The 144,179-nt window shown below is 36.6% G+C and overlaps 15 protein-coding genes and 1 long non-coding RNA gene across 19 annotated transcripts in view; 8 read left to right on the top strand and 8 right to left on the bottom strand.

The window, feature by feature from the left end:
* The first annotated feature begins 42,791 nt into the window (after positions 1–42,791).
* LOC105218465 (uncharacterized) lies at positions 42,792–47,796 on the top strand. 2 transcript variants are annotated; one of them, XM_029044301.2, is made up of 7 exons: positions 42,792–43,265; positions 43,333–43,559; positions 43,623–44,459; positions 44,524–44,693; positions 45,149–46,177; positions 46,294–46,625; positions 46,699–47,796. In XM_029044301.2, the coding sequence occupies exons 1-7, from the start codon at positions 43,129–43,131 to the stop codon at positions 47,216–47,218; spliced, it is 3,252 nt and encodes a 1,083-aa protein (XP_028900134.2). In that variant the 5' UTR covers positions 42,792–43,128; the 3' UTR covers positions 47,219–47,796. The 2 variants fall into 2 exon arrangements, with proteins under 2 accessions (XP_028900134.2, XP_011192366.2); XM_011194064.3 differs by having other exon boundaries at positions 42,793–43,265; positions 44,834–46,177.
* Positions 47,797–49,788: 1,992 nt separating this feature from the next.
* LOC105218466 (mitochondrial proton/calcium exchanger protein) lies at positions 49,789–59,177 on the bottom strand. 2 transcript variants are annotated; one of them, XM_011194068.3, is made up of 5 exons: positions 59,041–59,177; positions 52,868–54,786; positions 52,662–52,766; positions 52,312–52,590; positions 49,789–51,584 (listed from the first exon to the last, which is right to left on the bottom strand). In XM_011194068.3, the coding sequence occupies exons 1-5, from the start codon at positions 59,123–59,125 to the stop codon at positions 51,423–51,425; spliced, it is 2,550 nt and encodes an 849-aa protein (XP_011192370.1). In that variant the 5' UTR covers positions 59,126–59,177; the 3' UTR covers positions 49,789–51,422. The 2 variants fall into 2 exon arrangements, with proteins under 2 accessions (XP_011192370.1, XP_054090875.1); XM_054234900.1 differs by lacking the exon at positions 59,041–59,177 and adding an exon at positions 55,044–55,071.
* An 18-nt stretch (positions 59,178–59,195) lies between these two features.
* On the bottom strand, positions 59,196–72,770 carry LOC105218468 (SR-related and CTD-associated factor 4). 2 transcript variants are annotated; one of them, XM_011194074.3, is made up of 10 exons: positions 72,455–72,770; positions 71,128–71,694; positions 70,431–70,928; positions 69,840–70,001; positions 69,653–69,739; positions 67,705–68,014; positions 64,252–65,616; positions 63,937–64,185; positions 61,935–63,863; positions 59,196–59,251 (listed from the first exon to the last, which is right to left on the bottom strand). In XM_011194074.3, exons 1-9 carry the CDS (start codon positions 72,482–72,484, stop codon positions 62,947–62,949), a joined length of 4,185 nt encoding a protein of 1,394 aa, XP_011192376.1. In that variant the 5' UTR covers positions 72,485–72,770; the 3' UTR covers positions 59,196–59,251; positions 61,935–62,946. The 2 variants fall into 2 exon arrangements, with proteins under 2 accessions (XP_011192376.1, XP_011192374.1); XM_011194072.3 differs by lacking the exon at positions 70,431–70,928 and having other exon boundaries at positions 72,455–72,767.
* LOC105218467 (U6 snRNA-associated Sm-like protein LSm1) lies at positions 60,779–61,550 on the top strand. Its single transcript, XM_011194071.3, has 3 exons — positions 60,779–60,987; positions 61,066–61,250; positions 61,310–61,550. The coding sequence occupies exons 1-3, from the start codon at positions 60,933–60,935 to the stop codon at positions 61,481–61,483; spliced, it is 414 nt and encodes a 137-aa protein (XP_011192373.1). The 5' UTR covers positions 60,779–60,932; the 3' UTR covers positions 61,484–61,550.
* A 184-nt stretch (positions 72,771–72,954) lies between the features above and the next one.
* Adf1_51 (uncharacterized) lies at positions 72,955–74,494 on the top strand. The gene is made up of 3 exons (XM_011194063.3): positions 72,955–73,563; positions 73,628–73,830; positions 73,887–74,494. Exons 1-3 carry the CDS (start codon positions 73,256–73,258, stop codon positions 74,429–74,431), a joined length of 1,056 nt encoding a protein of 351 aa, XP_011192365.1. The 5' UTR covers positions 72,955–73,255; the 3' UTR covers positions 74,432–74,494.
* Positions 74,495–74,827: 333 nt separating this feature from the next.
* On the bottom strand, positions 74,828–75,351 carry LOC105218463 (protein PET100 homolog, mitochondrial). Its single transcript, XM_011194062.3, has one exon. It carries the CDS (start codon positions 75,228–75,230, stop codon positions 74,985–74,987), a length of 246 nt encoding a protein of 81 aa, XP_011192364.1. The 5' UTR covers positions 75,231–75,351; the 3' UTR covers positions 74,828–74,984.
* Positions 75,352–76,147: 796 nt separating this feature from the next.
* LOC114804734 (facilitated trehalose transporter Tret1-2 homolog) lies at positions 76,148–77,770 on the top strand. Its single transcript, XM_054234023.1, has one exon. It carries the CDS (start codon positions 76,323–76,325, stop codon positions 77,682–77,684), a length of 1,362 nt encoding a protein of 453 aa, XP_054089998.1. The 5' UTR covers positions 76,148–76,322; the 3' UTR covers positions 77,685–77,770.
* Positions 77,771–79,050: 1,280 nt separating this feature from the next.
* LOC105218462 (facilitated trehalose transporter Tret1-2 homolog) lies at positions 79,051–80,697 on the top strand. Its single transcript, XM_011194060.3, has one exon. It carries the CDS (start codon positions 79,169–79,171, stop codon positions 80,528–80,530), a length of 1,362 nt encoding a protein of 453 aa, XP_011192362.2. The 5' UTR covers positions 79,051–79,168; the 3' UTR covers positions 80,531–80,697.
* A 313-nt stretch (positions 80,698–81,010) lies between these two features.
* On the bottom strand, positions 81,011–82,171 carry LOC105218461 (uncharacterized). Its single transcript, XM_011194059.3, has 2 exons — positions 82,037–82,171; positions 81,011–81,887 (listed from the first exon to the last, which is right to left on the bottom strand). Exon 2 carries the CDS (start codon positions 81,875–81,877, stop codon positions 81,308–81,310), a length of 570 nt encoding a protein of 189 aa, XP_011192361.2. The 5' UTR covers positions 81,878–81,887; positions 82,037–82,171; the 3' UTR covers positions 81,011–81,307.
* Positions 82,172–92,462: 10,291 nt separating this feature from the next.
* LOC128922659 (uncharacterized) lies at positions 92,463–106,064 on the bottom strand. The gene is made up of 2 exons (XR_008471840.1): positions 100,635–106,064; positions 92,463–99,853 (listed from the first exon to the last, which is right to left on the bottom strand). It is a non-coding gene; the product is annotated as an uncharacterized LOC128922659 (long non-coding RNA).
* A 2,900-nt stretch (positions 106,065–108,964) lies between these two features.
* On the bottom strand, positions 108,965–109,762 carry LOC128922881 (hybrid signal transduction histidine kinase M-like). The gene has a single exon (XM_054235268.1). It carries the CDS (start codon positions 109,760–109,762, stop codon positions 108,965–108,967), a length of 798 nt encoding a protein of 265 aa, XP_054091243.1.
* A 1,971-nt stretch (positions 109,763–111,733) lies between these two features.
* LOC128922880 (uncharacterized) lies at positions 111,734–112,620 on the top strand. The gene is made up of 2 exons (XM_054235266.1): positions 111,734–112,161; positions 112,368–112,620. The coding sequence occupies exons 1-2, from the start codon at positions 111,734–111,736 to the stop codon at positions 112,618–112,620; spliced, it is 681 nt and encodes a 226-aa protein (XP_054091241.1).
* A 6,729-nt stretch (positions 112,621–119,349) lies between these two features.
* On the bottom strand, positions 119,350–120,147 carry LOC128922879 (hybrid signal transduction histidine kinase M-like). Its single transcript, XM_054235263.1, has one exon. The coding sequence runs from the start codon at positions 120,145–120,147 to the stop codon at positions 119,350–119,352; it is 798 nt and encodes a 265-aa protein (XP_054091238.1).
* Positions 120,148–122,101: 1,954 nt separating this feature from the next.
* Positions 122,102–122,989, top strand: LOC128922878 (uncharacterized). Its single transcript, XM_054235262.1, has one exon. The coding sequence runs from the start codon at positions 122,102–122,104 to the stop codon at positions 122,987–122,989; it is 888 nt and encodes a 295-aa protein (XP_054091237.1).
* Positions 122,990–140,896: 17,907 nt separating this feature from the next.
* LOC105220373 (dentin sialophosphoprotein-like) lies at positions 140,897–141,697 on the top strand. Its single transcript, XM_054235251.1, has one exon. The coding sequence runs from the start codon at positions 140,897–140,899 to the stop codon at positions 141,695–141,697; it is 801 nt and encodes a 266-aa protein (XP_054091226.1).
* A 2,033-nt stretch (positions 141,698–143,730) lies between these two features.
* LOC105220372 (lateral signaling target protein 2 homolog) overlaps positions 143,731–144,179 on the bottom strand; it is a 780-nt gene continuing 331 nt past the window's right edge. The window contains exon 1 of the mRNA XM_011196811.2: positions 143,731–144,179. This exon is cut by the window's right edge and continues 331 nt beyond it. Coding sequence (XP_011195113.2) covers positions 143,731–144,179 — 449 coding nt within the window.

The raw sequence follows: 144,179 nt of genomic DNA, 5'->3' as shown, positions 1-144,179 counted from the left end.
ATATGTATCTATAATACCTGAGACAGACATGTAGTACATATTGTAGTATGCTTCAGAAACCATATGTGTATCACCGGTTTTCCGAGTTTTGTTTGAAAGTAAATGGTGTTCCGTACTACAATAGAGTTCTAGAAACTATTGAAATTTTGTGGTGCTGTGAAATGTACTACAATGGATTGCATTGAACACACCGAAAGCTTTAAGCTTCTTCTTCTTCTTTAAATTAAAAACTAATTGAAATCAAAAAACAAAATTTGAAAAAAAAATGATGTGAAAAATATGTAATATGTATGTAATAATTATATTGGACAATTATATTTTAAGATTGCTTGAAGTTATAACTAAGTCAGGATCAATTTCCCTGCCTGTTATTCATAATTATATTTTGCTTGAATTTATTTGTATCAGCTGATGGATGTAAACATAATACAATACTACATGTGTGTCACTATGCTGGTATATGGTTTCTTGAGCTTTTATTGTAGTATACATCGCAGTACAGAAACCATATGTCTGACTTAGGCATAAGACAGAAAAAAGTTTGAATTAAATAAATAAATTTTTACATAGAAAAAAAAATATTGAAAATAGGCCTTTTTTAACCGACAAAACCCATGTAACCCCTTAATAGCGACAGTTATGAGATCTTAGTTCTATGAAGGGCAAACACATATTAGTTGAACCATACAAAATCCTAATTTTAGTATTCTATATCAATGTTTGAAATATTTATTAAATCATTTAACTGCCTCTTTATTTCTAAAATACCACAAGCTATCATTAATCCGTCTAATTCGCACTAGCTCTGAGCCAGGAATTTCTTCCATCCACTGCTGGGATTACTGCGCTTATATGTATATGTAATATGTACATAATGTAAGCACGTACTATGCCCGTTGCTTATCAATTAATAAAAATCATTGCCTACTTTGCTGAGCTAAAAAAAACATGCATTTGCATACATAAATACATATGCATAAGCACACACACACACACACACACACACATACACATCCCGGTCTATGTTTGATTACGGTCACATTTGGTTTGGCTTTTTTGCTCTCATTATATTTCTATTGCTCCACCCATATCGCATTCTGCATTCCAATTTCTCTTTTCACATTTCTCCTGACATGCTCTGATTTTCTATGCAACGCCTGCTTTAATGTCAATAATTTATTTTCGCTTTGATTTAGTGTTGTTGCTGGCGGTGCGACATATGCTGCCACACCTACGCAAATAGAGATTGCAAGCACTTGTGAGGACTTGAAACGTTGTTGAACACCTGAAATATAAATAAAAAGGATATAACTATGCAGTGACAAATGTGTACGGTGTCTGTTTGTTTATCTACTTTAGTAGTTGGAATTGACAATCTAGCGCAAATAGCATATATTATTAGCATACTTTGTGGCGCATATGCATAGTACATAGAATAGTTGATAGTGTATGCGTGCTATACTCATAGTAATCTTCAATTTGTTGCGCTGCAACATTTTCGCTTTCATTTTTGTTGTTATTGTTGTTCCGTTGCTCCCCTAGTAAGTGTGCGTGCATATTTATATGTGTATTTATGATAAATAGCTGAGCATATATCTGTCGCACAACTGAATTATGGTTTTGATAATATTAAATAGCAGGCATCACCTGTCGTTTGGCGGCATTCCACTTTTTATTGTACGAGTATTCAATGTCAGACGAAAGTAATTTATAACAAGCAGATCGTAATCTATTAACTATCGATGTGTGTGTGTGTATGTTTATTTTAGTATGCTTCTACATATATTAATTTGTATGTTTATAAAGCTCAAATAAAATATTCTGAAATCTTACCGAAATTGTGCGAGTTCTTATTGGAATTCTGTGTGACAAAATAGTACGGAATTTTCGTAAAAATTATAAAATAAAACCTTGCAAGTATTTCATTTATTTATTTCCACTTAAATTGCTGCATAAAAATCGTAAAATATTCAGGCATTAGTTATGATTTCTATTTTATGGATGAGCTTATAATGGAGACGATATTCGAACAAAAGTTTAATTTTAATAAATTTTTTTCTGGGAAGAAAATTATATTTATTTTTGTCTAATAAAATGTATAATAAATATGTCGCAATCTGGCTATACTACTTTGTGATTTTTCTTAAAAATTTCAATTATCATAAACATTTCCTTAAACGCATTATTTCGTGAGAATATTAAAAATTACACTAAGCTTCCTGTAGTTATAGTATTTCATTTTAAATTGAAAATAATTAAGGATATGCCGATTGTTTTTTATTATTTTTCATGTTTTCATGATTTATATAGAATATTTTTTAAAGACCGGCTAAAATCGCTTAAGCGGTTCCTACGCCAAATATACAGTAGCGGAAAAAAAACGGGACACTTACTTGCAGTAACGTTAAAACGATGTAGTATTAACAAATCAAACTCTCATATACTAGAAAGTATTTATTATACTAAGTACATTATTTAGATGCAAGAAAACGCTTTTATTTATTTTCTTGAGTGTTCACGTCATTGCAAATAAAATGGAAATTTTGGCTTTGCGATCTCAGAACTTGAGTATACGCAAAATTTGTGAACAAATAAAGTTTATTTAGACTACTAGCAGTGTTTTCCTTCAAAAATATCCAATGACTGGGTCTATAAAACGCAAAGCTGGCTCCGGACGCCCGAAGAGTGCTACTGCCAAGGATGATCACCATATTAAGCGGATTAGAATTCGGAACAAATTCAAAACCGTTGAAGACATTAGAATCGAAGTTCGGAAACTGAATTGAACCGAAATCAGAACATAGATTGTACTACGGCGCCTCCAAAAAGCCGAACTAACTGGCCGTTGGGCATCCAAAAAACCATTTTTTTCGGTAAAAATGCGAAAAAAAACTCCTCCAGTGGGCTAAATTGCACAAAATTTGGACCAAGGAGTATTGGAGAAAAGCCACATTTTCAGAGAAATCCTAAATTAACCACTTCGGTTCATACGATATGTCGCACGTTCGTAGAATAGTTGGTGAACGTTTATATAATTCATGTGTCAGAAGTATCGTTAGGCAGGGGGACCCTAATGATCTGGAGAGTTTTTTTCTTATCATGGTACTGGAAAGTTGATGGAAATGTTAACTCTATTAAATACCAACAGCTCTTACTGGAGAACATGGCCCCTTCAATTGAAGAGCACTTTTCCTATATGGACAACGTAATTTTTCAGGATGATTCTGCACATTGCCATCGAGTCAAATCGAAATATTAAATGAAGACATTTTGGTATCTCTATCATTATTACTATTTCAAAAAAAAAAATCGAGTTTCGATTGAATCGCGTTTAGTTTTAAGAATATTTTTAACAAATACCATATTTGAAATTCAAATTCATAATCGAAAATGAAAAGATTTATTTTTAACTGAAATATTTATTTATGTTGGAAATACTTATATAAATCTAGTTGCATAACAAATTCTATCATATAACTCTTTGTTTTTAAAGAAATCGTACTGTCCTACGATTTTGAATATCATGAAATACGAAGAAAAATGTCTGAAGAAGGATATTCTTAGCTTTCTAAGGCCGTTGTGGTAAAATGTATGCAAAAAATTGACAAATCCCTCCTTTATATTTGTTGGACATCTGGATATTCTTTGCCAAGGTTATTCGTTAGGTTATATTATATCTAGTAAAATATCTAGCATGAAGATAAGAGCTGCAAATTTAAATTGGCTTATAAATAAAAACTCTAAACTTAGCCTAGACAACAAAGTGCTTTTATACCATGTGGTCATAAAGCCGATTTGGATGTACGGCTTTCAACTGTGGGGTACGACCTGTGCAACTTCTTCTTCTTCTTAACTGGCGTAGAAACCGCTTACGCGGTTATAGCCGAGTCCACAACAGTGCGCCACGCATCTCTCCTTTTGGCGGTTTGGCGCCAATTGGTAATACCAAGTGAAGACAGGTCCTTCTCCACCTGGTCCTTCCACCGGAGTGGAGGTCTCCCTCTTCCTCGGCTTCCACCAGCGGGTACGGCATCGAAAACTTTCAGAGCTGTGCAACTAATATCGATATAATACAAAGGTTCAAAGAGAAAATGCTTAGAACAATCACGTGCTCACCATGGTACATGCGCAATATCCATAAAGATCTTGGTATCCCTATGGTAAAGAAAGAAGTAGAGGACAGTAGATTGAAATATATATCTAAACTCCGTGATCACCCAAACCCATTGGCTAATGCTTTAGTGCTATCCCGTTATCAATCACGTCTAAAAAGAAGAGATATGCCTGCATACTAAAGAGCAACGTTTCACCAAAACAACTCAATCACCTGGTTGAGCTTGTCTAGTTTTAATTAGTTTTAAGATTTTATAACTTATTGTAACTTATTGTTAGGCTTTAAAGAGCAGATTCAGTAAATATATGTATATTGAAAAAAAAAAAAAATTCAAATATTAAAAATGGCCGAATTTGTTTTTAAATTTCTCCGCCACATTGGATCCGCAATTTGGATTTTGAAAAACTGACATTGGATTAATAATTCGTGACCCCGAAAACCCCCGAGCGAGTTTCAAGCGAATCCGATGAATTTTTAAAAACGCTGTCTGCCAACTTGTTTTTTTTTTTTTTGTTTTGTCAAAACACTGATCTGATGAGGTTAAATAGACCTCGGATTCGGATTTAGCGACCCAAAAAACATAAAGGACACTAAGTAAGAGTCCTAATTTGTAGGTGGACCATCGTTAGCTCATATTAGCGTTAAATGTTCGAATAACATTCAATTGAAGAACAGCGCTATTTATCTAACGATATCTGCTATTGAAGACTGTTTCTCTCCTTTGACAAATGTCATCGATTTCGAATATAAGATTGTCGCCGGACAGTCTAAATAAATGCTTACGTCATTCTTCCTATAAGGTTCGTTACCTGCGTGACTACATACAGCATTAATCATGTCAACTATGTGAGCTTTATGTGGAAAAAAGCCTTTTCCAGTATGTTTGACCTACTCATCTTATCACAGCAATCAATTTTCAGTCTTATGGCAACCCTTGGCCTATAGCTTAACTGCGCTAAGCAGCTCCCACTGTTGAGCTCCCTGATGTTGTTGCTGCTATTCAGACTATACCGCCAGAGCTGTTGCATTTGCCGTTGGCATAAAGTTAATACAATAAACACCAGATATCCATACCCCTGCACAAGCTATGCATTCTAAACCACACCGCGATCCCACACACCGCATTAACGGTTATCGCTTTCGGTTGCACTTGCGTTTGCCTCTTGGCTGTTTTGTACTAATTGAAAGTAAAGTGTGCTTGGTCCGGGGAGACCACAAAATGCGAAACGCAATTCAATTGCTTCAATGGGCGTTATATGGCGAGGAGGCGCTGATATCGTGCACCTGTATTTATATAGGCATCGTATATATATATATGTGTATACTTAATTGGGTCATTATATAACGCAGCTATGGAGCGCTCGATGCATTGCCATAGTAATAATGGAACATTGTAGGTGTTGTTGTTTAAGGCTAAAATAGCATCACGATAATTTTTTTTAACTGCAGAGGCCATTAAAAGAGGAAGACAAAAAACGGCGATCGTTTAATAAACTTTTTGAAAAAAAAGATTTGTAAGAATATTCTTCAGCCTAGTTCCCAATACAACGTTTTTGAATAACTGTGTTAAGAAATTTGAAGGAGTTTGGAGATATAAGCCGTCTTCGAAGGGTTGTCAGACTTTTTCCACTTGAATGTTTCCACTAGGAATCACAGGGCTCTCACGCTCTTATCTGGGATGCTTCTAAAAACCTATCGCTACTAGTGAAATCAAGGGCTTGGCTTTTAGAGTCAAAATAGAATTTCATTTCATTCGAAAGCTTTAGAGCCAGAACCAAAGCTGGACCGTCAGACATCGAAGAAGAAAGCGATCGTGTCTAACATCATTAGGATTAAAAAGCAGACCTCTGAGGACCAGTCTTAAAAGAACCCGACAACTCAAATATACTATGGAAGAGCTTAACATGACTTATTTTGTTACAAATCAAGTCACCCCGGCAGTCGATTATGCCTTCTAATTTGTCGTCTTTAAATGTAACTCGAAATAAAGCTCATGTAAATATAGTGTTTCTATAAGCTTCCTTTGTAGTACCGTGGTATATATACTTTACTAGTTAGTATACTTACATGCTCCGCGTTTCAGGAGTACTGAAAGAGTAGCGACAATGCGAAAACTATCGCCGCTACCCAAAAAAAAAAAACCAACAGTATCACAACTCTCGCGCATTCTCTTTGTCCTTCGCCGCGTTTGCATTTACCGTTTGTTTGCGTAATGTCATTAAGGGTCAGTTACCGTGCGCTCGTATGACATTTGCATTTGCGGTCACTCCTCAAAGTTGGCCCCGTTCGTCACTGACTGCCACAGCAGCAGAGGAACTCCGCTATTTGTTGCTATTGTTGTTGTTGTAGTAACCGCTGTTGCTGACATGAATAGCGTGTGTATGGTCGCGGCGACTTTTACTCGCCTGCAGCGTCAATTGCAGCCTTTATAATGTGTCCTCAACAAACACACACACACATACATACTAAAATATACAGCGAATGGCTACCATTGTTGCTGTTGCGCCTTGTAAAATTCCAAAGCTGTGAAAATTTTGTTTGTCCTACTAACCACAAATGCAATAATTGCGGCCTAGTGGCTAAGCGCTGCGGCCGAAGGTGTGTTTTAGATGTCGGCTGGTGTGTATCTGTTTATGTGTGTGTGCATTGGTGTTGATGATGTCACTGGTGTTGGCAATAATGTTATTTTGATGTTGTGGTAGATTATAGTGTTGAAAATGCGCTGACGTGTCAAACAAAATTTAAGTGAGTTTTTTTTTCATTTAACCAAGGAACCGTTTTGGAATTAAAAAACTTGGACCTATTTAAGCGCGTTTCGCACCAATTTGTTGCGGCTTTTATAACCTCATAATTTACAGTTATTAAGATTTGAGATTGAGCATTTTGGGACCGCGTGTGGAAAGTTTCTCCTTCCATGCCGTTTGTGAACAATTAGTTTCAAACAGTGCCGGACAGTGCCACGCCCCAAAAGGCACTACTCAGAGGATAACGTGACTACGAACTCATATTGACAGCATAGTATTTATGCAAAGTTCTGCACCGATATCTTCACTAGTGCTTATTTATATATTGTAAAGTAAACGGTTCAGATCGTCTTCAAAGTTCTGGTTTATAGGAAGTAGGCGTGGTCGTGAAGCGATTTGGCCTATTTTCACAACATATCATTGGGATGTAAGGAAACTATTACAAACCAGGTTTCATTGAAATCGGTCAAGTAGTTCCTGAGATATGGTTTTTGACCCATAAGTGGGCGGCGCATCCCCCATTTTCCAATCTGAGTACAGCTTCCATCTGCCATTTCTTATGTGAAATTTAGTATTTCTGACGTTTTTCGTTAATGAGTTAACCCACTTTTAGTAATTTTTAACCTAACCTTTGTATGGGAGGTGGGCGTGGTTATGATCCGATTTCTTTCATTTTTGGACTGTATTAAGAAGTGACTAAAAAAAAAAGACTGCAGAAAGTTTGGTTTATATAGCTCTATTGGTTTGCGAGATATGTACAAAAAACTTAGTAAGGGCGGGGCCACGCCTACTTCCCCAAAAAAATTTCATCCAAATATGCCCCTTCATAGAGCGATCCTTCGTACCAAATTTTATTTCCATAGCTTTATTTATGGCTTAGTTATGACACTTTATGTGTTTTCGGTTTTCGCCATTTTGTGGGCGTGGCAGTGGTCCGATTTTGCTCATTCATTTCATCAAGATATCTTAATTTTTACTCAAGCTACAGCTTGCACAGACGGACGGACGGACGGACGGACAGACAGACATTCGGATTTGAACTCCACTCTTCACCCTGATCACTTTGGTATATATAACCCTATATCTAACTCGTTTAGTTTTGGGTGTTAAAAACAACCGTTATATATATATATAGATATTCGAACGAATTCAGCTATCGATAGTTTCGCACAATGCCAACATTGATTTTTAATATCCGAGAAATCCAGCTACTTTCTCCACACCATTGTTTTTTTATGGGCAGCCAAAAGCAATTCAATCTTTTCAAGCTCATTGAATGTGAATGAAGCGTTTAATGATGCCAATGCACTAGGCAGGAATATGAATATGAAGCACAACATTAAGAAGACTTTTAGTAGACGAAAAAATGCGGAAAATGTGAAACCATAAAAGTTGATTGAAAACTTGCGGAAGTGTAGTAGAAGTTTTTGAGTTTATACACGCACACACATATAAGTATTATATTATATAATATTATATTATTATATTAGAAAGTTGCTAAGGTCTGTCATCATAATTGGTGCACGAAGAACCATTTATATATAATTTGGCAATACTTAAGCGTGAATATTTTATTAATAATATTTGTTGGTCAAAAAGCATTTGAAGTCAACAAAAAATTCGATTTACTTACTATGTAGCATATGTGCTCTATCTACTAGGTTCGACAGGGCGTATGAGTAATCAATATATTCAAATCAACACTGCATATCGGTTATTCAAAAATAGCGAAAGTATTTTCGGCAAATTATTGGTTTATTCAATTAAATTTCGACAAAATTCGGTTCGTAACATTTCCTTGGCATCCAACAGCACAGTTTGAAAATGTGCAATATCGGTCCACAGCCACGCCTACTTCTTATGTTCCACAATTTTGAAGTTCATCTAATTCGTTCACTTTTCAATATATAATAATTACGCATTTGCAGGCGTAAAAAGAAAGAGGCCGAAATGTGTGAGCATGAAAAGCTTGAAAAGCTGGCCGAAATTTTATAAAAGGATGAGCCGATTTACAGAAGGTTTCAAGATGTAGGGACCGAGGAAGTAATCTGGTAACGGATATCCAGAGCATATTGAGGTTGTGGAGGGAGCACTTTTCCGACCTACTGAATGGCAGTGAAAGTACAACACCCGAGAGAGAAGAATCGACACTCATCACCTTATCATCGATTTCAAAGCTGTCTTCAATAGCATGCAAAGGATCTGCCTCTATGCCGCGATGTCGGAATTTGGTATCCCTACGAAACTAATACGGTTATGTAAGCTGACGTTGAGCAAAACCAAAAGCTCCGTCAGGATCGGGAAGGATCTCTTCGAGCTGTTCGATACCAAACGAGGCTTCAGACAGGGTGACTCACTATCGTGCGACTTCTTCAATCTATTACTGGAAAAAATCATATTAGCTGCAGAGCTAAATAGAGAAGGTACAATCTTTTACTGCAACAACGGCGCCGTTTGTTCTGCCTTTTCCAGACTTGATAAGGATGCGAAGCGCATGGGTCTGGTGGTGAATGAGGACAAGACGAAATATCTCCTGTCAAGAAACGCACATTCAACGCACTCTCGTCTTGTCTCCCACGTCACTGTTGACATTCATAACTTTGAAGTTGTAGATAGTTTCGTCTACCTGGGAACCAGCATTAACAGCAATAACAATGTCAGCCTGGAAATCCAACGCAGAATCACTCTTGCCAATAGGTGCTACTTTGTAATGAGTAGGCAATTGAAAAGTAAAGTCCTCTCTCGACGAACCAAAATCAAACTCTAGTAGTCGATTATTATTCCCGTCCTGATGTATGGCGCTGAAGCGTGGACGATGACAAATTTCAGGTCTAGATGTTGATTTTAGTCCAGTTACGAGTATATCGGATATTAAGCTAGATCTCTTAATTAAACTAAATGCATAAATTTCTTATACTTAGCACAAATTTTTACGCTTATCTTAAGCTATATGGCAATTTCGTACGAGAAAAATAAAACGTATTTGCCAATTTTTTTGTTAACCTCTACAAATTGGTGCGGCAAATTGCATTGCCAATTCCTTTTGACCCTTGGAAAATTTGCGCAAAATTAATGTGCTTTTGAGTGATTTATTTTGTTTGAAAATGACATGCATTTGAGTGGAAATGCGATCCTTTGACTTGTGTACCGCCGCGCCCGCCCAAGTCTGAGCGCTTGGCTTTTGGCTTCTGACCAATGCTTGCTTCAGTAATTCACGCCTACTTTTGCCTTTGTCCTGAGTTGGGTCAACATTTGCGTACATATTTGGTTAAATTTTTTGTATTCACGTACACATATGAGTATGTGTGTGTGTGTTTTAACGCTTGTATTGTATTTGTATTTATTTATGGAAAGCAATTTGGTTCTACGAAATACACGAAATGTTAGCCATGACATTGGATTCGCCTTTATCGACTGCCCAATGGCGATTTTTTCTCCCATTTCTGTCGTCCATTGTAGCACATAATTAATGGTTAGACATATTTTTGTTTGCCTTTCAACTGTTCAACATAGAATGAGGTTTTTTATTTTTCATTTTGCATGAAATATGAATCTGCACATTGAGTTCAAAAGCTATTTTAAATCGGAGATATTATTAGATATATAATACAAGCATATGTATATATAACTGTATATAAAATCTGTGCTTTGTTTGAGTAATTAATTGTATTTTTACTTTTCATTGACCTTAATTTATAATAATAGAATTTATATTTATATTTTCAGGAAAATTATGAATTTCAAATAAATGTTAAATATAGACAATTTATTGATATAAAATCTTTATTCAGTAGCTACCTCGCGTATTTCATGATTTTTATCTGTTTTGCTACTAGAACTAAGAGTGTGAATTCATATTCTCAAATATTTATTCGAAACCGCTACACACAAAAAGGCTTTAAATCAAAAATGTGCCCTGTTAGTACAATAACTCACTCTCTAAAATTGTGCTAAGAGCATATGATGAGACTAATATGGACCAAATCTAATTAAAATTGATCAAATGCTTTGTAAGATATGAAATTACATCTTTAAGAGGGCGGTGACATGCTCACCATGCTATTACCTCTTTCAAATATCATATATGGAGTAATAACAATTAAAAATTAATTTGACTTTGTTATAAGAAGCTCTGTAACTGTCTCGATAATACACACAAATATACACTGTACAATGCTATAAGTAGTCATTAGGTTTCATTTAGTGTCTTGCAAGAACTTCCTCAATAATATGTATTGAGCTAATACTCGTATTACTAAATCTGATTAGGTGCAACATGGCGTATGAGTAATATCAGATGTTGAGGAGTATGCCATTGGTTGGTGGACAGGTCGTATAAGTAACTATTTGTAATAAATCTTGAATATAATTACAAAGGCAAATTATTGGACAAAGGCAACAATTGGATGTAGGATTGACAAAAAATATCATTATATTGCACATTCAGATATATGAATATCTGTTCAGCATGCAAAAGTCAGTTATAGAAATGTATAGAAAATCAATATAACCATGTATATACATATAGGTTTTTATAATACGTTTATATATATTTTTAAATCATTTGTAAAACAGAAAATATGTTCGTAATATTAAATACATAAGCGCGGAATTTCATCTCACTTTAAAGATAAATATTTTGACAATTTTTACAAAAGAAATTAACTGAAGAAATAAGGTCATTGAAACTAAATTCTTTTTAATCAGTTTCTCAATAAAAAAAAAATAGTTTTTAAGGATTTATTTAATATTATTGATTCCACGTTAAAAGTTGGGGAAGTGTTTTCAGCTATATTACTGTGTTGGACGGAACATATACATGTTAATAATTGCAAGGTCTTTAAGATATTATTAATATTCCTACTGCTATTTCAGTCTATATTGGCTACTAAATCATACATGAAATAATAATAATAATAATTATCAAGGCGTATATCCCTCTAAATATATATTTTTAATAGATTTTGTAATTTATTTTAACGATTTTGAAGTTAGACATATGTTTAAAAATTGTCCAGAGCCATAAATTATGCACCGGATAATTTAGACATCTTTAACGATTAAGTGGATTGCATAATATAAAGTACAATATATATGCTGTGTTTATTGTTAAGGAGGTCATTCCACGTTGCGGCCTGTTTTTCAGTGATTATTAGATTTTGTTTCTACGACCAGTAAAAATTTCGAATTTTGTGTAATTTTTCTTTGTTTTTTCGTTAATAATTTTGTTAATAATATTAATAATAGTCCAGGGCGTTTTCATGAGAGTACTCTACAAATTTTAAGTCATTCGGTCATGCCGTTTTTGAGATACGATGGAGGAATGTTTGAAAAACATAGTTTTGAGAAAAACGCTTTCAAAGTTTCCAGCTGCCATATCAACGGTTCGAACAGATCCTTCTTCTGACTGATATCTCTTTAAAACGACTTCGAATTTCTAAAAATCACTTTACTACCGTATTCTAAAGGGTCTCTCAAAAGGAATGCTTCAAAAGTAGACCGAAAGGGACAGCAAACGACGCCATATTTTTGACATGTCTCCTCAGTAAGGTTTACTACCGAAATTTGGAGTTAGTGGCCTCAATTTTAAGAGCGCAATGTTCTACATAGCAAAGGCGCGCATTTCTGGCTGAATGGCTTCGACAATAAGTAAATATGCGAAATTGGTCAGGCAGCAATCCACACGTACTCCATGAGTCACCATTGCATCCCGAAAAATTACGGTTTGGTGCAGTTTATGTGCTGGCGTCGTCATTGGACCGTACTTCTTCTGTGATGATTTAGACCGGCACGTTACACGCTGAAGGGGAGTCGCTACCGCTCAATGATAACAGAATATTTTTGGCCCGAATGAACGTGTTATCTTCCGAAGTTACCCAGTCGATTGGTCGCCTCGGTCGTGCGATTTGACGTCCTTAGACTATTTCATGTGGGGCTACGTCAAGTCTATGGTATATGTCAAGAAGCCAGCTACGATTGGTGAATTTCGTACGAATATCGAACGTGAAATTGCTGCAGTATCCGCCGATTTATATTCAGCGTCTGGGCTTTTATAAGCGTACGCGTGGTGGTCATGCAACTGAAATTGAATTCCATACATAACATCGAATATACTTTCACAGGAATAAAGAATTTCATTGATATCCCAAATATTAAAAAAAAATATTGTGTAGCGCTCTTACTGAAAAACCCTTTAGTAATGTTAAAAGCAGAAGCGTGTACGATTTCAACATCCGATGAGACGGCACTAAGACTCTTCGAAAAAAAGGTTTTGCGGAAGATTTACCGACGGTGGAATGATGAGCTGTATGTGTTATTCGACGACATAGACAGTGGCTACGTCATGTTGTTCGAATGAAAGAAAGTGCTCCAGCTCTGAAAGTGTTCGATGCAGTACCCGTTGGTGTAAGCCGAGGGAGAGGAAGACATCCACTCCGATGGAAGGACCAGGTGGAGAAGTACCTGGCTTCGCATGGTATTACCAATTAGCGCCAAACTGCGTGGGCGCTGTTGTGGACTCGGCTATAACCGCGTAAGCGCTGTCTACGCCAGCAAAGAAGAAGAAGCATGTTAAACCAGCAATTTATAAAAAAAAGTATAAATATATTTTTTGAGCCCATCACATGGGATGACCCCTTTAATATCATTTATATACAATTTTTATTGCAGAAATATGAAGCATAGTTAATAACTTAAAAGTAGTTAAGTTATTGAATTAATAATGAATACTCCTGTTGTTATGGTTGCCTCTTATATTTATTCATACCAGTTTCTTCATTCACTCTCTAATTTGAGTCACTCAAACACCAGAAATTCCATAAAACAATTTCACAAAGAAACTATTTTGTGGCTTCATTACTTTCATTGGGTATTCACTTTCAATGAAGGCCAACTATTAAAGAACTACAAATGATTCTCAAGCCAGCAACGCAAAATACACACAACTAATAATAAATACAGTAATTTGGAACTAACTTAAAAGCACATATTTGACTTGTACAAACTTATATAAGTAAAGCCTTATGCAAATCCTAACACACAATACTCCAACATACCTGTATCATTAATACCAATATTGTTTAGAATCGTGACAAATTTCACTGCTTCACTTCAACGTTTCTTTTTTGTTGTTGTTCTAATATTTGTTGCTTCTTACAAACGCCTACCATTTAACAAAAGAAATTCCCCTAAGTAACGGCAAAAACAAACCGAAATGCCAAACAGTTACCTTTTGCGTTTAAATGTAAATTTGCCTAATTCACAAATTGCACAAATTACGCGAATTCATTCAGTCACCGATTTTTTTTAAAAGCGCACAACAACACACCAACTTATGTGAGTATATAGGCGTTTATAAAAACCTGAAAGGTGTGCCAGTGTTAGTGCGCAAGCAACCAAAGGGCACTGTACGCGAGCAATCCGCAAAGCGAAAAACAGCAAAGGCGGCGGCATGCCTTTTACTAAGCACACACAAACACACATACTCGTACATACAAACGTGTATACGGCATAGCACTAACTGTTAGCCGGTGAACCTCATTTGGCCGTTCGGCCCTCTTTTTACTGCTCGTTAAACCGGGTATTTGTGGCATTTTCAATGATTCCCATCGCTGTGCGGCGACTGGTGGTGACGCTGATGGTGTTGCTGCTAGTGTGGTTGTTGTTGTTGTAAGTGCTGTTATAGTTGCCGGTGTGGAGGCTGGTTTGGCGGCAAAAGTAAGTTAGTGGTGTTTGTGAGGCTTTTTGACGTTTACTAACCGCAGCGCAAATGCGCTGTCGTTTACGTGGGGGGCGTGTGGGCCGAAAGCAGTGCTGCCAACAATAAAGCATGGAAAGGCATGGAAGGACGTACATAAATATATGTATATATACTGTACAAAGCTGTATAAGTGGCAGCGTAAAAATGGCGAGCGAAGGTGTGTAAGTAGTAGTTATTTCAAAAGGTATTCAAAGGCAATGCTGCTGCTGTGTTGTTGTTTTTATTGTTGCACGATTTTTATTTTATTCAAAATGTTTTTAATGCTTACATATACAGGTAGTATTTCGTTTAAAAAATACACGACACGACAGCGCCTTTGCCTTTGTGTCTTCCAAACGCTTTGTGAGCAGAGCAGAGCGCCAAACGAACGTGCCACATTGCGCTGAGCTGAGCTGAGCTGCTGCGCACAAAAAGCAATAACCGCAGGCTCTTTACGGCCACTACTACGTGTATGCAGCGTAGTTGTTGTTGCGATTCATTCAAAAGATTTTTATATGAATTTAATCTTGATTTAAATTTCGGCCGACAGAGACAGCGGCAGCGACAGGTACTTGTTAGGCATATGCATATATATATGTACATATGTAAAGCACTGTGGCTATGCATAAGTGGCTAAAACACGTCGGCACACGTAGTCAACACTCAGCTTCCACACACAAGTACGAGTATGTATGTGTGTCACGAACTTGAGCAAGAAACACTTGTTAGCATTACAAATACATATATGTGTATGTACAAGCATGTTTGAATGTGTTTAGTAAAAAAAAAGTATATAAAAAGTTGCTCAAAGGCCGAATAAGCTATAAAGTGAAATGAGAATTTGCACAAAGTAGGTCAGAGTTGAAATTAATTGTATGCGGTAGATATTTTTTAAATACTCACTTCAAATTACAATGGACTTAACTCGATGTGGCGGCGGCGGTGGCGGCAGCGAGTGGACAGACAGTTCGTTCTACGACAAGTAAATAAGCGTCGGAAAAGCGCACTCTCTACATGTGTCTATGTGACAGTTTTCCATGAAAAAGCGAAAGAACGTAACGAAATTTGATGAAATGTTTTATATTGGAAAATTAAAGTTACAAGCTGCTATTTGCATTTAACGCACAATGGTCATGGGCTTATGAAATATTGTGCAAAAAATTTATTTAAATTGTTCAAATAATAATTTATTAAATTTTATTTTTTGCATATTTTATAATAAAATATGTTAAAAATCGAGCCATTCTTAATACAATTATAAAGCCCTCAAGGAAGACACAAAATCGTTGAAAATGTCAATCTGTATAACCTACTAGCAGACCGCTCCGGCTTCGCACGGGTTTAAACAAACATTTCAAAAGTGTTATAAGTTCTCACACACTTATACACACATATATGTATATGTACATATGTACTTTTCCGTTTCCTGTGTGGGTTCATTTAAAAAAAAAATAAAGTGAGGAAAATTCGAACATGAAATTATAATTTATATGTAATTAGCTAAAACTTGATTGCGATCTCTAGTCTTTGGTGCCCGTTGCCTTTCTCTCTGATTATAAAGCGAGCTTGTATATTTCTAATATTTTATTCTCCAAGCCGGTACACACACTCTATACTCGACTCTCAAGCAAGTACTTGGCAGGTTTTGAAATTTTGTGCAGCAAGCAGCTGCGAGCGCTCGTTACTCGACTCTCCGGCAGACGATTGCGATGAGAAGAGAATGACTTGCAAGATGATTTTCAGTTTCAGAATAAGATTCTCCATCGCAGAGTCTTCTTGATACCCTGGTAACTATTTCCAGAAAGTTGAGATTCTAGCAAAAAATATAGCCTATGTTACTCGGGGTGAATGTGGCTTTTTTAGAATTTTTGAAATCGGCACAGTAGTTTTTAGTTTATTCATTACAAACATACGTACAAATCTTTCCTCTTTATAATAGTAGTATAGATTAGCATTACTAATTTCTGATATGGCTTTCACAAAAAAATATTTTTAGTTACTTTTAATAGCAGAAATTTTTTTTTCAAATACCATTATACATTATTCAGACTACACCACAGTCCTTGAACCTGACCGAAGATCGCTTCGAACAACAAACTTCGCTTTTGACAACAAACAATCGCAGTTACGATATTACTATGATCTTTCTGCTTTCTGAGAAATCTCGACTAATCAACTTCCAAGATGTAATTAATGCTATTTTTCTTTCAGCAAGCAATTTTTTCTTTAATTATATAAAGATATCCCGACCCAATCAGTTAACAGTTAAACACTCTCATATTCAGAGCATGTACTTCATTATGCTAATAGTGCGCACAATCTTGCTTTGACCAGTACTTCAAACTCCGATTGAATGATCTGAAATAGAGATGAATAGCCTTTTCGCACAGGAGTTAATTGATCAATTAACCGGTCTTTACTCGATAAAAGCGCTGATTTAGATCGATTTACCATACAAAAGAAAAATCTTATTTTACTACATTAATCCTTAATCGAATACAAATCGAATTGAAACTGGAATGCAATTCTGCAGGTTGTTGTATATGCTGTAAATTTGATTTTGGTTATTGATAAAGTAGCAATCAGCTGATGAAATTACCAACTTCTTATGAAAAGCAAAAACAAAAATGTATAACAGCTGATCGTATATCGAGTAACCGGCAGTATAAACAGCAAAAATTTATTTGGCTGTTTAAAAACGCTATATAAACGAATGCAATGCAACTCTGCGACAAAGACCGTATCTGAAATTATATATACGTTCTTTCACGCTACACACCGGTAGATGTCGCTGCTAAAAACTAGCAAACAGCTCATGAAACTTACCAACGTCTTTTGAAAAGCAAAAACAAAAAAGTATAACAGCTGATCGTTAATCGAGTGGCCGGCTGTGCGAAGGGCAAAAACTGGCTTCCCAATTATAATCTTAATGTATTAAAATAATTTGAAAAGGCGGTAGTAATGGCGATCAAATTTTTTACTTTTTGATCTCTTCTTACGCTGTATGACACTAGTCTACATGTACAATATAATTTGGTTTTTACCTGCCTTCATTACCAGCTAGCCCTCTTCTATAAATCTAATGGATTAATGGATTATCGTCATAAATTAGAAGCCTACATGACTCCTTTTACAATTACAACGCTCACAGACAGAAGTAGCTCATTTTTGGAGATTGTAAATAAATTGATAAATATGTAACCATAGTGTAGACTCCATGAACAAAACCTAAAAAATGACCTGTTGATAAGTCGTAGAAGTATTGAGCTAAAGAAAGAAACAAATTGTGAAGCATAATGTCCGGTATAATCAGTCGTTTGAAGAGTCCATTTTCAATCTATTCAATATGTTCCTCGTCCAACTGCATAAAATGAAAAATGATGAAATCGGTCTCGCTGAAATTGAGTAAAAAATATGGTACCGCCGCAAAAATTCCAATTAAACGCATGAATTATTTTACAAATTATGGGTGAAATAATACGTTTCGCCGATGGCATTAATTTTACAAATTATTATATGAGAGATACAGCAAATATATACTCGGATATATCTAGACTTCTTTTCAAACTATTGACATAAAGAACATAAGCAATAAGGAACTGCAAATAGTCAGAAATGCATGGGTACAATAGCTCAATTAATTTACTTATGGTAATTTAATTTGAGGGAAGAAAATCAATCTTTCATCAGTCCTTTTATATGATAGAAAATCTTCAAAGCCTGGGAGGATTGATTAAAAAATGTATTATTCGAAACAAAGTTATAGATACTAGGTATTTTTGCGTATTGAAGAAACTACAGCCAACATCACTTAAAAACGTCCAGATGAGGTAAAAATAGGCATCGCGGATTTAATTCGCAGTTGTTTCTAGCAGAGAACAGAGCATTTCTATAATTTATATAATATAAACTCAATATATAAAGGTTACATAGAGCTTTCTCTCTACACTATATAAATGATCAGAGCCATGAATGAATGCGATGACAGGTGAATGGCATATTGGATGAAAATATTTGTGTTTCCAAGAACTTAAGGAAATGGAGCAATATTAAATACCGATCCATCGAATGATCAAATATCAACTGGATAAGAGAAAAGTGGGAAGCAAAGAAAGGTAAAGCCTTCAATATTAAATATTATGAGATCTCAAGACATTACAGCATTAATTCCCTAATATGCAGTATTTTACCTAAGTTTTCCTGCATGCTAAAACACTGTTCCCAAGAAAGACAATTGCACGTCAACTTTAACAATACAACAACGTTACACCACAAAATGTGTAGTTTACCAGGCTGTCTACGTTTCACCGACAAACTAACAATAGAGGCCTAGTGGAGAAATGAAAACTGTTCACATTAATTAAAAATTAAATGATAAAAGTTGAATTGTACAGAGAAGCGTGAAAATTGCAATTAAAATGGAATTATTACTTACATTGCACATTGTGTTGGATTTTTTCTCTCCACTCTCCTTTTGTCGACTTTTTTTCAACTGCACTTGTTTTTTTTTGTTTTTGTTGCAACAATTAAGCAGCAACGCCACCGCATAAATGCCTTTACAACGCATTTTAAATAGTGTAAATAAAATAATTGAAAAAGTCTGGCAGCCACTGGCGAGCCGGGTGTGAAAGTGTGCAGCGAAGACCGGCAGCTACCATTTACACTGTGCAAGATATACTTATACATACACACATACAACAACAACATGCTACTTACATATCGCCGCGTCCTCAAGCATTCAGTCATGTACTTGTACTCCAGCATTTATAGTGGCTTATTTATGTATGTATGTACGTATGTATGCGCTCATATAAGCATGCTGTGTGTTGGTCATAGTAGTCTCAGCATTTGTATGGATGATGAATGTCGATGCTTGAGCGGTCGTGCGAAATGAGGAAATAATGTTGGGTTTTTATTACGACGCTCTCGTATTCTCTATGAATGCGTACTTTTATTTTAATTTCATTCATTTTCATTTCTCCTAGTTGTTGTTGTTGTTGCTGTTGCTGTTGTATTTCCTGCTTGCTGGCCCACTTAATTCGCTTACTTTAATGATAAAATAAAAGACTTGTCATTATCAATTCTGAGTTACTCATATTTAATACTTAAGGCAGCTGTTAATGGTCGGTGGGGTAGGATACTTTATTGTTTTTTTTTTTCTTGTTTATTCATTTTTAAAAGCTGCTTTTTCTGCGCTGTGAACGGTCTATTGAGTGTGTTCGCGGGTTAATTATGGCATTTAATGAGCGCTCAAAACATTATACAGTTTGGGAGTAATGACGTTGGTAATGGTGAATTTAAAGATTTTTATACAGATTTTTAATAATTAAGAAGATGAAAATAATTCACAATAAATAGAGACCTTGGGAAAGACTTACGCTCTGCATAGATACACATATATATAATATTATAAGAAAAGTTTAAGGGTATTAGTAGCATAAAAGTGCATATTACACGAAAAATCCCTCTGGTTTATAACACTACGGCAGGCACATCGCAGATGATCATCATGTGAAACTAAATACTTCGTTTTATTCACGAAGCACTTTTCTAAAATCATTAGAATCGAAGACGCAATAGATCGCAGATATAAATCCAAACCACGTTTTAATAGAATTTAATCTGGGTCCTCTTTTGTTTATACATGATATAGAGCGCTGATTGGTCTCAGATACATTATGTGTGATATATACCTTACTTTTTTTTAAGAAAAAAAAAAAACACAGAAAATTCAAATTAGATAAGGATTGTTTTTATCATTCGAAAGAACATTCTATCCGTTGAGTCCAATTGTCGTTGACTCGTTCGAGCATTTCGACTGGTAACTGGCGATTGACACGCGTGATGTTTTTCTCCAGAGCCTGAATCGAAGCGAGACTTTAGAGTTTACATATCCCCACAGGAAAAGGTCCAACGTGTGACCTCTTGCCGCTCTTGGTGGCCAATCGACCGTACCAAAACATGAAATTATCTGCTCACTGAAGTGTTCTCTCAATAAATCCATTGATTGATGCGTTGTATGATAAGTGACGCCGTCTTATTTAAACCAAATATCACCGAGATCACGGGCACAAAAAATTAAATGATAGGACTTCTCGATGTACTCGTAATAACCACATAAATTATAATCAAATCTTTTAAGAAGGCTTCGTTGGTAACATTTCTTGGCATATAATATATTTCTGGATCCACTTGGTTTTTTGAAAAAGAGTCTCTCCGTATCCGTTATGCTAAACTCAAAATTTATATTATCGAAATTACCGCAACCAACTGGCAGTTTGACATACGAATAGTGTAGTTTGATGTCGAATTTTATTAAGAACAGGTTAGTGAGATCTAATCAACATGTGATTGAAGAACGTCCAAAACACTCAAATGAACTAATCGCAGTTATCTGAGAGAATCTATAAGAGACGTCGTGTGTGCACTTTGCAGTGATTTTTGATTATAAAATGCAATCAACACGAAAAAATATAGCCGACATCCCGTCCGCTCTATCCTTAACATCTGACATCACAATGACATGACCTTGTCATCCAAATCTTTAGATTTTGCGCTTCTGACTTCTTCTTATTATATTAATATCGCGCAATATGAACATATATATCTAGTGTCTTTTATGGTTTTCTCGGTGTTATGTTATTTTTGTTTATTTTTGTGTTTTCTGCTTTAAAACACTAAATTTCGGGTCACAAAGTTACTAACTTACTAACCTTTCTAGTGTCGATAAAATAGCTATTCACACACTTAAAGTGAAATGGTGCTAATGGGATCGACGCTGGGTTCAGTAAACCACAATAGCTTAGATACACCGTTCTCTTCGGATTTAACGCCTTGACAATTTTTTTTTATTTCCACAGTACATATACATTTATTCATTGGCTTGTAGCAGCCGAATATTGTAATTTCTACTTAATAAATTTTTGATGTGGAAATGTATTTGGCGTCCTTCCAAGAAGGACAGTGTGTACAAATGTAGGTGGAGAGTGCAATTCGCACAATAACGTAATTACACCGTCCACGACCTCATATTTATTCATTCATCTCACTACAATTGACAAGCGTCTCCATTTCCATTACGGGATCCCAACATAATAATCCAAGTAGATGCGAGTGCGTATGACATCAACTTGTATTGGCAGTATTTGTACGCTCGAATTACTTAAGATTCTTAAATGACCGCCGAGTGCTGTACAAGCCCACAAAAGAATGCTCGAGTAGCTTCAGAAGTCTCGCCGCCTACAGTGGCTGCACTAAATCAATTTAAACGTTATTAAATTGTATTTCAAAACGAGATAAGTGAGTTGCTGCCCATCACCCATCAATGGGAGCGCACATCTACCAAAAAGTAAAATTATTGAGGAAACACGGCTGTCCATGAATGTTAACATTATGGCAACAAGTGAGCGCTTCTGGCTATTACTTCCTCCAAAGTCGTCTATAACAAGTTGGTTCCAAAGGTTGTGTGTTTGTGTTTGTTCAGCTTCCGTGTACTTTTTGTTGTTTTCTCACTTGATAAAAGTGACAGTAACATAATGTTTGTCAGCTGACGGAAATTACTTTGAATGACTGCAATATCCGTTAATAAGGGACATACTAATTTTACTAGTTAACAAAGAGCTGCGCGTTGTCGATACCAATGAATTACAATTAGTATCTGGAAATTTTGTAATTTTGTATGTGTTGAGGGAAGTTTTTAAAATAAAAAGAGCTTCGGGCGTGATATTTTATTGAAACTGTACTAAATACCGAGAAGGTAATCATTTAAATATGACGGTCAAATTGATAACTATACCTTAGTAGAATGTAAATATTTAACGAGTGAAAATTATATAGAGAACTAATGGTTTTTTTGTATGAAAACCTTTTACAGGTCAGAAATGCAATCCAAGCTTTGACATTTACAAGATTTCAAAAATAATACCGCCAAATTACGGTTCCTTATTATTACAAAAAAATTTAAATGAAAAAACAAAGCAAATATGCATAACAAATTAGCATAAGCAGAGGGATACCATTGCGTATATATTATCTAAACCCGTAAATAAAAGTTTTCAAAATTTATACGATAGAAATAGTTCTATCATTTAGTTTGATGAACATATCTTGATAATTCACAATTCTATAATTTTCAATATAAAATATTACCAATAGATGGCAACTCTCTTTGAAAAATATATTCACCATATGTTTTTTTTTCAAATACTTTCAGTTCGATATCCTATAATATGTTACCACATTTTTAATGATAAAAAGGTGACAACTCTTTTCGAAACATATTTTTATCGATAATTTGTTTGAAACCTTATTGTTTCGAAATTCCACCTTTTTGTCTTTTGAATTTCGGGGCTATGTATTAAGCGCTACAGAGCTCGTATCTGGCAATACTACACATCTTTGAAAGGTCTTGACGTTTAAACACGGAGTTCACTAACGCCGAAATTCGCCCTATTTTAAAGTTTTCCTTCGTTAAAGGCAAATCCGCTAGAGAAACGTTCCGTGAGATTAATGGTGTTTTGGGGGATGGTACTCTATCACTTCGAACTGAGGAGGAATGGTTTCATCGAGTTAGACTGGCATGTGGCATCTCGTGACATAACTCCCATCTCACCAAACCATATTAAACCATCTGCAGAAGACTGGCAACACAAAAAAGCTTGATGTTTGGGTGCCGCATGATCTGACGCAAAAACACCTTCTGAACCGCATCAAAGTCTGCGATATGCTGCTGAAACGGAACGAACTCGACCTATATTTGAAGCGAATGGTGACTGATGACCAAGTGAAAACGGTCGTGGTCGAAGGTCGGTGACACGTCCCAAACAGTGGCCAAGCCGGGATTGACGGCCAGCAAGATTTCGCTGGGTGTTTGGTGGGATTGGAATGGAGACGCTTAATTCTACCATCTACTGCGAACAACTGGACCGCTTGAAGCAGGCGATCGACCAGAAGCATCCAGAGTTGGCCAACAGGAAGGGTGTAATGTTCCACCAGGTCAACGCCAGACGCACACATTTCGATGATGACTCGTCAGAAGCCACGGGAGCTCGGTTGGGAGGTTTTATCGCATCCACCATATAGCCCGGACATTGTGCCAAGTGATTACCACCTTTTCCTGACCATAGCGAACGCCCTTGGTGGGGATGTATTATGAACGGCACATATTTGAACTAAATCCGATCACTGTAACACTTCTTATAAAACATTGAATAAAGAGCAAAAAAGCGGAAGGGAGTTATTTGACAACCTGTGGCAACATTCCAAGTTGTAAATATTTATTTGAAAGCAATGGAATACAATATTGAGTTTCGTAATAATATTCAAAGCATTGGTGCCTTTCTACGATGCCTGTCCGTGTAATACAGACAACTTGCTTTACTTGTTTATCAATTGGCAATCATCAGTGACTATTCAGAATCTTTATACTAAAGATGACGACTGCAGTGTATGAAAGCAGCTTTCTAAACTTTTTAAGGCTCACTTCGAGTCAAAAAGGACAGACCACCGCTAAGGTAATGACAATTCATTCGCTTTTGCAGCATTTATTTGAAGCCAAGCTCATTAGGAGTAGACTACAAGTGTGAAAGGACTACCGTCAGCCCCTAAAGACTGTTTTCAAAATATTTATAATGATAATTAAATATAAAATTATAATTAATAAAATTTAATGTTGCATGATTACCACATTATCTCTATCTCCTTCCATTAGCATTACTAAGTTCCCCTATAGCTCCGCTGCCCCGCATACATTGAATAATATTCTCGTTAACACAAATGTACCCAATCAATTATCTGTTATGTTTACCTTCTCCAGTTAAATATTCGAGGTACTTACAGGTACGTTGCTTCTAATTGTGGTACAACGCATCTATTAAATACTGGCAACAAAGTTCAAAACCATTATCATAAATTTTGCACGTAACTACTTAGGCGGTTGCGCAACCACACTCATACGTTGCCATATAGTATAAATGGAAAAGGTCGAAACTATAGTACGAGTACAGAAGGAGCCTCTTTGAGAGCCATTAAATTGTATGCCAAATGGGCGTTTAATAGCTAAAATTATACAATTACCACAATTATAGAAACAATGGCATCAAACGATGGGCAGCAACAGAAAATTATCACAATAGGCAATGTAATAAGCAAATTTCAATTACATTATGATTCGATACTTATACTATACTGAATGTATGTAGCGTTATCAAGTCAAAAATAGAAATATAAAGGTGTAACTTATTGAGATAACTATGGTTGCGACCGCTTTAGATTATTGTGAGAATCAAAAATATCAAAAGGTTATAGAAAACAAGTAAGGAAGTGCTAAGCGGATGTAACCGAATCTTTTATACTCTTGCAATATATTTATAAATTTTATTATGAGAACACAAAATTTTACCTATATATTCTGCTAAAGTCCACTAGAAAACGAAAATCTTTATATAGTGTGTATGAGGGGTGTAGGTTCATGGTTGACATACTCACTGATCACAGCCAAGTGGCGACACACGCCTATAATATGAGACTGTCAGATCGGGAGGAATGCAGGAACTGTCAAGAGCAGGGCACCAAGGAAACAGTGGAGCATCTCTTGTGTGTTTGTCCTGCCATCTGGTATCGCTAAGGACCATAACTGGTCTATGCGGGACCTACTGGCCCACCAGACAAACCTAATCTTACCTATATGAGTAATGGATTATTCCTGAACCGGATGTTTGGAAATCCGTATGTGAGGTATTTGTGACCTAGCGGAAGTTGTGACCCCATTTCACTCATTTTTGACACAGATACACATTATTAGAAGAAAATGATTTCCTCTGAATTTCTTATCATAATGTTAAATTATGCATTGGCACTGAGGTCTGGAGCCTTGGAAATTTATCGTCTGATTTAGAAAATTTTTAAATGAGCCACACGTTAAATGCCGTGTTTGTGTATAGTTTTGTTTCTTTATCTTCGTGGATTTTTGAGATATACATATAATGTAAGAGAGAGTTATATGGGAATAGACGTGGTTGTTAACCGATATCACCCATTCTCATGGGATATAACCGTATGCTAAAGGGAAATGTGTCCAGTATGTACAGTTTATATAGCTTGTCTCTTCATAAGAATAGTGGTGTTAAGTTCAAAGTTATACAGTTGAACATCCATAACTCGAACTTCTATAACTTGAACTCTTAAATTGACAATTATAAGTCAAATTTCCTACAAATTACCTTCCATAACTCGAAGTCTCTTTAACTCGAATATTTTTTGTGGATTATGGTGATTCTAGTTAGGGAAGTTCAACTGTAGTATTATTTACATGGTAAAGGTAAAAGCAAAGGTAGAACTCGACGATTTCCTTTATCTGGTGTTCATTTCAGACGCGTTCTCAAACAAAACTGAGTCAAGCAATCACAAAACGGTCTGAGAAATTTTTTTTGCAGTATGAAATCGGAAATGGAACTTATACTAGGCAGAATAAAAATTGCTAAAGCCATATATCCAAATAATGGATTTATTTTTACTAAACGTTTAAGTCGGCTCTTCGCATAAAGACATAATTATCTCATTATATGGGACTTCCTGAAAAATAGCCGAACTTTTATACTTGAAATATTGCTCAAGCAGAGATAATTATCCACACCACTACTACTAATATCTGGAAAATTAACAGTTATCAATAATGGATTTCGGCCTTTTAACCTGAGTTAAATCACAAACGATTTAGTAGGCTTTTCACCTACAATAACTTTTACTTTCTCTAGTTCTAGAGGGTTTAATTGTTCAACCAAGAGATAAATTTACAAATCTTGTCTTTAGTAGTCTTAATAATAATTTCGTGTGTCAGCCAGAGAACTTAACCCTAAGCTGACCCTCATTGAGTTCAATTTGGTTTGAATAATTTGAAGAATTATATTAAATTAAAAACGAACTGAAATAGTTTTTTTATTGAATCATATATTTTTTTCATATCCAAGAAAAATCTACAAGCTGTAACCGCAATGGCTTCATAACCACATCTACCCACACATTGTCGATTATTTCCGACACGTTTGCTTCAATTTCATTTCTATTGTGTTTGCTATTTTGGCCTTTTTCCCACTTTAAATTTTAATTAACCGTTATTGTACTTACTTGCATTATTAAATTTAGGAATTTTTCGTATATTTTTTGCCCGTCTTTCTTCTTTAATTATATTGCTTTGCAGCAGCACGTCTATTATTAATATCCAACAATCAAAACATAATTGCTCCTTCAATATATTTTCCAACGAGTCACAACAAACCGGAGAATTTCTGAGAAATTTTTCCCACAATTTCTTCCTCAATATTTTCTTTCGACCAACGAGTGGATTGTAATCGAAAGCTTTTGAAGGTCATTGTTACGATAATAATTCAAAATTAAAAACTCATTTAGCCATGAAAATTCCTAGCGCATAGACACACAAATAAAGGCAAACATGTATATATATAACGGTACTCTTCACTTGAAGAGCGCTTGCGGTGAGTACGCAGTAAACTGTATTGAATTCTTTGTTGTTGTTGTTAGTAGAAGCATCTGGCGTAGTCGGAGACTTAGTTAGCTATATATGTAAGCTGGTTTGCAATAAATCGATTTCTTTAAAGCACATTTTTAGGCGCACAAGCGTTCATAACTGTTTTCACTTTAGTGTGTGTGCGCAGGCTATGCGGATGAGCGTAAACTTGTGTTTACACGCCCATGAGCCACTTAAAGATCTGCTGCACGCACACAGGCACAAACACACAAATATTTACTTTCACTTTATCCATTTTTATAACGGCTACTGTGGATGAAATGTTAGATAAAAAATTTGAAAAATTGAAAACTGAAATCTAGAGCATCATCGACAATGCATACTGCCAGTGGCCAAGTAACTAAAAATACTTACACATCTACACGCACACAACTGCAAAGCGATAGCGCTGTCTTGCACCGAACTCACTGCGGTCAGCGAACAGCATCATACTTAGCCTAATAACTCAGTTGAGCACACACTTTATCTACAAGTAAATGGGTACAATCCAAATCCTTGCGGGGCATCGCATGCATTGTGCGGTGCGGAAGGTGAATTATATAACGGCTGTGCAATGCATGCCATGTGGCTATGTGTGGCTTTTCTTTTCTTCAGCTGGTCGCTTTCTTCAGTTTCAAACGTCGATTACACGCTTGCCGGCCTTAAGCCAACATATATACGTATGCTGCTCAAGTGCAACCTTGAAAGCGAAAATCAGCCGACCGTTTAGTGAACCAGTCGGCCTGGGTTGCTGGTCAAGCGCATTCTTTCGGTTGATATAGTTCCTTTTCACACGGCTTATATATTTACATATTTATGTTTTTTGTACCCAAGGCTTCACGACCAAAAATGGATGTAAAGCTATGTATGTACTTTACTAGCAAGTCTTCTGTAGATTTATAATATGTTTGTTACTTATTCCTTTCCTTGCTTCTTGGAATCTCTGGAATCCACTGACGTCCATTGAAGATCTTTTGAAATATGGTATTTCGATTATGAGTCCTTTTTCCTTTACTCATACGCGAACTTTTTCATTCAACTCAACTCACTGAAAAAAACAGAGTGATGAGTAAAAATCAACTCAATTTGCCGTACACATCATTCTTTGGATTTTGAGTCCTCGGTTCAAAATTTCTCACTCAATTCAACTCACTGAACAAAAGTCAGCGTTCAATAAAATGAGCCTGTGTTGACGAAAGCATCATTCGGTTCAATTTGAGTTGATCGATTATGAGTAAACAATTAGCGACAAGACGACACGATGTGAGCGTTACGACTGCATGTACCGTAACAATTTCTATGCAGTTTGTTGTTGTAGCTTGTCTTGTTCTTCTTCTCACATTTCATCTGTGCAGAAAAAGTGCCGCTTGCTGCGCGCATGAGTAAAATCATACGAGTTGATTTTTGCGAGTTGAGTGTTGTTCTTGTTCAAAACAATGATTGTTGAACCGAATGAGCAAGCGCCCGAAATCATTATATTGAACACGAGCCGAACAAACTCGGAGTGAAACAAAAAATCACACCCACACGAGTGAATTTAAAATCAACAACGAAAATGTGAGCTCAGGCAAGTTAGATCGGCTTATCCGAACAGTGTGATTATTCGGCTGTTGAGCGCGTACGAATGTTTTTCATTCAGCAAATGCCGTTCTCTGATAGGTATGCTGAGGAACGTGTTTTTGTGGTAGTCATCATGAACGATCGTCAACTTTATCTACGATTAAAAAATTGCAATGGTTAATGTAATGGAGCTGACTAAGTTATAGAAAACAGGCTTAAACTGGCAGTGAATGTGAAATTGATTTACTAGTTTTGTATTGAAGTTTTAAGTTTCAAATAAAGAAAATCTTCTGTGAACTTTACAAACCTAGTTTGATGAAAAGCCAAAGCTTCTTTGAAAACCATTCGAAACGGTTTATTAAAAATCGATTGGTGGCAACTCTATTCTAAAAAATTTCATATCTTGGTTGGTTGGCTGAAAACGGAGGCAAAGTAAACCTGATCATAAGCGCTCCATCCCGGCTGTACGATTTTTCTTAGGTTAAAGTACTGGGAGCCGTGGAAAGTATCTCTTCTTAATCGACTGAAGGCTAGGCATTCGCAAAGATAATGTTCTAGCGTCTCATCATCCTCCTTTCTGCAAATTCTACTATACCAAATTTCTGGCTTCTTAAAGGTAAGTGCCTCATGATGACCCCTGCGATACTTAATAGTTCTCTCTGTCTTAAAATTAGAAGTTTTTTGTTCTATCCACTGTCAATATTGCCCCATAGTAGTTTTGTGGTTGTGTGATTGTGTGGTTCTGCTGCGTTCCCAGCTGCCCCTGAGTGGTCAACTCATCCGCCTTTTTTAAGGATTTCCAAAATATTTTTCAGATAGTAGATATATATATGTATTTATATATTGTTATGAGTACCAGCTTATCGGAATTTTGTACAATAAATATCTTGAGTTAACATGTATTATAAAATGAAAATTGTATTAGTCCCCTGCCTCCTCGGTTGAAGTATTTAGTCTACACCTTCAAATTAGTTACACACAACTTAATTTAACAAATAATAAAGAATAGAAAATATAGAAACGCTTGGTATAAATGGCTTAGCTGCAACCGAGCTTAAATTGCTCCATTTATTCATTCAAAAAAAAATTGTTTTATTTTGGCAGAGATTTAGGCACTACGAAAAAATACATACATACAAATATAAATAAAGAGAAGCACACACATACAAACACAACATTTTGTGACCTTACCTTTCACCTGTCTTCTGTTTGGTTTGCGCAATTCTCGTATTTTGTGTAGTGATGCGCTCGGACAGCTGCTCTAAATCAACGCAATTCGCATGAAATTGAAACTAAAGCACACACACACACATATACACATTCACATCTATTATGCAGTTGTAAATATTTCGTAGGTGCTCCAACGGCTGCATAGTTTTCCGAGTTCAACGAGCGCAGGCATGGGTGAGCCTAAGCTTTATTGTAGTAAAAATGTAGTAATATGTACATATGTAAGGATGTGTGTGTGTGTGTGTGTGTGTTGTTGCTTGTGGTAAAAGTCATAAGCGCAATAACTTAATTTGTGGTTGAGTTCGGCCCAGCTACTTACACAAATTCCGTTTCTTTCTGATCCTGGTTTTTTATTCTTCTTCTCTTTTAAATAAATAAATTATGTTATTTTGTGTGGGTGCTTATAATCAAGTCCCACACGGTTAGGCGTATAAATTTTTAATAATTTAATAACAGCATGAAAGACCACAAATTAAACAATAGACCTCTTGTGGTACAGTCGGCCGTTTGTTATAACAATTGAGAAGTAAAGGAAGATTGAAATTAATTTTTTTTTGAAAAATACACAGCTTTAGAATAAACGAGTTAGTTATCGTATGTTGAATATCAAAAATATAAGAAAACATTTCCGATATAATCTTACTTGCCCATATGTGTATTCAGTATGTACTCTACTTTGGGAGCTTCAGCATTTAGCTATTAAGAGCAATTATTGTATATACAGTAATCAGTCTTATAATTAGAAACGGCTTTACAGCATATAATTTCCTTAATATATTTAAAAAATGTACATTGCCATATTTAAACTATTAATTGGAATTGACAAAGTAACAAATCTTATTTGAGTTTTGCTTCAAAAAAACCACAACATTAATTACAGTGGAACTTCCATAACTCGAACTTCAATAGGTCGAAGATCGCCATAACTCGAACTTTTGAACTGGCAATAGCGTTTATAAATCTAATTTCATACAAATTTCCTTCTATAACCCGAACTTCTATTACTCGGAGTTCTCCATAACTCGAACTCTTGAAATGGCAATAGAAGTAAATTTTCATACAAATTTACTGCCACAAATCGAACTTTTCAACCATGCCATAATTCAAAAATTAAAATGTTACTATCGAGGCAGAATTTTAAGAGTATTATACTCATGGATTGCATAAATCATGTAAGAAAGGCATGGGCTATAGGTAAATTCAGTATGGTCATATAATTAGAAAAGTTAGTAAAATCTAAAGGATATCTATATAAAAAAGGTAACAAAATGGATGAAATTTTTAATATTTCGTTTGATAACTTTTATTTTTAACAATATTGTCTAGTTTTCGCAGTAAACTTTGATTTAAATATTGGGATATTTATATTGAAGTCATGAATGGCTTGTTTTGTTGAACCGTTTGAAACGAACGGTTATTATTTTGAGGTTTTTAGTTCTTAAGGCTCGTTTAATAATTGGTTATACGTTTTTAATTATGTTGAGATCAGGAATTTGCAGAGGCTTGGACGAAACACCAATATTTTGATTCGACATTCAGCTCTCCACTAACCTTCAAGTGTGTTTTGGGTCAATATAGTGCTGGAAAATGTAATGGACTGGCCTCTTCTCAAAGTAATATGGTTCAATTACATTCTCCAGAATGTTTTCTATTGATTTTGATCTATTATCCGTCGAATACGCACCATTAGGCGACCATCACTACAGGAAAATACTCCCCAAACCACAACAGATCCGCCACCGTGTTTTACTATTTTCACAATGTACCCTAGGTTTAGGACCATGTTTGGAGGCCGCCTAACATACGATTTTTCAACGGTTTGGAATAAATTTAACTCATACTCATCACTCCAGAGAACTCTATTTCAGTATTGGGAACTTTTCTGTAGCACTTACTTTGCAAATCGCAACCGCTCCTTAGTAATTTTTTTTGCTACAAGAGTTTTTTTTTTGGCAATGCACCCACGCATTCCCGAGCCTTGTAAGTACCTTCTTATTGCCCGAGCTGAGGTTTCTACACTAATTTGATGTCCAACTTCAGCCTTTATCAAATTATCCTGCTGATAAAGTAGTTTTTCGAGTCCTTGGCTTCCCGGTGGAGGTTTCAAACTTCATTGTTTTAATTTTTAAACAAATTAATAGCTGAAAAAAACTTTTTTTTACCAAGCGAACCTTTATGCCGTAGTCGACATTGACAATATATTATTTTGAAAGGACCTCACAATTAAGTCTCTCAGTTTTGGAGTATATAATTATTTTTGCCCATTCTAAAAACTAAAACGTATTTGGTTGTTGCCGGATCACTCACTAACTCCCTTTATTACGCTAAGTTTAAGAAAATCCGAGGATATAAAGGAAAAAACTCCACGTTTCTAATTGTGTGACCGGCCAAGAAACACAAACCTATTTACACTTCGCGTCTTATAAAAACTTTACAGTGATTTGATTTTTTCAAACATGACGTTTCTAATTATAAGGCCACCACTGTATGTATGTCCAATCTATATTTAAATCTCTTGTAATGAAGTGCCGACAAATTGCCATTAAAAATAAACAAAAATTACAGAAATACACACACCCGCACATAAAGGCCCATCCGCATGCCATCCGTTAGAAATCATGTGGGCGGCCGTCAGACGCCAATTAAACACGTCTGCATGCAACTGGCATGTCTTTCTTTAACCTCAAAATTCCTATAAATATTTTATAGCAAAAATTTAAATTGAATACTTAAATTAATACACGTTTTGCATTTAATGATAAAACGTATTAAATTAATGATATGTATTCAAATTAACATTGCGGTATTTTTGAGGTTATTTTGTGGCCAAGGATTCGCACGTCAAACGAAATAAATTATTTTCATATGGAATAAGAGTTTAGTGAAATATTAAATTGGTTAACATTTTAATATATGCTTAAAAACATTTTGAAGATTGTGAAATAGTAAATATAATTTGAGAGTAAATAGTTAGTAATGAAATAAAATAATAATAAAATACTTAAACAAACCAATTTTTTTAATTAAATTAGTGGTTAAAAACATTAGATTCTAGAACTCGGCTGACAAGTGCTTGATTATCCTTAAATGTCTGCCTCGCTACTAAAAATACTATATACTAAAAATCGTGTTTGGCATATTAATAACTTTATTGTAATATCAGGGATTTTTTTTTAATTCCTAGGACAAATTTGTAACGGTACACAGTAGAACAAAAATTCATTATATAAATAGCTTATTCATATAATTTTGTATATATATATATATGTTTAAATATTTATATGGTTTAAGAAACTTTTCAGGTTCTTAAGTTCACAGTTTTATTCACTCTACATCATGTTCAATATATTATATAATGCTGAAAACAATTTCTTTAGTTTTGAAACGTTTTTGGTAGTAGTAACACATTTGTATACTCTCACAACAAAGTTGCTAAAGAGAGTATTATAGTTTTGTTCACATAACGGTTGTTTGTAACACCCAAAACTAAACGAGTTAGATATAGGGTTATATATACCAAAGTGATCAGGGTGAAGAGAGGAGTTCAAATCCGAATGTCTGTCTCTCCGTCCGTCCGTCCGTCCGTCTGTGCAAGCTGTAGCTTGAGTAAAAATTAAGATATCTTGATGAAACTTGGCACACTTATTTCTCGCCCCCAAGTAGGTTTTTTGTACATATCTCGGAAACCAATAGAGCTATATAAACTAAACTTTCTGCAGTCGTTTTTTTTAGACGCTTCTTAATACAGTCCAGAAATGAAAGTAATCGGATAATAACCACGCCCACCTCCCATACAAAGGTTAGGTTGAAAGTAACTAAAAGTGGGTTTACTCACTAACGAAAAACGTCAGAAACACTAAATTTCACATAAGAAATGGCAAATGGAAGCTGCACTCAGATTTTTTTACAAAATGGAAAATGGGCGTGGCGTCGCTCATTTATGAGTCGAAAACCATACCTCAGGAACTACTTGACCGATTTCAATGAAACTTGGTTTGTGATAGTTTCCTTACATCCCAAAGATATGTTGTGAAAATAGGCCAAATTGCTTCACAACCACGCCTACTTCCTATATACCAGAACTTTGAAGACGATCTGAATCGTTTACATTACAATATATAAAGTAAGCACTAGTGAAGATATCGGTACAGAACTTTGCCCAAATACTATGTTTATAGTGTGGCAGCCCCATTCTAAAAATCGCTGAAATCGGACCATAGGTTTGTAAGGCCCCATATATCGAACACAAACTTTCAATGGACTTTATACAATATATATGACGAATATGTTGGTCCAATTGTGTATTATATAATATAAATAAAGTTAAACAAGTAAGGAAAGGCTAAGTTCGTGTGTAACCGAACATTTTATACTCTCTCAATTTTTTGAAGAAATTTTATCAAATTAAATAAATATTCGGCATAAAGTTTAATAGAATAACGAAAATCGTCATATATAGATATGAGGGCTGAGGTAATTCCTGAACCGATTTCATTCAATTTCACCAGCAAGGGACACTATATCCAATACTATACGCTTACTTAATTTTGCTAAGATATATCACATATTAACCAATACATATATGCGTAATAAAGCCCAACGAATTTTTGAAAAACCTATAATTAGGTATATGGGAGCTAGGAGATGTTGTGACCCGATTTTAATAATTTTTGGAACAGAGACACACTATTGGAAGAAAACAAATTCCTCTGAATTACATTAAATTAGCTGAGAGATTTACCCATATTTTCGGGTAAAATTTAACACTAGGCGCTGAGTTCAACATGTTCGATATCTGGGGCCTTGAAAAGTTAAAGTCCGCTTTCGACAATTTTGACACAAGTGATGCCACAGATCATATACTGTATTTGTGTAAAGTTTTATTTCGCTATCATCATTGGTTCCTAATGTATATATTATAAAGTGAAGGATTCAGATGGAACTCAAAATTGAGTTATAAAGAAAGTAGTCGTGGTTGTGAACCGATTTCATCCATTTTCCACACATGTCATCAGGGTGTTAATAAAATATTATATACCGAATTTCATTGAAATCTGTCGAGTAGTTCCTGAGATATGGTTTTTGATGCCACGCCCATTTTCCATTTTGTAAAAAGATCTGTGTGCAGCTTCCTTCTGCTATCATTTCTGTGAAATTTTGTGTTCCTGACGTTTCTCGTTAGTGAGAAACCCTCCCTTTGTATGGGAGGTGGGCGTGGTTATTATCCGATCTTTCATTTTTGGACTGTATAAGGAAACGGCTAAAAGAAACGACTGCAGAAAGTTTGGTTTATATAGCTTTATTGGTTTGCAAGATATATACAAAAAACATATTTGGGGGCGGGGTCACGCCCACTTTTCCAAAAAAATTACTTTCAAATGTGCCCCCCCCCCCCCCCTAATGCGATCCTATGTTCCAAATTTTATTTTCATAACTTTATTTATGGCTTAGTTATAGCTCTATGTGTTTTTGGTTATCGCTATTTTGTGGGCGTGGCAGTGGACCGATTTTGCTCATTTTCGAAAGCAACCTCCTCAGGGTGCCACGTGTTCCAAGTTTCATTAAGATATCTCAATTTTTACTCAAGTTACAGCTTGCACGGACGGACAGACGGACAGACGGACGGACGGACAGACAGACATCCGGATTTGAACTTTACTCGTTACCCTGATCACTTTGGTATATATAACCCTATATCTAACTCGTTTAGTTTTAGGTCTTACAAACAACCGTTATGTGGACAAAATTATAATACTCTCTTTAGCAACTTTTGTTGCGAGAGTATAAAATATTCGGTTACACCCGAACTTAGCCCTTCCTTACTTGATTCTTTAATTTTTGTCTCGCTGAGTCCTGTATCATATTATCATCGATTGGGAGGCTTTGTCACACCAAGTTCGACACAATATAGAATAAATCTGTTTGCCGGAGGTCAACTTGGATACTTGGCGGTGTGTTTGAACATGGTTGCAATGTCTTTTGTTTGAGTTAAATAAAAATAACTATCACTTTCATGATACTTTAGTTCAGTCCAAATAATTGGTATTGCAAATGGCATATATCTGTGTTTTTGTTTTGCCCAAACTAATAGCAGTCTCTTACACGTTATACAAAATTTATATGGAACCCAAGATTATTTTAATTCCTCACAAGATATCTAAAATAGTCTGTTTAGCATTGTTTAATTAATGACGTGAAATTTCGACGCTAAGATTTAAGAGTTGATTCTCTACACACATCACAAAAACAAAATTCTCTACACTCAAAAAAATGTCTAGGTCGTTCGAAAACTTTCCTGGCATATTTACTATGTAACTAACATATATATGACAAGTTAGTCGAATGCAATTATTATTATTATACCCTGAACAGGGTATATTAAGTTTGTCACGAAGTTTGTAACACCCAGAAGGAAGCGTCGGAGGCCCTATAAAGTATATATATATAAATGATCAGTATGTTGAATTGAGTCGATTTAGCCATGTCCGTCCGCCTGTCTGTCTGTATATATACGAACTAGTCCTTCAGTTTTTAAGATATCGTTTTGAAATTTTGCACATGTAATTTTCTCTTCAAGAAGCTGCTCATTTGTGGGAACTGCCGCTATCGGACCATTATATCATTTAGCTGCCATACAAACTGAACGATCGGAATCAAGGGCTTGTGTGGAAAAATTCCGCATTTTACTACATATCTTCACGACATTTGGTGTGAGTTATTGTTCATAGAAATAATTTAATCTCCGAAAAAATTGTTCAGATCGGTTCACTATAGCATATAGCTGCCATACCAACCGAACAATCGGAATCAATGGCTTGTATGGAAAACTTCCGCATTTTACTACATATCTTCACGAAATTTGGTGTGAGTTATTGTTTATAGAAATAATTTAATCTCCGAAAAAATTGTTCAGATCGGTTCACTATAGCATATAGCTGCCATACAAACTGAACGATCGGAATCAAGGGCTTGTATGGAAAAATTTTCGCATTTAACGTGGTATCTTTACGAAATTTGACATGGATTATTGCTTAAGGTAATAATGTAATCTCCGAAGAAATTGTTCAGATCGGTTAACTATATAACCTTAATGTGTCTAGCAAACAACCCGGCTGAAAGGATTTAGTATTTTTTTTTACTTACTTTTCTTACGTCTTTTAGATTTGCTTAAACACATAGTTACTAAAAGAAATGCACCTGTGAAGGGTATATTAGCTTCGGTAAAGCCGAAGTTAACGTTTTTTCTTGTTTTTAATCATCTTTTATGTAAAAAAAGACACGTATATGAGGACAGAAATTAATATTTAGCTGTACATCAAACATCAACATCAACATCAACAATAATCATCACACAGTTTGCTAATGTAGTTTGCAAGACCGAAAGTTAATCGAGATAGTTATATAGATGACGAGAGGAGTTGAAAACAGATGCCTTTATGTTTGTACAAATTTAAACTTCTTTCAACAAACGTATTCTTTGGCAGTCTCAGGAGGTTGGTATAGTAGATGGGAAAAAATCGGACCACTGCCACGCGCACAAAATGGCGTTCAATGAAAACCAATATAGTACCAATTAAGCTGAACAACTTAGACTTGAAACAAAGTAGGGAAGGGCAACTGCGGTTGTAAAATTATAGAAAAGTGTCGCCACTTCTTAAGAGTTTGTATATACATATCTCACAAAATACTTAAGCTATGCATATCAATCAAACTCACGAAGAATATGTTCCTCCAACACTTTACACTGGTCTCTGTCTGTCAACAAACTTATTATGAATAGTCTTAAGAACTCATCGTTTATCTTAAAAATTGTGAAATAAATACCGACTAATAGCGCTTTAAGTAGTTACATGCGTTCGACATTGATTGCTAACCGAAACTAAGACAATACACAATCTTTTGTGTTGTCTTATTGAATATCAATAAATTTGCTTTCTCAGAATTCAATGAAAATTAATAATATAAGCTCCCTGCCATTCAAAAGTACCATTTACTGCATAGAACATTGTTGAAATGACGGGCAAAACGGCGCGCTTCATAAAACACATTCATAACTGCCCTACCTCAAAATATTCATAATTCCACAACCCCTGCTACAACCTACAACCTGACCTACATACCGCTAACCTAACGCCAAACGAACACCACATAACTAAATAAATGAAAGGACGCACAGCAAGCCCCCCTTTTCGCTTTGATAGGCCATTCGTAAGTCGTTTTCCAGCAAGTTTCAATTGATTTCACACGGCCAACAGCCATCAGCAGCGCCCAAGTGCGCTCACCTTTGTGAAATGTCTGCACTAAACATGGCTGGTGGCTGGTGGAAGTAGCGCAAAAACGGAAAATATGTGTGGATGTAGCACAGCACGCATAAACTACTATCCGTTTACGTGCTAATGCGAGTGTGTATCGATGTGTGCGCTCTAAATATCAGCGCCTCTGTGTTGCCATTTACAAGTGCAGCTATTTGGGCTCAACGTATCGAAAATACACATGAAAATTCACTTAATATGTGTGTGTGTGTGTGTGTGTGTAATAACCAAACCAAAAAGGGGATAACACACAAGCACATCAGCGCAAATGCCACTACACCTGAGTATCCGTGACTTTGGCAGTGGGTCGCTTAAATGTTTAAATTTGTAACTTTATAAGCATGCGTACATATGTATGTCTGTGTATGGATTAATGCATTAATAAAAATGTGTGGAACTTACCGAGTCCTGGCATACATAACTCTTAAAAGCGTTCGTAACTGCTTCAGTACTTTGAGAGCGCAGAGCAGAGAGCGAAGTGCACTTTTAACAGACTGTGGCATGTGATTTCTGATGTTCGAAAATGTCCTTCCGCTCGCCATAAAGTGGATTGTACGCGTACTCTCCTCTCTTCGGTCACTCATTTTAACAGAGCTGGTTAACATTTTTACGTTATGCGCTGTTGGATGATATGTTAGTTGGCGTTTATGGGCAACATTGCATTTGTCTAGAAGGGGAAATGTGGAATTATTATTAAGGTACCGTTTTAGCGGTTCACAGTTATAGCCATAACTTACAATTTACGTTATGTGGAACTTCGAAAATTATTTTATAGAGATGTTGCGCATCATTCGATAAAACTCGACTTAATTACGTTCAAAGAATATTATAAGATTAGGTCATATATGTATATAGCCAACATATAATATTTTTGATACCCGAAATAAGACTTTGTTAAATGTACATTTATTTCGTCAAAGCAGGAGTATATTTTAGACTTTTAATAGAGATAAGAAAACACAGTTTCAAATTTACGATCAAATTTCAAAATTTGTTTTTTGTCTTAATAAATAGAACAACCCAAGGTGGTAATCTGGTAACCGATGTACAGGGTATACTGGGATTATGGAGGGAACATTTCTCCGACCTGCTGAATGACAGTGAAAGTACAACACCAGGAGTTGGCGAACCCGATTCCCCAATCGATGACGATGGAATAGATGTTCCATTACTCGACCATGAAGAAATTCAAATAGCAATTACCCGCTTGAAGAACAACAAAGCGGTAGGGGCCGATAGATTACCGGCTGAGCTATTCAAATACGGCAGCGAAGAACTGATAAGGTGCATGCATCAGCTTCTTTGTAGAATACGGTCGGAAGAAAGCATGCCTGACGATTGGAATCTTAGTGTGCTCTGCCCAATCCATAAGAAGGGAGACCCCACAAACTGTGCCAACTACCGTGGTATAAGTCTCCTCAATATCGCATATAAGGTTCTATCGAGCGTACTGTGTGAAAGACCTAAGCCCACCGTCAACAAACTGATTGGACCTTATCAGTGTGGCTTTAGACCTGGAAAGTCCACCATGGATCAGATATTCACCATGCGCCAAATCTTGGAGAAGAACCGTGAAAAGAGGATCGACACACACCACCTTTTTGTCGATTTCAAAGCTGCTTTCGACAGCACGAAAAGGAGCGATGTCTGAATTTGGTATCCCAGCAAAACTAATACGGCTTTGTAAGTTGACGTTGAGCAACACCAAAAGCTCTGTCATGAGAATTGGGAAGGACCTCTCCAAGCCGTTCAATACCAAACGAGGTTTCAGACAAGGTGACTCACTATCGTGCGACTTCTTTAACTTGTTGTTGGAAAAAATAATACGAGCTGCAGAGCTAAATAGACAAGAGTGTACAGCTGCTGGCGTACGCTGATGATATTGAAGCAACAACCGCGCCGTTTGTTCTGCTTTTTCCCGCATGGATAAGGAGGCGAAGCGAATGGGTCTGGAGGTGAATGAGGACAAGACGAAATATCTCCTGTCATCAAGCAAACAGTCGGCGCACTCGCGTCTTGGCTCCCACGTCACTGTTGACAGTCATAACTTTGAAGTTGTAGATAATTTCGTATATCTGGGTACCAGTATCAACAACACCAACCATGCCAGCCCGAAATCCAGCACAGAATCACTCTTGCCAACAGGTGCTACTTTGGACTGAGTAGGCAATTAAAAAGTATAGTTCTCTCTCGAAGAACAAAAACCAAACTCTACAAGTCCCTCATCATTCCCGTCCTCCTTTACGGTGCAGAAGCGTGGACTATGTCAACATCCGATGAGACGGCACTAGGAGTTTTCGAGAGAAAGATTTTGCGGAAGATTTACGGTCCCTTAAACATTAGTAACGGCGAACATCGCAGACTAATAAAAAAGACAGCGGTTACGCTGGCTAGGTCATGTTGTTCGGATGGACGAAAGTGCTCCAGCTCGGAAAGTGTTCGATGCAGCACCCGCTGGTGGAAGCCGAGGAAGAGGGAGACCTCCACTTCGATGGTCTGTCAGTCAAAAATTAAAATTTTAATATTTCATTATTTCCTTCATTCATTAACGAGATTCACCCATGTACTAACGAAATATTATTGGTTTATTGATTTTGGATGAACTAATAATGAGTTATGCTGTACACGGAAAGACATTGTTTTTGAACACGTCATGGGAGATGAGACATCAACGGGTGAGATTTCCGAATTTTTATATAAAATTTTCATAATATATTTTTCAAATAGGTACCTTTGATATACTTTGTTGTTGTTTAAATGAAATATTTTGTTGTTTATCTTCGACTAAAATTCTGGCCGGAGAACCACGTTTGCGCAAGGACTTTTGTGATTTCGCGACGCAATTTCCCTTCTAGAAATTGGATAAAGGATAAATTACATGAACAATCAGAATGATCTTTGAACTCGAGCAAAACCATATTATTCATCTGAAGGATTATACGTAAAGATTTCGCAAAGCAGAAATACACTCCTATTTGCAATCTTTAATATATATAGATAGATATATTTTTCAATGATGGATCAACAGTAGATGATGCGAACATAAATTCGATATACTACCTCCCCCACATCAACCTTACTGTCAGTTGGTGTAAGCAATACTCTTTACCCGTCAGATATTTGACCTTCCGCAGCAGCACTTGCATTTACACAATAACACGTGGATATATATTCATGTAGATATCTACAAAGAGTGCACTCGTAAAATTTATGATTACCAAAATTCCTTTTTTCCGTGGAACACACTGTCTGTAGATGTGCGGGGGAGCACATTCATCTTCTTGAATCCAGCTCTGCTAACAAGTGTTGGTGGCATGTGGTACATACCTTTAGTGGTCGCACCTGGAAGGCAAGCAGAAATGCAAAATTTATGACTCTGTATGTAACTGCATGTGCGTGTTAAAGATTCTGAGGCATGCAACCAGAATTCGGTAGCAGTCTCTGCACCTTGCCAGGTGGTTAAGGAAAACATTTTGTATGAAAACAACAGGTTGAGTGCAGTACAATTAAGTTAAAACATTTAAGATTTGATTATGATTTCCTCAAAGGATTCGGCAATTTCCACTTCTCATTTATTATTTAATTTCAGGCAGTGATGGATGATACGAAGTGCGGTCTTCTTCAGAGAGGTGTCCATTCACTTCAACAGCAGAACGACAGTACTGAAATTGAGCTCGATGAGAGTACGCTTCAGGTTAGTAGTGGAGAGTCTGACTTCCTTAGTAATAGCTCCAAGCTAATTATTTCTCCGACATGTTTGTGTGCCAGGCCACAGCGAAATCACAGGACACTGCAAAGTCGATAAGCTTGTAATGTCTTCGGATTGAGAACCTCGGCCATCAGTGGTCCACTTGCTCCGCCGAGAGATCTTTCTGACTAGGAGTGCAGCGTAATAAGTCTTTTGAATTATTTTCTCTTAGCGAATAGGCAGAAATTGATATCAGCTGATTCAAATACTTTTGAGGAAGTCTTATCACCGCAGAGGTCTCCGCTCGAAACATTTAAATCGAGGCTCGGAAAGGTTTACTAAATCGCTGATTTTAGATGGTAGTTTTATGAAAGAAAATTAAGGGAATGGTAAAAACTAATTTAATTATCTTCTATATAGGGATGAACCCTCCACGTCAGTGTCTCGTAGGATGGTGAAGATGTTGTTATATTGTTTTGACGATTTCACTAGGATGTCCCAGTTGTTACAGATAAACTGAAATCGATGGCAATTGCCCTGATTCCCCAAGTAATATGTACAATTGATCTATGAACGTTGAACTTGGTATGAACTCCATTTAGTCGACATGAGTTCATCCATCCAGAACAAAAATTCCCTCACTGTGCATTAAAAAGTTTGTAAATGAAATAAACTAAAAATTTAATAAAAAATAATATCAGCTAATATAACAGCGTGATATAAGAAATATAAATATAATTTAAAATCTTTTTATATAAAAAACCATATTAAATTTTGAAAAAAGTTGGAAAACATTTCACATGAGTCAGTCTGTTTATTAAATGAAGACATTTACATTGTCTTCAAAAATATTTGCATCACAGTTTTATTGGCACTGTTGTAATTTTCATATTTTAAATGTCAGCGGTTCAGTTGGAATTCGCTGCGTTCGCTTAAATTTTATACACGCTCATTCGAGTAATTTTACGCTAATTTGGTACATAGTTTTTACAATATTAATATAGCATATATCACGCCAAAATGAACGCATTGAAATCGTGTACAACAAACACATCGTTTAAATAAGTTATTACAAAATATGGTTGAAGAATTTTCGCCATAAATTGTTTCTGTAAAAGTGCAAAACAACAACACCAAATAGGCGTTGTTCAACGCTGCCCATATACATTTGAAGCACCCGCACAGGCGCAGCTGCTTTAACTGGCACTTTTCCAACACAATGGATTTTGATTATGTGAATTTAAATAGACTCTCGGACGCAGAGATCGCAACGCATATGCGTAAATTAAATTATGAGAAATTCAAATCGCTTGTGCGTATGCATCTGTCATTTGAACTTGATTTGAACACAGACGAGTGAGTGCATAACTCCAAATATATTTTACATTTAAAATGTAATAAAAATTAAATGTATGTTTTATAGGTTTGATTTACCATGCCATGAAATTGCTTATGAAGATAAAGGAAAGCTGAAGAAATGGAATCGCTTATCTAAAAAGCAGAAACATGCAACGTCGGCGTGCACAAGCTCAGGTTCAAAAGGTTCTGTTAGTGCCGAGAATAGTCCCGTGGAAGCATTGCACCAGCAAATTAACCCTGGGTTTTTAATGCATCTTAAGGAGCTGAAAGCTTTTCTAATGCTGGAAAAAAGTAAATAAAACAGCTCAGTCACTAATTTCACATATTTATCATATTATTTATAATTGCAATTAGATTTAACACAAGAAGGCATTTTCCGCAAAACGGGCTCAGCATCGCGACAAAATGAGCTACGTCAGCAGGTTCAGAATGACAAACCCCTCGATTTGGAAGGTGGTGGCTATTCAGCACACGATTGTGCTACCGTATTCAAAGGTTATTTGGCCGACTTACCTGAACCACTGCTCACTGACGCTCATTACCCGGCACATCAACAAATAGCGCCGCTATGTCTGGGCTCGGGATCGTGCAGTAGTAGCAGTACAGGCACTTTGACACGTCCACACAATCCGGAACGTATTAAGCGTGAGCAACACTTGCTAAATTCCATACAGTTACTCTTGCTGTTGTTACCTGATGAAAATCGCCAATTACTGCAGCATATAATAGAAATACTACATGCCGTGGCTGCGCATGAGCATGAAAATAAAATGACACCAGAAAATTTGGCCACAATTTTCGCGCCACATCTCATTTGTCCACGCAACCTGCCGCCTGAAGCACTACATTATATATCGAAAACGATGTCTAGCATAATCGCTTATATGGTATGCAAAGGGCAGGAGATATTCGAAATGCCCGCAAAATTATCAACAGACATACGTGCCTACTTTGTGGAACGTAAACGTAAGAAGACCATGTCACCGGAGCAAACACTCGATGAGTCCATATCGGACATGTCAACGGTGAATACGGTATATACATTTGTGGATCGCGAGAAAACAGCGGCGGCGCACACTGCCAACAATACAGATACGGAGTTGGCGCAACTGTATGCGCACATACAAAGCTTGCCCGAGTCTTCCAAGAAGCGTCGACTCATTAAACAGTTCAACAAACAAAATGGACAGGGTAAGTGCCTTGTTTGGTGTTTGGCTTTAAGCATTTCGCTTTAATTTGTCTCCCTTTGGGGCAGGTACACCGCTCCAATTGGTGGTTATGAATCGTTTGAAGGGCACAGATGCGTCGCGCAGCGCCAAATCTATCGGCGACTCTATCAAGAAACACATTTTCCATAAAAGTCTCATATCAAGAACACCAAAACGTCCAGCTACCACCAACGTAACAACCCCAGCTGGCATTGAAGTAAGTTTGTTTGTTAACTTTAGCTTTGTTTGCTTTTTGTGCTAAACGCATGTACATTTTTGTTGTTATTTTCTTTTATTTCTATCATTTGTGCTGTCCTACCTATTTCTTAAAAAATATTTCCTCAACAAAACGAATAGACTCCAAGTTACGCAAATACACACAAGAATCCAAAAATGCGGGTACTATTCCGCAGTCCCGCCTCTACTCAAATCAGCAACAACTACTCGGTTGCCAATACACCAATCAGATCTTCATCATCAACAACAACAACTACCCAATCTACGCATGCCAATAATCGCACGCTCACTAACACACCAACCTCCTCATGCACATCATCAAATACCTCATTGTCTACCACACCGTTTGCCATGAAATCACTACAACAACATCCATTACATAAATCGATCTCATCCAATTCATTGCTTTCGCACTCGTCGTCTGTACCGCAACAGCGCAAATTGACACTTCCACACCATATCAGCGACGAAGTGTCTGAATCTTCTTCCCTCTCATCAACCAGCAGCGATGGTTTGCCACCGGCACCAGTGCCGAAGTACGACTGCTCCGTTTCCGCGCCCGTCAGTCGTCAGAATTCGGACGAAAGTAATGTGGCTCCCAGCGCCTTAAACCGTTTCGCCACACGCTGGGATGCAAATTGCTGTACGCCACTGAAGTTCTCTACGCATGCGGCCAAACAGCTGGCGGCGCACACGGACTGCGCCACACCAGATGCGCGCAAAACCGTTGCTTGGGATGACGCGCATCTCTTGCACATTGAGGAGATCTCGAATCCCTGCACACCCATACAACAAAATTCGGCGGAGTACAAGTCGCGCTACAAGTCAGAGCCAAATCTGAGTTACGTCGGTGAAGCTGATGGTGGTGCGCAGGAGAGCGCTTCAAAGTATGCCAGCGGCAGCCGTTCGTTGACACGCAAACTCATGAAAGGTGTAAGTATGGGCAATTTGAAGTTTTCCTTTGCCACACCAGAGTCAACGAAGCGGCTGGTACGTACAGTCTCCTCTACGTTGCGTAGACGTTCCGCTGGCGACGATGAGCTGCCGAAAGTGGGCGCGAACGCCAAAGAAGAGCAACAAACAACAGTCACTGCGGCGAGCGAGAGTGTCGAGGACCTGGACGATGAAACTTTCGAAGACAACCCAGATGATCAGCTGGACAGCGATAGTGAGAATGAGTCAGCAGAGGATGATGATGTTGAGGAAGAGGAGGAGGAGGAAGATAATTACGAGAGCGCATATACAGCCGTGCATGACATTGGCATTAGCACAGTGGATGGGAGAAGTAGCAATAGCAATTCGAGCGACAACAGCACCACACGCTATCACAAGCAGCTCTTGCTGCAACAGAGTGGCGTCTACAGAAGCATGGAGTTGATAACGAGCACGCCATCATTGTTGCTCGGCAGGCGCTCAATGTCGCCGATAACGAAGTCTACACAGCGCATGCCCAAATCAATGCAGGTGAGGAGCGCATGCCAAATTTAAATAAATTTAGTGTAGCGCATGAAACATTTGTAGTTCAAATATTAATTTTAACTGCCTTCACTAAAATATTTCGTGCAATTTCTTTGCTCTAGGAATCGATAATGACACCACGCTCACGCAAACCCGTTATGGTGCTCACCACCACCACACACAGTGCCGGCGATCAAAACCAGACTATTTGTCCAACGGACTACTCCAGTTTACGCGAGCAGGACGAGGAGGAGAGCAGACATAGCCGTAACAGCGCCGACTTCACGGAAACTGAAATCGACGAAATAGCTGCAGCGCCGCATGTGCAGTGCGAGGATGCCACCACGTTGGAAAGCTACACAGAGTTGATGCGTGCACGTCAACCCGTCTTGACGGCGCTGAAACACGACGAACGCAGCGTGGAGAAAGTGGATGCGCTGAGTAGTCATTTTAAGTGAGTAAAGCGCTCGCATCTAAATTACAGTTTCCTAATAACTGTGTCCTATTTTTTTTTTTACATTCAACAGAGAATATTTACGCAGTCGCAGCGTGCTCACCGCTAGTCCCGTTGACTCGTCGTTCTCTAGTCAACCCGATGATTTCTGTTCACCACATAACATTGAAGATTTGAATGACTCACAAATGAGTCCTAGCTTACTGTATTGCCTCGATGGTCATGAACCCGATGATGAAGTGTCAACAATAGACGTCGTGAAACCTACTAAAGTAAAAAATGATGCGTTGCATGTGCAACAAACTACAACGACAGCTGGCAGCAAATGTTGCACGCCACATAATTCCTATTATCGCAATCGGCTCTTTGCCTTGAACAATGCACGTAAACGTGCTGCTAACAGCGAATACGAGAAGCACACACAAACTCCTGTAATAGCGGCTGCGCCAGCGCCAAGCGGCAGCGACATTGCGCCAGGTAGTAAGAACAGCACGACGGCGTCAGCAAACAAAGAGAATTTAGAGCAAGTGGATGGCTACTTGCGCTCAAGAAAACTGCTCATAAGCGAGTATCCCGGCGAAACATCATTTTAAGTTAGTTACTACATTACAATTATATTAATTAATTTATATTACAATAACTTAATCTTATCACTTTCATGTATACATATATATTTATTTACTATAAGTTAGGTGTGTATTTTAACCATTCATGGTTAACGATGAGTGCACATTTCGTATTATTTTCAAATCAAACTCGAATTTCAAAATGCTTCCCACTTTTACAGCACAAAAATATCAAGTTAAATTTAATATAAATTAGTATTAGTGCCTACTTATTTACGTATACGCGTAAATGTTAAAACGTTAAATAACCCAATAGTGCATACAAATTCAAATCATAAAATGCAGCATTGTCGGCGCAGAAGTTAAAGCGAAAATTCCAAATGCATATTTCAACTATTTTCACTCCAACGCGTGCTAAATTATGTGTATTTACATACATACATACATATTTTTTTATACCATATGAAGTTTTTAATATTAACATTTAGTTCTACAAAATATGTAATTTGTTAAATCAGTTGTTATTTTGCATATACCCAATAACTTATGCGTTGAGAAATGTAAAATATTCATTCAATAAAATGTTTCTTTAATTTTGAAAGACATATTGCTCAAGCGATTTTATTTATTTTATTGAATTATTAAAATATAAAATAAAATTATAAATTACATAAATTAATTCAGTCCGTTTTCACGTCGGTTTGTTCAATATAACGGAGACCAACCTAAATTAATAACTGACCATCAACTCAGCGACGTAGTGGCCTCATGTGACACTTCATTTAAAGAAACTATGACCAATCTGACCTCGCTTGACCTCTACAAATGTAAACTTGACTTCACGTAACCTCTAAGGTCTGTTTTTTAGATTTTAGTAGAGATCAATGACCTTTGGTCAAAATGTAAACAAACCCCAACCAATGGTCATTGACCTCAACCAAAATGTAAACAAGTGGCGAAAGGTCATCATTGACCACTACGAAAATATAAATAAATCTTGGCCAAAGGTCATTAACCGAGTCAAAATCCCCGTCCGAAATTTATTGAGTTTTTTACGGTTTGAAGTGACATTGCAGGTCAAATCGAATAATTAGTGACCTGCAAGTGACACATACGATTTCTGCGACGCAGCTTTGATGATGCGGAAGGCATTTCTACCCCCTCTCCGGCGAAATAAAAAGTATTATGATTATGATTATTATTATGTTTATTATTAATATAACAAAAAATTAACCACTGTCACAGAGGTCTTGAAAAGTTTTGGTCCGAATTCAACAATTTTTAGATGAATGATGGCACACTTCCAGCGCTACATTTTTGCACATTCAAAATTTCGTCGCCCATTTTTCCACAAAAAATTTATAGCTAGATGCCCCTCCTTGTAGTGAATCGTTGGATCGCATTTCGTGGCTTAGTTGTAGCACTTTATATAGAATCCATCATCTCTTAAGGGGTTAGGAGTAGTCAGAGACACGAAAAAAATATAATTTTCAGTATTTTTTTTTTTTGCTATTATTACACAATATTTTGGTTGGAAGTCACGAAAATTTGAAGAAAAAAATATATATAATTTCCAAAATAATAGCTGTTTGTGTTGACCCAGTTCCAAAAAAAATTCTTGCGGTGATTCAGCTAAAATTAATCGGATAAGAAAAATTAGTTTTATAAATAGGTAATCCTGGGTCCGATCGAAGCTATTTTTTGATTTTTTTTTTTCAAAAATTAACAAAATGGCGGCCTCAGGAAATTTTTTCTAGGTTTTCGGGAAAAATCAACGTTAATTGGTTAAAAATCGAAATTTTGGAATATAAAAAAATCATTCGCTCATGTTTGTGTTTATTATGTATTCTGAAAGCTTTATAAATTTCATTAAAATCTACTGAGCGGTTTCTGAGTTACAGTTGTCACCAGTTCAAAGAACATAGTTTTGAGAAAAACGCATTTAAAGTTTCTCCAGAGCGTTTTGGAGGCTCTAGAGTTCTTTGTTATTCGTCGAATAACTCGAAAAGTAACTAACGGATCAACATCAAATATTCAGAGTATATTTTTAAGATATTACACTTAACGAAAATGAAAAAAAAAATGATTTTTTGAAAATCCTGACTACCGCTAACCCCTTAATTACTGCCTCAATATTGTGGTTAAGCATTGGAATTGATGACCACTCTCGAGTGGGAATTCTTTTCTGACGGCAATGTAACTATATTTACTCTTCTATTCTACTGAACAAATTTTACCAAAATATTTGATCCTGACTTTCGAAACATAAAAATACTCGTTTTCCATGCATGCCCGCTGTTATGACCAAAATACTTTGCCCCCTGTTTACCACAAAAACCATATCTGAACCGAATCCATTAAAAAAATATTTGTTTATTCCAGTCTTATTATTCAACAAAAAAAAAGGATTTTTTCGTGTTTTTAGATATCGACTTTATTGTACTCATTTATATTATTTGAATTTCATAATATACAAGTTTGTAATTTACAAATAATTTATATTAAAGCATAAATTCATGTGCATCGAAGTATCGCGGTTATAAATATATACACACAGATCTTGGTACGATTAGTGGCGGTAGCACACAACTAATGTAATTGCATATAAGGATGTATATTCATATTTTTGTTGACGAATATATTAAAATTTTAAGAGCTTTTATTGTATTTACTCGAAACCGTGGACATAACTTTCGCAAAGCTAAACGTAATTCAATAACGAATAATCGACAGTAATTTTATGGGAATCAACAAAAAATCATTTAAAAAAAATTTGCTTTGTGTATTAAAATTTAAACTATTTTTTGCGCACAATCGCGTTTTATACAACTTCATATAGAGAGTGCGTGGCGAAAAGTAAAATAGCACACATCAATATCCATAATATTTTTTCGTAATAAAAACAAAAAATATTTTATAATAAAATTAAATTGCTTTAAAGTAGAATGTTACACATTGTTCATTGTAAATAAAATTGAACATATTTAGTAACTATATACATACATTTTATACGCTTTAGCACTAATCCACCAATGAACCATTTATATTTAGATCACTTGTATTTTTTCACTTAAACTCTTTGCTTTTAAATATTAATTTACAATATCTAGCAGTTAAGTACTTACTCCAATTGCTAATTAGTTTATGGAGCAGTTTATATTTGCTGTAGTTGTTTGCTTTGATTCCACTGATTTTCTTGCTATATATTAACCAACTTTCATATTTATGTTTACATCTAGTATCAAAAATTTTACAATATCTTTATGTAATTTAATTTAACATTGCAAATAAAAATTAAACAAATTTATATAGTTTTTATTTGTTTATGTAATTTTACAGCCTCACAATTTGTGGCGAAGTTTTGTAGGCCGACCGACAATGGCAACAGCGAGAAAGATGTTAAAATTTCTAAATACTTTATGCGAATTTGCGGAATTTTGCTTTGTTGTTGTCAAATAAGTTAGATTAGATTGTATGTCATATAAGTGTCTCAATTGCAGGCGGCGAACTGTCAAAATTTATTTTGGCGTTAGAAGAAAGATATGCACAAAACTAGTTTCATAAATTTATTAGTATTCTTCTACTGCAAATACATTACGTTACAGCTTACAAAACAATTTGAATTCTTGGAATTAATAAAATTAGAATTTTGCTTTTGATAAATAATAGGTAATCATTTTGCATTGAAAACTATTTAAAAGCATTTGAGACGCAATAAAGCAACAATAACAATAATAATAAGAGCTAATAATATAATTGCAATATAATATACTCCCATTGTCATTATTATGTTGACTTTCTCCACTTTCATTAATAAAGAATTGCGCAACAAATGCTTTTGAATTGTTTCCACCTCAACAGTTTTATCAAGTTCTGTTATAATTTACGCCTGCACAATTTTCTGTTGTCATTCCACATGTTTAGCTCGACAGCATATAATTTTTACACCGCAACAACGTTCTGAATTTCACATTTTCTCGCTTTTCAATAACTAACTTTACACCTTTCCAGTTTTATTTTCCACAACTAGTCAGCCAACAATCATCTAGTTCACATTTTTCATTATCACACAGCACACACGCACACTTGTATCCACATTCTCGACTTCCCTAAAAACAAGCAAGTCGCCAAAATTTGTTTTCTTTTTTATGTTTTCCCACTTATTATTTTACTTGCTCCGACGACTGTTATCAGGGAATTATTTTTTGGGTTTATCACCATCCTCTTCAAATCATAGCATTTTATCTTTTGGATTCACTTGGGTCGCTGTTGTTGGCGGTGGTGGTGCGGGTAGCGGCTGTTGTGGTATTTGCGCGGATATATCGTTTTTTGGGAGTATCTTCTCCTTTTGCTTTTCAGCGGCTTCCAATAGTGGATTCTTTTCGTTGCTAACCTGAAAACAATCAAAGATGAATATCATTCTATATTGTGTAGCAATTTAACTATTTATATATTTTTCCGATTGGAGATGGCTAAAATATGTAAAATTTTCCCTCTCTTGCAAATTTTCAATATAGCTTCCGGAAAGAGTAAAAATACGATACGGAAAGCGTTCGTGGCCTAAACGAACCCATCTGCGACAGGAGAACCCTAATAGCGTTAAGCATGACAATACTTGACTTTCTTCCAGTGTATAATATTTTGGCAGTAAAATTACAGCCTATTGCAAACGAAGAGCTCGAATTGTCTTGGGAAACCAGAGGAGCCCTTTAGATTAAATTTCTAGAAATCGTAACTTCACCCTAACTCAATAAGCAAAAAATCACCGCGTAATACTCAGCAGCTATTTGCATGCATGTGGAAAGCTGCCGATTTGACAAATCTTGGCCGGATAAAAATCCAGTTCCTTTCCGGTTACGTAGAACGTATCGTGGAAACCCCTTTCCCATGTTGTTGTTGTTAAAACGGTTACCCAAACCTGCCTAAACCGGCAAGCACAAATTAATAGTCATCGAAGTCATCTAACGGGACCCCATTTCCAATGGAAACTGTGCGTTTCCTGAGTCTACCGTTACAAGAGTTCGATGTGAATTAGATGACCTTTCTTCCAGAAACCGATTTCTTTTTAATCTCCCGGTTCACGGTATTTTACAAATATTTTAACCCTTCCTATTCCTTACCTCCGTTTTTAAAACCTTCGTTTTACCATCTGCACTCAAGTCCTTGGCATTATCCTTCAGTTCTGGTGCTGTATCCTTCAGTACATCAGACACCTTCTGTTCTTCCACCTGCTTCTGTTGATCTTTAATTTGTTTTTCCGCCAATTTAATGCTCTTCGCAATGGCCTTCTCTAAACGTTCCTCCGCCTCTATGATGTTCTCTTTGTCGAGCAATGTAACCAATTCTTCGATTTGTTTGTCCGACAAGTTAACATTCTCGCGACTGATCGCTTCAACGACCTATGTAGGGAACACAAATTTATAATAATGAATATGAGTTTATATATTAAACAGTGACAATAATTACGCACATTCAGCACTTCATCCACGGTGATGAAGCCGTCTTTGTCGGCATCGATTTTGCTCAGCACTTTTTCGATTTGTTTCAAACGCGTCTCATCGGAAGTCTTTTGCAACTGTGTTTATGAAATAAAAGGAGGAAGGAAGAGAATAAAGTTTATAAAAATAAAACTTGTCCAAGACATTGATATAGAATGGTTAGTGTTTATCTACTTACCTTCTTTATCGTATTCATAAGTTCTTCGATGTGCACAGTATCATCATCCTGCGTGAGTTCTTGACTTTGTAATGGTCCCGCCAAAACTTCTTCCGAGCTTGGTTTAAGTTTCTTTTGTTTACCCTCGCGCTTCTTCTCCAAATCCACCAACACCTTATCCAAGTGTCCTATCATGCTATTCACCTTCCTGAAGAGCAATTTAGCAGCGCGACTCTCGTGCACTGGTTCCTTCACCACATTACGCACTTCGCGCAGTTCTTCCACATCTTCTTTGTAATCTTCAAGTTCTTCTTTGAGATCTTTCAGTGTCTCCTTCTCAACCATCATCTTCTTATCATTGGACAGCGATTTCAGCGCGTCGGACAGCAGCTCCACATCTTTCGGGGATATGTTATTGCTTGCTTCAGCTTGCTTGCGTTCCTCGGTAATAGATGCAATGTTAGAATGTAAATAGGGTACTTTGCTGAGCAGTTCTTCGCTTGCCTTTGCTTTCTCCTCTTCCAATTTGGCCTTTTCAGCTTCGCGCTCTTCCTCACGTTCCTCTTTAATTTTACGTTCTTCTTCTTTGAGCACTTCAATCTTCGTTTTGTTATCGATTTTGCCTTCGCTTTCGCCAATCTTTTCCTTGGTCTTTGTGGCAACTGCCTCAGGTAGTACACGCATTGTCTCGACCAGTTTGTGTGTCGTTGCAGTTTCGTCGGCAATCAAGAGCGCACGTGACAATAAGAGTAGCGTCGGTGGTACTTTCTCATTTAGCGACAGATCAATCCATTCCTGCAGTTGTGAACGCAATTTTTCCGATGTCAGCCCATAGGCGCGCATACCGCGTGCCTTACACGCCTGCTGCAATTCGAATAGATCCAATGCCTCGACACCTTCGCGCGCTATAACGCGATCATCGGCGGCCAGCGAACGCAATTTAAGGCGCAATTGAAAACGTAATAAGTTGGTGGTGCCCATAGTGTTAAGCTCGAGTACGCGACACAAAGCGGCCAATTGCTCGCGCGACAATGAGTCCAATGTGACTTCATCCTCGAAGCGTTTAGCGAACTTAATGATCTCCTCCATTGGTACATGTTCTTTAGGATCCTTTATTTTCTCAAAGAATTCAGCAAATTGTTTGGCATCTTCACTTCTGTGATCCTTATGCTGCACAGCCATTTCGTCCAGTGTCTTTTGTAAGAATTTCGCCATCTCGAGACGTACTTGCAGCGATTGTTTCAGTTTGTCCTCGCGATCCTTAGCTGTCTGGAAGGTGGACGGCAACATGCCCGGAAAGAAACGTATAAAGAACGGCAAGAGCAATTCCATGAACGGCACGATTAGGAACACCGAAAAGGGTATCAGTCGGAACAGATCAGAGGTGGTACGCAAAAGTAGTTTATTCTCACGACGTGTTAGCGTCTTTCCATTGAGTATACGCCACAGCAGTTTACGCGAAATATTTATATCGATAACTAGCAACCGGAATCCATGATAATAATGCACCAATTCCTCCCAGATACGTGTGCCCAGCGGCTTTTTGGCGACAACAGCTTTTGGTGGCTCTGCGGCGACAGCTTTTCCAGGCTCCGCCGGTTCGCTGACCGCTTTAGTGACTGCCGGTGCGCTTGCTTCCTTTATGATCTCTTCGACCTTTTCCTTTTGTTTTTCCTTCATCGTTTTGACGGTCACTTCAACTTTTGAAGAAGCATTTTCACCTAAACGACGTGACAAATGGAATTTTCTTGTTGTGTAATATAAGCTACTGTTCTCGGTGTGATAACTGGATTCACTGATGTCATTCCAACGGGAAAGCAACATTGACTGCATGCCAACTTGTGCACCGGTACTGCTGCCTCCCATCCATGAACTGGAATTTATCAAGCTGCCATTGAGCCGTCGTAACACATAGCGGGGTAAGTATTGTGGTGTGGAGTCTGCAAAAGAAAAGTTTTACAATCATCTTTTAATCTTTAAAAAGGGTATAGAAATATATATATATATATATATATGAAGGTTTTTAAGGAAGATCAGATTCTATGGTAAGAGAGATATCTAAAGGTTAGATGAGAGTTTTTCCGAATCTTCTCAGCATAAAACATTTTGTAAAATGTTCATTGATGTTATAACAAGAAAACGACACCACCAGTATTCTAGGTTATATGGAAATTTATAGGCCCGAGTGTGAACTAACTGAATTTTAACATTTTCATTCGAAAATTCCCTTTAACAAAAGATATTAGCAAAAAACATCTAAATTTTCTGCAGAATTTCTCACTGTCTGTTTATACTTTTGTTCATAAACTCAATAAATGTTTGCACCATAATTGGCCGAGAGTGCTTTAAAAACGAAATAAGTGTGTGTATTTTAATAAAGACCATAATCTAAATTAACATAAATTTAAGATTATAAATTTTGTATGCCAACGATAATTCTTCATAACTAGTATTAGTATTATAAAAATGATAAATACAATACCAACAATATAATACAACAACAATAATTCCACTAATCATAACTATAATAAAGTGAAAATACAAGCTGATAACAAATGGAAATGGTTAGGAAATGCTATGTGGCTTAATTAACCATTTACCCATGCGACCTCTAATTTTTACAAAACATACAAATGTCTAATACTTTTGCCATATATAATAATTCAATGAATTATCAGCAATTAACACCTACTGTTTTTCTATTTATTTCTGTTATTTTTTTTTACATGTTATCTTTATTATGACAATGTTAAGTAAACACGAGCTAAAGGGAACACATACATACGTCAATTCCATATGCATAGAGATATACATACGTGTAAATAAATGCAGTAAGAGCGTAAAAATAAGTCTGGAACTCGAATCACCATAATCCACAAGAACACTTCGAGTTAGAGAGATTCCGAGATATGAAAGTTAATCTATATGAAATTTGACTTCTATTGCTGATTCAAGTGTTCGAGTTATGGAAGTTCAACTGTTGTTTATTATTTCAGCTTCAATGCAGTCAGTCAGACACTTAAAAAAAGTTCCTACTGTGGCTTAAAGTGGGTTTTAAACGTTTCATCTAACATTTTTCTAATTTATCTTAACTCAAATTAAGTTAAATTTTTCTGTCAAATGCATATTGACAGCACGAATGCACTGCGCAAATGACATAAAGTATTTCCATATCAAAACAAATGCAGGAAAACTTTTAACAGTTGACTGAAAGTAACGCATGAGCGAATACTAAGTATTTCAAATTGAATTAGACTGGGAATCGTGTTGAAATATACATATGTATATATATGTAGTTCGTATGAATGTGAGTTGCACTAGTTCATTAAATTACACGGGTGTACTTAGATAGACACATACATATAGTATATACAAATTGTATAACAATCAGAAAATACAAACTGATATCTGTTTCTTAACCGGTGGAAATCAGATCTGCAAAGCACTCAAAATTTATAAGTGTACAATTATTTATAGATATTGCTAGATTACATTAAGTATTAATTGAGGTGTTCTTTACGACTTTTGACCTATTGTGACTTCCCTTGAAATATATAACGACTCTATTAGTCCCAGCACTCTGACGAATTCCAGTTAAGTGCTGGGTAAGAGAGTTCGATTGGATGTAACGAAGTTCTATTCACACTAACAACAGATGTGGAGGAATATCCGCTTGCATGTCACAGAAGCGACAGTTTTCGGAAGAGACTATGTCCAAGTAATGCTAAGAAGCATACAAAATACAAAGTACGAGTAAAGTATAGCAGTATAAAATAATATAACTGTCCATGCAACGTGTTGCAATATGTTTTTGTTTTTTTTTTAATTTTTTTTTATAAAAGCGCCACATACATATGTGTGCATCATCGCCTGAATGTTATACTATTATTGGCGTCAGTCAGTCTACGATTACTGGCCGCTGAACCACACTAATAAATAGGTAGCGCTAATGCCCAGCCCTCTTCTCTACCGTTTTAGCACCGCAACACATTTGCGACGCAATTCTCACGCGAATGTCAATGGACGCAGCGGGTTGAACAGCTGTTGTGTGGTCAATAAAATTGACTTTTTTCATGTTTTAATACTGTAGTATATTATTATATTATATACGCATATACATACATGTGTATTTAAATGGATTTATTTTAAGAAATCACACGAAATGCAAACGTGCACAAAATGTCATGACAGTAATTTCATTTCACTAATTCTTTATATTTTTTATGCGACAAATTTTAAGTAATTAATTTGAAAAATTTAAAAAATTTATAAATTGTATACAGCAAAGCGAAGACTTTGTATAATTACTCATTATGAATTATATTTTGTCAGTACAAAAGGCAATTTCCTCGTTCAGCACTCATTATTTATGCCGCTTTTGTTTAAAATTTAGTAAAAATTTGAGATATAGCTGATTTTTTGTATATACAATGAAAAAGAGACAGAAGCGTTAACCCCTTACTAAGATTTTATTTTAAATTATAAGAAAAAAATCGTCGAAATGCATTACGAAAATATTTGGAAGAAATTTATTTTAAAATCGAAAAGCAGTATATTGTTATTATATTATCATTAAATCAGAAGAGTTTAATTTTTTGGAAATCGCGATTTTACTTTCTAAAAGCAGAAAAGCCGAAAATTTTACATAATCTATTGATTGCAACAGGGAATCGAACTCTAATATGCACTGTATTTAGTCGTTCATGTTCTGATAATGTAATTATTTATATGAACAATTAAATAAAGTTGTGACAAATATATAAGACACTTGTTTGATTGAATTTGTGTGATAGAATAATATAGATGTGAAAGAATATATAGCTTTCTTACAAGATGTAATAAACAAAAAAGCGATGATGTCACGTTTAAGATACATAGTAGATGTAGAAAAAAGGAACTGAATGGAAACAGCTCTACATATTTGCTGCTTAATCTCCCAATTTAAATATTAGTATGCATATTTTGTTTAGTTCATCAGGGTATTTTATTTATTTATGTATATTTATGGATTATTATTTAAGCGTAGGTTTACGCTAGGCCTCTAATGTTCATACATATGTACATATATAAGCAAAATATGTGCCACTTTAACACATCAAATAAATAGAAGATTTGCACTTGTTCATTCCCGCTTTCCCTCCACTACTTGACATTTTCTTGGCAACAAGTCAACTTAAATACAAATAAGCGTTCTTGAACCGATTGAAGGTGAGAATTTCTATTACACGAATTACAAAGAAAAAATTAAAAGTAAAAGTATTTAAATACACATATAAGCAGATGTTGATGAATTGCTTACCAAAGAGAGACGGATTACGAGTGTTCGTAAATAGTTAACCACAAAACACCAAGAAGTAAAAATAAAATTAATTTACACAAATATTGTTTATGCTAATTTATAATTTAAGTTATGAGAACGCTATAACAAGAGTATAAAAGAAGTTAGCATATTATAGAGGAAGGTACATATTCAAGTCACGTAACATCCGCTAGAAATTAGTCGCTATCGCATTAGCGACAAATCTTGCTAGCCGGCGAAATTTTACCTAATACAAGCAAAATGATGGAAAGCAGAGTAGGAAAAGAAACAAAACACATTAAATATAGCTTTATGTATGTATGTATCTTTACCTGCTGTATATGAATATGCATAACAACAATAGAATAAATAATAATAAAAATATCAACTTCATTTACGATCAGCAAAAAATCTGCTTAAGATAAGAAGTTAGAAGCTTTCGAAATGCAATGTTTATATGTATGTTTGCTTTGAAACTAAAAAAAAAAATATCTTTCTTTATATACGTAAATTAAAAAAAATATATAATATTTTCCTCCTACTAATAATTACACAATTCATATGTATTTTGAAATTTATGTCATCACACTATTCGCCATACGAAAATTTGTTTTTATTTTATTTTTTTCGGACTTTGTACACAGCATGACAATCAGCTGATGCTCTAATCGTGCGCTGCGCAATGCGTCGACGCAAACGTATGTAATGACGCGAAGCAGCATGGAATGAGGTAGATGGAAAGAAAAATAGAAGCTCAAACAAAAACGAATATCCAATGTAAAAAACAGAGAATGGAAAGTTTTTGTGAAAAATTAAATGAAGCACAAGCAAATCGACTGTTTGTGCTTATGTTATTGTTGTTGTTTGTTACTAGTAGTTGTATGTTGTTACTCACACTTTCTGTTTCCATCTTTGCTGAATGTCATCCAGGTTTGCCCGCTACGCAGGATTTTCGGCTGATGACGTACGAATGTGTTCATTGTTGTTATTGTCGTTGTCCTTATTGTTTGCCCTTTTATCCACACGTTTCTGTTTACAATTTCTTATATACTGTCGATTTTTCTTTTTTGCCAGCTTTGTGTTTGTTATTGTAGCCTGTTATGTTCCTGAATAATTGATATTATAATTATTGTAGTTACTAATGCTGTGGTGCTTTCGAAATAGTCGTTTTGTAAAAATCGATTCACGTATTTTTCTTTTGTTATTTTTTTTTTATTATAAACACAATTTTCACAACTGAAAAATAAAAAACTTCAAAATTAGCACAAATAATTTCTAATAACTTAAAGCGCAAGATTCTTTTGATTTCTTTCTGCAATTGGTTGGTTCCAATTTTTTGAAATTTACTCTATATTTACAGATTGCGCATTTTTATTTGCTTTCCATTGCGCTTTACTATTTTCCGTTGGCAAATACAAATTGTTTCAAAAACCTAAAGCAAAATTTTGAAGTTTTCTTCTTGTTCTCTTGAGTTAATTCAAATTCATTTGTCTTTTGCTTTTTACTATTTTTTTTTTTTGTTATTTATTGTATTTGTAGCGATTTATGTCTGCTTTGGTTATGCTTCATCAGCACCGAATTCTCGCTGACGCTAGATTGGCTAAATTATCAGCGCTGAGGTGGGGTAACGTGGTCGATTGACAGTGGCCGCATTACACAACTACAGCGAAATTTTCATTTGATTAACCAGACCTGCCTACCAGCTGGGCCCTTAGCACACAACAACAAAAATGTTAGCAAATCATATAACTTGCAAGATTCCTGCTTTCATTAACAAAAACCAGAAATATGAAGTCCGAGTAGTAAATATCCACTATTTAGAATTAAATTTCAATAACACCTATAGATTTTATATTACTTTCTTATTTCTTACACAAATATTGTCCTTGATTTCACGACCGCGTTTTGATTGCTTTATTTTTCGTTTTAATTCACAGTATTTCCGTCACGTATCTTACCAATAATTATTTTATTTATTTTACAAACCGAACATTGGTACGTTTTCTGATTTTTATGTGAATTTTAATTCGATTCTCATTGAACTGATTCGATTCTAAACTGATGATAAAATCAGAAAATTACGCGCAGCGAACTTACAATTGCTTTTGATTGCTTTCTTTTGACAATCGTCTGCCTTACACCTCCATTCTTTGCTACAAATGAAGCTTGCCAGACCGACATATTTCGTCAAAATATTTTGTTTCTGTGTCTTCCAACAATTTGATACGTATTCAAGTATTTGTATTAATAAATTGAATTGTTTTTTTATAAAATCAATTAACATTCTTCTCTAATGAACGGCTAATATTTTGAAGTGTTACGATATACATAGATTTTTATTTAATGTGTATATATTTGTACTTCACTTGCATTACTCTGATATATTGAAGTGTTTAAGTGATATTAAAATGGCGTGTGAATTACGATCAGATTGACTGTCTTGGTATTATTTTTACAATATTACCCCAAATTAAATAATACAGTACATTAAACCATTAATAGAGGTAAATATATTAGCTTGTGAGAGTTCAAATTTCATTTAACGTAACATAACAAATATGTTTACGCTACATAAGGCCTTTATCATAGCACATATTGTAAAATGTTGCTTACCAACACTGCACTCAAATAATAACAACAAAATGACATTAAAAAGGCATTTAACTGTCATCAACATTCTCCCATTCTGTAAACATTTTATTTTTTAACTTGTATTTTAAATGTGTCTATGTCATTAAGATAGGTATTAAAAATATTTAAAGACTAAGATAAGAGATATATAAACAAATGGATGATCTAAACCCACTTGCCGGTACAGCACATCTACTCGAAGAAGTGGACAGTAAGTTCAGCTGATGCTGACCAAATTAAAGTTTACTGATTTAAAATACCAACTAAAAGACCTATTTCCATTGTATAGAAAAGCTGATGGTGTTGCTGCGTGATGGACGCACACTCATTGGCTACCTGCGTTCAGTGGATCAATTTGCGAATTTAGTGCTGCACCGTACCATCGAACGTATACATGTTGGCAATGAGTACGGCGATATACCGCGCGGTGTTTTCATCATACGTGGTGAAAATGTTGTTTTGCTGGGCGAAATTGTAAGTGAAAAGTTAGAAAAAATGTCTTTAAACAAATGCTAATACTATACAAAATGTAGGATCGTGAAAAGGAAGCTAAATTGCCACTGAAAGAGATATCAGTAGATGAAATACTAGATGCGCAACGAAGAGAGCAAGAACAAAGACAAGAGAAACATCGACTTATATCGAAAGCGCTGAAGGAACGTGGTTTAGCGGTTAATACAGATATAATCAATGAAGATTTTTGTTAAGTTGTTCACTTGACAATCTAATTAATTAAATTGTCGATAAAAATGTTTTCAAATATTTTTTTTTTAAATACAATCACATTTGTTTTGATTTTTAACGCAAGCTGCAATATACAATACTGAAATGTGTATCAAACTATATACTATATTTGAGTCTAAAGCATAAATCTATACAATAATCCTATCGTGTTGATTTACAATATTTTTCGTTCTTTTCCTGAGAGACCGTTCCGCTCTTTAATATACCTAGAGGTATACTATGAGTCCACCGAAAGTTTCCGTTATAGTTGAGCTGTATACATAATGGCATGGTTTTGAGGTAATTTTGGTATTTATACTTAAAAAAATATAATTTTTTATAACAAACAGCGGCTTGTGAGTATGTTCGTATTATTTAAATTCATATTTTTCTAATAAAAAATATTAGAATCAGAGCTTGTAAATAATTGCTTACCATATTTTTTCTCAACAGCGAATGATACAGAAGACGAACATTTCAATTTGCATATTTATTTCTTCAAATGATATTCGTATTACATATACATATACGATATTTTGTAGTAATCTAAATGGATTATATACTAAATCTTAATTTGATTCATATACTTGTATGTGACTTTTAAATGACGTTTCGAAACTTAAATTTCTTATGAATTTCAATAACAAATCACCGTAAACGCGTTAGTGATTTGTTTGATTGTTGGCTCAACTTTGGGGACAACCATTTTGAAACATGATACGTTCAACGAGTTAATCCCTTGATATAATTTATTTTGTTTGTTGTTGTTTTCGGCACAAAAAGTCTGTGTACTCAATGTATTACGCAATCTTGTTGACATAGTTACTTTCTAAGCCAAGCTTTCGAAGCATTGAAAACGTTCTCTGTTTAACACAATTAACAGCATAGTCGGCTTGTGGACGCTTCCACAGTTTAAATAGAAATCATTAATGTATTAACTTGGCTATTATAGTACGTATGGAATTTAAAGTTTGTCTTCTTAGTTGAATTTGTGATAAATGTGCTTCTCGCTGCTTGCAGAATACTATCAGTAAAGTAAAACAGTAAAATATTTAACACATATCAGCTGTTGCTTGTTTGCCTCTATCGCATTGTATTCGCTTTCTTGTATGCAATTTGCGTTAATATGCGCATTTCTTACAACTCAATTAATTCCCTAGCGTGTGTCCTTGTCAAACATTAAATGTAATAATGTCAATCTCTTTTTGCTTTATGTACTTATTGAAGTGGCAACTTCAAAGTAGTGGAAAGTATAATATTAATAATGTTACACTCATATTTTACAAATTAAGCAAAATCTTCTTTTTGTCTATTCTTAGGTAACTTTCTATAGTTTTATGTTTAATAAAATAAAAATAATAAATTGCTTTGCTAATATTTAATATGCGTGTAAGTTGAGTTGGTTCGCTCGCTATTCACTCAAATTAAATCTTCTTCGAAATTCTGTTCATTCACTTGGCTTTTCCGCTTCTGTTGCGGCTGGTGGCGGTACATCAACGGCGGCTGTTGTTTCTTGCGCTGCAGCTGCAGTAGTTTCCGTTACGGTTTCAACTGCTGGCGCAGGTGGCTCTGGTTTTGCCGGTTCTGGCGTTTCTTTTACTGGTTGTATTTGTGGTTTCTCACTTGGCTCATTTTGTTCCGTTTGCTTCTCTGGCTGTACTGGTAACTTTTCTTCTTTCGCTTCCGGCACTACTGGCTCATCAGCCGTTTTTGTTGTGACGGGTTCGCTTTTTTGCGCATCTTCGGCATGCTTCTTGGCTGTGGTCTCTACATTTTCCTCTTTGTTTTTCGCTGTTCTACTGCTGTCGGCATCTTGCTTTGCTGCTGTAGGATTTTCCGACGCTGACGTTGTTTTAGCCGGCGCATTCGAGGTGCCATCTGGTTTATATTCCTCCAACTCAAGATCCCAATCGTCTTCAGTATCTTCAGGTTTAGCGCTTGATTTTGAGTTTGGCGCATTCGAACCTTCGCGTGTTGTATCGCGTGAGCTACGTCGGTTGCCACTACGTTCACGTTCACCACTGCGTTCATTGTCACGATGATCGCTACGTTCGGCACGGTCTCGACTGCTGCCGGGGCCGCCTCTTCGGTTGCCACCAGGTCCGCCGCGTCCATGCCAATCTTCGGCTGCATCTCGATCACGGAAACGATTGCTACTACCGCCAGCTGACCCACTACTAGCACCAGCACCACCACGCCGCTTAAACGCATTGCCATCCTCGCCCTCTTCGTCGCTCCAGTTACCGGGCGCACCATGGCCGCCAATGCCACCGCGACCACCACCACCACCACGGCCTCCACGACCGCCTCTGCCACCACGACCAGGCATGTCACGATCAAATGGATTGCGTGGATTATAGAAACCTGAAAGTATTTTAAATAAATATAACAAGTGCCATTGAACCGATGAAATTTTGTTATTATATATATTACAAACCTTGTCTTCCCGGGCCTTGCCCTTGTCCAGGACCACCACCCGGCCCTCCGTGACCGCCACGCATAAACATTGGTCCCCCACCGGGTCCGCCCATTCGTTGATTGAACGCGTTCGGTGGTGGTATACGCATTTGCATGAGACTTGTTGGCTGATTGAAGCGATTCTGCATGTTGGGGTAGAAATCGCCATTATGATTGCCGCCACCACGTGGTCCACCGGCACCGCGTGGCCCTCCACGACCATCAAAGTCTAGAAAAAGATTTGTTGGAAATAAATTAATGATTTTATATGTTTAAAGCTTTTCTATGACATTACCATTCATAAAATCAGGTGGCATATTCATTGGTCCACCACCGCGGCCGCCTCTACCACCCTCATTAAAGTTAGGCGGTCCACCAGCCATGCCTGCTTCGTTGAAACTAGGTGGTCCACCAGTCATACCACCCTCGTTGAAGTTCGGTGGGCCTCCCATAACACCATCGCTGAAATTGGGTGGTCCACCCATACCGCCAGCCTCATTGAAATTCGACTGTCCACCGTTTTCCCGCCATCTTTTTGCGGCTTCTATTAATTCGACTTCGTCGTTGGCGCCACTACGTCCACCCCAACGACTGTTACCGCCAGGTCCGCCGCGCTCACGACTTCGATCACGACTGAAAATGTCACCTGGGGTATTTTCCGCACCACCTGGTCCGCCAAACATTGGTGGTGGCTGGTTGAAATTCATCGACGGTGTATTAACTGCTGCTGGTATACTGGCAGAACTCGGGCCATCTTCCTCGTCCATTTCAATATCCATTTGATCGTCGCTGGACGATAAGTTGCCAACGGTTGGCGGCGGTACACCGGACGACATTGCCGCTGGAGGTGGATACTGGCCAGGTGGTGGCATACCCATTGGTGGTCCCATACCAGGTGGCGGTCCGCCACCGCCAGCCACCTGTCCAGGTATAGGGGGAAAAGCTGGCGGCATTATGCCAGTTTGCATCATCATCGGGTGTGGCGGGGGCATACCGGGCACCATATTCGGTGGCATTGGGATGCCAGATAATGGCATCGGTCCCATAGGACCGAGCATGCGTGGCGGCCCACCCATTGGAGGAGCCATTGGAAATTGAACTGCTACCATAGGCATTTTTGGTGGTGGACCGCCAGTAGGTGGTGGCCCGGGTGGTGGTTGTGTAGTATCGATGCCGAACAATAAGCCAGCATTTCCCTGACCTGGAGGCACGCCGGGTGGCATATTGGCGGCATTGTCAGAGGTTTTTTCTTTCAGACTCTTCATATGATTAATTTTATCCTTCACCCAGCCGGGCATAGAATCCTCATCGAACATGCCACCCTCCTCCAATGCATCGAAATCCGTATCGCTGTCCAATTTGGACCAAGGGATGTAGGTTACACCCAATTCAAGGTCCCAAAAGTCCTTCCATTCTTTGCTTTTAACACCTTTGCCCGCAGCCCATGAGATAGTGATAGCACGGCCTTGTAACTTGTGATTCTTCAGATTTTGCATAGCCTTGTGTGCATCCTGGCGCCTATGCATCACTATAAATGCACAACCGCGTGGTACAATCAAATCAATGCTCACGATATCGCCATAGGCGCCGAAAGTGTCGGATAATTCCTCTTGATACACCAATTTTGAGAGATGCCCCACCCAAAGTGTGGTACTGCAAACTATAATGAATGGAAAAAAGGAAGTTAGTAGGGAAGTAACTAACATTTTCTCTTAATAAGTTGCGTTTAAATATAAAAATTAACTGACGAACTAGTTGCGGCTGACGTGCGTTTGTATTTCTGGAGAGTTTCAAGGTTATTTTATTGTTGAATTACTTCGAGGAAAATTTTTATTTGGAAAAGAAGAAGCTTTAATATATTTCTCCGAATTTCAAATTAAAATTATTTAAATTGCCTAACTAAAAAGGTTTAAACGGTCTATTTCGTTGTTTTTTATGTTTTGATTAGCTTGTTTCTTATTAAACTTTTTTTGGACAGCTGTGGATATATACCGGCATTTCTTAGAAATGGATTAGAACTAAAGTCGAAACAAAAATTATAAATCGCAGTCGTTTTCAGGTTCTCTAAAGCCTTCCCACGACAGTAGGGTCTACGTAACCGGAATTTTATCTGGCCTAGGGCTGTCAGCAGAATTTTATCTGGCCTCGGCAGCATTTTTTCGAAATTATTTGGGTAATATTTTCCGTCGCTACAATAACTACAGCTTGTTTAAATCTTATCAATTTCGTCAAAGAACTGACTTGTTACAGTTAATAGGTTGTTACTGGGCGAAAATTTGGTAACGATTTATAGGCGTTAATTTTACTTGCAAGCAAATTGGATGCTCTACAAATTACAAAAAAAATTACGTTATTAAGATTTTTGCATTCCAAATCATATTTGGTTTATATTATTAATGGTTCTTGAATAGTCCAATTGTCTAAAAATAACTAATCCTACAAAAATCTCTCAATATTTAGTCTAACCGGGCCCTAAAATCGTAACATTTTAGGCCAAGCAGTTATTTCTTATCATTACTTATTTAAACATTTTCTTTAACGTAAATATTCCGTCACATTCATTACGTAATCTACTATTCGTACTATTAGAATTATTATTTTTACTGTATCTTATCTGACGTGATAAATATGATCAGCAATTAAGTATAAATATAAAATGCTATAAATCTCTCACTGCAAGTATGCCATAATTAACACAGTTATCGATTAATCTAGTAATCGACTCATCACTATTAAGTTATTTCTGTATTATAAATATTAATTATGTTTCTATAAACATAGTTTCGCAGTTTGTTTAGAAAAGTTTTTAGATATAACACCATTCTACTTTTCTTTTAATTATTGCGTTAATTTTTGATTTTTAAAACGTCGATTTGTGAAATTTGCTCAAAACACACACAAAACACTTATGTAGGTTAGGAAGCCAATAGTATAACACTTTTTATATTTAGTTAGTTTTTTTTTGTTTTTTAACACACAAAACACACGTCAGCCAACAACTTAGATGCCAAAGAGAGCTGAAAGTAGAGAAACGATAACATTAGTAACTGTTTAGTAAATAAGCACAACTTGATGGCCCAGAGAATATAAAGACTTTAAACTGCAGGTTGTTTAAAATAGCTCTGTTTGGAGAAACTGTGCCTCTAGACCGTATAGATCTGAAAAATCTTGTTCAGTTCGTTTATATTGGCTTTTCAGAATGGTTTTATAGCCTTAAAACTGAATCCAAGTTAAGCAAAAAAAGAAAATTTAGCCAAATTTTTTTAAGAATTCACAATCATTCTCCATTTTCGAGTTGAAAGAAGATTTTATATGCACAGAAATGAATCAAATTGCAGTTTCAACATATTTTTGGCATGTTCAGAGAACGAAAATAAATTTTGTCGATTTCAAAACGGAATGTTCAAAGCACGAAAACAATTTTTGTCGATTTTAAAACGCATCTTAAACCCAAAGCATATGAGCGAAGGAGTGGATCGTGAATTTGATCGTTGAATATGTGAACATATTCGAAATTCGAATTTTCAAAATCTTGAAAAAAGCAAATTCAATCTTATCGTGTCGATTGAATTTCATGAAACGAACAGTGCTTTTAGACCCGATTGCTTTATGTGACTACAACAAAATAGCCGCAACAATAACACAAAAACGCTGAAACTCAAAAGTTTGATACTGAAAGAAAAGAAGCGTTAAATGTAAATCACATATTAATATTTTTAGTTATTAAAAAAAAATATTTCAAATTTACCACTTAAATGCTCCTTCCTGATATCCGGCAGACCTTTTCTGCGACGCTCACGCTCGTGTTCACGTTCCTTCTCCTTATCCCTTACGCTGCGTTCGCTGCGATCACGATCACGATCGCGCGATGTGCGACGCCTGTATGAACCGCGTGGTGAACGACTGCGTGAACGAGAACGTGAACGCCGACGACGTCCACGATCGCGCGAACGAGAGCGACTACGGCTGCGGCTGCTGCGACGACGAGAGGACTTGTAGCGATCACGATCGTGTGTTGGCGATGGGCTGCGTGAATCGTTTCCATCCAGATTGATAACCTATGATGTGGAAGTAGGAGCGCAAAGTCAAGATATATATTTTCGCAAAAAAAAAAAAAAGAAACTAAAAGAAAACTAAAATGATGATATAAAAGAGTTGAGGACAGTGGGTGGGAAAGTGTGTGGAATTAAAAGCTGGGGTAGAGGTTATGTGGAATGATTGTTAGGTCCAAATGCGTTACTTGGATTATGTATTATGTTATTTTTGTAGGGATGGGATGTGTTTTTTTTTATGTGTGCATTAAATGATGTGTTTGGTTAAGTTGTGGTTGATGACATGTACTCGTTTACGCAGTTGAAATAAATAGTTTATATAAGTAAACTGTTACTTCAATAAGCAAGCGCCCCCTCCAGTTTGGCTGTAGGGCGTGGCATAGAGTCGTGTTGACGTGTGTTTTTATTTATGCGCGTACTTTTTACACGCATACGCTTCATTATTTTTACGTTTTTATTTTGAGCAAATTTCACATTTTTCTTTTATTTTCAAACGCTTAAATATTTCATTTATATTTCGTTTGATCTATTAAATTATTGATTCTATAACTTTTCTAAATTTAAAGTTTAACAAAAAATTGTGTAGAGTTAACTTACCAGCAATCGCTACGCAAACGTTGTTATACGTCTCACACCAAGTCCGGCAGAATTTCATCAGTTATAAATCTTACCTTTTCAACGCTTATGCGCATGCACATAAGCCGTTGGATGAAAATTCCGACGCCAAACGGAGTCAACAAAGTCAATTCAATTCGAATTTGTATTTTATATGCATATAAAAAGTAGTTGTATTTTCTCATTTTTTTTTTGGAGTTTTAATTAAAAATTGCTGAATATTACTGCTTTTTGGTTTGCCAATTATACAAAATGTACGAGCTTTTCATGCTAAATGCTTCTGCTTCTTCTTTGAATGAAAATATTATATCTTTAAGGCCCGCGTATGGTTGGTGTGTGTTTGCGTTAAGCCACAAAAAAGGTAAGTTTTCCAATTCAATTAGTGGTTAAAATCAGTGTGTCATACATGGTTACACCATTCAACATACATTAATATAATATGACTTTTGTAGAGGTAGTGTTGCGCGTACTGCTCACTTTTGATTTGTTTAAAATTTAATATTTTCTTATGGGAAAATTAAAAATTCAGCTTATTTGGCCGTATAGCGTTAATTCAATTTTGAATAAAAAAAATGTTTGTTTTAAATTCGCATATTTTTGCTTGGGTATAACAACATCAGGTATTGGTGCTGATCAATCGCTCACTGATCTCGTTGAGTTTAATTATTAATTTTAAGTTTAATTTAAACAACCGCACGTCAGCACAAGTAAAACGTAGTGTCTTATGCAATTTAAGGTTATGTAACAAATTATTTGATTTCTAATTAAATAACAACAATTTTCAGTTGAAATTTTTTATATAAATTTCAATTTTTAGTTGAAAATAGTTTTTTTTTTTTTACAAAAATTTCAATTTTCAGTTCAAAATACATAATTTTTTTTTTAAATTGCAACTTTTCCAAAAACATTAATAATATTTGCATAAAAAACTACGTTTAATTGTGTCAAATGAGAGTTATTGCAAAGTTGAAAATTAAAACATCTAAAACATTACAATAACCTAAAATTATTTATATAAAAGGTATATACCTCAATTTTTTGCTCCACCGATACGAATTCCACTTCCTTGTTGAACTCACTTGAATCAGCGGATACGCCATGCCCACCAACTTGCGTCTAAATTGTTAATAATAATTAAAAAAAAAAAAAAAACAAAAAAAAGCAGTTTAAAAATGTTTAAAAACAATAACACAAGCGTAATTATTATTTCAAGTACCTTTAAGACATTTTGTAAATGTTTCTCAAACTCCTTTTCTTGCATGCGCATTTCGTTCATTTTGTATTGTTCCTCTTGCTGTTTCATTTTTTGAAAATTTTGCAACGTTTGTAGTTGCAGCAAGACATTTGGATCATTAAGCAGTTGTTGTAAGTTATTATTCTAAAAAAATATATAATAAATTAGTAACAAACTTTCCAAATAAGAAAATAACAATAAAAAATATAAATGCAAAATACTCTAAAACTACGAAAGCAGTATCAAATCAAATATGTAAAAGTGGTTCCATAAATTGTTTTTACTATCGGAACAAAATCAATTGTAAATTTGGCATAATAAAGTAAAATACTTCGACACTAAAATTAGAATAAAAAAAAAACGATAACTAAAGTGTTTAGTTCAAATTATCAAATAAACATGTTTCGCATAAAAAATTTATAATTTAAATTAAAAAGTGTGTAAAAATATTTTTTCGCGAACACAAAATTTATGTCACTCAAACTAAAAACAAAAAAACAAATTTTGTTGGTAAAATTTTCGGTAATTTAGGATTGACAATTTAGCTCTAGTTGTAGGCATATGCAAATTTACATCGATCAGTTTGGATGCATGCTGCGGCGAGTTGTTATCTAGACCGTCGTCGTCGTCCAGTATAACATCATGCGTGCTTTTTGAATATTTCAAATAGGATTCAGTATGTTGCGATTTGTTGCCACTATTGGATATGCCACTGCTACCAGCACCAACATTTCCAACGTTACTTGCATTGCGTCCACTGCCGCCACCAGCGCCGCTATCGATTAGGCGCGCATATTCATGTGCATCACGCTCGGAGCGCGAATCACGCATATCGCGAGCATCGCGTATTTCACGCAATTCCCGTGGCTCACGCAGTTCTCTTGACTCACGTAATTCTCGAGGCTCGCGTATTTCACGTATATCACGCGATTCACGCATTTCGCGCGTAGATTTTGTGGCACTAGTTGTTGTTGCTGATGCACTATGACGTTTGAGATATTGTTGCATATGTTCCAGCTGTCGCAATGTACTATTGTCAAGCATACTCTGCGCTTTTTCATGACTCATTGACTATTTGGTTAATTGTTGATTTAATGTTTTTGTTTGTTATATTGTGGTTAATTTGATTGATATGTTTAGGCAGTTCGTTAGTATGCATATTTATTTTGAAGAAAGATAAAATCACATTTTAACAAAGTTGTGAATTTGTTCTTCAATTAACATAATTCAGGCTTGTATGCCTTTACAATGATAAAAACCCTTAACTTACCGATAAATCAGGCATGCCACCATGCTTATCATCATTGGATCCAGTCGCATTCATACTAATATCCATAGAGGTAGACGATATATTTAGTCCATTTGCACCACCCGATGCAAGATCATTTATATTACTTCCGCCCATTCCAGCGCCACCAGTACCACCACTTGGTGGTAATTGGTAAATTGGATGACTTGGATCGGCTAAATCAAAAATTGGCTGTATAACTTCTGGTGCAAATACATTGTTCTTTTGCCATAAATTAAGCACGCGTATAATGCGACTTTTATCATCCGGTGCACAACGAAAAAGATTCGCAAATGTTTCCTTTACGTTGCGCGCGAAACGCGGTGCGAATACATCCTTTTCGGGACCAAATTGATGTCGAGACTGGCGCACAATCGAATCTATGACATAAAGGCCGGGAACTTTGTATTCAGGTTTACATTTGAGTATGAATTTTTCGACACTCTGTACGACGTGCTTGTAGAATTTGATGGCGCGCATCGCTGATTTAGTGATGGCGGCCATTTTGGCCTTTGAAATAGGCGGTTTCTGATCATAGAGGCTGGAAAGCTGTAATTATGAAAAAAATTAAAATTTATAAGTTATATATCAAACTCTTATAATCTTATAATTAAAAGCATTTACAAATTTAAAATATTTCTGTAATAATGAAGTTAATGAGTGCTATGAAGTTGGGTTTTACATTATATATGTTTTTTTAAATCTTTGGCGGTACATACTATATTTAATTGATAACAATTAATTTTACATCGCTATCAAATTTAACATAAATATTTTTGATCGTGAACAAAGTAGAAAAGAATAATACATATATTTTATAACAATTCAAAATCAGATTGAATGAAATAAAAACAAATAATTCATCATACAAAATTTACTTAGAATATCGAATATATGTCCACTGACCAATATCGTATCGTATTCGTGATATATTATTTTAAATAACATAATTCACATTGGTTTTTTTATGTAAGGTCTAATGTCAAAAAGGCGGCATATACAATAACTGACCAACAATAACTCTTAGTAGATTTCGACATACTTGCTAGTTGCACTTGAAAACGGTCAAATAGAGCACCACAATTCACTACAGAACGTTAGTACAAAGAATGGGCAATAAAAAAATGTGAGTACTGCCTATATTCACGTTGGTTTTACTACCGGGTTGTTGCAAAACTAGGGACACCGATTCGTAAACTCCTCATAATTTTTTTTAGTTCTTATATTCCGAAAACACTATTTGTGCACATTTAAATATTTGGCAACGGTTTACGATGCCTTTTTTTTTATATTTTCCTGTGCTACTTACCTCATTATTAAAGGCGACGACGTTTTCCATTTTGCACGAGCACAGTACACCGATGAGCCACTGCCAATTTTTTTCTTAGTTACTCCCTTGACGAATTGCACTCACTTCATAGCACTCGTTGCACTAATAAACTAAACAACTTAATGTCTAGCACACGTTTTTCACTTAGTTTCCTTTAAATATTCACTAAATTTGTGAAATATTTTCACAAAAATTGATGTAAATCTTTTTGTGCGGCTAAAAATTCGGCTAAAATTTACACACACACAATTTCAGGGAAACTGAAAAGTAAAATGGCGATTCTTTAATTTTCTTTCGACAACCGTTTTGACATTTGCTATACTTGATTTGGCTGCAGGTGGCACGCTTGAACAATTGTTGTAGGGTTGCATTTTCATAAAATTATGATGTGTTGATACTTTCGTTACACAAAAATACAAATTATATGCAAAATATACTTATTTCTTGAAGACAAAACTTTTAGGTTCATTTAAATCGAATACCATTATCCGGTATCTTAAGTAAAACTACAATGTTTCTTACGTTTATGTGCATAGCGGCATCTACCGCGCAAATGAATACCGCTAACAATTATGTGACGTCAATGTAACTTTATGATTATAGCGAAATTCCTCACGGTAGTATTTTTAATACGGAGCTACGTAAAAATTGTCAACAAATTGCAGAAAATGATAAACAAACAACTGCCATCTATATATGCGTAAAATTAATAGAACTTTGTGTCTAATTCGGTGAAAACTAAATTCTAACTATACAATTTTACACTATTATATATTGAACATGACTGGCCATCGTGCGTTGGAAGACTCCGATATGGCATTAATTGAACGTGTAAAAACGACACCTTCATTGTACGATCCTAGGAATCTAGATTTTCGTCTCGCCTATCGAAAGGAACAAGAGTGGGAAGTAGTTGGTACCATGATTGGGATGACAGCAACCGAGGCAAGAAGACGTTGGACTTGCTTACGTGATCGTTATTCGCGCGAACTAAAGCAATTGCGTTTGCATCCGGACAAGAACGAGTATGGTAATAGTCCCTTTTTCCGTCAAATGGATTTTCTGCGTAAATTTGTGCGAAAGCGAAGGTTGCTATAATTTACGAAATAATTCATACTAAATTTTTATATATTTTGAAATCTTTTACCATAGAAATCGCCGACGCAATGGATTTATTGAATATGAAAATCAAAGTCCTGAAGGCCAGAAAGTAAACAAAGATAAGCAAAACATACATAAAATGGATGAAGAAGACGACTACAATTTGGAAAACTATGATGAACAATCAGAAACTTACGGTGGCAAAATTGATGAAAACACCATGGAATCGGAAGATTATCCAGAATTTGTCGATGGTAAGTTTCTTTGGAGTTTTATTGCATTCGGAACTTACTAATAATAAATGATTTAGTCGACGCAGGTGAAGATGTTTATGAAGAATGTGTGGAAACACCTATTACTGAAACGAGTGTCAAAAACCACTTACTTAATCACGCCAGTATCAACGTGAATACAAAACAAATGGTTGCCCCTATCATAACTACTGCGGCGCCGCCAGCTCATAATACAAACCATGCAATATACAATGCAATATACACTACTCCCTCGAAAAATCAAGCGCCACAGCAGTTGTCGGTAAAGGCAAGCCCAGCTACCGTAGCACAAGCAATTCAATATAAACAAACACATAACGTGTATGCTAATTCAACATCACGACCTCCACAAACACATTTACACAATCAGTTAGACACCAATATGTATTCAAATGTACCAGCAGCAGAAACGGAAGATGATCTTTTTGGTAAATCAATAGCCGTGTACTTAAAGCAATTGTCTCGTCGTCATAAAATTAAAGCCCAAGTGGAGATGTTTCAAATACTTGAAAAGTATATTGAACTAGAGGAGAGCGCAAAAGCACGAATATCAGCAAATGCAGCAAATATTAATAATGGCTAGAAAAGTTATAATCAGTTTTGTTGATCTATACTGAAATATATGCGTGTGCACTTCCATTAAAAAGGGCAGCTTAAGTAAAGTTTTTGAAACGCATTAATATTTTTCGTTTTGACTGTATAATTTCTTCTGTTATTTATCAAAATGTTCTATGCATATTTAAGTTGAATTAAGTAAAAATGTAAAAAATAGTCTTAAGATTTATAAATATGAAATTAAAATATGCATAGTGAGACGTATGCTGCAGTTAAAACTCCCAAAATTTGTGTAAGGTCTGTGTTAAATGTTGGGTAATGGGATTTTTTGAGTAAATCTTACATGCCGGCACGTATAAGTGACGATAATTCATTTACTTGGAACGTTGTTAAAATTATTTCCGCAGAATAATAAAAATATGAATTGAAATGATAAAAAATTGTTTTAATTATTTTCTAAAAACAAATATTTAATGTTTATTACAGATAAACAATGCAACTTAAAACAAAAAACAAGCATAACCTTATATAATATTAGAGTATAGCACACTTCAATTATGGTAACTATTAAAATGTGATATTTATTTTTCACGTTTCTCTATATCCTCTAATGCCTTTAGCATTTCTTTATCTCGTTTTTCCCGCACATCTCTGATGGCTTTTTGTATCTCTTCCCGGTGACCTAAACTTTCTGGTGGATAGAGTTCACGCCTGGTCTTCGTCACCCATTCCTCGAAATAAGCCGGTTGATTGAAGATGTGAAACATGGCCACAGGAAAGGACATGTAAAGCGTCATTTTAAAAACTTCCAGTTGCCAGCCACCCATTTTTGCACTTCTTTTTAATCTAAATTAACGCGCGAGCAAAAATTTCACCAAAAACTACAAAGCAATAAAAATTTGTTAAAATTTCAGTGATCAGCTGTTTATTGTACACTATTTTGGGTTATTTTATGGTGCGGCATTGCCAACTATATAAAATAATAGGGAAATTTTAGTTATATTTAGACCGAGGATATCCAAAAATCCGGTCCGAACGGTGAATACATTTTTCTTTAACGCTGTCCGCATCTACAGTCTGATCGGCGTATTGCGTTATGTCGTCGACGTATTGTAGGAGTGACTTCTTGATGATACAGGGAGTCGGTTCGAGGTCTTGTAAGTGGCCAGCAACGTTTATTTGTCCTTTCTCCAAGTGCTACCGGCAAGCGACTTGTTGATCTTGCTGCGGCTCTGCACTTTGGTCATTATCGCGTATATATATGGAGTACAGACAGTCAAAGAGTAACACCCATATGTGCAAGACTCCTCGCAAAGAAGAATCAAGAAAGTTTAAAGAGGTAGTCGTTAAATTTTGAACACATGTCAACAACTCCATTCAATTAATTAATTAATTTTAATTTAACTCGGTAGAATCCTTCAAGTAGAACCTACGGTCGCAATAATTACTTCCGCGGAACGGTTAATATTGCCAAAATTTGTCAGTGTAAATTAACGGTACCGTTATTTACGAAACTTTGTACTGGCGGCTATTGAACTTAACGAGCTGAAAGCTCAAGATTGCGACTGTCTAACTTTCATAGTAATCGGCTATAAAGCCTCCCCTGCTTTTGTAGGGACTGTATTTATATGGTATTAGCGTTCTATTACTCTGACGACCACATAACCTAACATAACCTACTCTGACGTCATGTCTAAAATACTTCAACCGTTTTCTGTTGGGTTAAACGGAAAGATATGCCAACTTATTATTCATTCATCAGTCAGTTTGGAAAAAATAATTTCTTTGAACATTTTCAAAAACTGCAATTCTACATAAATAACATTACTACGTAAAACACAAACGTCCATATAATTTAGCATACAAAAAACATATATATTTTGTATTATATATACGCAAAATTATAAATACGCGACAAAATGGCCAAAGTCTATCGTCAGTATTTTGCGGGCTTGGCTGCGGCTGGTGGTGCACTCGCTTGTGGCGCGGTCATCGGTTGGTCCTCGCCAGTGCAAGAAGAATATACCAGCGAGAATGATTATGGAATAACATTCACGACGAATGAATACGCCTGGACTGGCTCTTTAATGACTTTGGGTGCCGCTTTTGTTTGCTTCCCCATCGGAGTGCTCATAACATTAATTGGACCGAAATGGACTATGCTCCTTATGGTTATACTCTTCGAGATCGGTTGGGCATTGATGATATTTGCGCAAAATAAAATAATGATATTTGCAGCACGTGTTTTGACCGGCATGGCAGGCGGTTCCTTCTGCATTTGCGCACCAATGTATTGTACGGCGATCTCACAAAAGGAGGTGCGCGGCATTGTCGGCAGCTTCTTTCAGTTACTCATAACCAATGGCATTCTGTTTGCATTCGTTTTCGGTGGTTTCACAAAAGCTTTCATTTTCAATATCATATGTAGCATACCGCCAATCATTTTCGCCGTGGTATTTATATTTTGCCCAGATTCACCGATTTTCTTAATAGCCAAGGATCGCGTGGAAGCAGCACAAAAATCAATGGAATGGTTGCGTGGCAAAGATTTCGATTTCAGCGCCGAATTCAATGAAATGAAGGCAGACAATGCAAAACTCAAGGAGAATAAGGTGAATTTGGGTAAAGCGCTGTGTCGCAAAGTCACACTCAAAGCTCTGGGCCTGTCCATATCTCTGATGATACTACAACAATTTTCGGGCATTAATGCAGTACTCTTCTACTCCTCCGACATTTTTAAGTCTACAGCCGGCGATTTGGAGCCACGATTTAGCACAATGATTATAGGCGTGATGTTGGTGGTGGCAACAATTGTTTCCTTGTTCATTATCGACAGATATGGTCGCATACCGCTCTTATTACTATCATCCGTTTTTCAAGTGATCTCCATTTCATGCTTGTCGGTGTATTTCTTTATGAAGGAGAAGGATGAAAAATCGATAGAAAATTTGGGTTGGCTGCCTCTACTTAGTATTTGCATATACATCTTAATGTTTTCCGTCGGTTTCGGTCCCGTGCCATGGGTGTTCATGGCTGAGGTCTTTACCGAGGATGTCAAGGGTATTGCCGGTTCGATATCGGCCACGACTAACTGGGGATGCGCTTTCATCGTCACTCAAGTATTCCCAATTTTAAATAGCTCTATTGGTGGTGGTGCTTGCTTCGCGATTTTCGCCATTATTTCCGCTGTGGGTGGAGTTTACATATATTTCTGCGTACTAGAGACGAAAGGAAAAACGTTTGCCGAAATTCAAGCCGAATTGGAAGGAAAGAAAGAATAAAAAGCCAAAGGCATAAAGGATTTAAGAATATCCAAACTTTTAAACAAAATAATAAAATTTGATTTCTTATTTGTGGATTTACTCAATCAATTTGAAAATGTTCTCTCTATTCTGTATGTCGGGGTTCAATCTGGATAATTAAGAGTTTAATCTGCTACAGTATTCAGCAGACTGATCGCGCGGTAGTTAGCGCAGATTGTGGAATCACCTTTCTTGTGGATAGGGCAGAACACACTTCGATTCCAGTTGATGGGCACGGGTTCTTCCATATTTGGCGGAGAAGTTGATACTTGTCCACTGTCAGATCCTCGGCGCCGTGTTTGAATAGCTCGGTCGAACCCGCGGCTTTGTTGTTGCTATTTGAACCTCATTATGGTCAGGTGGATGTACAACAACATTGTACATTTACGACTGTGGGCTCTGATTCTATTTCCATGCTTCCGAAAAAGGGTCATGTTTCTGTTCGCCAGCTCGCGTACGCAGGATGGCGCTGTAAGCTGCGTTCTTTTTTAGAGTTGCGGCGCGACACTCGTCGGCGTACTAGTGATTTCGGCACTGATGGTGATCGCCAATGACCTCTTCAACGGCGGTACGGCCTAAGTATTATCTTATAAATTAGTAATATGTTCCTTTTGTTTTTATGTGATATTTCCAAGAGTGCCTCTTATCGATTATAATCCCCAGATACTTTGCACCTGTAAAGACACTTGAGGGCAAATCTTGTGTCTGAGGATATAAGGCTCTTGTATGGACTTTCCGGTATCGATGGCAATGTTTCATTTGGCGAGCCACGCTTATAGAACATTCAATTGCATCTGTAGTTTTCTGGAAGCAGTAGTAGGGTTGCCGCTTGATGACAGCAGTGCAGTATCATCAGTGTAGGTTGCCGCCATGGTGGAGTTAGAGTTGATCCCTGGAAGGTCTGCTGTATAAAGAATGTAGAGCATTGGTGATAGTAGGTGAGTTCACTTCACTCCAGCAGGTCTCAAATCCAACTCAGCATCACGGCATTTAACGTGGATCGTTCACTTGTGATGTTCCGGTTTTCCGGTCTTAAGCAGATCTCAGCACATTTGCATTGCCATGGGAAATGACAAAGACTGATCATTACTTTAAAAAGCTGACAATCATACTGAATACGTTTTCGGAAAGCGCTTTAGGTACAACCCTATTGTCGTGTGTTGCGAACTGCTCAGCTTTCACTGCATTGGTCCTGCACCAGGCAGATGAGCATCTGGATATCGGCTTATTGTTTTGTCTAGTTGCATTCTAAAGATTGTTTATTGGATCTCCTGGTTTGGCAGCAACCAGAAGGGAACCTGCTTTAGCTCCTATACTAATTCAACAGTCACTTTGGAAAAAATAATTTCTTTGAACATTTTCAAAAACTGCAATTTTACATACTTATCATTCTACATAAAAGCTAAACGTCCATTTAATTAAGCATAAAAAATATATTTTTTTTGGTGTAAATTCAAGAATAAATGGCAAAAGTCTATCGTCAATACTTTGCGGGCTTGGCTTCTGCTGGTGGTGCTCTGGCCTGTGGCGCAGCCATCGGTTGGTCCGCACCGGTGCAAGAAGAATTTACCAGCGAGAATGATTATGGAATAACATTCACGACGAATGAATACGCCTGGACTGGCTCTTTAATGACTTTGGGTGCCGCTTTTGTTTGCTTCCCCATCGGTGTGCTCATAACATTAATTGGACCGAAATGGACAATGATGCTCATGGTTATACTCTTCGAGATCGGTTGGGGACTGATGATTTTTGCGCAAAATAAAATAATGATATACGTAGCGCGCTTTTTGACCGGCATGGCAGGTGGTGCCTTCTGTGTTTGCGCACCAATGTATTGTACGGCGATCTCACAGAAGGAGGTGCGCGGCATTGTCGGCAGTTTCTTCCAGTTACTTATAACCAATGGCGTTCTCTATGCATTCGCCTTCGGTGGTTTCACAAAAGCTTTCATTTTCAATATCATATGTAGCATACCGCCAATCATTTTCGCCGTGGTATTTATATTTTGCCCAGATTCACCGATTTTCTTAATAGCCAAGGATCGCTTGGAAGCAGCACAAAAATCAATGGAATGGTTACGTGGCAAAGACTTCGATTTCAGCGCCGAATTCAATGAAATGAAGGCAGACAATGCAAAACTCAAGGAGAATAAGGTGAATTTGGGTAAAGCGCTGTGTCGCAAAGTCACACTCAAAGCTCTGGGCCTGTCCATATCACTGATGGTATTACAACAATTTTCGGGCATTAATGCAGTAATTTTCTACTCGACAGAAATTTTTAAGTCTACAGCCGGCGATTTGGAGCCTCGATTTAGCACAATAATTATAGGCGTGATGTTGGTGGTGGCAACAGTTGTTTCCTTGTTCATTATTGACAGATATGGTCGCATACCGCTCCTATTACTATCATCCGTTTTTCAAGTGATCTCAATTTCATGCTTGTCGGTGTATTTCTTCTTGAAGGAGAAGGATGAAAAATCGGTAGAAAGCTTGGGTTGGCTGCCTCTACTGAGTATTTGCATATACATCTTAATGTTTTCCGTCGGTTTCGGTCCCGTGCCGTGGGTGTTCATGGCTGAGGTCTTTACCGAGGATGTCAAGGGTATTGCCGGTTCGATATCGGCCACAACTAACTGGGGCTGCGCTTTCATCGTCACTCAAGTATTTCCAATTTTAAATGGCTCTATTGGTGGTGGTGCTTGCTTCGCGATTTTCGCCATTATTTCCGCTGTGGGTGGAGTTTATATATTTTTTTGCGTACTGGAGACGAAGGGGAAAACGTTTGCCGAAATTCAAGCCGAATTGGAAGGAAAGAAAGAATAAAAAGCCAAAAGCATAAATGTAGAAAGGATTTAAGAATATTCCTAGAAAAGATTTAAGAATATTCCAACTTTTATACAAAATAATCAGATATTATTTCTCAACGTGGTTTTACTTATACAATTTGTACATTTTTGCTTTACGAGCAAAATACATTAATATATTTTGGACTTGCCAGTTTTATTCAGTGAAGATATTATAAATCTTCGTAGGGGTAAAACAACTGTAGTCAAGCGTTTATCGCTTCAAGGGTTGGTCTCAAGGGGAATTAGAAGGCTGTCACCGAACTTTTTAAACGAAGAATGGCATAGATAAACCGTAAGAGCTCTTCGTCCTCCATAAAATTTACCCGGTTCCACAAAAACAAGCACCTAGGATTGGTCATCTAAACTGAACTAATTAAACTGGATGATGATTCAGTAATATGTAGTTGGCCCCTCGGCTTTCGTCGCTCGCTTGTTCTACACAAAAGTTCAATTCAGCTTATTTGGATTTTTACATTTAATTTTGTCTAATTTATTGGTTTGGTGACATGTAAATTATGAATTTAGTATGAAAAGAACGTAACTCACAAAACCTTGACAATTTAGGTCGATGAGCTGAGCAGCATTACAACGCCAATTCATCGACGGTTACAAAAACAAATAACCATTCGGCTCAGTTCATCGAAGGATTGATTTTGAAACACTAGCAGGCCCATCGACCTGAATTTGAAGAAACATTTCAGCACACATTCACAAAACTTTAGTCTCCTCCACATTCCTCACTGATCCCAAACCGTCAAATAGCGACACCTTGACGCGTCATTTGGTTGTGGAACCAGCCAATGCGCCAGCTAGTCGCCTCCGGATAATTGTACTTGCGATCAGGTGAATGCTCATAACGCAACGCTAAATAGGCACCACGCTGACCACTCTTCAGGAGCTCACGCTCGTTGGCTGGCACCGTTTTCATGGGACCCTTAAATACGCCCATAAATTTCGACTCATCCTTAGACAGATCGTAGGCGAAGTCATTGGATTGCGGCTTTGTTTGTCGTACGCGCGGTCCCGTCGTGATGAACGAACGAAAGAGTGATGTGCGTCCGTTGACCGCGGCTTGTGTGCTAAACCGTTGTCCGCCGAATCCACCCTGGTTATACGTGTTGGTGCAACTTCTAGTGGCCTTACTTCCTTTACTTTGGTCGTAACTGCGTCGGCTACTGCAGGAGCTGATGCTGCTCGAAGTTGAGTTGATGGATCGTGTGGTGGTTGCGCCGAAACTCGTTGAGGAACGTGTAGTTTTGTGCTTGGATGTAGATTGTGCTCTCAAGTTGGTTGTTGTGTTTGGACCTTTCAATTTTGTCGCCATCTCAAATGAGCTAATAAATTATACGATAAGTTAGTCTACAGCGAAAAAACTCATAAAAGAAATCAACTTTAAATACGAAAAATAAATATTCGGATTTGAAGTGGCAATTGATTTTTTCTTTGTAAAAATATACCAAAACAGAAAACTGAATTTACATACAGTGGTGATTCTATAGGCAGCTAGAATGAGGGTTGACTTATATAGAGCTCGTATCTAGAAATACAATACATCTTTGAAAGGTCTTGACGTAACCTAAAAGACGACGCTATGCATGATTAGTTTGGATATTGCGTTCAACAGTTATAGACGTGTAAACATCGAGTTCACTAACGCCGAAATTCACGCTATTTTAAAGTTTTTCTTTGTTAAAGACAAAATGGTGTTTTGGGGGTTGGTACTCTATCACTTCGAACTGCGAAGGAATGGTTTCGACGAATCAGAGCGGGTGAAAACGACACCATGAATAAGCCAGCATGTGGAATCTCAAGACATCGCCCAGGAGATGGGAGTTAGTTACCAAACCATTTTTAACCATCTGCAGAAGGCTGAATACACTTTATATTTGGGTGCCGCATGATTTGACGCAAAAAAAAACTTTTGGTCCGAATCAACGCCTGCGATGTGCTGATGAAATGGAGCGAACTCGACCCATTTTTGAAGCGGATGGTGACTGACGATGAAAAATGAATCATGTACGACAATATAAAGCGAAAACGGCCGGTGAACAGTGGCCAAGCCGGGATTGGTGGGATTGGAAGGGAACCATGCACTATGAGCTGCTCCCATATGGCTAGGCGTTAAATTCTACCATCTTCTGCGAACAACAGGAGCGCTTGAAGCAGGCGATCGACCAGAAGCGTCCAGAATTGGCCAATAGGAAGGGTGTAGTGTTACACAATTACAACGCCAGACCATACACTTGATGACTCGTTAGAAGCTTCGGGACATAGCCCCAAGTGATTACCATCTGTTCCTGTCCATGGCGAACGCCCTTGGTTGTGTAAAATTGAACTCAAAAGAGGCTTGTGAAAAGTGGCTGTCCGAGTTCTGCGCAAATAAGGAGGAAGGCTTCTACGAGGGAGGTATTATGAAGTTGCCGTCTAATTGGAAACAGATTATCGAACGAAACGGCGCATATTCGAACTAAATCCGATCACTTTAACACATTTTATAATATAAAGCATTGATTAAAGAGCAAACAAGCGGAAGGGAGATATTTGCCAACGTAATATTTGATACTAGCTGACCCCACAGGCTTTGCCCTGCGTGAAATTATTTGTTTTGAAAAGGAAAGAAAGTTGAATTTAGATTGTATTGAAAAGCATTTATTTGCGATTTTTCTACATTTTTTTTTCAATGTAACGCAGCAAAACAACATTTTTTTTTCCGTTCGGGAGCGTAAATATACAGAGAAGATGGTTTTTCAACTCGTGAACACTCCACATATAGCTGATCGTATGAAAAACATGGCATTTCCAGATTTATGCCACACATTTCCAGCGACTGTCTGTGTGACCTGTTGATTGACATCGCAAATGCAAGTTTCAGTGGAAACTAATACGTTTGAACTGAAATGGCAAATCGTTGGAACTCAGAGGAATTGGTGGAATCAAGCATTCTGCCCCTTGTAAGTCCATTTCAAAATTCTTGCAACTATCACATTATTCGATAGCTGCGTCACAATCAGGGTTCAATTACACAGTTTCGACATAATTACATAATAATGACGAATCCAACTTTAAGATGTAAATGATTCGGCGGCATGTCAAGCAAATCCAACAAATTTAGAAATGCAACACACAAATCTCACTTGAGACATTCAATTCATCCGCCGCTGTTGATTTTGGAATAACAGGAAGTATTTGTCGAAAATCGCCAGCTAACGGTATCATTGCGCAACCAAAGCGACGATTATTATTCCACAGATCTGTCATTGTTCTGTCTAGAGAATTGCACTTATCTCATACTATCAGTTTACAATTCTTCAACACTTTTGCCATAGCTTGCCTTGCAAACAGGTGTTACATTGATTTGAATGTTTAACGGAAGCTTCAGTGCCGAAGGTGCCGTTCTTCCAACTTCTAGTAACGTTGAAGCAATTTCAGTAGATGCGAGAGCCAACACAATTCCATTTTGAGATCGTATTGGTGCCAAAATCAATATTATCTGTTCCGCCGTTGTTGTCAACTTAAATATAATTCTTTTATTATTATCTTTCTAGCAAATTTTCAATATTTGTTTACTTTTTCCCTGTACTTCCACGTATATTTCAATACTAAAACAAATAAGGAAAGGCTAAGTTTGGGTGCAACAGAACATTTTATACTCTCGCAATTTATTGCTATAGTTTTATTAAGATATCACACAATTTGACCCATATATTCGGCATAAAGTCCAATAGAATAACGAAAATCATCATATATAGTAACATATATTAGTTATCACAAAAACGTTACTCATGGACTTTTTAGATCATTAAAAGAGAAATAATTCTTTCATACATAACTTTTGTGTATCTTGAACCTCTTTGGTAGCGCAAGGAACGGAAGCCCTCAAAGATAAATAATTTTCCCCCGTTTTTTACACATTTACCACTGTTTCTTCGCTCTATCGCTATTGGTCGCAGCGTGATGCTATATAGCCTATAGCCTTCCTCGATAAATGGACTATCCAAAACAAAAAGAATTATTCAATTCGAACCAGTAGTTTCGGAGATTAGCGCGTTCAAACATACAAACAAACAAACTCTTCAGCTTTATAATATTAGTATAGATTACTGTGGAGCCTTAAGACCTGTCCTCTTTCTTAACTTATCAGGTATTTCCTTGATATAACGCTGATTTCAATATTTCAATTTGTGTATTATTCACCACCAGTTGGACCAAGGTCAAAGGTTACGACCTAGGCTCATGAATTAGTGTATAAATTGTATTTGAAGAGTATTTGAATTGAATTATACATTGCGTATACGTAACATTATACGATCCAGGTTCTGACGAAAACTTCAGTTTTAACTTCATCTAAGAAACTTAAAAATCTTCCTTCCGAACCAGAGTATTCTTCACTTGCAATATAAGTTCCATCCGTCTCGATTACATCACGATAATAAACGAATAATCGTAAGCCTACTTCAACCTATCGAATATTAAAGCCTATAAAGGAGCTTTTATTTATGTTTCTTGAAATATTTATTAATCTCATATATGCGTAGTATTTGCTTAAACTTTTCTACCGCTGTGTGTGCGTAGGAGCAGCGGGATCATTCATAATATTTGTGGTTGCGGTTTGCTATGATGAGTTCCTTTGCTTGTTTGCTTCATTAAGCGGTGTCAACAACAGCATATAGAGTAACGGCAACTTTGCGGCAACAACCAGTGGCTTTAATTAAAACGTATCCATCAGATGTTTATGACGCTATGCATGTACACGTGTTTGTATTTAAATAGATAAAAGTGTGTGTATGGGTGTGTGAAAGCAGAGTTTTCTTTTTCTGCTGCTAAAAATACCGCTGATTGTGCGGTTTGCTGTGGGATTTCAAGTATTTGTGCAAGCGAAATTATGAGGTATATAATACACTTATATATAATACTCATTTGAATATATGTAAGTGTGTGATATGTTAAAATAAAATAAATTAAAAAAATAAATTAAATAAGATATGAAAGAATCATTAAATTAGGAGATTTCATACTTCCGATTAGATAGCTATAGGCTGTGAGATCTTCCTATTCAGATTCTCGAGGCTTGATAAGTTATAGTCCAATTTCGATTATTTTTTTTTGTTTTTGGGCACTAGTTCTGCACAGGTTTATTTCATTAACTTCAGATGCTATTTTAAATTGAGTTATATAGAAATTATAAATGGTTATAATGCGGCTTCGACTATCATCTTTCGTCTATCAACTCCATTACAGATATACATCTGGAAATCAATTCACATCATCATTATGATATATATGCACAGGTTTCCGAGCATATTCCAAGTTGCGGTTAATGCAATAGACCAGTGTGTGGAATTAAATCTCCAGCCCTACTACTGTAGTGAATCCATTGTTATAATAAGTGACAGTGACAGTGATGTACAGTCCCTCTTGCCCCAAGAGGGTATTTGCAGACCCAAAAGTATATCTATGAGGATTCTTGTACACCTAATTTTGGTACCGGGACACAAAGGCATATTAGATAATGAACTAACTGGCGCACTAGCTCGTTCGGTAGCGGCAATTAGATTACTGGGTACTGAACCTTTCCTAGCAGTAGGACTTCACACAATCGAGGAGATGTTCTGTAAATAGAAGAGGCCGGAAAGAGAAGTGTACTGCCAGCGAGCGGTCAGTTTTCGCCAAGACAAAAGGCTCCCGGGGATATTAGTGGGACTTTATACAGGTCACTGTAAACTTAGAAAAAAATTTGGGCATCATCTGAGAACCGCGCTTTTCTGTGACATTGAGGCTGGAACTTCGGTACATCTATTGCCAGGGTGTGCAGCCCTTCAGAGGAGCAGAAGCAATATCTTGTGTTTCAAGCGGCGAGCGCATCGACTTTCTTACCACGAGCTCTACATTAGGATCAGTCATAGTATTAGGAGTTGTTTTAGATACAGGGGAGGGCACAACAGATCATTTATCTTATCTATATTATAGGGATATACTTATCACGATTAATTTTAGGTGCTACAAACAACTTTTGGGTGGACAAATCGATTATATTCTCTTGCAGTAGTAAAAAATAAATAATACTATGTAAGGATTTATTCCTTTGAAGACGAACAAATTATTTATTAATACCTAATTTTTTGTTTTTACTCCCGCAACAAAGTTGCTAAAGAGAGTATAATAGTTTTGTTCATATAACGGTTGTTTGTGACACCCAGAAATAAAAGACTTAGATATAGGGTTATGTATATCAAAATGAATGACGAGTAGTGTTAAAATCTGTCCGTGCAAGCGATAACTTGAGTAAAAATTAAGATATCTTAATGAAACTTGGAACATATGTTCCTTGGCACCCTGAGGAGGTTGCAATGGGCAAAATTGGTCCACTGCCACGCCCACAAAATGGCGGAAACCTAAAACCTATACAGTGTCATAACTAAGCCATAAATAAAGTTCTGGAAGTAAAATTGGATGTAATTTTTTTGGGGAAGTGGGCAGGTCCCGTACACAAATAGGTTTTTTTGTATATATCTCGTAAACCAATAAAGCTATATAAACCAAACTTTCTACAGTCGGTTCTCTTACGTACCTCACCATACACCATGGAAATAGTTGAAAACGGATAATAACCACGCTCACCTCCCATACAAAGGTTAGGTTGAAAATTACTAAAAGTGCGCTAACTCACTAACGGAAAACATCAGAAACACTAAATTTTACAAGAGAAATGGCAGAAAGAAGTTGCACTCAGATTTTTACGAAATGGAAAATGGGCGTGGCGTCACCCACTTATGGGTCCAAAACCATATCTCAGGAACTACTCGACTAATTTCAATGAAATTCGGTATATAATAACACATATAACACACCGTCCATATAACTCAATTTTGAATTCCATCTCATTCCTTCACTTAATATTATATACATAAAGGAATCAGCCGAAATCGGACTATAACTTTTCAAGGCCCCGGATATTGAACATGAAGAACTTGGTGGCTAAGGTAAGGTGGTCACCGAAAATATCAGTAAATCTCTCAGATTTCTTATTTGAATACAGTGGAAATCGTTTTCTTCTTAAAAAATTATTAAAAACGGATCATAACTTCCCTTAGCTCCCATCTACATAACTATATGTAGGCTTTTCGAAAATACGGTGGGCTTTACTCCGCATATATCGGTTAATATGTGAAATATCTGAGCCAAATTAAATTAATCTTAGATATAATGTATGTTGGTAGTGGAAATGAGTGAAATCGGTTCAGGAATTATTTCAGCCTATATACTATGTATGACGATTTTCGTAATTCTATTGGACTTTCTGCCGAATATATGGATCAAATTATGTGTTATCTTAATAAAAATATAGCAATAAATTGCGAGAGTATAAAATGTTTGGTTGCATCCGCACTTAACACTTCCTCACTTGTTTTTATATCAATTATTATTGTGCTATTTAAAAATCTATATCTACTCCATCACCCGACAACTTTCTAATCCACAAATATTTACCACAGTATGTTTGTGAAAACTTTTGCTGAGCATTTCACAACGCAACCACAAATGGAGATGACGTTAAAAAACAGAATAACTATAATAATAATAATAATAAAATAACAATAAAAACTTGAATATGTAAATGTCAAGCATACTGGCTCTCCCGTACTCCCTAAGCTGGCAACGACTTTGTCTGCTTGTCTGCTTTTGCTTAGTATTTGCTTAGCTGTCTGGTTGGCTGTCACTTTGGCAGCTTCTATGAACGTCCACGCTCAAAACACATATTTCACTAAATTATTATGCATACGAGTGTATTTTTTGCTTGCGGCTACTCACACATGCATTTATGCCGCCGCAAGGATTACCACAAGCAACCCGGCATTTATGTATATGACAAAGTGTGCATGCAACACAGGCGCTCACATGGGTACTTACGATTATATGTATATAGAAATGTATGTATGCATGTGTGTGTGTGTGTGTTTACAAGTAGATAAACAAAATTTATGCAGTATCAATTCGACGCACAGTCTGTCATTCGCTCTGCCACTGGCTTTAAATTAAGTACGCTTTGGTTTATTTTTTTTTACACTTCGCTTTTTGCCCAACAAATTGTCGTCTATGATCTTGTTTGCTTGTTCGCACGGTCGGTTGGTTGGTTGACAGCACGCCAGGGCGTATGTGGAACTTGTGAAGTTATGCAAATTCTTATTTCGACCGCACGATGCTGACGATATTGTCAGCCATTTCAATGCCACCCGGTGTGCGGCGCTGCCAACGCACATCCTCTGGCGGCAGTCGCAATTCATATGCTTACCAACTATTTATAGACATATACATATATACATGTATGTAGGTGTGTGTGTGTGGTAGTCGTGTGTGATTTTATTCAATTTACATGCATGTGTTTGACTCGTTTTTGTGCGCAAAGTGCAAGGTACAAGGCACAAGGTTGCCGGTAATGTGCGAGTGATAAAAACACGCACGCAAAAGTATAAGTGGGACTTTCAAATTGTATAAATTTCTAAAAACTATTTTGTACTACTTTTTACAACCACCGAAGCACTCACCACCCACAAAGCGACATAGTTGGCTGCCGAAGTGCATGTCAGTTGTTGGTGGAGCACCACAAAAATCCTATGCGAAAAAAGTGCGGAGAAAGTGGTGGCAGAAGTGCGCTTACAACTCATTTATGCCTTCAATTCTATATGTGTTGGCTGTATATGTGTGCGTATGCCTGCTTGTCTGCTTTGACACATTTTCTTTTTGTTGACAGTTTTCGTTTGGCTTTCGGCATTACGTAGCACGCTTTTTTCACTTTATTGCCCCTAAATACATGCATACATATATGCATGTGTATGCATAGCCTTGTTAACATGTAGTCATAATGTAATTTTCTGCTCTCACACACACACCTACAGAGACCTGGCCGTAGTATTTGTAAGTGAAACGTGTGGTTATTGTGGAGATTTCAATGTTTTTAATGTCTGACTTTGCGTTTTACTTTTTTTTTTTCATTTAACTTGTACTGACATGCTGCCAAATTCAAAGTGTAACCAAGGCAAAAAAGTGAGGGAAAATAGAAAAAGTGATAATCAAAGAGTTTTACTTTTTAATGCTTAATTCTATTGAAATAAGTTTATTGCATTAGTGTCAAGGTGACAGATCAGTTGTTTTGCAAGGGAATGCATATTATAAGTGGATTTGGTATGTAGAAGCATATTTCGGCTATATGATAGTACTATTGACCACACAAAAATAAAGATATCTCACAATAAATATCGTTTATCCTATAATCCTAGTTTTAAATATCACATTACAGTTTTTAAGAGCATGAGTACTGCTTTACTCTTGCTAAATCTATCACCGATCAGTTAATTACTGCGATTAAAATTTTCGAAAACACACACAATAAGATATTGCCATCTCGGACAGCACCATCAGTCATGAACGCGAATAAGACCAAGACCAAATAATATGGCTCTCACGACCCTGTTGATATTCATAACACGCTCAAAGTTGAAGGCAACTACGCCTTGTAACCCGTGGAGACACTGCAAGAAGTATCGCTTTTAAAATAAAACGTCGAATAAGTTTCTTCATGAAGTACTACTTTAGACTGAGCAGGTAATTGCGAATTACTGCAAACAGGTGACAGGTAACAGAGGATGCGATGGGTTAGTCTCAACTGAATATAATAACTTGAGTATAATATTTTTCATATAAAAGAAAGAGACGCCTTCCATCAGTATTAGAAGATTAATGAAATTTCGCTAATACGTTTTCTCGGTGCATGCATAGGTTCTACTTCTCTAGTATATGAAGTTTGATCCTTTTCGAGGTTTCCTTACTTTTTAAAGAAAAAACACAGAAAATTCAAATTTAATCGGACATTTTTATTATCATTCGAAAGAACACTATGTCTCAGTTGGTTCATCCGTTGAGACCTACTTTCGATGACACGTTCCAGCACTGGTAACTGGCGAATGACACGCTGATGTTTTGCTTCAAGGCCTGAATCACAGCGGAATTGTGTGCATAGTCCTTGGACTTTGCATATCCCTACAGGAAAAAAGTTTAACACGTTCTTGGTGGCCAATCGACCCGCCCAAAACGTGAAATTATCTGAAGTGTTCTCTCAATAAATCCATTAATTAATGCGATGTGTGGGAAATGGCGCCGTCTTGATGAAACCAAATATCGCCGAGATCACTAGCTTCAAATAGTTGGTTATCATTTTGGAAATATGAAGAAATATGGACCGATAATTCCACCGGCGCACAAACCACACCAAACCGTTGTTTTTTTCTGGATTAAATGGCAATTCTTGAATCTCTTCAGATTGCTCTTCGTCCCAAATGCGGTAATTTTGGTTTTTTACATACCCATTGAGCCAGAAATGGATCTCATAACTGAAAAGAATTTGCCTCGAAAACGTCGGATATTCTTGGAACTTTTGAAGAGTCCATAAAGCGATAAAGCGATGTCGATTGGAAAGTCGAGTGGCTTCAGTTCTTGCACAATCTGTGTTTTGTACGCTTTCAATTTAAGATCTTCACGTAAAATGCGCCAAGTCGTTCCATACGTCAGTCCGAGTAGCTGCGAACGTCGCCGAATCGACTCTCCACGGTCTTCGTGTACACCCTCAGCTACGACTGCTATATCGAGCCTTTACCGCCATTTTAGCGTAAGCGACAAAAACCAAACTTTACAGGAGAAGGTTTTTTTTAAATACTTTTAACCATTAATGTGGTAGTAATTTAAATTTTTTTTTTCAATTATATATGTAAATGTCTGAAAAGCATTAATGTATGAGAAATTTTAAATTACTACCACATTAATGGTTAAAAGTATTTAAAAAAAACCTTCTCCTGTAAAGTTTGGTTTTTGTCGCTTACGCTAAAATGGCGGTAAAGGCTCGATATTTTCTTCACTGCTTGCTGGACGCACACTATTCGGTCGATTATTATTCAATAATGAATGCTGGGTCTCACGATGGGTGATGGTGTTACGAACAGTACGCACAGTAGGTCAATTATTTTGATCATAAGTTGAACGAAGCACATGAAATACATTCTTTACAGAACGTGAATTTAATACTCTCGCAATTTTATTAAGATAACACACAAATTTACCCATAAATTCGGCATAAAGTTTAATAGAATAACGAAAATCGTCATATATAGATATGAGGGCTGAGGTAATTCCTGAACCGATTTCATTAATTTTCACCAGCAAGGTACACTATATCCAATAAACACTATATCCAAAAATCACTTAATTTTGCTAAGATATCTCACATATTAACCAATACGAGGGCTGCTATATATATTTCTGGCCTAGGCAACACTAAGTGTTGACAGGTGCAATCTGACATTTCCATTGGAAAGTTTGACATTTTTTAGCATAACATCACTCAGAACGTTTTGTCATTTAATCGTGAATTGTTTTATTTACAGGGAATTAAAAAATTCATCTCGGCCAAAAAATGGAATGAACTCGTGAACATTTTCGTGCGATCATTTTTCACAACTTTCGACGTGGATTATCGCGACAAGAGTGCATCGATGAACTAAAATCTTTGTATGGCTATGAAGCACCATCCTATAGCACTGTGAAAAACTGGTACAACGAATTCAATCGTGGCCGACGCTCGCTCAAAGACGAATTCCGTGAAGGTCGTCCAAAAACAGCCGCCAGAAAACATCGATGCCGTACGTGAACTGATAATGCAAGACCGTCATGTAACATTCCTTCAGATAGAGGCATGTCTATGCCACCAGCATACATTCGATATTGCATGAACACCTGGCCGTAAAAAAGGTTTGTTCTCGTTGGATCCCGCACAATTTGACAATCGCTCAAAAAAAGCCTCAAAAAAAGTGCTTCGAAAATTGATTTGAGCGCATGCAAAAGTGTATAAATCTTGATGGAGAATATTTTGAAAAAAATAAAACCATTTTCGTTGATAAATATTCCTATTTTCATTATTAGGCCAGAAATATACATAGCAGCCCTCGTACATATATGCGGAATAAAGCCCACCGTATTTTTGAAAACCCTATAATTAGGTATATGGGAGCTAGGATATGCTATTACCCGATTTTAATAATTTTTATATTTAAATTACATTCAATAATCTCAGAGATTAACCCATATGTTCGGTTAAAATTTACCCTTAGGTGCAGAGTTCATCATGTTTGATATCTGGGGCCTTGTAGAGTTATAGTCCGTTTTCGACAATTTTTTCACAAGTGAAGCCAGAGATGATATGCACTATTTGTGTAAGCTTTTATTCCGCTATCTTCGTTGCTTCCTTATGTATACATTATAAAGTGAAGTAATCAGATGGAATTCAAAATTGAGTTATAAGGAAAGTAGTCGTGGTTGTGAACCGATTTCGCCCATGAGGGTGTCAAGAAAATATTGTATACCGAATTTCATTGAAATCTGTCGAGTAGTTCCTGAGATATGGTTTTTGACCCATAAGTGTGCGATGCCACGCCTATTTTTCATTTTGTAAAAAAATCTGAGTGCAGCTTCATTGTGCTATTTCTTCTGTAAAATTTAGTGTTTCTGAGTTAGTGAGTTAACGCAGTTTTAGTAATTTCCAACCTATCCTTTATATGGGAGGTGGGCGTGGTTATTATCCGATTTTAACTATTTTCATGGTGTGTGGTGAGGTACGTAAGAGAACCGACCGCTGAACGTTTGGTTTATATAGCTTCATTGGTTTGCGAGATATATACAAATAACCGATTTGGGAGCGGGGCTACGCCCACTTCCCCAAAAAAATTACACACAAATATGCCCCTTCCTGGTGCGAAATCTTTTGTTCCAAATTTTACTTTTATAACTTTATTTATGGCTTAGTTATGAAACTTTATGTGTTTTCGGTTTTCGCAATTTTGTGGGCGTGGCAATGGTCCAATTTTGCCCATCTTCGAAAGCAACCTCCTCAGGGTGCCAAGGAATACGTGTTCCAAGTTAAGTTAAGTTTCGTTAAGATATCTCAATTTTTACTCAAGTTATCCGTTGCACGGACAGACGGACGGACGGACAGATTTCAACACGTCTCGTCATCCTGATCATTTTGATATATATAACCCTATATCTAATTTGTTTAGTTTTATGACTTACAAACAACCGTTATATGAACAAAACTATAATACTCTCTTAGCAACTTTTGTTGCGAGAGTATAAAAAGTACCTCTACTTGGATCACCCGCTAGTACCTTGCAAGGAAAGGAGAGTCGACGTTAAAGTAATTAATCAGCGCAAAATTATTAAAATTGAGATTTTAAAAAATGTTCGAAGAATCCAGAACACCCAAAAAATTGCTATAATATTCCTAATCTGAATAATAACATCATGGTTAATATACAAAATAAAATCTTTTTGCTCGCATTTAATTCAATTAACAAATATTTATCATTATTAGTGTATAATTAAACGCTTTATATATCTAAAAATCACTATCACGAGAATAATGTCAATTTTAATTACTGTTAAATTGTAGCAATCTCCATAAATTATTTCTGTTATGGAAACAATTTTGGCTGCCAAAATTTTTGAGAGTCGATAAAAACAGAAAGTGGATGGCGCATGATGTGTTGTCATTTGGCTTTATTATCAATTTGCTGCATTTATTTTCACTACTAATTAAGTTATGATTGTTGCACTAATACCAAACACAAACTATTTGCAAATCACTTTAAATTATAATAATAATGCACATATTTCACTAAAATAATTTCGCATATTTTATTAATTTAGTTAAAAAGCAAATTTGCTGTGGACACTACCATATCTATTATCTATTAAAAAGGGGGTCAATAATGATAATAAACATTTTTCAATTGCACGAAAATATGTTTTGGCAGTCACTTAAAACACTGTGTGAGGAGGAAAACATGAAATTGTTAATAATAAAAGTCTTGAATTAAATAAAATTTAAGCCAGCCGAGAATTTTAGAAAATCTCCCACCGAATTAAAATTCCTATGCAATTGCAGGAAAATAAATCGAATTTATTAAGAGCACATTTTTAATATGAAAGCTCTAGTCACTTTTGAGTGCTTTGGTCGTCATTATTTTATAAAATGCAGGTTCATATGCGAAGACATTTGTTGCCGCGACTCGTATTTGTGCTCGGGCAATATGTCTTCCTAACAGTTCACATTCGAGGGGTGGAAGGGCTCAGTCCACCAAGAGGAGAAGAGACCTCATCCTGGCGAACTCTAAGCAGCTACATTGAAGACTCCGGTATGTATAAGGCTCAACAACGGAATATATGATCAGGTCAACAAAAAGGTAATCTGGGACTTCTCTAGCGATACATTTATTTTGTATTTAAAAGTTTTTAAAACAGGACCTGGTAGCTGTGCAGGTAAAGGACACGGGTGGGATTGATACCGAGAGCTGAAGAGAGAAGCGAGACGTAACTGCAGACGTAAAAAGAAAGAGGCCGAAATGCGTGAGTATGAAAAGCTTGAAAAGCTGGCTGACATGGGTAATGCTCGAAAATTTTATGAAAAGATGAGGCGGTTTCCATACCGGAGCATTATCATGTAGGGACCGATGAGGTAATCTGGTAACGGATGTCCAGAGCATACTGGGGTTATGGAGGGAACATCCGACCTGCTGAATGGCAGTGAAAGTACAACACCAAGAGAAGGCGAACCCGATTCCCCAATCGATGATGATGGAATAGATTACCCGAAATTTGAATAGCAATTGCCCGCTTGAAGAACAACAAAGCGGCGGGCCGATGGATTGCCGGCCGAGCTATTCAAATACGGCGGCGAAGAACTGATAAGGTGCATGCATCAGCTTCTTTGTAGAATATGGTCAGAATTGGTCTTGTATCGAACTATCAGATGTAGTTGGTGATAGTTCGAGGAAATATCTTTGAAAGCATTGCCAATTGTCTAATTAATAAAGTTTATTTGTATTTGTAATATATAAAATACAAAATATTATTCTAACCGAAGTTGCCATCTTATAGAAAATTTGACCAACTTCATTAAATACTACAATATTTCAGAATCATTGGAAATCTATTTCAAATGTATAAAACATATTTCCCGACTGTAGAAAATAAGATTAAATATTAGTTTTATAATTTTTTTTTTTTAATTAAAACTTTTTTTTTGAATCTACCTAATTTTCTCTTCAAATTATAATAACCGAAAATATTTTTCTTTTTTACCATCTCTTGTTTCTCTTCATTTCCATCTTCTTCAAAAACCGCTTCCGCGATACAAAATAGCAAATGTTGTGGTGGTTGCGGCAAAGTTGAAGTCGCCGGTGCATTACAGGTGCTGCCGTTACCAGGCTGAGGTGTGTTATGTGTCCACGTGTCGTTGTTAAATCTGATATTGTGCAAGAAGTTTCTTCTATGATATGCCTCAAAATGTTGTTGTTGTTGGAAATGATTTTGTTGGCGGGGGTAAACAAATTCGCTTTCGTTATCATTCGAGCTACAAATCGGCGAAGATGAGATTATTTACTCGTCCGGATGAAATGGCGGTATTCTGCCTTCAGTTCGCATATTTGTGTTCGTTGATTGAGATTTTTGAAAAGTCGAATAGTTAGATATATCTGAGCTTTATTTTAGCGGGTTTATTGAAGAAGATTTTTCTCTATCCATGGAAGCCTTACTAAGCATTGGAGTAGATGATCAAATGAAGACGATGGCACAAGATGGAATCAAGATAATTGCAACTACTACTACAACTAACTCTACTTGAACAAGTGATTTATCATCGCTAGCTTCTTGTAGCAATGTCAGCTGTTTCTTGATATATGTATGTATGTATATACCCGTCCGGCGTTGTCGGGTCATTGTCCTAACATTTCAACAAAATATTTAATGAACATATATGTACATATGTAAAATGCATTTGTCCTCAGCACCATCTGTTGGGACAAACTGGAATTAATATATAATTGGATTGAACATTTGATACACCGACAGTAGCGACATCCAATTATAAAACGTTCCCAAACAAATTTGTATATATTTAGGCGGTTTCTATACAGTAACATGGCGTCATCTATTTTTGCAAATATAAAATATCAAATAAATTTATAAATTTAAAATTAATTAAATGTACCTGCCCAGGTGGCCCTGCGACCCAGGAAGGGTTGGTATGTGTGCGCCACCTTAAGTGGTACTTCACACACCTCGAACATGGAAAGTCAACTGAAGATGCCAAAAAGCTTCCTATTGGCAGGGATCGACGCACGTCACGGGAGAGACGTCCCTCTGACCCGAATTGGCACGGGAACAGGCAGAGAGCTGATAGAGCTGCGAAGAGGAGCATCAGCCAGAAGATTCCGTAGGTGCTGCTATACTCCGAACGGCGGAGGCCAATCCTGACTCAATAGTAGGGCGGAAAATTTTAGACCCAAAATCCGACTCGATTAGATGATAGCCGACAGGTATGAGGATACTCTTAAAAGCATACACTTAGCTTTACTGCCGCTTAACTATACTGCCGAAGTGTGGGACCGGATGTACTCACCGCCCACCAAAATAAGGAAGTAGCGAAAGGGTGTCTACTTCAGATCGAGACTGCAGTAATGAAGAGACCATCACCTGGCTAACGGAGGCTCCTCTTAAATTCGAGGGGTGGAAGAGCTCAGTCCTCTGCATATATGATGAGGATCAAAGGCGATGTCGGTTCAAGGCCGACAACAGCAAGGTATTCTGGGAACAGGACCTGGTCCCTGTGCAAGTAAAGGACAAGGAGGGGACTGAACTACACACGGACCAACACAGTGCCCTATTAGTGGTCAGTGGAAAGTAGGGTAACTGCTTTAATCCAGTTCGTCATCGATTCTTACCACAGCAGTTGCTCACTAAACCTACCATACCACTATGACCATCTTGATCCCAAATGGGTCTAAAAAGGTCAAATTTTTGAGATGATTTTATGTACCCACAACCCATAACCGCACTGACTGGAAACCGATGGGAATTTTTAGGAAATTCAATGCGGACGTGATCTTCCCAGCTCTACTACAGCAAAGTATACATCCCAATCTGGTGCAGGATCGTGAGAGTTATATTCATTTCGAACAACAGCATTTTGACCTGGAAATTGAAATTTCAGGGGACTGTGATAATCAAGATGATGAAGACCGAGTATCCTCTGTTACAGTTAATCGTCCAAGGTCCAACAATTTGATCGAAATGCTACGGAGAAGCAGCGTTATGCAGCAACAAGTTACAGCAGAAGTGGTATATACCATATTAACCGTAGACCAATTGCGATCTGGACTTAATGTCACAGAATTTGAAAAAGCTGCTGAAAGTTCAATCTGCGACTGTCGATTAATAATATGAAATATGATAAGCGGATCCGTAGAAGGATTCTGAAACTCGAGTCCGCATTGATAGAATTTGGGATGTGTTTAACAGAAGACTAATATCGATGAACGGTGTTAGTGTTTGCGACCCTCCTTGCGTCTTAGTAATCCAAGTGAGGGGCGCAACTACTCACATCGAATATATTTGAAAAAAAAAACGGAAACAATTAGCCTACTTTTGAGGAATTCGCATAAAAATTGATATATAATGTTTTCATTAAGTTCATTGAATTTAAGTGAATTCGAAATAGCAAAATCACACAATTCAGAAAGCTACTACGAATTGCAGTAGATGTTGACTAAAGACGGACAACATCAATCAATTTAATTGTGACTACTTACCATTTCAGACAATTAAGGTTCCTTAGATGATCGTCACCACCATTAAGCTCGTCATCGCTAGCTTCTAGTAGCACTGGTAGTTACTTCTTTGGGCCGCAACAAAGGATACCAGTTTTTCCACATCGCCGATGTTACTCTTTTGAGTTAAGCTTCACTAGCAGCGGTTACTGCAATGAAAAAAATGGACATTGGACATTTTATGATGATTGCGAAATCGTAAAAACTCAGGAGTGGAGACAACTTTCGTCGTTTTCCAGTAGCAGCAGTGAAGAACAACTTTTGCTTTGCCATTATGAACAGTCATCCTACACCGTGGAGCGGCAGCATCTGTGTAGCGCTAGAAGTCCAACGTCTGTGGAAAGTTGCGTTGAACCTCAGGATAATCCACAAATAAATGATGGATCATTATTTGGACTGAAGACGAAAAAGAGGTATTTTGATGTCTCCCAGCGCTTTACCGAAACCACCGGCACACTGGTTGACCGACAGAGCTTTAGGAGAGGCGAACAACAGCATTTTGACCTGGACAAATTTCAGGGGACTGTGATAATCAAGATGATGAAGACCGAGCATACTCTGTTACAGTTAATCGTCCAAGGTCCAACAATTTGATCGAAATGCTAAGGAGAAGCAACGTTATGCAGCAACAAGCTACAGCTTAAGTGGTATATACCTTATTAACCATAAGCTAAAAAATGGCAAAAATATGTTGGAACAACAGCATTTTGACCTGGACGAATTTTGTTTCAGGGGAATGTGATCCACAGGATTATGAAGATCGAGCATCCTTCGACAGAGATAATCGCCTAAGATCCAACAATTTGATCGAAATGCCAAGGAGAAGCAGCGTTATGCAGCAACAAGCTACAGCAGAAGTGGGTTATACCATATTAACCGTAGACCATATTAATTGCGATCTTGACTTAACGCCACGGAATTTGGAAAAGCCATATATCCAACATATTATGCAAACAGTGATAGATGCTAAGGAGAATTTATTTGACTTTTTAAATTCTTTACAAAGCTTCACTAGCAGCAGTTACTGCTATGAAAAAAATGGACATTGGACATTTTATGATGATTGCGAAATCGAAAAAACTAAGGAGTGGGGACAACTTTCGTCGTTTTCCAGTAGCAGCAGTGAAGAACAACTTTTGCTTTGCCATTATGAACAGTCATCCTACACCGTGGAGCGGCAGCATATGTGTAGCGCTAGAAGTCCAACTTCTGTGGAAAGTTGCGTTGAACCTCTGAATAATCCACAAATAATTGATGGATCATTATTTGGACTAAAGATGAAAAAGAGGTATTTTGATGTCTCCCAGCGCTTTGCCGAACCAACCAGCACACAGGTTGACCGACGGAGCTTTGGGAGAGGCGAACAACAGCATTTTGACCTGGACGAATTTTGTTTCAGGGGAATGTGATCCACAGGATTATGAAGATCGACCATCCTTCGACAGAGATAATCGCCTAAGGTCCAACAATTTGATCGAAATGCTAAGGAGAAGCAACGTTATGCAGCAACAAGCTACAGATTAAGTGGTATATACCTTATTAACCATAAGCTAAAAAATAGCAAAAATATGTTGGAACAACAGCATTTTGACCTGGACGAATTTTGTTTCAGGGGAATGTGATCCACAGGATTATGAAGATCGACCATCCTTCGACAGAGATAATCGTCCAAGGTCCAACAATTTGATCGAAATGCTAAGGAGAAGCAACGTTATGCAGCAACAAGCTACAGATTAAGTGGTATATACCATATTAACCATAGACCAATTGCGATCTGGACTTAATGTCACAGAATTTGAAAAAGCTGCTGAAAGTTCAATCTGCGACTTTCGATTAATAATATGAAATATGATAACTAATGTAGTTTGGAAAAGTTACTAAAAATATATTAATTAAAGTTTAGGATTAATATTTTCTAAATTTATTTTATTCCAACATATTATGCAAACAGTGATAGATGCTATGGATAATATAGTTGACTTTTTAAATTCTTTACAAAGCTTCGCTAGAAGTAGTTACTGCAATGAAAGAGAAGGAAATTGGACATTTTATGAAGATTGCGAAATCGAAAGAACTCAGGAGTGGAGACAACTTTCGTCGTTTTCCAGTAGCAGCAGTGAAGAACTACTTTTGCTTTGCCATTATGAACAGTCATCCTACACCGTGGAGCGGCAGCATCTGTGTAGCGCTAGAAGTCCAACGCCTGTGCAAAGTAGCGTTGAACCTCAGGATCATCCACAAATAAATGATGGATCATTATTTGGACTGAAGACGAAAAAGAGGTATTTTGATGTCTCCCAGCGCTTTACCGAAACCACCGGCACACTGGTTGACCGACAGAGCTTTAGGAGAGGCGAACAACAGCATTTTGACCTGGACAAATTTCAGGGGACTGTGATAATCAAGATGATGAAGACCGAGTATACTCTGTTACAGTTAATCGTCCAAGGTCCAACAATTTGATCGAAATGCTAAGGAGAAGCAACGTTATGCAGCAACAAGCTACAGATTAAGTGGTATATACCTTATTAACCATAAGCTAAAAAATAGCAAAAATATGTTGGAACAACAGCATTTTGACCTGGACGAATTTTGTTTCAGGGGAATGTGATCCACAGGATTATGAAGATCGACCATCCTTCGACAGAGATAATCGTCCAAGGTCCAACAATTTGATCGAAATGCTACGGAGAAGCAGCGTTATGCAGCAACAAGATACAGCTTAAGTGGTATATACCATATTAACCGTAAGCTAAAAAATAGCAAAAATATGTTGGAACAACAGCATTTTGAGCTGGACGAATTTTGTTTCAAGGGAATGTGATCCACATGATTATGAAGATCAAGCATCCTTCGACAGAGATAATCGCCCAAGATCCAACAATTTAATTGAAATACTAAGAAGAAGCAGGTTAGTGAGGTTAGTGTCAATATATATATATATATGTAATGTTAGCATAAAACCTCAATTTCAATATTCTATAATACCATTAAATTACATGGAGCAATCAAACTCACATGGACTATTTGAATGAAAATTCATAAGGTAAAAATATCAAAAATATGCCAAGATGACACCTTAGACTGAACTTTATATAGAAAACATATGTATGTCGCGTTAATGTGTGTGCCGGACCACAGGAATATTTGTGGTTTGAAAACCTTATCATAATGATCCATTAGCCATTCGAAGATGGTTTATAAAAGTGTGACTTTTAGTTTTAATTGGTAACCTCGCCACGAATAACTTTTTTTTGGTAATTTATTCTAGAAAATCTAATCATTAATAAATAACGAGAACAGAATCGGACCAAGGTGACTGCCTTGCAGAACGTCTGAAGGGACATTAATTGAATTTCTAAAAAATGTTTCATTAAATATCTTTGTTGTGCTCAGAATACTCGATTAATGAAGAAATCGATCAGGTTTTTTTTGTTAAGATATTTGAAATGAAATAATAATAAAAAAATAGAAAAGTAAAATAATAATATTTGAATAATGAATACTCAGCGAAATTGTAATGCGCCTGTTTGAAGACTTTAAATAGTTAATCAATTTTTGTCACTTTGCAGTTTAATTGGGACCAGCGCAAGAAAAGCGACTCGTCTTTTAAATTACAATTTGAGAAATTTAAATCAAATTAAAATAACAAGCGATGACTAAAAGAAAAACATATTTAATATCAGACAAAATCATGCTGATCTGTTGTCATAAGGTTAATAAGAGCTACTGAAGGTAGTTTGCTATGATGAAGATATATTTGTAAAAACTGAAGTTAGGTGGTCGGTAATGTCGGCATCCGATTTGTATGTCTTCTCTTTGAGCTTTGTGAAACCATAATAAGTAAGGCTATCTTATTACGAATGGCGCCAGGTATCTGTAAGATCCGTTCCAGACTGGGCTGTTTAAGGGCTCCCAGTTATGTCTAAATAAATCTTTATGTATACTATCAAAAAATGGTTTATTTGTAATTTGCTTCTTATTTAATACAATTCTTCTTCTTTCAACAACATTTTCAAATTATGGGAAACCAAGTTCAAATCGCAATAATAAATTTCAGCGGAGGACTACACTTCTATTTGCTTGAACGTTAGCTAAACTGAACATAGTGCTGCTTCTCCTTAACATTTGTATTTTTTCCCCTTGGGCGATTAGCTCTATCGGAGAACGCTGGATTTTCATCATCCTATGGATCACATTCCCTTAAAACAAGATTTATACCGGTCAGAATACTGTTTGTCCGTGATTCCTAACGCTCTGTCGGTCAACCAGTGTGTCGATGGTTTTGGTAAATCGCTGTAAGACGGCACATCGTATGTGATTGGATGATAGCGCGCCACTCCTCTTCTTCCCTCGCAGTTCGGCGCCATTTGAGAGCCCAAGTGTAACTAGGTCGCTCCAACGGAGTGGTGGTCATCACCTTCCTCGGCTTCCTCCGGCGGGTACTGCATCGAACACTTTCAGAGCTGGAGCACTTTTGTCCATTCGAACAACATGACCTAGCCAGCGTAGCCGCTGTCTCTTTATTCGCTGAACTATGTCAATTTCGTCGTATAACTCGTACAGTTCATCGATCCATCGTCTGTCATATTCGCCGTTGCCAATGTTCTGAGGACCATAAATCTTGCGCAAAATTTTCCTCTCGAAAACTCCTAGTATCGTCTCATCTGATGTTGACATCGTCCAAGATTCTGCACTATAAAGCAGGACGGGGATGAATAAGCGACTTGTAGAGTTTAATTTTGGTACGACTAGCGACAACTATCAGAATTGTTGGGAAATAACTTAATCAGAAATATCAGATATATAATATAACTTATCAGAAATAACTTAATCACCGCTGTTACACGAACTCACCGAAAGATGTCTGCAAGTCTGCAAGTCTCCAAGACACTATACTAAGGCGATCAAAATCAGGCGATCTTCAGCAGCTCAGCAAAAAAGATATCCTAAAAGTATGCAGCGTGCGACTAACTGGTGTCCGTTTGTATAACATATATACTCAAGCAAGTACCCTTAAAGAAAGAAAATGCACTGAGTGTAGTTAAATAAAAAGCAAGAATTATATTTCTTTATGTCTTGCTTACAACGAATAATATAATAAAATAGAAACGGTGCATTAAAGTATTTGCTGCTGGCGAAATTTAATTGACGAAATTGTTCTTGCTTTCACTTGAGCCAGATGATGAAATTGTTATTGAACCTGTTTGGCTGACAAGACCATAACTTCTACTGCGACAAACTTGTGTTCGTTGCTCGGAACTAATGAGAATTCATGAAGCTCTACTTAAAGTATTAATCACAGCGGATTTATATAGCTTTGATATTCTAGCTACATATATTTTAAGCCTTTGAAATAGTGCCTCCTTCAGATACTACGGATATTTAGTATTTTGTATTTCCGAACGAGCGTTAGGAGAACCGTGACGAATTTTGTTTCAGGGGACTGTGATCCACAGGATGATGAAGATCGATCATCCTCCGTTACAGTTAATCGCCCAAGGTCCAACAATTTGATCGAAATGCTACGCAGAAGCAGCCTATGCAACAACAAGCAACAGTAGAAGTGGATTACACCACCGTTGACCATAATTGCGATCTAGACTTGGTTTCGCAAAATTTAAAAATGCTGCTGAAAGTCGATTAATTAATAATATGATAGATACCTATTGTAGGAAAAGTTTATAAAACTAAATAAATTAAAATGTAGTTCTTAATATTTTCTGTATTAATTTTATTTTAACGGATTATGTAAACAGTGAATCACGGGAGGATGGTGTAATTCCCAATTCTTTTTTAAGGGAAGATTGGTGATGTGAACCCAATACTTTCGTGACCTCAAAGGGAGCGCGCATTTCACACCAACCATTTTGGAATGGTTTTTATACTCTCGCAACAAAAGTTACTAAGAGAGTATTATAGAACCGTTCACATAACGGTTGTTTGTAAGTCATAAAACTAAACCAGTTAGATATACGGTTATACATATATATCAAAATGATCATGGTGACGAGACGAGTCAAAATCCGAATGTCTGTCTGTCCGTCCGTCCGTACAACGGATAACTTGAGTAAAAATTGAGATATCCTAATGAAATTTGGAACACATTGGACCGTGAGAGGGTTGCTTTCGAAAATGGGCAAAATCGGAGCACTGCCATGCCCACAAAATGACGAAAACCGAAAACACATAAACTGTCATAACTAAGCCATAAAAAAAGTAAAAGTAAAATTTGGAACAAAGGATCACACTACGAAGGGCCATATTTGGAAGTAATTTTTTTGGGGAAGTGGGCGTAGCCCCGCCCCCAAATTGGTTATTTGCATATATCTCGCAAATCAATGAAGCTATATAAACCAAACGTTCAGCAGTCGGTTCTCTAACGTACTCCATCACACATCATGAAAATAGTTGAAATCGGATAATAACCACGCCCACCTCCCATACAAAGGTTGGGTTGAAAATTACTAAAAGTGGATTATCTCACTAACGAAAAACGTCAGAAACACTAAATTTTACAGAAGAAATTGCAGAAGGAAGCTGAACAGATTTTTTAAAAAATGAAAAATGGGCGTGGCATCGCCCACTTATGTGTCAAAAACCATATCTCAGGAACTACTCGACCGATTCGAATAAAATTCGGTATATAATATTTTCTTGACACCCTGATGACATGGATTAATTCGGTTCACAACCACGACAGCTCCCCATGTAACTCAATTTTGAACTCCATCTTATTCCTTTACTTTATAGTATATACATAAGGAACCAATGAAGATAGCGAAATAAAACTTTACAGAAATACTGTATATGATCTGTGGCGTCACTTGTGAAAATCGGAATTGGTCGAAATCGGACTATAACTTTTGAAGGCCTCGAATGTCGAATATGATTCAGTGTCCCTTGGTAATTTTTCACCGAAAATTTCGGTAAATCTCTCAGATATTTTAATTTAATTCAGAGGAAATATTTTTCTTCTAATAGTGTGTCTCTGTACTAGAAATGGTTAAAATCTTGTCATAACTTCCCCTAGCTCTCATATACCTAATTATAGGATTTTCAAATTGGGTCAAATTGTGTGTTATCTTAATAAAAATATATCAATAAATTGCGAGAGTATAAAATGTTCGGTTGCACCCGAACTTAGGCTTTCCCTACTTGTTAGAGTTACATTGATTAGGTCTTCATATAGAAAGCATCTGCAGTGAAAATATATTTGGCGAATTCATTTGGAACTTGATTTGAATTAAAAAAAGCTTTTCAGTCTCTTACTTGTAAAAATAATAATAATTTATTAGCCATTCAGTGAAATTAGTAACTTTCCATTGTTAATCGACAACAAACCAGTCAGTGCCAATATTATATAAGAATAATAAAAAACCAAACTATGCTAATGAAGATGGATGTAAATCATAAAAATCTAAAACCGTTTCTATTATTGGCTATTTGATTGATACTACAGGTGCTTATTCAATTCAAAATTCTAAAAACTGTGACGAATCTAAGACAACTGAATTTCGAGTGTCCGTCTATCCATGCAAGCGACAACTATTATGACGGATCACACTAGGAAGGAACATCAGACCTTTAACAATTTTTGGAAGTGGACGTGATCCCGCTCTTTATTTTGTATGTATGTCACAAACTAATAGAGCATCAAACACATTTTCCATACATTTTACGTTTTATCATTTCATCTTTTGGCTCAAAGATTTGTGATATCGGATAATAACTACGTCCATCTCTCGCTAAAGAAAAATGTCAGAAGAATTACACAAAAAACAAGTAAGGAAGTGCTAAGTTCTGAATATGTTACCAACCATTTTATACTCTCGTAATTTATTTAATTAATTTTATTAAAATAACACACAATTTGATCCACACATTCGTCATATATATGGTATAAAGTACATTGAAAGTTGGAAACCCTAATGTTAGAAACGGAGACATACTATTAAAAGAAAGATTTTCCCTCCGAATTTCTTCGAAATATCTGAGAGACTTATCTATATTTTCTGTAAAAATAAAATTAGAAGCACCTATGCCCTCATGTTCGATTTATATGGGGCCTTGAAAACTCGACGATTTTTAGAAGAGCGATGCCACACTATAAGTGCAATATTTATGCAAAGTTCTGATACTATATGTTCATTATTGCCTATTTTATATATTGTAAAGTAAACGGTTCAGATCGACTTCAAAATTCTAGTACATAGGAAGTAGGCGTGGTTGTGAACTGATTTGGCCTATTTTCACAACATATCATTGGGATGCAAGGAAAATTTCACAAACAAAATTTCATTGATATTGGTCGAGTAGTTTCGGAGATATTGTTTTTGACCCTAAGTGGGCGGAGCCACACCCATTTAAAATTTTGTATATCAATTCTCATCCAGAGTGCAGCTCTTCCGTACCTTCTTTATAATGAAATTTAAGGTATCTAGTGTTTTCCCTTACTGAATTAAAGCAAATTTAGTAGTTTTCAAAATAACCTTTTATGGGAGGAGGGCGTGGTAATAATCCGATTTCCTCCATTTTTGGACTGTATAAGGTAGTACTTAAAAGAAACGACTCTAGAAAGTTTGGTTGATATAGCTTAAGTAGATTACGAGATATGTACAAAAAACTTAGTGGGGAGCGGAGACCCGCCCACTTCTCCAAAAAAATTACATACAAATATGCCCCTTCATAGTACGATCCTTCATACCCAATTTTATTTCCATAGCTTTATTTATGGCTTAGTTATGGCACTTTATGTGTTTTCGGTTTTCGTCATTTTGTGGACGTGGCAGTGTTCCGACTTTGCCCATTTTCGAAAGCAACCCTCTCACGGTCCCAAGGAACGTGTGTTCCAAGTTCATCAAGATATCTCAATTTTTACTCAAGTTATCCGTTGCACGGACGGACGGACGGACGGACAGACATTCGGATTTTGACTCGTCTCGTCACCCTGATCACTTTGGTATATATAACCCTATATGTTCAAATATCATTGAACATGCATTCTTTTATGCCTTAGCAAATCCGAGGAGCTACATATAAAACATAAATTTGTATACATAAATAAACACATAAACATATATGTATTAATATGCAACAAGCATACATTATATGTTGCACGCATACATGCAACACACATACATTAATATGAGGCACGCATGCATCTATATGCAACATGCATGCACTCAACTATTAATAAACAAACATATTTATATGTATGCACAAGATAACCTATTGGTTATAAAAATACATTGGGGCAATTGCTTGTGTGCATTTGAAATAACCCCTTATCGTGCAACATATAAAATATACATATAGACATACACACATACACATATAATTAGTTCTTAAGATAATTCTAAAATTTGTATATAAGTAAGTAAAAAACCAAAATAAAACTAGAATGAAATAATTTCTCAATAAGGCTAGACTATCACTTATTTTCCCCCACCAGCGGTAAGAAATATTTGATACAGCTAGTTTTAACATTTGAGAATGAATTAAATTCTCACTCAATGCAAGTCTATCATTGCCCCCCACCAGCGGTAAGGTTTGTTAGAAACTACATTGTTTTATAAAAATTGGTAGGCCGGATGTTTTTTACACTATATCTAACTCGTTTAGTTTTATGACTTACAAACAACCGTTATGTGAACAAAACTATAATACTCTCTTAGCAACTTTTGTTGCGACAGTATAAAAAGGCTTGTGAAAAGCGGCTGTCCGAGTTCTTCGCAAATAAGGAGGGAGGCTTCTATGAGGGTGTATTATGAAGTTGCCGTCTAGATGGAAACAGATTATCGAACGAAATGGCCCATATTCGAACTAAATCCGATCACTGTACCACATTTTATAAAGCATTGAATAAAGAGCAAAAAAGCGGAATCCTAAAGATGTACAATGGTTTCTATTATTCTCTATTTGATTTATATTGCAGGTGCTTATTCAAATCATCATTTAAAAAAAGGGGAAGCCTCTAAGACAATTTCGAATGTCTGTCTGTCCGTATATCCATGCAAGCGACCACTATTATGAAGGATTACACTAGGAAAGAACATCAGACTTTTAACAAATTAACATCAGTGTATCTCACAAATTAATAGAGGAATATCAAGCAAATTTTCCACAATTTTTTCGTTTTATCATTTCATCCCTTGGCTCAATTTGTGGTATCGGATAATTACTACATCCATCCCTCGCTAAATAAAAACGTCAGAAGAATGACTTTCTCTCTTAGTTCTGTAATAACACTTTGCAATTGAACGGTTTAATAAAAACAGTGATAATTATTGAAGTAAAAGACCAACCAAGTCTCTATCGGTTTGCCCTGCTAAAGGTGTTCTAAATTTTAGCGACGAGTCTCGATTACAACTATCTTCCGTGGAATTGTGTCTTAATTTGAAAAATTTGCAATGTAGGATTACTATCTATAGACCACGAAACCATTGAAGTGGTGATGAAACTTTCAGGATCCTTTTACTAAAATTCGAGATGTTCTGTAGGAACTTCTGAACGAAGAGTCTACAGTTTATGAAAAATAATTAATACCCTTTCTAAAAATATGAACTCTATAAATCTGCTTTGAATAAAATATTAAATTTATTTTAAAATCTACTTAATTTGAATATAAGAGGTTTTATAAATATAAATATTATTTATACACTCAACTATATGTACATTAAAATAATTCTAGAAAATTACAATTATGCTTCCACGGTGAGCAACATCTTCAAATTATAATAGTCGAAAGTATTCGACTTCTTTTCTAGCGCTCGCTCCTCCTTCAGGTCCTCTTCTTTAACTAGAGCCTCCGCCCTGCCAAACAACCAACTCTGTGGCGGTTGTGGTAAGCTTGAAGCCGCTGGCGCATTAAAGCTATTACTGCTGGCGAAATGTGTAGCCGGAGTTGGACGCGGCATTCCGGGCGGGTATCTATTGAAACCCCTACTATTACGATGATTTGGAGGACAATTTAGGTGATTGTTGCGATCGTTACTACTATACACGGGTTTTATATCGCCAGCACAGCTGTCACCAGAGAAAATACCACTTTCAGTACTACTGTTGCTACCTCTACTTGACTGAGATGAGTCACGTAACCAAGTGTTGGACATTCTCTGGTCATTGCGCTGTCTATAGTTATTACTATTACATTGGTCTTTATTAGGCCAAAGGTAACCAGCAACGCTATTCGGCGCAAAGTATGGTCGTGGCTGAGCGAGTGGATTCCGTTGGCGGGAGTTATGAACTGTGGTATCGCCATTACTTGAGGCAAATGATGACGATGTTGTCGAGGTAGTTACTGAACCGGTTCTCTGGGTTGGGTTTGTTCGGTCAAGGTGTAGGTTATTTGAAATGTTCGCAGTGTTATAATAATCCGCTGTGCTCGATGAAGTGATTTCTTGCAGTGGATTGTGCGGCCTGCTGCCAACACTCTCACTTTCACTTCGCCAACTTGTGTGCGTTGTTCGGGACTTTTGAGAATTCGTGAAGTTTGACATTATTAAGCTTTATTTATAGCCGGTTTAGATACTGAGTATTGTGGATATATTATGTAGGGAAATAAGTGATCCCTTCTGCAGAACTTTGCTTAGCGCGCTAGGTTTGTGACTGATGACTTTGTCGAGCCTTCGCTGGCTTATATAAGAGATGCAGGACCAAAAGCGTTCATGCTAAATTTTTACCTGTTTTCGGGAACGATTACAAAACCTTTATTCTTAATTCAACTTAAGTTTCCCTGTGACAAGGTCATTCTACTCACCTGTGCTAAAAAATCGCGTAATTACTAAGTTGTCCTTTAGTATATAGTTTTATAGAAAAACCGGTGATTATAATTTAGTACAAACACACCTATTTTAATATAATTGTCTGTAGCGAGCGTGACATTTAAAATAAAATATGTAAGATAGTCTAAATTCGGTTGAGACCGATATACACTGTCGGAATGAATAACAAACGTTTGAAATGTTTAGGAATTTTTATTAAACGTAGTTATATGAATATATAAAATCCATGTTTGTTAAAAACTCGTATATGCTACCTTGGGAAAGATATGAACCAATTTTGAACTCGTCGAATATTATCAAGATATTTCAAATGTTTTACAGTAGTGAAATCAACTGAATCGATAAAGATCCTCCGACGATATCAGATGTTTCTTGATTCTTGAGCCATCTACTGGAAACATAAATATTATAAGCATGAAGAAAATGCCAAAGTCTTCAATTGATGCCTCATTTCCAAAATGTCGCAACCAAGGTGCTTCTTACCTTAATGCCTTGTATCAAATTTCAGTTTTGTGGCTCAATATCAAGCCGATAGTGTCAAGAAATATATGTATATGCAAAATTTCATCAAGATATCTAAATTTTACGCAATTATCTTTTGTCTATATAACAAACAACTGTTATAGCCTTTTCGCATTGGAGTTAATTGATCAATTATCCGACTTTTGCTCGATTAAAGTAAATAAAATAAAATCTAATTTTTCTACATTAATTTTTTAATCGAATACAAATCGAATTGGAAAAGCAAACTGGCTGAAAAACTGGCTTCACTATTTTAATCCTAATATATTTAATTCATTTGGCTGTGCGAAAAGGCTGTGCTCTGACTTATACGCAATAGTGTTGCGCCACTAGAACTCGTGATATGAAAAATCGATGGTTCGATGTATCGATGTTTCTTCAAATCCCATCGAAATCGAAAACATCGGCCTTAAAAACATCTATCTATTTTTGAACTTTTTTTAAGTAAGAATGCAAAGCTAAGGGATACAGAAGCAGAAACATGGCAAACATCGATGCTTTTTGACGAAAACATCGATACATCGTTTGCATCCCTAAGCGCCACAAATGTTGGTGGAGGAATACTTAAGTGTGCGCAATAGAATTACGTTTTCCCTAATTAATTATAATTTATTTCAAGTTAAAACATTATAAAATATTTGTATTGTTCTTGTTGACAATAACTTGTCCTTTGAGCCATTTTCACCATTATAAATTGTCTAAATGTATAACAAAAAATGCCAATGTCCTGATAAGATACTGCTATTTAATCCATTATAAATTTGAATATGTCCGCCACACCCCCTAATTACGTCACTCCTTTCTATTACTATAAAATATAGACTTTTGTTTTACAGACTGAAAGAGTTTGGATATTTCTTGGAAATCCTTGACACAAAAAGATTACGATGAATTAAGGTATAGTAGCATCAGGTAGATTTTTTTCTTTTGACAGGAGCGTTTTACTTGTACGCCGATATAGTGTTTATGCCACTGAAATCTCAAAACAGCACTTTAGTTGCAAATCGAACGCGTCAGCAAAGGTCTTCACAAGGAGCTCCACACCACAAAAATATAAATTTGAAATAACTCCGCAGTGAAGGCAAAAGCAAGGCACACAGAAGAAAGTTTAAGTTAATCTACAATACCAGAGTCACGTAAACCAACATTAAATAAAGATTGAACATGACAAACTTTCCTAAAACGTTCGAAAAGAATTTTGAAAAGCAAGCAGACGTTAGCGGCAGTAGCAGTGATGGAAAAGAGCTCCATAACTTACCACGACCAGCAATATCACCCATAACAGTAAATAATTCCAGTATTGCAGACATTTCGAAAAACCAAGACTCGCATACGAAAAATCAACAAACGGATTTTGCATCGCTGATCTCTATAACTATGACACCAGTAGCATCGTCTTCACCGCGTAATAGTTCCGAATTTAGTGGGATCGTGTCTTTTAATCCCCATCAACGAAATAAACTTGTGCCTCCTCGACAATATTTTGCAACCAGGTTAAGTAGCGATCGCAGTAGTGATGGCGGATACTTTACGCCAAATAATAGTGAGCATAGCGGTAATAACAATGAACAACAACGCGGTTACCAAAGAACGTTCAACTCATATTCGAAACAATGGTCACTTGATTCCTCCCGACTTAGCAGCGGTAGTAACAGTAGTACTGGGAGCATCGTTTTTCTCGAAGCAACCATAACTATTATCAGCCAACTTCACCTGAGATAAAGCACGAACGAAAATCAGTTCTTTGTAATAGCAGCGGTCGAAGAAACCTCTCGAACCTTGCTACAAATATTCGTAGTGGCCGATTTTACGGAAAGATACCACCTGGTACGTCGAAACCGACTGCGACAACGCACTTTGCTAGCAGCAAATGCTTCAACGCAACTTCACCTTCAAGTTTACCACAACCGCCACAGCAGTGGCTGCTTAATAAGATCGATCATCACCTAAGCTTTAACGTTGGCGAGGGCAAAGATGAGCTCGAGTTGGCGAAGAGTGTTAATACCTTCGATTACTACAATTTGAAGATGTTGCTCACAGTAGGCGCATAACTTTTAAGCTAAATATAATTACAATTACAATATCCACTGAATTGTATCCAAATCTGTATGTTTAAGTGAATTTTGTCTTTAAATAGCACGTGTGCTAAAATTAAATATATTTTAAAATAAATAAATTTCGAAATAAAGAAGATTTTATTAATGCTGTTGGTAGTGTATTTTCACAGATAAATATTTTTCTTTTCATAATTATCTGATTTAACATTTAGTCCAGGTTTATAATTCTAAATAATTTTGCGTGTGAGAGTTTTTCCTTTTCTGAAATGTTTATTCTTAACATTTCAAAATATTTCTTGGGTTATTTATGCCTAAAATGGGCAATGAAGGAATCCTTACAAAATGGACAATATAGATATGATAGATGGCATAAAACAAGAACTGGCCCTTAGTCGTTATACAAATAATAGTTTTTTACCCAAAATGTTCAGAAGAGGATGTTTTCGTCCTTTATGTTAGAGTTCCATCTATCCATATAAGAGAAGGTATATTATTTTTGAATTAAAAGTACTTTTAAGATAAATTTAGGATCATTAAAATAATATATCTTTCGTAAATAAACAACTTGACGTATTTACGTCGAGAAAATGAAACAAGTTTTTATTAAGCCACGCGACCTTTCGTTCGCTGTATGCGCTCTTGAAAAGTTCCAAGAAAATCCGACGTGTTTGAGCCAAATTTTGTTCACCGATGAGGCCCATTTCTGGCCCAATGGATAGGTAAACAAGAAAAATTTCGGTATAGTGTGTACAGTAGGGAACCTCGAAATGGATTTTTTAGTTTTGGTGACCTAACTGTTGGAGATAGCTAGAAACTATAATAAAAGAACTTGATATAGATCACAATGACAGTACGCGTCGAAATCTTGGTACACTTATGTAGGTACAAAAGTGTGAAAAGTATAATGTTAAGCTATCACAGCCGAGTAAGTTCTAAATCGGCACCATCTATCAAAACATCACCTATCGAGCAATTGTGATAAGTCTCAAGGATTTGTATGACAATGATTATTTACGAGGTTGTTTCACATCAAACTACTTCTTGTTTTAAATTGAAAATCTGGCACCATCTAAGGTTGTTTTAAATATAAATTATCTTAATTTAAAGTATTTGTAAGCTATATTATAAAAGAAATAGTGATAAAAAAATAAAAAAAAAAACAATTTTGTGCAAATTTATTTATTTATTTTCAAATTAAACATCCCCTGAAAGTAACATTTTTAAATTGTAATAGTCGTAGGTATTTTCTACTGTGGCCATCACTCGTTCCTCTTCAATCTCTTCTTCTTTAACGAGAGCCTCCGCCCTGCCGAACAGCCAATTCTGTGGCGGTTGTGGCACGGTTGAAGCTGGCGGTGCATTAAAGTAATTACAGTTGATGAAGTGTAAAGCCGGAGTTCGAATCGGCATTCCGATCGGGTTTCTACCGAAACCCCAAGCATTAAAATGATTTAGTGGAAAATTGCCACGACTATCGCTATCGCTACTACTATCACCAGCACTGCTACTACTATCCACTGGGTCACCTCTTCTTATTCTATGCGGCTGTAGGTGGAAGTTTCGGTTGTCACCTGAGGAGACGCTACTTTCAGTGCTGCTGCTGCTGCCGCCGCTACTAGGCTGGGGTGGATCGCGAGACCGTGTTTTGTGTGTTCTCTGATTCTCATGGTCATTGCTGTTATGTTTGCCATTCTTACGCGACGAATATCCACGATCAGTACTCGAACCAGTGCTCAGTTTGCATAGAAGATATTGCGGTACTTGAGCTTGTGGATAACCTTGAGAGGGGTAAAAGTATCCACTGCCGCTATCACTTGAGCCAAGCTTCGGCGAAGAACTGTCGTCAGATGCTGGATATGCTGATGCTGAAGACGTAGTTATTGAAATTGGTGTTGAACTTCTTTGAACAGGACTTGGTCGATTGTGGTGCTGATTACTCGAAATGCTCGAACTAACCGATAAAGTAGTTGCACGCGATAAGTTGAGCGATCTACTGCTACCGCTGTCGCTTCCACTCCGCCAACTAGTATTCGTTGCACGGGACTTTTGAAAATCTTTGAAATTTGGCATTATCAAGCTTTATTTATAGCTTATTTCTTCGATTTTGGTTTTGCAGCTTTGCATGAAGTTTGTTGGATTCTTAGCTCTTGAGTCTTTTATTTTATTTTTTGAAGATCTTTACTTAGCGCGTTCTGTTTGTTACTGATGTCTTTGCTGATTTTTCACTGACTTAAATAGGCGGAAAGCGACCGAATAAATTAATATGTTTACCTGACTTAGAATACATTCAGTTAATACTTTGCGCTTCACCTCCATTGATTTAAGCTTGTCTATCTACCTGTGATTTGACCTTCTCACCTGTGCTAAATAGCGGTTAATTACTAAGTAAGCCTTTAGTATATCGTTTTCTCGGAAAACCGATGATTATGGTTTTGAAAGTCCTGGAAGTTCTATACAATTCTCTCTGTTATTTAATAATGTTAGATGTTTTACCACACCCATCCCTGAATAATAATATACAACGTAACAAATACAAAAAAAAATATAATACATAATAACTGTATTTTGGTATTTATAAATTTCAACTTAAAGTATGATATTGTGTTGGGAGCTTAAGAAATTCCATATAATTAAAACAACACCTTTCAGCAGCTGGAAATCAAATTTAGGCCATCTCCCAAGGATAAACTAAGATTGAGACAGCAGAACAGTGAATGTAGACGATGACAAGTTCTAGAAGCTTCTTTCCATGCTTTCCTATGTCTACAACTTAAATATTTATAATGTACTAGCTGACCCGGTGGCGAACTTTCTTCGGCTTTATATGTACGAGGGCTGCTATATATATTTCTGGCCTAATAATAATAATAATAGTAATAATAGGAATATTTATCAACGAAAATAGTTTTATTGTTTTTCAAAATATTCTCCATCAAGATTTATACACTTTTGCATGCGCTCAAATCAATTTTCGAAGCACTTTTTTGAGCCTTTTTTTGAGCGATTGTCAAATTGCGCGGGATCCAACGAGAACAAACCTTTTTTACGGCCAGGTGTTCATGCAATATCGAATGTATGCTGGTGGAAGAAATGCATAGGCATGCCTCTATCTGAAGGAATGTTACATGACGGTCTTGCATCATCAGTTCACGTACGGCATCGATGTTTTCTGGCACAACGGCTGTTTTTGGACGACCTTCACGGAATTCGTCTTTGAGTGAGCGTCGGCCACGATTGAATTCGTTGTACCAGTTTTTCACAGTGCTATAGGATGGTGCTTCATAGCCATACAAAGATTTTAGTTCATCGCGATAATTCACTTCGAAAGTTGTGAAAAATGATCGCACGAAAATGTTCACGAGTTAATTCCATTTTTTGGCCGAAATGAATTTTTTAATTCCCTGTAAATAAAACAATTCACGATTAAATGACAAAACGTTCTGAGTGATGTTATGCTAAAAAATGTCAAACTTTCCAATGGAAATGTCAGATTGCACCTGGCAACACTTAGTGTTGCATAGGCCAGAAATATATATAGCAGCCCTCGTATTTGGCGTAGGAACCGATTAAGCGATTATACCCAAATCCATCAGAGCTCGCCATTCATCTCCCCCTTGAGTAATTTGTCGCCATTTGGATTCGCTGAATTATGTCAATGTCGTCTTATAGCTTATACAGCTCATCGTTCCATCGTCTGTGGTATTCGTCGTTGCCAATATTCAGATGACCATAAATCTTGCGCAAAATCTTTCTCTGGAAAACTGCAAGAGGCGTCTCTTCGGATTTTGTCATGGTCCACGCGTCTGCGTCATACATCAGGACGGGAATAATGAGCGACTTGTAGAGTTTGACTTAGGTTCGTCGGATAAAGGACTTTAATTTTCAATTGCCTCAGTCCAAAGTAGCATCTGTTGGCAAGAGTGATTCAGCGTTAAATTTTGACTGTTTGTTTGATCACAAAAATTATTTCGTCTTGTCCCCATTCACGCCCATAGGCTTCGCTTTCTTATCCAGTCTAGAAAATTGCGATTGTTGCTTTCGATGATGTCAATATTCCGCTTTAGAGGCAATAAATTAGGAGATTATTGATTTTATTGAGTTACTAGCAGACCCGGCCACACGTTGTTGTGGCTAAGGTATACATTAAATTAAGTTGGTCGTTGGTCCAATCTTGGCTTCGGCGACGATATTGATTACTCGAGGTCGATTTATGTTACACAGCATGATGACAACTCACACTACCTTTAATTGCAAAGTGAGTGGTGATAGTACAGGCAATTTTAAATAGTTTGGGATAATTGACTACGTCATCCTGGTTTGTAGCTGTGTCAACTCTCCTGGACCGAAATTCTAAATTGTCGCATTAAGATCATCGATATCTTTGTTTTTTTTTTACCACCAATAAAGGTCATTCAATCAGTCATTTATGATTATCATATTGAGGTTTCATGTCAGGAAAACTTCTCTTTCAAGTCAATGCAGTGACAGAAATCTGTTGGAAATGCTATTAATCCATCGAGGTGTCAACTGCGACCCTACCATTTCCAACTGTTTCTACAATCGCAATTTTATATTGTTGCAAAAACACTCATATGTTAGTTGTTAATTGGCGATTCTTTATGTGTCGCCACAAATTAAATGATTTTAGGCATGCGATTAGCCCGTCAGTAACAGTTGATCCAGGAATAATTGGAAGAGTCTGGCGTAAATCACCTGTTAACAGAATCCTGGCTCCACCAAAAACTTTTACCGACAATCAAGATCTTTTAAAGTCCTGTGCAGTACCTCCAGCGACATCTTGAATATTTGGAAAATCTTCGTTATAGCGCTATTTTTGACGATTTTGCTGACTGGTGTTTCGTTCATTTGCAATTTAGGAGTAATTTCAAGGCCGAATGTGCTGTTTGTTTGCCTACTAACAGGTGCCAAGTTATCCCTATTCCCGTTAACCTTGGTGGTGAAAATGAGTGAAATTGGTTCTGGAATCACATCAGCCCTTATATACTATATGTTATGATTTTCTATGGGACTTTATGCCGAATATATAGGTCATATTGTGTGTTATCTTAATAAAATTACATCAATAAATTGCGAGAGTGTTAAATTTTCGTTTGGACGTGAACTTAGCCTTTCCTTATTTTTTACAAATTGTTTTGGGCTATCGACACAACCTTATACAATTGAACAATAACAAAACTATTTTAACAAAGAAACAATGACAATCTTCAAAATATTATTTTTTTGTTTTCTCTTTTTATATTTTTCTTGTCAACTCGAATAAAATTCTCTTATTGATATCTTCCTCGCAGGTTTCCCATATTTACTCACTTTCTAATCTTTTTCTGGCCTTCCACGAATATTTCAAGACTAAAATTAGCCAGATCGGTTTGAACTTCAACAACCAATAACTTCCCGATTTTTGGAAATTTTTAATTTTCTTCGCGGAAAGTTAAAAAAATTTAGGGGTGGACCACCCTTAACATTTAGGAGGATGAAAAATAGATGTTGTCCGATTCTCCACCCTAGCCGATATGCACGCTAAGATTCACGAAAATCGGTCGAGCGGTTTCAGAGGAGTTCAATAACGTACACCGTGACACGAGAATTTTATATATTAGATTTTTTTTATTAGGATTTGTTAAAAATCATAGCGAATGCAAAACGGAGAGGATCGCAAATTGAAGTCGTTTAAACTCAAACTCGGTTGGGATCATCGGTATCCTCGGAATGCGAACTTCTTAACCTACGGATTTAGGTAAAATATGCAATAATCGTTAGATAACTTGTTGATATTTTGAAGATCGATAATCCAAATCTCATCGAAATCCTCATCCCTAATGGTACAGTGTGAGTACTGGGCCAGTCGATTTTTATAATCTTCTCTTTAAGCGATTTTTTCACCAGCGAAACCATTCGCTATAGTCAGGAATAGACAGGTATCAATTAGTGACAATTCTGGACTATTAGATGAATCCAAAATCCCGGTGCGTTGTCATGATGGGACACAATTATCCTCATATTGTTCTGGCCGTTCTCACTAGGAAAGAACATCAGATTTTTAACAAATTAACATCAGTGTATCTCACAAATTAATAGAGGAATATCAAGCAAATTTTCCACAATTTTTTCGTTTTATCATTTCATCCCTCGGCTCAAAGATTTGTGATATCGGATAATTACTACGTCCATCCCTCGCTAAATAAAAACGTCAGAAGAATTACACCAAAGGTGACATATTTAGTGTGTAGCAGTCTCTTTAGTTCTGTAATAACACTTTGCAATTGGACGGTTTAATAAAAACAGTGATGATTGAAGTAAAAGACCAACCAAGTATCTGTCGTTTTGCCCTGCTAAAGGTGTTCTAAATTTTAGCGACGAGTCTCGATTGCAACTATCTTCCGTGGAAGTGTGTCTTAATTTGAAAAATTTGCAATGTAGGATTACTATCTATAGACCACGAAACCATTGAAGTGGTGATGAAACTTTCAGGATCCTTTTACTAAAATTCGAGATGTTCTGTAGGAACTTCTGAACGAAGAGTCTACAGTTTATGAAAAATAATTAATACCCTTTCTAAAAATATGAACTCTATAAATCTGCTTTGAATAAAATATTAAATTTATTTTAAAATCTACTTAATTTTAATATAAGAGGTTTTATAAATATAAATATTATTTATACACTCAACTATATGTACAGTAAAATAATTCTAGAAAATTACAATTATGCTTCCACGGTGAGCAACATCTTCAAATTATAATAGTCGAAAGTATTCGACTTCTTTTCTAGCGCTCGCTCCTCCTTCAGGTCCTCTTCTTTAACTAGAGCCTCCGCCCTGCTAAACAACCAACTCTGTGGCGGTTGTGGTAAGCTTGAAGCCGCTGGCGCATTAAAGCTATTACTGCTGGCGAAATGTGAAGCCGGAGTTGGACGCGGCATTCCGGGCGGGTATCTATTGAAACCCCTACTATTACGATGATTTGGAGGACAATTTAGGTGATTGTTGCGATCGTTACTACTATACACGGGTTTTATATCGCCAGCACAGCTGTCACCAGAGAAAATACCACTTTCAGTACTACTGTTGCTACCTCTACTTGACTGAGATGAGTCACGTAACCAAGTGTTGGACATTCTCTGGTCATTGCGCTGTCTATAGTTATTACTATTACATTGGTCTTTATTAGGCCAAAGGTAACCAGCAACGCTATTCGGCGCAAAGTATGGTCGTGGCTGAGCGAGTGGATTCCGTTGGCGGGAGTTATGAACTGTGGTATCGCCATTACTTGAGGCAAATGATGACGATGTTGTCGAGGTAGTTACTGAACCGGTTCTCTGGGTTGGGTTTGTTCGGTCAAGGTGTAGGTTATTTGAAATGTTCGCAGTGTTATAATAATCCGCTGTGCTCGATGAAGTGATTTCTTGCAGTGGATTGTGCGGCCTGCTGCCAACACTCTCACTTTCACTTCGCCAACTTGTGTGCGTTGTTCGGGACTTTTGAGAATTCGTGAAGTTTGACATTATTAAGCTTTATTTATAGCCGGTTTAGATACTGAGTATTGTGGATATATTATGTAGGGAAATAAGTGATCCCTTCTGCAGAACTTTGCTTAGCGCGCTAGGTTTGTGACTGATGACTTTGTCGAGCCTTCGCTGGCTTATATAAGAGATGCAGGACCAAAAGCGTTCATGCTAAATTTTTACCTGTTTTCGGGAACGATTACAAAACCTTTATTCTTAATTCAACTTAAGTTTCCCTGTGACAAGGTCATTCTACTCACCTGTGCTAACAAATCGCGTAATTACTAAGTTGTCCTTTAGTATATAGTTTTATAGAAAAACCGGTGATTATAATTTAGTACAAACACACCTATTTTAATATAATTGTCTGTAGCGAGCGTGACATTTAAAATAAAATATGTAAGATAGTCTAAATTCGGTTGAGACCGATATACACTGTCGGAATGTATAAAAAAAGGTCTGAAATTTCTGGGAATTTTTATTAAACGTAGATATATGAATATATAAAATCCATGTTTGTTAAAAATGTTTATTTTTAGTGATACAAATTCATACACTATACTCGTGTATGGTACCTTGGGAAAGATATGAACCAATTTTGAACTGGTCGAATATTATCAAGATATTTCAAGTGTTTTACAGTAGTGAAATCAATTGAATCGATAAAGATCCTCCGACGATATCAGATGTTTCTTGATTCTTGAGCCATCTACTGGAAACATAAATATTATAAGCATGAAGAAAATGCCAAAGTCTTCAATTGATGCCTCATTTCCAAAATGTCGCAACCAAGGTGCTTCTTACCTTAATGCCTTGTATCAAATTTCAGTTTTGTGGCTCAATATCAAGCCGATAGTGTCAAGAAATATATGTATATGCAAAATTTCATCAAGATATCTAAATTTTACGCAATTATCTTTTGTCTATATAACAAACAACTGTTATAGCCTTTTCGCATTGGAGTTAATTGATCAATTATCCGACTTTTGCTCGATTAAAGTAAATAAAATAAAATCTAATTTTTCTACATTAATTTTTTAATCGAATACAAATCGAATTGGAAAAGCAAACTGGCTGAAAAACTGGCTTCACTATTTTAATCCTAATATATTTAATTCATTTGGCTGTGCGAAAAGGCTGTGCTCTGACTTATACGCAAATGTTTCTTCAAATCCCATCGAAATCGAAAACATCGGCCTTAAAAACATCTATCTATTTTTGAACTTTTTTTAAGTAAGAATGCAAAGCTAAGGGATACAGAAGCAGAAACATGGCAAACATCGATGCTTTTTGACGAAAACATCGATACATCGTTTGCATCCCTAAGCGCCACAAATGTTGGTGGAGGAATACTTAAGTGTGCGCAATAGAATTACGTTTTCCCTAATTAATTATAATTTATTTCAAGTTAAAACATTATAAAATATTTGTATTGTTCTTGTTGACAATAACTTGTCCTTTGAGCCATTTTCACCATTATAAATTGTCTAAATGTATAACAAAAAATGCCAATGTCCTGATAAGATACTGCTATTTAATCCATTATAAATTTGAATATGTCCGCCACACCCCCTAATTACGTCACTCCTTTCTATTACTATAAAATATAGACTTTTGTTTTACAGACTGAAAGAGTTTGGATATTTCTTGGAAATCCTTGACACAAAAAGATTACGATGAATTAAGGTATAGTAGCATCAGGTAGATTTTTTTCTTTTGACAGGAGCGTTTTACTTGTACGCCGATATAGTGTTTATGCCACTGAAATCTCAAAACAGCACTTTAGTTGCAAATCGAACGCGTCAAGCAAAGGTCTTTACAAGGAGCTCCACACCACAAAAATATAAATTTGAAATAACTCCGCAGTGAAGGCAAAAGCAAGGCACACAGAAGAAAGTTTAAGTTAATCTACAATACCAGAGTCACGTAAACCAACATTAAATAAAGATTGAACATGACAAACTTTCCTAAAACGTTCGAAAAGAATTTTGAAAAGCAAGCAGACGTTAGCGGCAGTAGCAGTGATGGAAAAGAGCTCCATAACGTACCACGACCAGCAATATCAGCCATAACAGTAAATAATTGCAGTATTGCAGACATTTCGAAAAACCAAGACTCGCATACGAAAAATCAACAAATGGATTTTGCATCGCTAATCTCTATAACTATGACACCAGTAGCATCGTCTTCACCGCGAAATAGTTCCGATTTTAGTGGGATCGTGTCTTTTAATCCCCATCAACGAAATAAACTTGTGCCTCCTCGACAATATTTTGCAACCAGGTTAAGTAGCGATCGCAGTAGTGATGGCGGATACTTTACGCCAAATAATAGTGAGCATAGCGGTAATAACAATGAACAACAACGCGGTTACCAAAGAACGTTCAACTCATGTTCGAAACAATGGTCACTTGATTCCTCCCGACTTAGCAGCGGTAGTAACAGTAGTACTGGGAGCATCGTTTTTTCTCGAAGCAACCATAACTATTATCAGCCAACTTCACCTGAGATAAAGCACGAACGAAAATCAGTTCTTTGTAATAGCAGCGGTCGAAGAAACCTCTCGAACCTTGCTACAAATATTCGTAGTGGCCGATTTTACGGTAAGATACCACCTGGTACGTCGAAACCGACTGCGACAACGCACTTTGCTAGCAGCAAATGCTTCAACGCAACTTTGCCTTCAAGTTTACCTCAACCGCCACAGCAGTGGCTGCTTAATAAGACCGATCATTACCTAAGCTTTAACGTTGGCGAGGGCAAAGATGAGCGCGAGTTGGCGAAGAGTGTTAATACCTTCGATTACTACAATTTGAAGATGTTGCTCACAGTAGGCGCATAACTTTTAAGCTAAATATAATTACAATTACAATATCCACTGAATTTTATCCAAATCTGTATGTTTAAGTGAATTTTGTTTTTAAATAGCACGTGTGCTAAAATTGAATATATTTTAAAATAAATAAATTTCGAAATAAAGAAGATTTTATTAATGTTGCTGGTAGTGTATTTTCACAGATAAAAATTTTTCTTTTCATAATTATCTGATTTAACATTTAGTCCAGGTTTATAATTCTAAATAATTTTGCGTGTGAGAGTTTTTCCTTTTCTGAAATGTTTATTCTTAACATTTCAAAATATTTCTTGGGTTATTTATGCCAAAAATGGGCAATGAAGGAATCCTTACAAAATGGACAATATAGATATGATAGATGGCATAAAACAAGAACTGGCCCTTAGTCGTTATACAAATAATAGTTTTTTACCCAAAATGTTCAGAAGAGGATGTTTTCGTCCTTTATGTTAGAGTTCCATCTATCCATATAAGAGAAGGTATATTATTTTTGAATTAAAAGTACTTTTAAGATAAATTTAGGATCATTAAAATAATATATCTTTCGTAAATAAACAACTTGACGTATTTACGTCGAGAAAATGAAACAAGTTTTTATTAAGCCACGCGACCTTTCGTTCGCTGTATGCGCTCTTGAAAAGTTCCAAGAAAATCCGACGTGTTTGAGCCAAATTTTGTTCACCGATGAGGCCCATTTCTGGCCCAATGGATAGGTAAACAAGAAAAATTTCGGTATAGTGTGTACAGTAGGGAACCTCGAAATGGATTTTTTAGTTTTGGTGACCTAACTGTTGGAGATAGCTAGAAACTATAATAAAAGAACTTGATATAGATAACAATGACAGTACGCGTCGAAATCTTGGTACACTTATGTAGGTACAAAAGTGTGAAAAGTATAATGTTAAGCTATCACAGCCGAGTAAGTTGTAAATCGGCACCATCTATCAAAACATCAACTATCGAGCAATTGTGATAAGTCTCAAGGATTTGTATGACAATGATTATTTACGAGGTTGTTTCACATCAAACTACTTCTTGTTTTAAATTGAAAATCTGGCACCATCTAAGGCTGTTTTAAATATAAATTATCTTAATTTAAAGTATTTGTAAGCTATATTATAAAAGAAATGTATGTATGTGATTGGCGTTGCAACCGTTTAGCCGGTTATAGCCGAATTGACGATAGTGCGCCACCTCTCTCTCTCCTTCGCAGTTCCGCGCCAGTTGGAGATCCCAAGTGTAACCAGGTCGCTCTCCACCTGGTCCCTCCAACGGAGTGGAGGCCTTCCCCTTCCTCGGCTTCCTCCGGCGGGTACTGCATCGAACACTTTCAGGGCTGGAGTGTTTTCGTCCATTCGGACAACATGACCTAGCCAGCGTAGCCGCTGTCTTTTTATTCGCTGCACTATGTCAAAGTCGTCGTATAACTCGTACAGCTCATCGTTCCATCGTCTGCGGTATTCGCCGTTGCCAATGTTCTGAGGACCATAAATCTTACGCAAAATTTTCCTCTCGAAAACTCCTAGTGTCGTCTCATCTGATGTTGACATCGTCCAAGCTTCTGCACCGTAAAGCAGGACGGGAATGATAAGCGACTTGTAGAGCTTGATTTTGGTTCGTCGAGAGAGGAATTTACTGTTCAATTGCCTACTCAGTCCAAAGTAGCACCTGTTGGCAAGAGTTATTCTGCGCTGGATTTCGAGGCTGACATTGTTCGTGTTGTTGATACTGGTTCCCAGGTATACGAAATTATCTACAACTTCGGAGTTATGACTGTCAACAGTGACGTGGGAGCCTAGACGCGAATGCGCCGACTGTTTGTTTGATGACAGGAGATATTTCGTCTTGTCCTCATTCACCACCAGACCCATTCGCTTCGCCTCCTTATCCATGCGGGAAAAAGCAGAAGAAATAGTGATAAAAAAATAAAAAAACCAATTTTGTGCAAATTTATTTATTTATTTTCAAATTAAACATCCCCTGAACGTAACTTTTTTAAATTGTAATAGTCGTAGGTGTTTTCTACTTTGGCCATCACTCGTTCCTCTTCAATCTCTTCTTCTTTAACGAGAGCCTCCGCCCTGCCGAACAGCCAATTCTGTGGCGGTTGTGGCACGGTTGAAGCTGGCGGTGCATTAAAGTAATTACAGTTGATGAAGTGTAAAGCCGGAGTTCGAATCGGCATTCCGATCGGGTTTCTACCGAAACCCCAAGCATTAAAATGATTTAGTGGAAAATTGCCACGACTATCGCTATCGCTACTACTATCACCAGCACTGCTACTACTATCCACTGGGTCACCTCTTCTTATTCTATGCGGCTGTAGGTGGAAGTTTCGGTTGTCACCTGAGGAGACGCTACTTTCAGTGCTGCTGCTGCTGCCGCCGCTACTAGGCTGGGGTGGATCGCGAGACCGTGTTTTGTGTGTTCTCTGATTCTCATGGTCATTGCTGTTATGTTTGCCATTCTTACGCGACGAATATCCACGATCAGTACTCGAACCAGTGCTCAGTTTGCATAGAAGATATTGCGGTACTTGAGCTTGTGGATAACCTTGAGAGGGGTAAAAGTATCCACTGCCGCTATCACTTGAGCCAAGCTTCGGCGAAGAACTGTCGTCAGATGCTGGATATGCTGATGCTGAAGACGTAGTTATTGAAATTGGTGTTGAACTTCTTTGAACAGGACTTGGTCGATTGTGGTGCTGATTACTCGAAATGCTCGAACTAACCGATAAAGTAGTTGCACGCGATAAGTTGAGCGATCTACTGCTACCGCTGTCGCTTCCACTCCGCCAACTAGTATTCGTTGCACGGGACTTTTGAAAATCTTTGAAATTTGGCATTATCAAGCTTTATTTATAGCTTATTTCTTCGATTTTGGTTTTGTAGCTTTGCATGAAGTTTGTTGGATTCTTAGCTCTTGAGTCTTTTATTTTATTTTTTTGAAGATCTTTACTTAGCGCGTTCTGTTTGTTACTGATGTCTTTGCTGATTTTTCACTGACTTAAATAGGCGGAAAGCGACCGAATAAATTAATATGTTTACCTGACTTAGAATACATTCAGTTAATACTTTGCGCTTCACCTCCATTGATTTAAGCTTGTCTATCTACCTGTGATTTGACCTTCTCACCTGTGCTAAATAGCGGTTAATTACTAAGTAAGCCTTTAGTATATCGTTTTCTCGGAAAACCGATGATTATGGTTTTGAAAGTCCTGGAAATTCTATACAATTCTCTCTGTTATTTAATAATGTTAGATGTTTTACCACACCCATCCCTGAATAATAATATACAACGTAACAAATACAAAAAAAAATATAATACATAATAACTGTATTTTGGTATTTATAAATTTCAACTTAAAGTATGATATTGTGTTGGGAGCTTAAGAAATTCCATATAATTAATACAATACCTTTCAGCAGCTGGAAATCAAATTTAGGCCATCTCCCAAGGATAAACTAAGATTGAGACAGCAGAACAGGGAATGTAGACGATGACAAGTTCTAGAAGCTTCTTTCCATGCTTTTCTATGTCTACAACTTAAATAGAGTAAGTTTGGGTATTGTGATATGGGTGTGCAATGTGATATGCCAGCATATTTCGTAAACTATTCATGTTTTGACATGAATCTTTCCGAGAATACAAAAGCAACTGTAAAAAACTGTTGCTGTAAAGCTGCGCGTGCTACTGAACGCTTCTTTTGCTCTCAGTGTGCCAAAAAGTTTATAGTAGTGCGGTCACCAATATATGAACGCGCGTTTCGACAAAGGATTATTCAGAGCTTAATTCATATTTTAGGATTCTAGTAATTTTTTATTGATCTTTCGTTAATATAATTAACCGTAATTCAGATAATTTTTAACCCAAATAAATTTTTTTTTTGTGAAACAAATATTTTATTATTTCATACTCGAGTTTGGCTAATGTGATATAGTCAATGTTGTCCATTGTGATATAGTATATCATATTAAACAAACATAATATCACACAACGTATCTTGTAGGTAAAAGTAATACTCTTCTTAAATTATAGTTTTTCCCAATGCCGAAGAAAAAGGAAATTCGTAAGTGGAATGCAGAAAACATGAAAAAAGCCATGAGCGCAGGAGGAGCCTTTGTTCCACCATTTTTCATTTTTTCCAAGAAAAAATCCCTCTCCGCTTTTAATGAAACATGCTCCCCCTGGTTCCGATTCTGCTTGTCACATATCGGGATGGATACAAATACCAATATTTACCGCGTGGTTTGATCACTTTTTGCGATTCACTAATCCATTAAAGGAGAACCCAATCTTGCCTATTTTAGATGGCCTCTACAGTCATACGCGAAATGTTGATGTTTTGGATAAGGCTCCTCAAAATGGCTTTATTATCTTATCATTGCCACCTCATTGTACACACAAAATGCAACCCTTAGATAAAGCATTTATGGGTCCTCTTAAAACATATTACAATGACGAAATAAGACGATTTATGCGAGAGCAAGGCCGAAAGGTGACACAATTAGATGTAGTTGAGCTGTTTTCAAAGGCTTATCTGAAAGTTCAAACGGCACAGATAGCAATTAATGGGTTCAAATGCACTGGTACCTATCCCTTTGATAAAAATATTTTCCAGGAAAGTGATTTTATGGAGCAACGCCAAGAAAATCCGCTGAAAGATACTCAACTTATAGAAGATATATTTTTAGAAGAACCAGTGGCCAGCACAAGTAGGGCAGCGATGAAAAATTTCGTCACACCTTGGCAGATATCCCCACCACCTAAGCTAAAACTGTCTACCAGCTCCAGAGGCAAACGATCAGAATCGATAGTATTAACAACATCACCATATAAAGCGCTTTTGGAGGAAAACATCAGAAATGTTGAAAAGCGCAAGAAAAAGGGAAATGTAAAAGACATACCGCATTCACGTAAAACCAAAACACAACGGGTAACCAAAACTAGGGAAACTTCTTCGAGCGAGTCGGAAAAAAACTTGCAGCTTCCCAGTTCAGATGAGGAATGTTGGGCGGAAACACCTCTAGTAAGGATACTGCGTGCGCTTTTTGCAACAAAACATTTGAAACGGATAGGAAGTATTGCTTGGGTATCATGTTTGCAATGCGACTTAGTTTGGGCACATAGCAAATGTCTCCCTAAGCGTCAAGCAATATTTGTTTGCGAGTCCTGTCAAACACCATCTATAGTTTAATTGAGTTATCTTTCAAAGTACTTGAGATACCGAAATATCCCTTTGAGATATATTGCGCAATGAAGCAAGGAATAATATTGCATAATTTTTGTAAGTATTGGTTTATGAAATTTTAAGTAATAGTAGAAAAACTTATACCCATATCACAATACCCAAACTTACTCTATTTATAATGTACTAGCTGACCCGGTGGCGAACTTTCTTCGGCTTTATATGTACGAGGGCTGCTATATAAATTTCTGGCCTAATAATAATAATAATAATAGGAATATTTATCAACGAAAATAGTTTTATTGTTTTTCAAAATATTCTCCATCAAGATTTATACACTTTTGCATGCGCTCAAACCAATTTTCGAAGCACTTTTTTTTAGCCTTTTTTTGAGCGATTGTCAAATTGTGCGGGATCCAACGAGAAGAAACCTTTTTTACGGCCAGGCGTTCATGCAATATCGAATGTATGCTGGTGGAAGAAATGCATAGGCATGCTTCTATCTGAAGGTATGTTACATGACGGTCTTGCATCATCAGTTCACGTACGGCATCGATGTTTTCTGGCATAACGGCTGTTTTTGGACGACCCTCATGGAATTCGTCTTTGAGCGAGCGTCGGCCACGATTGAATTCGTTGTACCAGTTTTTCACAGTGCTATAGGATGGTGCTTCATAGCCATAGAAAGATTTTAGTTCATCGATGCACTCTTGTCGCGATAATCCACGTCGAAAGTTGTGAAAAATGATCGCACGAAAATGTTCACGAGTTAATTCCCTTTTTTTTCCGAAATGAATTTTTTAATTCCCTGTAAATAAAACAATTCACGATTAAATGACAAAACGTTCTGAGTGATGTTATGCTAAAAAATGTCAAACTTTCCAATGGAAATGTCAGATTGCACCTGGCAACACTTAGTGTTGCTTAGTCCAGAAATATATATAGCAGCCCTCGTATTTGGCGTAGGAACCGATTAAGCGATTATACCCAAATCCATCAGAGCTCGCCATTCATCTCCCCCTTGAGTAATTTGTCGCCATTTGGATTCGCTGAATTATGTCAATGTCGTCTTATAGCTTATACAGCTCATCGTTCCATCGTCTGTGGTATTCGCCGTTGCCAATATTCAGATGACCATAAATCTTGCGCAAAACCTTTCTCTCGAAAACTGCAAGAGGCGTCTCTTCGGATGTTGTCATGGTCCACGCGTCTGCGTCATACATCAGGACGGGAATAATGAGCGACTTGTAGAGTTTGACTTAGGTTCATCGGTAAAGGACTTTAATTTTCAATTGCCTCAGTCCAAAGTAGCACCTGTTGGCAAGAGTGATTCAGCGTTAAATTTTGACTGTTTGTTTGATCACAAAAATTATTTCGTCTTGTCCCCATTCACGCCCAAAGGCTTCGCTTTCTTATCCAGTCTAGAAAATTGCGATTGTTGCTTTCGATGATGTCAATATTCCGCTTTAGAGGCAATAAATTAGGAGATTATTGATTTTATTGAGTTACTAGCAGACCCGGCCACACGTTGTTGTAGCTAAGGTATACATTAAATTAAGTTGGTCGTTGGTCCAATCTTGGCTTCGGCGACGATATTGATTACTCGAGGTCGATTTATGTTACGTAGCATGATGACAACTCACACTACCTTTAATTGCAAAGTGAGTGGTGATAGTACAGGCAATTTTAAATAGTTTGGGATAATTGACTGCGTCATCCTGGTTTGTAGCTGTGTCAACTGTGTCAGCTATCCTGGACCGAAATTCTAAATTGTCGCATTAAGATCATCAATATCTTTGTTTTTTACCACCAATAAAGGTCATTCAATCAGTCATTTATGGTTATCATATAGAGGTTTCATGTCAGGAAAACTTCTCTTTCAAGTCAATGAAGTGACAGAAATCTGTTGGAAATGCTATTAATCCATCGAGGTGTCAACTGCAACTGCTTCTACAATCGCAATTTGATATTGTTGCAAAAACACTCATATGTTAGTTGTTAATTGGCGATTCTTTATGTGTCGCCACAAATGAAATGACTTTAGGCATGCGATTAGCCCGTCAGTAACAGTTGATCCAGGAATAATTGGAAGAGCCTGGCGTAAATCACCTGTTAACAGAATCCTGGCTCCACCAAAAACTTTTATCGACAATCAAGATCTTTTAAAGTCCTGTGCAGTACCTCCAGCGACTTCTTGAATATTTGGAAAATCTTCGTTATAGCGCTATTTTTGGCGATTTTGCCGACTGGTGTTTCGTTCATTTGCAATTTAGGAGTAATTTCAAGGCCGAATGTGCTGTTTGTTTGCCTACTAACAGGTGCCAAGTTATCCCTATTCCCGTTAACCTTGGTGGTGAAAATGAGTGAAATTGGTTCTGGAATCACATCAGCCCTTATATACTATATGTTATGATTTTCTATGGGACTTTATGCCGAATATATAGGTCATATTGTGTGTTATCTTAATAAAATTACATCAATAAATTGCGAGAGTGTTAAATTTTCGTTTGGACGTGAACTTAGCCTTTCCTTATTTTTTACAAATTGTTTTGGGCTATCGACACAACCTTATACAATTGAACAATAACAAAACTATTTTAACAAAGAAACAATGACAATCTTCAAAATATTATTTTTTTGTTTTCTCTTTTTATATTTTTCTTGTCAACTCGAATAAAATTCTCTTATTGATATCTTCCTCGCAGGTTTCCCATATTTACTCACTTTCTAATCTTTTTCTGGCCTTCCACGAATATTTCAAGACTAAAATTAGCCAGATCGGTTTGAACTTCAACAACCAATAACTTCCCGATTTTTGGAAATTTTTAATTTTCTTCGCGGAAAGTTAAAAAAATTTAGGGGTGGACCACCCTTAACATTTAGGAGGATGAAAAATAGATGTTGTCCGATTCTCCACCCTAGCCGATATGCACGCTAAGATTCACGAAAATCGGTCGAGCGGTTTCAGAGGAGTTCAATAACGTACACCGTGACACAAGAATTTTATATATTAGATTTTTTTTATTAGGATTTGTTAAAAATCATAGCGAATGCAAAACGGAGAGGATCACAAATTGAAGTCGTTTAAACTCAAACTCGGTTGGGATCATCGGTATCCTCGGAATGCGAACTTCTTAACCTACGGATTTAGGTAAAATATGCAATAATCGTTAGATAACTTGTTGATATTTTGAAGATCGATAATCCAAATCTCATCGAAATCCTCATCCCTAATGGTACAGTGTGAGTACTGGGCCAGTCGATTTTTATAATCTTCTCTTTAAGCGATTTTTTCACCAGCAAAACCATTCGCTATAGTCAGGAATAGACAGGTATCAATTAGTGACAATTCTGGACTATTAGATGAATCCAAGATGGGGCCAAGATCCCGGTGCGTTGTCATGATGGGACACAATTATCCTCATATTGTTCTGGCCGTTTCCTTAAGACGGTCCCATTATTGACAGTACAGGTCCGAATTGAGAGTTGGGCTATAGGGGTGCAGTTGATTTCTTGAAATCCCAAAAATATAAGGTTCCCTGGCATCCCACCAAACGTATAGCAGCACATTTCCAGTGCTTCGGACGAGACTATCGTTCTTCACTACAATTCTTCTCCTATTGTTCTGGCCGTTTTCTTCAGACAGTCCCATTATTGACAGTACAGATCCGAATTGAGAGTTGGACTATAGGCGTGCAGTTGATTTCCTGAAATCCCAGAAGTATAAGGTTCCCTGGCATACCACCAAACGTATAGCAGCACATTTCCGGTGCTTCGGACGAGACTATCGTTCTTCACTACAATTCTTCTCCTATTGTTCTGGCCGTTTTCTTCAGACAGTCCCATTATTGACAGGACAGATCTGAATTGAGAGTTGGACTATAGGCGTGCAGTTGATTTCCTGAAATCCCAGAAGTATAAGGTTCCCTGGCATACCACCAAACGTATAGCAAAACATTTCTGACCATCAATTCTACTAGCTCGTGCTTGGATTCGGCGTGCTTGGACAGTGTATGTATATTTCATAGAAAATATATTTAGATTATTGCATACAATTAAATTTCTCATAAATTTAAGTTTTAGTTTACAATTGTAAGACAGTCTGTGTTTGTGCAATTCTACATATGTAGTACCATTGAGAATTCACTAAATTATCTCAATTTTCACATATAAATTTCAATAGCATACACTAAACTTCCTGTAGAACAGCAAAGATTACAAGTATGTGAATGAGTACTCATTTATGCAAGAGTACGAGTAAGTACGTACTCACATAAGTAAGTATGAGTGCGTAATTGTTTTGTGCTCAAACTAACCACGGCATTTAGAAACAGTGAGAGATTTGTATTTGTTTAGATCGCATGCACTATTTGTGGCATATTTGTCCACTTGTGCAGCAATTGAAGGCTGCTGTTGTTGTTGTTTTTGATTATTTGCATTAATATATATATATAGATATATATCTTTTTGTATAAACTCCTTTGAATACCTGCAACATTCGGAAGCTTTACAAATATATGTATGTGAACAAAACGCAATGCAATTTATCTACTGACCCACAGGTCAAAATTTACACCAAACAAATGAGGGCAGACGCTAGGGAATGCCTTTCAATAAGCTTCATTTGTATGCGCATTGGCTTGTTGCCTAATGAATTGAATCAGTTGTGCTATCATTAAATGCATATATTTGCATGGCTCTTGGTATATTCTGAATACATTCTGATGTATACATATATGGCAAACGAAACCGAATTACTATAATGATATACTCGCTTGTGCAGTATAAACCAAGCAATTACTCATACATATGCATATGTTTATTGGACTCGCATGTCGTTCGATCATAATATGTATGCACCAAAACATGCCAATTTGCTCTCTCTGGGGCACACAATAAATGACTTATTAAAATTTCAGGCAACTAATTGTGATTTCAAATTATAAATGAGTGTGTGAATAGGTTTCGAGTTAGCATTAGAACCCCACAGGAGCATTTTAATGAGTTAATATTGATGAGTATGAAGCAGCAATGAGCTATAACAGTAAGGCTGATAATGAATGAGAGAGTATTTGAGAAGAGAGAGATAATATGGAGAGACTACGGAGAGCTTGTTAATGTTTGATGACTGAAAAATAATAATAAAATCTTCAAGTACCAGGGATTTATATTATCAGTTGAAGTAAGCCTATCGATCACAACTAAATGGTATACAAAAATGATAATGCAAGCTTTGGAAGCGATTTCAGAAAACTGATCAGCGTTGTTGACAATAAACTCATCTATAACTGGTAAAAACTTGACTCTGTACTTAATAATACTGGAGACTCTTGATATCTTACTTTATTTTATACTTTTTATTTTGTGTTGGAGTAAATGGTTCGAGGAGCGGAACAGAGAACATGCTTCCATATGCCGATAACAACGAGAATTAGCTTAAAATCAAATGTTTTCTCTAGAAACTACTAAACCATAAATGCTATAGAGAATGAACTATAAGTAGATCAGAAAACCATAACAACCGGGGTTTAGGTTAGGCATTGTGGTTATGTGCTGATGCAACTAGGCCTTTGGGAGATCTATTCTGAAAACACCATAAATGACATCCTCTCACACTATTATCTCCTCTCTCGGAACCACGCAATGTTAATGTCTGCCAATCAGACAGTGATCTATCTACACCGCCACTAGGGTTCTTATGTCACGATTGTTACTATATACATTTAAATAGTTGGTATTCTCTTGTTCAATCCACCGTTGTCTGTTTGTTGATTATACATTGAATGTATGGAAGTTTCTCGATGAATTGAATACTAACATCCAATTTTAATATCTCATCTGGTAATTCAGATAACATATACTGTTCAGCTGCATTCAACTTTAACTCCTTCTTCAGATAAAATTTGTTTGTTATTTGTTTAATTTCGAAATTCATTACTCATTTAAATATATAATTTTCCACCATAGTTGAGAAGGTTCTGTCTACCTATGAGAGCTTTAGTTGAGTGAAGGTGATTAAAATTTTATCAGGCGTATTCAGGTAATAATTACCGAACGCTTGCCCGGACGGATTCATTTAAATTTTAAATTCCAAAAGCGTCGAAGCGCTCACAATTCCAATTGAAATAGGAAACCTTCTGCAAATAAAGCTTGATAATATCACAATTCAATTCTCAAAAGTCTAGAACAATGAACACAAACACAAAGTAGGAGTTATAGTGTTGGCAGCAAGCCGTAAAATTCATCGCGAGGAACCACTTCATCAAGCCTAGTGGATTATTCTAACACCAATAAATAACACCTTAACCGAACAAAACTACCTCAGAGAACTGGTTCAGTAATTAACTCCTCAACATCCTCCTCATCTCAGTCACGGCCATACTTTACACCCAGACTTAGCTCTGATTCCAGTACGTGATTCATCTCAGTTAAGCAGAGGTTCCTCCAGTAGTACTGAAAGTGGCGTTTTCTCTGGTGACAACAGCGGTGGCGATATAATTCCAGTAAATAGTGGTAACGATCGCAAGAATCATCTAAATTGTCTTCCAAATCATCGTAATGGTCTGGGTTTCAATAGATACCCGCCCGGAATGCCGATTCCAACTCCGTCTACTCACTTCGCCAGCAGCGAAAACTTTAATGCGCCAGCGGCTTCAAGCTTACCACAACCGCCACAGATTTGGCTGTTTGGCAGGGCGGAGGCTCTCGTTAAAGAAGAGGAACTTGAAGAGGAGCGAGTGCAAGAAAAGAATTTAAATACCTTCGACTATTATAATTTGAAGATGTTGCTCACCGTGGAAGCATAATTGTAGTTTTGTAGAATTAATTAAATGTATAGTTCATTGTAGAAGTAATATTTATATTTATAAAACCTTTTATGTTCAGATTAAGTAGATTTGAAAATAAAGTTAATATTTTATTCAAATAAGGTTTACAGAATAATAGAGACTTTCTTTAATTACAGTAATATCCACTTTGAAGTAACTGCAGAGTATATTATATATATATATTAGATGTTCCTTATTGAAACTGATTAGTAGAGAAGATTCTCACAGTCAAGTAACGAAATCGCTGCCACCAGACTATCTAGTGTCTGGTTTTCATTATTCTTATATATTTGCTGATCTTTGTAATCTTTCGATACAGTTTACTGTGTACTACCAGACCAATTTGCCGTATAGCATAGTCGACCTTACCACTACCGTGTGAAGCTAATGATTACACAAGGGACCCCATTTAGGTTCCATCATCATTTTGCAGGTATAAAATGTTAGATCACCTTTCTTTACCGTAGCATCTAAGTTTGGTTTCTATGATATCTTTTATATCATTTATATATTATTATATTTTTTCAACATTATACTCCATATTTATAAGATTACAATAACAATTTACAGTAAGAAATGTGAAAATATAGTTTTTTTGTTTTCCTTCCACAAGACATTCATATGTTACTCATACGCCACCGCCATCCCTAATTTATAAATTACGTTCTGGGTAGAGAGGGCAAGATTGTTCAAATGAATAGCATTAATTGAGTTTTTTCAGAAGTTCATTGAATCGATTTTCCTTTTCTGATTAATCGAATTATTAAACGTTTAATTACTAAATTATTATATATACATTGTTGACACTCGACTTAACTAATGCCCAAATTTATTGTAGATGTCAGCACAAGATGGAACTCTACATTCTATATGGTTGAACGTTTTATTCAGTTAATATCATACGTAAGTCAAGTTTTACTCAATATTCCTGCATCTTCGTTAATGAACACTTCAAAGGATAAAGAAGAGTTAATCTAAATAGTGCTTTATTAAGGCCATTAGAAGTTATGACAGTATAGATAGGTGGCGAACATGAAAGCAAAATATCAAAGAAATCTTTGAAAAATCTGTACCCTTCAGTAATCATTAGTTCATAGCAAAAGGTGAAGGCCGAATAGGTAGGAATAGGAAGGTAGGTTTTTACTTTACAAAATTAATGAAGACTGTTTATGCCCAACTTTATCTGCTTTCCCACAAATATTCGCACTTGATAGGCGTCAGTACACGCGGAAGGTCTATTTTCCAAAGCGGGGGACAATAGATTCGGCAAGCCAAAGCAAAATTACTGTGTTTACATTCTTATAGCTTTTTCACACAGCCAAATTAATTGATCAATTAATATTTTGATTGAGAAACCAGTTTTTGCCCTTCACACTGCCGGCTACTCAATAACCGATCAGCTGTTATACTTTTTTGTTTTTGCTTTTCAAAAGACGTTGGTAAGTTTCATGAGCTGTTTGCTAGTTTTTAGCAGCGACATCTACCGGCGTGTAGCGTGAAAGAACGTATATATAATTTCAGATACGGTCTTTGTCGCAGAGTTGCATTGCATTCGTTTTTATAGCGTTTTTAAACAGCCAAATAAATTTTTGCTGTTTATACTGCCGGTTACTCGATATACGATCAGCTGTTATACATTTTTGTTTTTGCTTTTCATAAGAAGTTGGTAATTTCATCAGCTGATTATTATTTTTCAGCAGCGCCATCTACCGTCTAGTAGAATTAATGCTATTCTATCGAAAAAATCAGTCAATCACAGACAAAGAACGTATATCGTACGTCTTTTTCGCAGAGTTGCATTTGATTTTAAATTTGATTTAAATTCAATTTAAAATAAATGGAGATTTTATTTTGTATGGTAAATTGATCTTAATCAACGTTTTAATTGAGCAGTGGCCGGTTAATTGATCAATTTGATTCTGTCTAAAAACGTTCTGGTTAATTGATCAATTCTTTAACCTGATTCTGGAAAAAATAATTCGACCTGCAGAGCTAAATAGGAAAGGTACAATCTGTTATAAGAGTGTACAGCTACTGGCGCACGCCGATGATGTTGATATTATTGGAAACAACACTGTGCCGTTAGTTCTGCTTTTTCAGACTGGATAAGTAAGCGAAGCGTATGGGTCTGGTGGTGAACGAGGACAAGACGAAATATCTCCTGTCATCAAACAAACTGTCAGCGCACTCGCGTCTTGGCTCCCACGTCACTGTTGACAGTCATAACTTTCAAGTTGTATATAGTTTCGTCTATCTGGGAACCAGTATTAACAGCAATAACAATTTCAGCCTGGAAATCCAAAGCATGTGATTCTTGCCAACCGGTGTTGGTTTGGACTGAGTAGGCAATTGCAAAGTAAAGTCTTCTTTCGACGAACCAAAATCAAACTCTACAAGTCCCTCATCATTCCCGTCCTACTTTATGGTGCAGAAGCGTGGACGATGTCAACAACCGATGATACGGCACTAGGAGTTTTCGAGAAAGGTTTTGCGGAAGATTTACTTCATTCTTTTCCGAAAATCAATGGTTTCGGTTGCAGCTGTACGTAAGGAGTTTGATATGCCGTCCCACAGCTCCCTTATACCGAGATGCTGATGAGTGCTCTCAGAGAGCAGGAGTGCAAGTCGAGTAGAAAATTGTTCGGCTGTCGGTTGTGATTGTAGCTTCTCGATGTCGAACCTTCCTTGTGTTTGTTGACGTGTGCGCTTTTCTACACAGAGGCGGGGGCGTATCTTAGCTGCTACAAAATAGTGGTCCGAGTCGATGTTGGGACCACGAAGCGTTCGCACATCAAAAACACTGGAGACATGTCGTCCATCTATCACAACATGATCGATCTGGTTACGAGTGATTCGATCCGGGGACAGCCAAGTAGCTTGATGGATTTTCTTATGCTGGAATCTGGTACTACAGACGACCATATTTCGGGCCCCAGCGAAGTCGATCAGCCTCAGACCGTTTGGTGATGTTTCGCCATGAAGGCTGAATTTTCCGACTGTTGTGCCAAAGGCACCTTCGATTTTGACATCGTGGCGGGGGCAGCGCTCATAGGTACGTTCTAGGCGCTCATAGAAGGTATCTTTGATCACTTCGTCCTTCTCTTCCGTCGGGGCGTGGGCGCAAATCAGCGATATGTTGAAGAACCTCGCTTTGATGCGGATTGTGGCTAGACGTTCATCCGCCGGAGTGAATGCCAGAACTCGACGACGGAGTCTCTCTCCCACCACGAATCCCACACCGAATTTGCGCTCCTTTATATGGCCGCTGTAGTAGATGTCACAAGGACCCACCTTCTTTCGTTCTTGTCCCGTCCATCGCATTTCTTGGATTGCGGTGATGTCAGCCTTTACTCTTACGAGGACATCAACCAGCTGGGCAGAGGAACCTTCCCAATTAAGGGTCCGGACATTCCAGGTGCATGCCCTTAATTCGTAGTCCTTTAAACGTTTGCAGTGGTCGTCATCAAAATTAGGGTCTCTCATCCGAGGCTGTTTTTTCCTTTTCATTGGGGGGGTGTTTTTATGTGGTGGGTCCCAAACCCTACGCACAACCGCATTCTTGAGCCACATGTAAAAGAATCGTTCCTGGCCACTCCCAAGTGAATGACAGTTAGACACTTTCCTCACTTACGTGAACTTCTACATATGACTCCATCCTCCTTATTAAGTACTATTTTCTACTATAATAACTCTAAACCTTATACTAGTTATCATAGAAAAGAAATGTTTTTTAAACTTATTGAAATATACTAATACTTTAAATATATATTTTTTTATTTTATTTTTACATAAAATTCCTCCACACGCAACTCGCATTTATTTTATTTCCACATTTTAACCGATCGAATAACTCCCCAAATGCTAATTCTCTCTTCATTGCAGCATGGTATGCTTAATTCATTTTATTTTCTCATGCGTAAAAATGCATGAAACTTTCATTAGCCTTGGCTGACCATATACAATTAACAACAATAACAAAGCTGCTGCATGGCAAATGACTATGCAACGCACTTAAAATTACATACATGATGAGCAAATTTTACCAATGCGACTTGTAATTCCGCATGCAACACGCAACAAATGCACACGACTGGTCTGTCTGGGGCAACAGTGGCTGCAAAGAATGTGTGTTCAAATTAGAATGCCGTTGCACAGCTGCCGCAACTGTGCAGACCAATGGGAGCAAATACAAATTAAGGCATGCTTAAGTATTTGTGAGTTATGTACTCAACATTTTCACATGACTTCGTTCAGTTGTTTGTCAGCTTGCCACAAATTTCACACATTCTTGAATGTTATTTTTTTGTTTTGGAAGCTTTGGACCTCTACATGCCCTCAAGTGGAATTTGAATCGGCTTTGTGTTGAAAATCTGTATATTATATATGAAAAATGTATTAGAATTTTTCGTTAACTAAATCATAAAACTCTTTTCAATCCGCTCAAATGTTGCACAGCAGTTCACCACACTCTCACTTCAAAATGTTGGCTTGTAATAAAATATTCTTGATATTTTTCAAATTTCTGAAATATATAAATTTTATTTATTATATTTTTAGTTGCAAGTGCCTTACATGTATTTGTTCTTCTATGATTTTTTCTCTTACTGGCCCCCTTAAGCCTGAACTCAAGCAACTCGAGCTTACATAGCATTTGTGCTTCATATTTTAGAAATATGCATAAGCCAGTAGGCTTAGGCCAATAGCAGCTGCTGTAGTACCATATTTAATAACCAAAATAGTAGCTAGTGCTTTGAAAAGCTTTTTGTTTTCTATATGAAATGCATGTAAGCTGCTATGAATTTAAATATCAAATAGCTAAAATGTTGTTCATACGCCATGCAGCACCCACATCTCACATATGTGTGTATGGGTTCCTTCATTTGTGTGCGTCATGCTGATGTGAACTAATGGTCTGTGTGCCTATTAATAGCTCGAAATGCCACTGAAGCATTGCTTAAATTTCGGTGTGGAGTATGCTTGCTGGAGGAACTTGAAAAATATATGTCTCTAATGCGGAAGAGATAAGTGTGCAAATGCTTGCAGCTCATTAGGTAGCTAAGCATTGAGTGGGAGATTATTTTTGAAGATATCTTGAAACTGGATTATAAGAAAAATAAGATAATTAGAGATTGTAGATTAAAGATATAACAGATTGAACGAATTTGAAAATTAAAATCAACTCTCTCGTAAATAAATTCAATTTTGAAACGAAGACATGTAAACTTATACCACTAGTAACAGAAAAGAATATACAAACCGTCTATACCTGATTTTTAGAAATGAGATTTTTTATCCAAAATATATCAACATATTTACCAGAGCGCCACCTAGCGTGTCCTTTCGGTAAATACAAAGATAACAAGTATGAAAGGTCTATGAAATCAAAATCAATATAACTAATGCAAATCACGATATTCACCACATTAGTAAAATGGGAGGGTACATACAAATTATCTTAATTTTTACAGCAAAACAGCATTATCGAGATAGTCTCACTAATCTCAGAACACACTGAGTTATAGAAACAATTTTAGCGTACAGTTGAAAAGGTGTTGCCTACCTGAGAGAGCTTTAGTAGAGGAAAGGTAAAGCTAATATTATTACACGAATTCAGGTAAAAATTAATTACCTACCTCCTTTGTCCTTATAAATATAAACCAGTGAAGACTCAAGAAAGTCATCAGTCATAAACCGAGCGTTTTTAGCAAAGGTCTTCGGAAGGATTCACTTAATCTATATAAATAACAAATTTTAAAAGTTCTATATCTAATATATCCAAAATATTCAATATCACAAGTATCTGAAGAAAGAAGCACGCACTATTTCAAAAACTCCAAATACAGCTAGAATACCAAAGCAACAGAACAGAAAAGCTTGATAATGTCAAACTTCACAAATACTCAAAACTCCCGTACAACAAACACAAGTTGGCGAAGTAGGAGTTATAGTGTTGACAGCAAGCCGTACAATTCATCGCGAGGAACAACTTCATCAATCACAGTAGACAATTCTGACTCTGCGAACAGTTCAAATAAACAACACCTTAACCGAACAAAACTACCTCAGAGAACTGGTTCAGTAACTAACTCATCTGGCTCGAGTGATAGTGAGAGTGGTGTTCATAACTCCTATCAACGGAATCCACTCTGCCAGCCACGACCACACTTTGCACCCAGACTTAGCTCTAATTCCAGTAGCGATGGTAGTTACCTTTGCCCTAATAAAGACAGACGTAACCGTAACAACTATAGAAAGCACAATGAGCAGAGAATGTCCAACACTTGGTCACTTGAGTTACCTCACTCAGATAGCGGTAGCATCAGTAGCACTGAAAGTGGTGTTTTCTCTGGTGACAACAGCAATGGCGATATAAACCCAGTAAATAGTAGTAACGATCGCAAGAATTACCTAAATTTTCCTTCAAATCAACGTAATAGTATGCGTTTAAATAGATACCCGCCCGGAATGCCGATTCCAACTCCGGCTACTCACTTCGCCAGCAGCGAAAACTTTAATGCGCCAGCGGCTTCAAGCTTACCACAACCGCCACAGATTTGGCTGTTTGGCAGGGCGGAGGCTCTGGTTAAAGAAGAGGAACTTGAAGAGGAGCGAGTGCAAGACAAGAATTTAAATACCTTCGACTATTATAATTTGAAGATGTTGCTCACCGTGAAAGCATAATTGTAATTTTCTAGTATTAGTTAAATGTATAGTTGTTTATAAAACCCATATTTATAATTATAAAACCTATAATGTAAAAATTAAGTAGATTTTAAAATAAAGTTAATATTTTATTCACTTGAGATTAACAGAGTTCATATTTTTCGAAATAGTTGTAAGTAATAAATATATTTAAGTATATTACTTGAAGTCAATCCGAAAAATATTTTCGCATATATACCTGAATTTGTAAGGTCACGTCATAGTGAAACTGTATTTTCAAAGTCGGTGCGCAGGTCTCAAATGTTAATCAAATCTTCTTAGATATAGGATTTAAAAAAAATGATTACTATTTTTTAAACAATAGGAGAATAGCGCAGCCTTTCTGTGCCATCTTTAACATAAGATTAAATGTTTCGGGTGTTTCCCTTAGAGAAAGCGTCTGTGTTATTACTAATATTTTTACCTGGGTTCGGCTGTAATTACTCTGATCTTTAGCTTGCCTCTTTATCTGTAATAATCAAAAATAATTTTCTAATAGACCCATTGGATTTTGTTGGTATGACAAAGGACGCATATGTATATATTCAATTCAGATTTCACAATTATTTTTATGTTTTTGAACACTTTTTGTATAATCACTTTTGTATAACTTTTTTCGCGAAACGATTTTTGACAGGTTCTCTCTGCGGAGAACTTTTACTGAATGAACATGTGCACAGCTCATATCAGAAAAAGTAACTGTAAGCTTGAATTAGAAGCCGGTTAGCAAAATGTTGCCTATAAGCATGAAGGGGTTATGCGGATTGAAAATTGTTTGAACAGTTTAGAACATTCTGAAGGATCATTTGAGTCCTTGGTAAAATTACAACTTCATCTAAACTCGAAGCAAAATCTATCATCTCAACTTCAAAAATATGTGGTGGCATTCTATGTAAATCCAGTTGAACATTCCATACTACGACAGTAGCGCCGTCTGTCGGATACAAAATAAAGGATTTCAAAATCAGTAACAATTATACCGTTAGGGAGGTTATTAATAAACACACGCGAGAATTCGATTGGAATTTATTGGAAAATAAATGCTTCTAATTTTTAAAACATTACTTACACCCTAATGTAATATTTCACAACATACAATAACAACTCAAAGTTTTAAACATTTTCACTATCCGTTGGGAAAAAATAAAATTAAATTGAAATATGATTGAAAATTCGGTAGCGCGGTTTGTAGGTTCCAATATAAACCATGCCGGAATCTAAAAAAAAATATTAATTTAAAATTAAATAAGAAATATAAAAATATTCAAGTTAGACCGAATTGTAAATCTAAACAATTCTCGAAACCACATGAACACAGAGAATGAAATTTCCCCTGAAAATGGGCGATATTTAGTTTTTATACTGATTAATCGGAGAATCTTTCTCTGCATGCTGTATAAATAAATATTCATACAATGATATACGAAAAAAATAGTTTCCCGAAGTTTAATTGATATAATTCTGTAGATTGACAATAAAAGTTTTTTGGAGAGGACCACTAGTTGTTTCGATTAACACAAGTACTTTACTGCTTTGGTGGAACGGTATTGCTCATCTAAGAATTGTCAAATCGTTCTTTTCAAATATCGGATATCGAACATCATGATCACAGTGACGATGAAACTTTCAGATATTCTAAAGAAAAGTGTGCCTCCGAGCCAGAAAGGGATAAAAAGGATTTTCAAACTATTACTGATGAGCTTTATATCGTATATCTCGATTAAAATGTGAAATATCTTAGCAAAATTAAGTGCAAGTATAATCATCGGTTCATCGGAATGACCTATGAGGTATACATATATTTAAGACCATTTGCAAGACTTAATCCGTATTCCCAATTTCTTTATATAATATGCCATAATAAATCAATTTTTAATAAAATACTAACTTTATTTTAAAATATACTATTATACATTTTTATTAATTAAGGGTTTCATGAATATAAATATGTGTTAAATACTATATACATTTATATTATAACTATAAATTAAAATAATTCTAGAAAATTACAATTATGCTTCTACGGTGAGCAACATCTTCAAATTATAATAGTCGAAGGTATTTAAATTCTTTTCTTGCACTCGCTCCTCTTCAAGTTCCTCTTCTTTAACGAGAGCCTCCGCCCTGCCAAACAGCCAAATCTGTGGCGGTTGTGGTAAGCTTGAAGCCGCTGGCGCATTGAAGTTTTCGCTGCTGGCGAAGTGAGTAGCCGGAGTTGGAATCGGCATTCCGGTCGGGTATCTATTGAAACCCCTACTATTACCATTATTTGGAGGACGATTTTGGTGATTCTTGCGTTCGTTACCACTATTTACTGGAATTATATCGCCACCGCCGCTGTCACCAGAGAAAACGCCACTTTCAGTGCTACTGGTGCTATCGCTACCAGACTGAGATGAATCACGTGACCAGTGGTTGGGCATTCTCTGCTCATTGCGCTGTCTATAATTATTACTGTTAC

This window comes from Zeugodacus cucurbitae, chromosome 6 (assembly GCF_028554725.1).
Source record: "Zeugodacus cucurbitae isolate PBARC_wt_2022May chromosome 6, idZeuCucr1.2, whole genome shotgun sequence".
NCBI lineage: Eukaryota > Metazoa > Arthropoda > Insecta > Diptera > Tephritidae > Zeugodacus > Zeugodacus cucurbitae.
The sequence above is the reverse complement of the archived record's forward strand: the minus strand, read 5'-3'. Positions and strand labels throughout refer to the sequence as shown.

Excerpts from the sequence above, each read along its gene's own strand:
- LOC114804734 (XM_054234023.1), top strand. The coding sequence starts at position 76,323 with ATGGCCAAAGTCTATCGTCAGTATTTTGCGGGCTTGGCTGCGGCTGGT.
- LOC128922881 (XM_054235268.1), bottom strand. The coding sequence starts at position 109,762 with ATGTCAAACTTCACGAATTCTCAAAAGTCCCGAACAACGCACACAAGT.
- LOC128922880 (XM_054235266.1), top strand. The coding sequence starts at position 111,734 with ATGACAAACTTTCCTAAAACGTTCGAAAAGAATTTTGAAAAGCAAGCA. Across the intron at positions 112,162-112,367 it reads CAACGCGGTTACCAAAGAAC|TGGCCGATTTTACGGAAAGA; the intron begins GTTCAACTCATA and ends AAATATTCGTAG.
- LOC105220373 (XM_054235251.1), top strand. The coding sequence starts at position 140,897 with ATGTCAAACTTCACAAATACTCAAAACTCCCGTACAACAAACACAAGT.
- LOC128922878 (XM_054235262.1), top strand. The coding sequence starts at position 122,102 with ATGACAAACTTTCCTAAAACGTTCGAAAAGAATTTTGAAAAGCAAGCA.
- LOC105218466 (XM_011194068.3), bottom strand. The coding sequence starts at position 59,125 with ATGAACACATTCGTACGTCATCAGCCGAAAATCCTGCGTAGCGGGCAA. Across the intron at positions 52,767-52,867 it reads TTATGAATACGATAAAGAAG|TTGCAAAAGACTTCCGATGA; the intron begins GTAAGTAGATAA and ends TCATAAACACAG. Across the intron at positions 51,585-52,311 it reads CGAAGGTTTTAAAAACGGAG|GTTAGCAACGAAAAGAATCC; the intron begins GTAAGGAATAGG and ends GATTGTTTTCAG.
- LOC105218465 (XM_011194064.3), top strand. The coding sequence starts at position 43,129 with ATGGATTTTGATTATGTGAATTTAAATAGACTCTCGGACGCAGAGATC. Across the intron at positions 43,266-43,332 it reads CTTGATTTGAACACAGACGA|GTTTGATTTACCATGCCATG; the intron begins GTGAGTGCATAA and ends TATGTTTTATAG. Across the intron at positions 43,560-43,622 it reads TTTTCTAATGCTGGAAAAAA|ATTTAACACAAGAAGGCATT; the intron begins GTAAATAAAACA and ends AATTGCAATTAG.
- LOC105218467 (XM_011194071.3), top strand. The coding sequence starts at position 60,933 with ATGGATGATCTAAACCCACTTGCCGGTACAGCACATCTACTCGAAGAA. Across the intron at positions 60,988-61,065 it reads TCTACTCGAAGAAGTGGACA|AAAAGCTGATGGTGTTGCTG; the intron begins GTAAGTTCAGCT and ends TCCATTGTATAG. Across the intron at positions 61,251-61,309 it reads TTGTTTTGCTGGGCGAAATT|GATCGTGAAAAGGAAGCTAA; the intron begins GTAAGTGAAAAG and ends TACAAAATGTAG.
- LOC105218463 (XM_011194062.3), bottom strand. The coding sequence starts at position 75,230 with ATGGGTGGCTGGCAACTGGAAGTTTTTAAAATGACGCTTTACATGTCC.
- LOC105218461 (XM_011194059.3), bottom strand. The coding sequence starts at position 81,877 with ATGGCGACAAAATTGAAAGGTCCAAACACAACAACCAACTTGAGAGCA.
- LOC128922879 (XM_054235263.1), bottom strand. The coding sequence starts at position 120,147 with ATGTCAAACTTCACGAATTCTCAAAAGTCCCGAACAACGCACACAAGT.
- LOC105218462 (XM_011194060.3), top strand. The coding sequence starts at position 79,169 with ATGGCAAAAGTCTATCGTCAATACTTTGCGGGCTTGGCTTCTGCTGGT.
- Adf1_51 (XM_011194063.3), top strand. The coding sequence starts at position 73,256 with ATGACTGGCCATCGTGCGTTGGAAGACTCCGATATGGCATTAATTGAA. Across the intron at positions 73,564-73,627 it reads AAATTTGTGCGAAAGCGAAG|AAATCGCCGACGCAATGGAT; the intron begins GTTGCTATAATT and ends CTTTTACCATAG. Across the intron at positions 73,831-73,886 it reads TTATCCAGAATTTGTCGATG|TCGACGCAGGTGAAGATGTT; the intron begins GTAAGTTTCTTT and ends TAAATGATTTAG.
- LOC105218468 (XM_011194074.3), bottom strand. The coding sequence starts at position 72,484 with ATGGAAAACGTCGTCGCCTTTAATAATGAG. Across the intron at positions 69,740-69,839 it reads ATTTACAAAATGTCTTAAAG|ACGCAAGTTGGTGGGCATGG; the intron begins GTACTTGAAATA and ends TTAACAATTTAG. Across the intron at positions 65,617-67,704 it reads CAGGAAGGAGCATTTAAGTG|TTTGCAGTACCACACTTTGG; the intron begins GTAAATTTGAAA and ends CATTCATTATAG.